The 143834-nt window shown below is 44.7% G+C and overlaps 2 protein-coding genes and 1 pseudogene across 2 annotated transcripts; all 3 read left to right on the plus strand.

Annotated features, from left to right (window-relative positions):
- Positions 1–1393: 1393 nt before the first annotated feature.
- On the plus strand, positions 1394–42525 carry KIF23 (kinesin family member 23). The gene is made up of 21 exons (XM_049777752.1): positions 1394–1464; positions 3324–3393; positions 5478–5606; positions 10172–10277; positions 10659–10795; positions 10967–11076; positions 11446–11613; positions 15245–15357; positions 15501–15622; positions 18671–18773; positions 20600–20679; positions 21740–21859; positions 22271–22397; positions 23986–24144; positions 27789–27946; positions 29378–29551; positions 30563–30742; positions 31029–31341; positions 35747–35997; positions 36799–36881; positions 42504–42525. Exons 1-21 carry the CDS (start codon positions 1454–1456, stop codon positions 42523–42525), a joined length of 2736 nt encoding a protein of 911 aa, XP_049633709.1. The 5' UTR covers positions 1394–1453.
- A 36-nt stretch (positions 42526–42561) lies between these two features.
- On the plus strand, positions 42562–48692 carry LOC126022894 (inositol polyphosphate multikinase-like; annotated as a pseudogene).
- Positions 48693–53298: 4606 nt separating this feature from the next.
- RPLP1 (ribosomal protein lateral stalk subunit P1) lies at positions 53299–56278 on the plus strand. Its single transcript, XM_049778530.1, has 4 exons — positions 53299–53511; positions 53715–53789; positions 55769–55886; positions 56161–56278. Exons 1-4 carry the CDS (start codon positions 53440–53442, stop codon positions 56238–56240), a joined length of 345 nt encoding a protein of 114 aa, XP_049634487.1. The 5' UTR covers positions 53299–53439; the 3' UTR covers positions 56241–56278.
- The last annotated feature ends 87556 nt before the right edge of the window (positions 56279–143834 follow it).

Consider the following 143834-nt stretch of genomic DNA (forward strand, 5'->3'; position numbering starts at 1 on the left):
CTCAATCTCAGATCAACTGCGGTTGACCTGAATGAGCGTCAGACTTGTCTTCTCGCTGGACTTCTTCCTCTTCCTCCTCCTCTCTTCCTCTTCTTCTTCTGCTCCTCCTTCCTCCTCCTCCTCTTCTCCTCTTTCCTCCTCCTCTTCCTGTTCTCCCTTCTCCTCCTCCTCCTTCTCTCTTCCTCTTCTTCTGCTCCTCCTTCCTCCTCCTCTTTCCTTCTCCTCCTCTTCTCCCTTCTCCTCTTCCTCTTCTTCTGCTTTCTTATTCTCCCTTCTCCTCCTCCTTCCTCCTCCTCTCTTCCTCTTCTTCTGCTTCTCCTTCCTCCTCCGCCTCTTCTCCCTTCTCCTCCTCTTCCTCTTCTTCTGTTTTCTTATTCTCCCTTCTTCTCCTTCCTCCTCCTCTCTTCCTCTTCTGCTCCTCCTTCCTCCTCCTCTTCCTTCTCTTCCTCTTCTGCTTTCTTATTCTCCCTTCTCCTCCTCCTCCTCTCTTACTCTTCTGCTCCTCCTTCCTCCTCTTCTTCCTCTTCTGCTTTCTTATTCTCCCTTCTCCTCCCTCCTCCTCTCTTCCTCTTCTGCTCCTCCTTCCTCCTCCTCTTCCTTCTCCTCCTCTTCCTCTTCTGCTTTCTTATTCTCCCTTCTTCTCCTTCCTCCTCTCTTCCTCCTCTTTCCTTCTCCTCTTCTTCTTCTCCCTTCTCCTCCTCTTCCTCTTCTGCTTTCTTATTCTCCCTTCTCCTCCTCCTTCCTCCTCCTCTCTTACTCTTCTGCTCCTCCTTCCTCCTCCTCTTCCTTCTCCTCCTCTTCCTCTTCTGCTTTCTTATTCTCCCTTCTCCTCCTTCCTCCTCTCTTCCTCTTCTGCTCCTCCTTCCTTCTTCTCTTTCCTTCTCCTCCTCTTCTTCTTCTCCCTTCTCCTCCTCTTCCTCTTCTGCTTTCTTCTTCTCCCTTCTTCTCCTTCCTCCTCCTCTTCCTCTTCTTCCTCTTCTCCTCCTTTTCTCCTCCTCCTCTTCTTCCTCTTCTTCTCCCTTCTTTTCCCTTTTTCTTCTCCCTGCTTCCTTCTCCTTCCTCCTCCCCCCACTCCTTCTTCCTCCTCTAAGGTCCCTCAGCAGCATCCTCTGCCGGGAAGCCCAAAACTTCCCTCCAAGCCCTCCGGGAAGCCTCTGGACCGCCCTTGGGCGCGGTCGCCTAGGCGACGGCACCACTTCCGGGAGGGCGGGGCGCCCGCCGAGACCCCGCCCCTTCGCGGTGGGCGGCCCCTGATTGGCCGGTTTGAAAAGCGCCGGGCGGGCGCGAGCTCACCTGGGGGCTCAGTCCGCGCCGCCGCCGCCGCTCGTTGGGCTCTTCCCGGAGCTGTCGCCTCCGCCGGCCGGCCGGACGGAGTCTCTCCCGCCCTGCGGCTCTGCTCGCCGTCGCGCTCTCTCGTCTGCCCGTCGGGGACCGCGGGAAACTCGCCCGAGCCATGAAGTCCGCGTGAGTAGCGGAGGAAGCCTGGCCGCTCCTTGAGCCTCCCGGCCCCGCGATGGCATCGATCCCGGGCGGATGCGGGCCCGGGCGCGCTGCAGAGCCCAAGCCCAAGCCCAAGCCCGGCCGTGCAATCAATGCTCCGCGGCCCTTGGCAGCGTTGCGCCGGCCCGAGACTCGGGCTCCCCGGGAGGCCCCGCGCCCACGCCCACATTCCTCCCGGCTCGCTGCCCCCTGGCCGCCGCTGGGCCTGCAGACCCGCCGCCCAGGAAACGGCTCTTTCTGATACGATCGAGCATCTTGTGGCTTGCAGAAGGAAGGTGCCGAAGTGTTGCAAAGAAAGTTGCAAAAAAAGGCACTTTTTTGACTTTTTCTTTGGGCCACATGAGATGCCGGGATTCGAACCACCGTCCTTTTGCATGCATGCAAAGCAAACGCCTTACCTCCATGCTCTCTCTCTCTCTCTCTCTGGCCCCAGGTTGGGCTTTTTCTGGTGATATAATCAGCATCTTGTGGCTTGCAAAAAAAAATTAAAAAAAAAAAAGATGCCAAATTGTCCCTCTGCAAAAAAGGCAGCTCTTTTTTTTTTCTTTTCTAACCACCTATGTCTTTTTTTAATTCATAAAAAAGTATAAAAAGTATATAAATCAAGATGAAATCTGCCCCGGTGTTTTATTTATTTATTTATTTATTTTTTTGCACTTTTAAAAAGTGAACTTGGCTCCCTCGAGGAGGAAGGAGTGAGTCTGCCTGCTCGTTTCCTCCGGGAAAAGGTTAAGAAAGCAGAATGGTTTTCACTTAATTTTAATGTCAAACGAGCTTTTATAGGCAGCTAGGGATGGGTGAGCAGTGGTTGTTCTACCGCAGTTTACAAAATAAATAGGTTATTTTAACATTTGAAGGTACCGTGGTTTACAAAGTTATTTGGAACGTTGTGATTTAAAAAAAAAAAAATCTTTTTTTTTTTTTTAGACATCCCACTAGGTCCCGGAGTTGCTTGCTGGGTGAGCCCCAGCTTCGACCATGTTGTAAAGAGGCCCAGGAATCCCCAACAGCACAATATCTTCTTGTCTTTAAGAGAGCAACAAATTGTTCACTGTGGACTGGAGACATAGCAAAAGTGCTAGTGCTTTGCCTTGTTGAGATGTGGTCCCCCCCCATTACCAGGAATGATGCCCTAGTGTAGAGGCTGACCACTGCCAGGAGTGGCCCTCAAGCCAGAAATGAATAAATTAGTGCTTTGGGGCAACAAACTTGTGGTTTCTGAATTTAATGTAATCAGTTTTTTGAATGTTTTGGCATTAATCACTTATGTTAGAGCAGGTTTGTATGCATAATGGAAATGCCTTTGAAGATAAATGTGCTGAATTGTCTTCACTGTAGTTTTTTTTTTTTTCAAATTTATAGTGTCTATAAAATTGTTGCTCAATCTACAAATATTTTAAATAGAAACCTATTCAAAGAGGAACATTTGCTAAATGCGTTCTAAACCAAATTCTGATTAATTTTGGATAATGTGTGCCATAAACACTTTTATAATGTAGTCTTCTGGAACTGATCTGAATTAATTTTATAAATCCTAGAAAAGTAGTCTCTGAATTAAAGGCTTTTAGAAATGTTGGTGTTGAACTAAACTTATTTTTATTTTTATTTATTTATTTTTTTTGGTTTTTGGGCCACACCCGTTTGACGCTCAGGGGTTACTCCTGGCTATGCACTGAGATATAGCTCCTGGCTTGGGGGGACCATATGGGACACCGGGTCTGTCCTACGCTAGCGCTTGCAAGGCAGAGACACGTTACCTCTAGCGCCATCTTCCCGGCCCCCCCCCCCCCCCCAACTAAACTTATCTTTTTAAATCTCATTAGGAGAACTAAGATGGCCAGGAAAGTAATGATGAAAAAAGGATCCCAGACAAGTCTGAAAGATCCAGTTGGGGTAAGATCTGTGAATTTATACATGTCTGTTCCTCAGTCATTTTTCTTTTTCTTTTTTTTTTTTATTGTTTGTCTTAGGGACACACGTGGTGGTGGGGTGTCAGGGACTGAACTTATCCATATGCAAGGCCAGCACCCTACCTGTTGTACTATTATTCCAACTCCTTCCTCAGTCATTTTCTATCTTATATATATGCTTAAAAGGGACTGAGATGTGTAAGTGGAGAGTATTAACTGAGCTAAATTGTCTAAGACTTACTTAAGCTTTGAAATTTTGTTTCTATTTAGGTAAGATTGCTTAATAAATGCAGTGAAATGAATTTGGATTGCCAACTGCATACCTCTTATAATTGATTATAATTTTAAAAGTTAGATAACGGGTGCTTGGAGGAAATAGTACAGCAGCCGGTAGAGCATTTACCTTGCATTTGCCAACTCATTTTAATCCTTGGCATCACATAAAGCGTCTCGAGTACTACCAGAAGGATTCGTGAGCACAGAGACAGTAGTAAGCCCTGTACAAGGTCGAGTGTGGCCCAAAACAAACATTAGATAATGAAAAGTATTTTTTACCATGCCAAAGAATTATATTCTTTGGGCCAGGGAGAAACTTTCTGCCAGGCCCATTACCTTTTGTACAGGCAGGACTGCTTGATAGTAACTGATATCCTCATAAGGACAGCCCCAAACTCCAAGGACCAAGTTTTGCAAAGTCTTGCTTAACTTGAGCATAGCTGGCTGTGACTCAAGAACAGAAGCCAGAAACCAAAATAAATAAAGTTTTGTTCTGGGATATTTTAAATCTTCACTTGGATTATATTTCTTGATCTGAGTTTTAATTAATACTCAATTGCCATCCCATTTGTCAAGTTTTTATTAATACTCAATTCCAAAGAATTCTGCTGACTTTTCAAAGAATTACCTTGTGTTAAATTATTCTTTTTACTTATTTATTTACTTTTATTTTTGGGGGGGAGGGTCGCACCCGTCAGTGCTCAGGGGTTACTCCTGACTCTGTGCTCAGAAGTCGCTCCTGGCAGGCCCTGAGGACTATATGGGATGCCGGGTGTGACCCCAAAACCAAGAAATACCAATTTTATGTTAAATATATGTGTATTCGACAGCCATGTATAATAGATTTTAAGGAGCATAATCGAAGTTTATGTAGAGCTCTTTAATGTAGAGACCAAATGTTCGAGAATGAATGAGTAGGAAGCTTATTTTTATTTCCTCCTTTTTTGTTTGTTTGTTTTTTGTTTTTTGGGTTACATCCGGGTCAGGAGTTACTCCTGGCTCTGTGCTCAGAAATCACTCCTGGCAGGCTTGTGGGACCATATGGGATGGCAGGAATTGAGGATGGGTTTGTCCTGGGTAGGCCGTGTGCAAGGCAAATGCCCTATCGCTGTGCTATTGCTCTGGCCCCCATCTTTTTTTTTTTTTTTTTTTTTTTAATTTTTTTTTGTTTTTGGATCACATCCGCCAGCGCTCAGGGGTTACCCCTGGCTCTGCGCTTAGAAATTGCTCCTGGCAGGCTCAGGGACCATATGGGATGCAGGGAATTGAACCACAGTCTGTCCTGGTTCGGCTATGTGCAAGGCACATGCCCTACTACTATGCTATCTCTCTGGCCCCTTTTTTTATTTATTCATTTTTTGTTTTTTGGGTCATATCTGGTGGCACTCTAGGGTTACTCCTGGCTCTGCACTCAGAAATTGCTCCTGGCAGGCTCAGGAGACTATATGGGATACTGGGAATCGAACCACAGTCCGCCCTGTGTCTGCCACGTGCAAGTCCTATGCCTTACCGCTATTTTATCTCTCTGGCCTCTTTATTTTTGGGATGGGGCACACCAAGCTATGTCTGGGCTTACTCCTGGCTCTGTGCCCAGAGATCCTGGAGGATCTTAAATGGTGCCAGGGATGGAGCACAGATTGGGTATGTGTGAGGTGAACACCCCATTGTGCCATCTCTCTGGCCCCCTGATTGGGAAGCTTAAATGAAGATGTATGAAACAAGCCAGTACATGCAGGTATAAGCCAGTAAAGAACCAACTTTTCTTCTCTAAACCCCTTTCTATGTTTTCAGGTATATTGTAGGGTGCGCCCACTGAACTTCCCTGACCAGGAGTGTTGCATAGAGGTGATCAATAACACAACTGTCCAGCTACACACTCCGGAGGGTTACAGACTGAACAGAAATGGTGACTATAAGGAGGTAATTTCGGTTATATCCAGACTGTGTTTACTTGATAGGTTCTTTCCTGAACAACTTTGTTTCTGCCCTTTTTTTGTTTGTTTGTTTTTTCGGCCACACCTATTTGACGCTCAGGGGTTACTCCTGACTACGCACTCAGAAATTGCCCCTGGCTTGGGGGGACCATATGGGACGCTGGGGGATCGAACCGTGGTCCTTTCTTGGCTAGTGCTTGCAAGGCAGACACCTTATCTCTAGCGCCACCTCGCCGACCCCTGTTTCTGCCTTTTTGAAATACTTTTCTGCTTCGCAATAGCTGCCATATCTAGTCTATGATTTCTGGAATTGTACCTTTGGTATTCCTTACAGTTAAGAGATTGCTTTTAGAGGATATTTTCTTGTACTGTGTGTTAAAGTATCTGTTAGGGGTCATTTAATGTAGAATGAGTTCATTGTTGGTAGCTGTATAAAAGATACACAGTTTCAGGTGTGAGGGCCGGAGTAGTAGAGCAGTGGTAGTGCATCTGCCTTGCATGCAGCTGGTCCAGGACAGACCAAAGTTTGATCCCCAGCATCCCATATGGGCTCTCAAGCGAGGAGCAATTTCTGAGCGTAAAGCAGGAGTAACTCCTGAGCGTCACTGGGCATGGCCCCAAAACAAAACCAAACAAAATTTCAGGTATGGAAATTAAAATAACATTTGCTAGGCATTGTCTGCTTAGACTTACCTCTTTTGAAGAGGGTTTCGTTTTTGTGAAATTTTGGGCAAAATGAGCATAATTTCATTCTACAGACATTTGAAAGTCATTCTGGAGGCTAGAAGGAAGAGATAGCACAGCGGTCGGCATTTGCCTTGCATGCCAACTGGGACAGAACCGGGTTTGATTCCCGGCATCCAATATGTTCCACTGAGCCTGCCAGGAGCAATTTCTGAGTGCAGAGCCAGGAATTATCCTTGTTTTTGTCACAAAAACAGAATCTTAAAAAAGAGTAACAGTGTCCTTATCACAAACTTAGATGGAGATACAGATGGTTAACTAACAGTCCTCATATAGATAAGACAGAAAGACTTGCTAAGTTAAGGCACTTGCCTTGCATACAGCTGACCTGGGTTTGATCCTCTTTGACATCCAATATAATCCCAGCCCTACCAATAGTGATCTCCAGGCACTGAGCCAACAATAAGCCCTGAACACTATTGAGTTGGCCCCCAAACAAAAGCAAAGGACTATGGAGATGCAAAAGAAAAGAGGTTAATTTAGACTGTTGTCTATTGGAAGCTTCTGTTGTTACATTTGTGTCATTAACTTCAGGGCTTTTGGTTCTGTTTTTCTTTTTTCTCCAGCTTTTGGGCCACACCTGACAGTGCTCAGGCATTATTCCTGGAAGCAGTGCTCTGGGATCACACCTGATGGGCTTTAGAGACCATATGTAATGCGGATGGCCGGATTTGAACCCCAGTTGGCTGTGTGCAAATCCCTGCTGTACTATTGCTCTGGTCTGGCAATTGTTTCTTAGCCCAACCATGGCTTCTGATAAATACTCTATTACCTATTTTAAGCAGCATGCCTCTTTATGTAATATACTTTTCTCCAAAACCTTCATTGGTTACTCTCCCCCTTTGCAGTATCTTTTTTTCAAATTCGGCCATGTAAAAAGTTTTTAAGTATTCTTTAATCTTCTTCCTGCTCGGAATAGATAGTTCTCTGTGGGGCACTGGTTCACAGGCCATACTCTGAGTAGCTTTGATAGGAGTATATTGACACTCATTTGAACTGGTCTCAAATTTTTTTCTAATCATATTCCTCTGAGCTGCCAGGGGACATTTAGAAGCATTAATCAGATTTTAAAACAATTTCATGTTTAAAACCTTTCATGGAGTTTCAGGGAAGTCTTTTAATGGGTAGAATCCTGTCTTATCTGCATCCTGTTTATCTGCATCCTCTCTGTACATTTATCTCTGGGTGGTTACTCAATCTTTTGAGTTCCTAGGATAGCTAGAATCCTGTCTCAGTGCTAGTTGCTTTGCTGGGACCTTTACTTTGGTGAAAACTCATCTCTGGGTATTAGCTTCAGTAGTATCTCCTCAGAGGGGAGTCATCCCCATCATCATCAGCTCTCTTGCCTTCCTTCCTGTGCTTCCTTTTCTTTCTTATAGTTTAGTGTTTTTGTTCCCTTTGTTTGGGATTCCTTCATGGCCCTATAGATTTTGCTATTTGTTTTTTTTTTTTCCCTGATAGAACTTAAGGAGAGAGACTCAAGGAGCTATATATGCCTTCTGTGTTCGTGTTCCTGTTCTCTAATTTTCAGTTGTTATTAAGCATTGGTGGGGTAGGAAAGCTTTGTGGAGGAGACATTTGAGGATGAAGAATAGTTGAAAACTGACCAGCTGAATTTCACTTATTAGAGTTCATTTTAAGCATGTATAAATAAGTTTGGTAAGGATAAAAAGTTCCCGGCCTTATGATGTCATTGAAAGATAGAGGTACACTAGATTAGATATGGAATTGATGCTAATTCATGGGTTTGGACACATTCTTTCTTTGGGCCTTAGGCTTGTTTTTCTTTCTTTCTTTTTTTTTTTCCTTGTTTTTTTTTGGGCCACACCTGGAGGTTCTCAGGGGTTACTCCTGGCTGTCTGCTCAGAAATAGCTCCTGGCAGGCACGGGGGTGGGGGGGGGGACCGGACACGACACACGACCATATGGGACACCGGGATTTGAACCAACTACCTTTGGTCCTGGATCAGCTGCTTGCAAGGCAAACGCCGCTGTGCTATCTCGCTGGGCCCAGGCTTGGTTTTCTTTCTTCTTTGGTTTTGGGGGGGAACACCTCGCAGTGCTTAGGGATTACTCCTGGCTCTGCACTCAGAAATTGCTCCTGGCAGGCATGGGGGACCATATAGGATGCCGGGATTCGAACCACTGTCCATCCTGGATCGGCTGCATGCAAGGCAAACGCCCTACCGCTGTGCTATCTCTTCGGCCCCCTTAGTTTTGTTTTTCTTTTTTTTTTTGGTTTTTGGGTCACACCCGGCAGCACTCAGGGGTTATTCCTGGCTCCACGCTCAGAAATCACTCCTGGCAGGCTTGGGGGACCATATGGCATGCCGGGATTCGAACCAATGACTTTCTGCATGAAAGGCAAACACCTTACCTCCATATTATCTCTCCGGCCCTAGTTTTGTTTTTCATCTGGATGTCTGTTCGTGAAGACTTAGAGATCATTTGATGAATTTCATATAATGCAAGATTCCTTGTTCTTTGTGAACTTCAAAACTTAGAGGACTGGAGAAACACTTTTGCAAAGATGAGAATTTGTAAAGTAGATGTTATAAATGTACATAGTAGTAAATAGCGAGTCAGACAGATATCTCAATATGGGGGCCTGAGGGAGTGTACAGCTGGTTGGGTGCTTACCTTGCATGTGGCTGATATGGGTTTGAGGTTTGATCCCTGGCATCCATAAGATCCCCTGAACTTGCCAGGGGTGACTCTTGAGCGCAGAGCCAGGAATAAGTCCTGAACAGCGCTGGTGTGACCCTAAATAAATCCAAAGCAAACAACTCAATAGACTGAGTGCATGCTTTGCATGTGGTAGGTCCTTATTTGATACCTATGGTTTTTGAAGATCAGAGCCAGAGTAGTCCTTGAGCCTCTTTGTGTGGCACCAAATCTTACATGATTACTACTACTACTAATCCATATCAGAGGTTGTAAAAGTGAAATCATTCACTACCGTCCTAAGGCATAATATGAGACATTGTCAGTGTTAAGTGTCAGTGCTGGCCATAGCCCCTCAGCACGCCCTGGGGGCGTCTCCAAAACAGATTATATAACATGTAGTAGAGTTTTTTTTTGGGGGGGGTCATATGGCGGTGCTCAGGGATTACTCTTGGCTCTGTGCTCAGAAATTGTTCCTGGCAGGCCCAGGGGACCATAGGGATGCCAGGATTCAAACCACCATACATCCTGTTTGGCTGAGTGCAAGGCAAATGCCCTACTGCTGTGCTATCTCTCCAGCCCCCTGTAGTAGGTTTGTTTGTTTGTTTGTTTTTTGGTTTTTGGGTCACACCCGGCAGTGTTCAGGGGTTACTTCTGTCTCCACACTCAGAATTTGCTCCTGGCAGGCTCGGGGGACCATATGGGATGCCCTGAATCGAACCAGTGATCTTCTGCATGAAAGGCAAACACCTTACCTCCATGCTATCTCTCCAGCCCCAATTTTTTTTTATTTAATTTTCTTAATAGGATTTTGGTGATATTGTTATATCTTATAATAATTTGAAAGAGATTTGGTCATTCAAATTTATTGCTCTTTTAAAGTTAAAATATTTAAAATTTATTTCATATAAGAATTCAGATAAAAGTTGTAGGTGATACCCAAAGGACTAAATATGTGCTATATTGGACTAAACATGTGCTAATAAATAGGACTTATGATTAGTGACCTAGGCTCAATCTATTGTATAACATGATTCCCTGAATCATGGGATTGAGACTATTAAAAACATTCAGTCTTTGTATTTTGAACCTAAACATTGTGAAATTCCACTTACGCACTTTTTATCTTTTCCTTTTCCACAGACTCAGTATACATTCAAACAAGTATTTGGTACTCATACCACCCAGAAGGAGCTCTTTGATGTTGTAGCTAATCCCTTAGTAGAAAACCTCATTCATGGCAAAAATGGTATGATTTTTGGAGTTTTGCTGGATTTTTCTTTTCTTACCTGCTGTTAAATTTTTTTTAAGTACTTCATGCATTTGGTTTATGTTTGACCTTGAATCAGATTAAATTTCTTAGAGTTGTATTAGCTCAGTTTTTCTGCCCTGGTTAACTTTGTTTTTAAGTACATTTGTTGTTATTGGGTTATGATGTTGGGGTTTACTTGCGGTGCCAGGTTAAATTAGCATCATACCTCTAGCACTACTGGGTATGGTCCCACAACCAAGTAAATAATTTTTAATAAAATAAACAATACAATATAAAACAATACTAAAGTGGGGAACTTTTATGATAAAACCGGTGTGATTTCTAATGTATAATTGAGTGTGACTTTCTGCTTTGAAGGTCTCCTTTTCACATACGGTGTGACTGGAAGCGGAAAAACACACACAATGACTGGTTCTCCAGGGGAAGGAGGACTACTTCCTCGTTGCTTGGACATGATATTTAACAGTATTGGTTCCTTTCAAGCTAAACGATATGTGAGTATGACTCTGTGTTGTGTCTGTTGGACTTGAGGATAAGAGGGGCCAAGATGTCTGTGGATACAGTAGTATTAAGGAAATCTAAAGTGCTAGATACTAGAATCTTAAGTATATTTAAATATTAAATAACTCATATCTCTGGAGACTGATTTTTGCCTTATATTTTAGGTTTTTAAATCTAATGATAGGAACAGTATGGACATACAGTGTGAAGTTGATGCTTTATTAGAACGGCAGAAAAGAGATGCCATGCCCAATCCAAAGACCCCCTCCAACAAGTAAGTAATACCATTTGTATATAACATAGGACCAAGGGAATTCCTTTCTGTGGTCTTTTAGGCTCTGATTCGATTTAGATTGTTTAACATGAAGTGAAGAACTTCATCTGACACTTGAGCTCACTGAGAACAAAGTTGAAGAATGTTTGCTTAGATTCTCTTGGAGTTTGAGCATTATCCTTGAAGCACTATTTTGAGGAGGCCCCTCTGAATTGGAGGAGGTGGACGTAAGGCCTGTGCTGAGTGTCTGCAAAACAGGGAGTGCTATTGATTGACCTAGAATCTGTTCAGCTTCTGAGGACTGTCAATTTTTACTTTGTTTCATAATATCTAAGGTCTGATTTTTTTTGACTTTTTCTTTTCCTGTAGGCGACAAATAGATCCAGAGCTTGTAGATATGATAAATGTACAGGAATTTTGCAAAGTAGAAGTTGATGAAGATAGTGTCTACTGTGTATTTGTTTCCTATATTGAAATATATAACAATTACATATATGATCTTTTGGAAGAGACACCGTTTGATCCCATAAAGCCAAAGTAAGTAGTAAAGGGAGCCCTTTGTAATTGCTTAGGGAAATCACTATGTCAGTGAGGCTTCATTTTCTCTCCTACATATGAGAATAATGCTTAGCTTCAGACACTTCAAGGCAGGGGTCTCAAACTTACGGCCCACGGGCCGTTTGCGGCCCTCCATGCGACATTTTGTGGCCTGCCCTAGAGGAATCTTTTTTTGTTTTGTTTTGTTTTAGTTGTTTGGGTCACACCCCCCAATGTTCAAGGCTTACTACTGACTTTGCACTCAAGGATCACCCCAACTTTGCCTTCTACGGCCCCCAGGTAAATTGAATTTGAGACCCCTGTTTTAAGGTCTCGGCCTGGCTATATGTTGAAAAGGCTCTTCATTATATAAGGAAGTGGGGCTGGAGAGAGAGCACAGCAGTAGGACGTTTGTTTGCCTTGCACACAGCAGATCCAGGACAGACAGTGGTTCGAATCCCGGCATCCTATATGGTCCCCATTACCTGCTAGGAGCGATTTCTGAGTGCAGAGCTAGAAGTATCCCCTGAGCACCACCACTGTGACCCAAAAACCAAAAACCAACCAAACAAAAATTATATAAGGAAGTGTTTCTGTGAATGTGCCCTGAGCAGGGCTGGGATTTTATGACCTGTTGAATTTATCTGTCTAGATTATCCCCAGAGAGGCGCAAAGCTATTGTTTGTCTAGCAGTTCCCTATATCACTGATTAGTATGAGGTCATATCTGTATGGTCACTTGATTTCATTAGGGCTAGGGATATATGCAGCCTTGGATGTGTGAGGTCTAGATTTGATCCCTGAAACAACAAAAAGAATTAAGAAAAAAGACTAATGGGTCAGAAAGAGAGTACAGCAGGTATGTCATTTTGCCTTGTATGTTGCCAAAACCAGGTTCAATCCCCAACACCCTACATAGTCTTCTAAGATTTGCCAGGAGTGATCCTGAAAGCAGAGTGAGGAGTAAGCACTGTGCACAACCAGATATGGTCACCCAGAGAAATGAACAAACAAACAAAATACTCAAAGAAGGACTGCTCTTAGTTTTCCCTGAGTCCTCCCTTCCTTGCCTGAGACTGAAGATCAATTGCCACCTGAAATACAAACCGTAAATTTGCATTTTACCAGAATGAATTTAGGGGTTTCATTTATCTAAAGTGAGTTTCTTGTTCCTGAGCTGATGGGCTTGTTTTTAATCTAAATTATCTTCTGTAGAGTCTTTATTATAATCTCCTGTAGCATAAAAAATACAAAGACCTGGGTTTTTTTTTTTTGTTTGTTTTTGGGCCACACCCGGCAGTACTCAGGGGTTACTCCTGACTGTCTGCTCAGAAATAGCTCCTGGCAGGCACGGGGGACCATATGGGACACCGGGATTTGAACCAACTACCTTTGGTCCTGGATCGGCTGCTTGCAAGGCAAACGCCGCTGTGCTATCTCTCCGGGCCCAAAGACCTGTTTTTTAACTTTTGTTTCTAAAACTGAAATTATTGGAGGAGCAACTAGAATAAGAAAATCATTAAGAAGTGAACAGGTGGGCCCGGAGAGATAGCACAGCGGCGTTTGCCTTGCAAGCAGCCGATCCAGGACCAAAGGTGGTTGGTTCGAATCCCAGTGTCCCATATGGTTCCTCGTGCCTGCCAGGAACTATTTCTGAGCAGACAGCCAGGAGTAACCCCTGAGCACCGCCGGGTGTGGCCCAAAAACCAAAAAAAAAAAAAAAAAGTGAACAGGTTAGAACCAGAAGTATGGCTCAGTGGTAGAGTATGAGTATGTTTTTATTATTTATTTTTTGGTTTTTGGGCCATACCCGGCGGCGCTCAGGGGTTATGGGATGCCAGGAATCGAACCCGGTTCGTCCTGGGTTGCTTCGTGCCAAGCCCTACTGCTGTGCTATCCCTTCGACCCTAAGTATGTGTTTAATTCCTGGCACCACAAACAACATTCACACAGACAGACATACACAATAAGTGCAGGTATCCACATGTCCTCTTTATTTGTATTTAAGTTATAGATTAGTTTCCCATATGTTTCAAAATATCTCTTATGGGCCAGAGAGATAGCACAGCAGTAGGGCAGTTGCCTTGCACTCAGCCAACCCAGGATGATAGTGGTTCGAATCCCGGCCTCCCATATGGTCCCTTGTGCCTGCCAAGAGTGACTTCTGAGCACAGAGCCAGGAGTTACCCCTGAGTGCCGAAGTAAGTCCTGAGCACCCAAGTTTGGCCCAAAAGCAAAAATGCAAACAAAAATCTTCTACTTGAAATATTTGCTCACAAAATAAAAAAAAGATAATCAATTAAGAAAATAAAAAAGGTTAAGCACCTTTCTAATCAATAAATCTGAGTTTGGTGTCAAATAAGCGTGCTTTGAATTTATTCCTAGACTTACCAAAATGCTTACAAAGTATATAAGTGACAGAACCAAAAACTAGCAATGAATGCTATCATAAAAATTTAGAAAAAAATGACTCTGCGTTCAGAAATCGCTCCTAGCAGGTTCGAGGCGTTATATGGGATGCCGGGAATCAACCAGATTTGTCCTGGGTTGGCGGCATGGAAGGCAAATTCCCTACTGTTGTGCTGTCTCTCTGGCCCCCAGGCCTTACTTTTGATGGTACTCAGGGTTCACTCCTGACAGTGCCCCGGAATCATTCATGGTGCTGCTCAGGGAGATCATATGTGAAGCCAGAGACTAAACTGAGGTATCTACATACAAGGGCCAAAACCCCTATACCTTCCTGGCTCTGCACTCAGAAACTGCTCCTGGCAGGCTCAGGAGAACTATATGGGGGGCTACTGTGGATCAAACCCGGGTCATTCCCAGCTGTCAGCATGCAAGGTAAACGCCCTACCACTCTTTGGCCCCAGGTGTAGGGATTTTATGGAAACTGTTGTTGGGACTGTCATACTTTGGTCTGTCCATGTTGCTATGAGCTGACTGCCGGAGAAACAGTAACTTGTCCCTTTTTTCTTTGGTAGGTGGAACAGTTGCAGCACACCCGTGAAAAACACAGAGTTTGTGTATGTGAAATTGTTGGCTTTTCTTTAGGAGGTTTTAGTTATACTAGTGGTGTAATATGTTTGCATGTTGGTGGTTTATCATGGAGACGGGGCTAGCTGCTACCGTTGGGCCTCTCCTCGCTTCCTGAAAAATCTTATCATTTACTGTTGATAGCAAGTAGATGTTTCTAGCCCACCATTCACAGCATTGAGGTCAACAGAGAGCTCTCTTTTATACCCTTTCCTGTCACATAGACTGAAACGTGACCAACCAACCAGTGTGAAAGGATTGCCACTGCTGGTATCTAGCAAACTTTTTCTGCATTTGTTTTTTGCTGGTATTGAGGACAGAACCAGCTTGATCCCTTGATTGAAAATCAGGAAAATGCTAGATTTTGATGCTTTCTCCATGCTGTGTTGTTGCTACTACTATTGTGATCTCTTAATTGCTTAGTGTTTGTCGTGTGCTTGTTAGAACAATTTAGAGCAATGTCTTTAACATTTTTTCTGGAGTCTTGCTTGTTCTTATTCCTGTGGAAAGAATAACTTATGCTACTTGGCATTTCCATCTTAAATTGATTTACCAGTTTCTGACCATTTAGAAGACGGATGCTTTTTTTCTTTCCCTAGAATTCCACAATCTAAAGTGCTCCGTGAAGATAAGAACCATAACATGTATGTTGCAGGATGTACAGAATTAGAAGTTAAAACAACTGAAGAGGCTTTTGAGATTTTCTGCAGAGGTTAGAAACAGAGTTAAATATTAGAAGTATATAAAATCATAATGTAATCCTGAGAGTTGTTTCCATAATTTGACAACAATACTTTGTGATTTAGTAGAATGCCTAAGTTTGGCTGATCAATGATTTTTTTCCTGTCATTGTAGGACAGAAAAAGAGACACATTGCAAATACGCATCTGAACCGTGAGTCCAGTCGTTCACATAGTGTATTCAACATTAAATTGGTTCAGGCTCCCTTGGATGCAGATGGAGACAATGTCTTGCAGGTAAATATATAGTGTGAGGACTTTCTTGCTTTTACTGGATCCTTGATTTCTGGTGTTAGAGTTGAATCTTTGTTACAGAAGAACATTGCTCCAATTAATGGCTATGAAGGGGAAGTTTTTGTTCTTGGGCCTCACTTGGTGGTGCGCAGGCATCATTCCTAGCAGAGGAGACTCATTCTATAACATGGAGATCTTGTTGCATCAAAATTTCCAGGGAGGGAACCATTCAAGAGATGACAGTTCTAAATTGTTCTTTCAACCGAGACCAAGAAGGGCTCCTCCATCTGCATATCATTATTTGCTATTGGACTCATTGCGCCTTAAACACCTATTTACCAATTTTTTTTCATGTCAACTTTATTTTTTTTTTTTCTTTTGGGCCACACCAGGCATTGCTCAGGGGTTACTCCTGGCTGTCTGCTCAGAAATAGCTCCTGGCAGGCACGGGGGACCATATGGGACACCGGGATTCGAACCAACCACCTTTGGTCCTGGATCGGCTGCTTGCAAGGCAAACGCCGCTGTGCTATCTCTCCGGACCCTCATGTCAACTTTATTTTGTTTTCTTATTTCATTTTTAAGTTTTGGGGTTTTATTTTATTTTTTCAGTGTCAGGGATCAAACCATACATACCATTACTCTACTGCTAGGCCAGTCCCTGGTGCAAATGAGAGGAAGCATTCTGTTCCAATTGTTGACTTCCCTATGGAACAATGTATTGATTAGAGATGCCAATCTCTAATAGGAAAAGGAGGGAGCTTAGATCAGGATCAGAAAACATGAAATGCCTACTGGGACCACAAATGGTGTCAAGGATTGCAGTGAATTAGACAATATGTGTCCACCATCATTTAAACCTGATCTCTGTTATCATTAGGAATTAGGGAATCCAGTGTTGGCAGATTTTAAAGTAGCATCTTGAATACTAAATAGTATAGAGAGCATATTCTAGAGGATTCCACATACATGGCATCTAGCAGGGAAATGAGGAAGAGCTGACCCTGCTCTGAGTTCTTTGATGTATTCATCACAGTTGTGCTCCCCAATTGCTTTCCAATTTATGAAAGATTTCATTTGGATTTTGGGGGGGGTGTGTGTCTACATCCAGCAATTAGTTGATTACTCTTGTGGTGGTTACACCTAGCTCTATACTCAGGAACTACTCTTGGTGGTGTTCAGAGAGCTGTATGGGATGCTAGGGATCAATCCTGGGTTCATCACATGCCAGGCCAACACCCTACTCACTGTACTATTGCTTGGGCCCCCAGTTAAGCACCTTAAATTACTGAGGTGAATTATCAAAATATATCATGCAGGGGCTGGAGCGATAGTGTTTGCATTGCAAGCAGCTGACCCAGGACGGACCTGGGTTAGATCCCCAGCGTCCCATGTGGTCCTTCCAGCCAGGAGCGATTTCTGAGCGCATAGCTAGAAATAACACCTGAGTGTCATTGATGGGTGTGGTCCCCCCAAATATATATATCTCATGCAATTATGGAATCATAGAGGTTTCCAGGTTGCGGGAGGAGATGATATGATAGAGGTTACTGAAGACCATGAGGGTTACTAGCTTTCTGGCCTAGTTCTCTTGTCTTAACTCCTTATAAGATATTAGATGAGGATTTAGAGGAACTAATGCATATAAATGTTTTTTTAAAACTTTTTTGTTTGATTGATTGGTTGGTTTTTTGGGTCACACCCAGCAGAGCTCAGGGTTACTCCTGACTCTGCACTCAGAAATCGCCCCTGGCAAGCTGAAGGACCAAATGGAATGCCTGGAATCGAACCGGGTCCCTCCAGATTGGCTGCACACAAGGCAGATTTCTTACCGGCTGTGCTATCTATCCGACCTATAATGCATATAACTGTAAAGTTCTTAGTCCACTGCTTGCTTATCATCAGCATCCGATAAATGTTAATAAAAATCCCATAAAAGTACTTTCAGATCAAGCTATCAAAGACACTGGATATTTTTTTTTTGTTTTGTTTTGTTTGTTTTTTTGTTTTTTGTTTTTGGGTCACACCTGGCAGCGCTCAGAGGTCACTCCTGGCTCTACGCTCAGAAATCGCTCCTGGCAGGCTTGGGGTATCATATGGGATGCCGAGATTCGAACCACCATCCTTCTGCATGAAAGGCAAACACCTTACCTCCCTGCTATCTCTCCGGCCCCGACACTGGATATTTTTAATTTTGTTTTTGGCCTATATATGTTAATGCTTAGTGACCATTCTTGGCAGTGCTTGGGGGATCATATATGATACTGGGCATAGCACTCAGGCTCAAAAAAATGAATAAATTATTTGACTATAAAATTAAGTATTGCTTATAGTATATCCTTGTTCTAGATTCAGTTTTTTTTTTTTTTTTTTTTTGGTTTTTGGGCCACACCTGGTAACGCTCAGGAGTACCTGGCTATGCGCTCAGAAGTTGCTCCTGGCTTGGGGGACCATATGGGACACCGGGGGATCGAACCACGGTCCGTCCAAGGCTAGCGCAGGCAAGGCAGGCACCTTACCTTTAGCGCCACCGCCCGGCCCCAAGATTCAGTTATTTTTTAAAAAAAATTTTTGTTGTTTTTTGGGCCACAGCTATTGTTCTCAAGGTTTATTCCTGGCTTTGCTCTCAGGGACCACTGGTAAGACTTGAGGGACCCTATGAGGTGCTGGGAATTGAATCTCAGGTCTGCCGCATGCAAGTCATAATCTCTTTAGCCTTTCTAGACTTTTATGTAGACATCTGCGTTCCTGCTGAATGTTAGGTTACTGTTCTAGGTGCTGGGACAAGTGGTTAAAGAAAAGCCCCTGCTCTAATAGAGCTTTCAGTATAATGTCAAAGACCACACAATGGGCAAACTCATTAGTGGTCTAAGTGTATTTACCTTACTGTTTTAGCAAACTCATTCCAAAATATGTATCCTTTGACCCTACTTTAAAATTTTGTTGTGCAAATATTAAATTCCTAAGAATTGATTTGTTGATTTGATATATTTAAAGAACATTACAAATCACTTAAATCCTGTTCTATGATTGGCTTTGTCTTCCCTTTAGGAAAAAGAACAAATCACTATAAGCCAGTTGTCTTTGGTAGATCTTGCTGGAAGTGAAAGAACTAACCGCACAAAAGCAGAAGGGAATAGATTGCGTGAAGCAGGTGAGCAAACCATAAAACTTAATCATTGTTAAAACTTTCCAAACAAACACTTGGAGCCAGAGAGATAGCACAGCAGTGGGCATTTGCCTTGCACGCAGCCGATCCAATAATCCCAGCATCCCATATGGTCCACCATACCTGCCAGGAGCGATTTCTGAGTGCAGAGCCAGGAGTAACCTGAGTGTCACTAGGTGTGACCCAAATGCCAAAAAAAAAAAGAAAAAAAAAAAACCTCCAAAAAACCAAGAACACCAAAACTTTCCAGGGGCTGGAGCAATAGCACAGTGGTTAGGGCATTTGCCTTGCATGCAACCGACCTGGGATAGACCCAGGTTCTATCCCCAGCATCCCTTATGGTCCCCCCGAGCCTGCTAGGGATAAATTCTGAGTGCAGAGCCAGGAATAACCTGAACACCGCCAGGTGTGGCCCAGAAACCAAAAACCAAAACCAAAACAAAACAAAAAAACTTTCCAAACACTTGATGCAGTTTCTTACTTATTGTTAAGTAATAAGTAAAATTGCCTTCAATTTGACAAGTTAGAAGCTTAGTTTAGTGGTCAGTGGTAGTATTTTTTAGTTGTACTGCTTTGTTATTAGTCTATTGCAATAAACCGATTGATTTCTTTTAAGACTGAGAAAAAGTGATTAAAACAAGTAATTTTCATAAGGCTGGGGAAGTAGCTCAAAGACTGGAGCATGTACCTGGCATATACAAGGCCCAGGCTCAAATCTAGGTCCTATATAGCCTCTGAGCACCTCAAGGAATGAACATAGCACTCAGCCACGGTGGTGGTCTTTTTCACCCAAAATGTTCTATTTACACCAGGGGTCTCAAACTCAATTTACCTGGGGGCTGCAGGAGGAAAAGTCAGGGTGATCCTTGAGTGCAAAGTCAGTAGTAAGCCTTGAACATTGGGGGGTGTGACCCAAACAACTAAAACAAAACAAAACAAAAAAAGATTCCTCTAGGGCAGGGCCACAAAATGTCGTATGGAGGGCCTCGAGTTTGAGACCCCTGATTTACATTGAAAGAGTCCTTTATAGCCGTTATTGGTATTGTCAATAATAGGTCCTTAAAATCAAGTGACTTAATAGGTATCTAAATGCATAGCACTTAAAGACAGTGAATAAAAATTAATTGTCGGAAAATAATCTCTGCTTTCTAACCTATGCTAGTCTTAGGTTGATAATATTTGATAATATTTGGGGAGTGCCTCATGTGTGCTTGAATTGAACACGAGGAGGATGTCCTGCTCTACAAAGTCTAGTATAAAGAGATAGGCACTTGACAGGGTTTTCAGGAAAAGAGAAGAAGTAGTATATGTTTCAGTGAACATGGGCTTCTCCTAGAATGGAAAAAGCAGAGACAAGCAAGATTTTTCTGAGGGAGAACAGACTTGAATACCAATCCCAGTTGAGTCCTTTGACAGAATCCCTGAAGAACAGGTTTTTGTTTGTTTGTTTGTTTTTGGGTCACACCCGGTAGCGCTCAAGGGTTACTCCTGGCTTTACACTCAGAAATCACTCCTGGCAGGCTCGGGGAACCATATGGGATGCCAGAATTCAAACCACTGTCTTTCTGCATGAAAGGCAAACGCCCTACCTCCATGCTATCTCTCCGGCCCAAGAACAGTTTTTGATCTCTTCTGAAAGATTGCTTTCCCAACACTCCATAATGCTAGCAGCTATTTGTTTGATTTCCTAAAATAAATTATTTAAAATTCCATCTGATAGGTCTATAAGCAGAAAGTTTTAGGTAAACAAACCATATTTTTCTGTTCTGGGATTGTTTTCAATGTCTGCTATGTCTATTTTTTTCTGCTAGGTAACATTAATCAATCATTAATGACATTGAGGACTTGCATGGAGGTCCTGAGAGAGAATCAAATATATGGAACTAACAAGGTAAGCAATTGATTGTAATTATTTGTATAGTTAAAAGGTATTTTTTTTTTTTTTTAGTTTTGTTTTTGTATTTGTGGATGCTGGATTGAACCTGGATCAAACCAGAATCGAACCCAGGTCAAATGTAAGTCAGCTACTTGCAAGGCAAATTCCCTACCCACTAAATTATCTCTTGGGCCTCTGTATAGTTAAATTAAAAAAAAAAAAAAAGTTTGGGCCAGAGAGATAGCATGGAGGTAGGGCGTTTGCCTAGCATGCAGAAGGACAGTGGTTCGGATCCCAGCATTCCTTATGGTCCCCCGAGCCTGGCAGGAGCGATTTCTGAGCATGGAGCCTGGAGTAACCCTGAGCGCTGCCGGATGTGAATCCTCAAAAAAAAAAAAAATCTTTATGGGCCGGAGAGATAGTATGGAGGTAGGGCATTTGCCTTGCACGCAGAAGGACGGTGGCTTGAGTCCTGGCATCCAGTATGGTCCCCCCAAACCTGCCAGGAGTAATTTCTGAGCATAGAGCCAGGAGTAACCCCTGAGCGAAACTGGGTGTGCCCTCCCCCCAAAAGAAAAAGAATCTTTTTAGTATATGTACTATAGAAGCGAGCACAAACAAAATTTTTATTTGGGGCTGGAGTGATAGTATAACAGGTAGGGATTTTTGGCTGTCCTAGGGGAGAGTTAGTTAAACTTCATGGAAGTTGCTAGAGGTTGCTCTCTTCTCTGCCATCTTCACTGGATGATAAGAAAAACAGTATGTTGAGGCTGGAGAGATAGCATGGAGGTAGGGCATTTGCCTTGAATGCAGGACGGTGGTTCGAATCCCGATATCCCATATGGTCCCCATATGGTCCCCGAGCCTTCCAGGAGTAACCCCTGAGCGTCACAGGGTGTGACACAAAACCCCCCCCCCCAAAAAAAAAAAAAACCCAGAAGAACAGTATGCAATTTTTGAATAGATCTGTCTCGTGGTCACACTCAACGGCATGCAAGGCAAGAGCCTTTCCTGATAATACTGTTTCTCCAGTTCTGCCTTGCCTTATGTTTTTGAATTTGAATGTATTTTATAGATGGTTCCATATCGAGATTCAAAATTAACGCATCTGTTCAAGAACTACTTTGATGGGGAAGGAAAAGTACGGATGATCGTGTGTGTGAATCCAAAGGCTGAAGATTATGAAGAGAGCTTGGTAACTTTAATTTGTTTATCCTAAAGCCTCAAACTTTTTAGGAAAGCACAAATAACTTGGATGTGAAATGGCATTTTGAAAATTTAAATAACTGGGCCCGGAGAGATAGCACAGCGGCGTTTGCCTTGCAAGCAGCCGATCCACGACCAAAGGTGGTTCGAATCCCGGTATCCCATATGGTCCCCCATGCCTGCCAGGAGCTATTTCTGAGCAGACAGCCAGGAGTAACACCTGAGCACCGCCGGGTGTGGCCCAAAAACCAAAAACAAAAAAAAAAATAAATAACTGTTACAGAACTATCAGTTACAGATAAACTGTTGATTTTATTTGTTAATTACTGAAGGATTTTGAGATATATTCTGTTGTCCAAAAGAAGGCAAATGCTTTTATTCCTTTTGTTTTGTATCTTAGCAAGTCATGAGATTTGCAGAAGTGACCCAAGAAGTTGAAGTGACAAGACCAGTAGACAAAGCTATATGTGGTTTAACGCCTGGAAGACGATATAGAAACCAGGTTCGGGGAGGTCCAGTTGGAGATGGTATGATTGGTCTCATATATCTGTAATTAAATCAGCATGTGTTTCTCTTTCCTTTTTTTTGGGGGGGGGGGCTATACCCTGTCAGGATTTACTTTTGGCTCTGTTCTGAGGAATCATTCCCTGAAGTTGTGGTCTGCGGACCATATGTAGTACCAAGAATTAAACCCAGATTGTCAGCTTAGAAAGCAAAAACGTTAACAGATGTATTATCTTTCTGGCCTATTTTTTTAAACATTCTTTTTGTTTATTTTATTTTTTTTCTGTTTTTGGTTTTTGGATCACACCTGGCAGCACTCAGAGGGTTACTCCTGGCTCTATGCTCAGAAATTGCTCCTGGCAGGCTCGGGGGACCATGTGGGATGCCAGGATTTGAACCACCGGCCTTGTGCATGCAAGGCAAATGCCTTACCTCCATGCTATCTCTCCAGCCCCTGTTTATTTTTTCTATTTTTGTTTTTTCCCCTTTCATTTGGGGACCTTTACTTAGCTCTGTGCTTAAGTATCACTGCTGGCATGTTTAGCGTGTGCTAGGGACAAAATGAAAGTGGGTTGAATGCAAGGCAAATACCTTAGCCTTTACTATCTCTCAGTCCTCATACTGTATACCTTGGTTTTGATTTTTTGGGGGGGAGTCACACCCGGCAGTGCTCAGGGGGCTACTTTTGGCTCTACGCTCAGAAATCGCCCCCAGCAGGCTTGGACCATATGGGATGCAGGGATTCGAACCACCGTCCTTCTGCATGCAAGGCAAATGCCTTACCTGCATGCTATCTCTCTGGCCCCTGTCTCATTTTATTTTTTTTCTTCTACTTTCTCCTATTTGCTTGTTTATTAGTTTAGGTACACCCATTTGTGCTAGGGACTATTCCTGGCTTTGTGCTCAGGAGTGACCCTGGTGGTGCTTACGGACACATGTAAAGCAAGAGCCCCTGGCCCTGGAGGGTTGCTGAATTTGGATTGTGGATTTGGGGACTCACTCTTGGCATGTGGGGGCAGAACTTGGAATTAAACCTATTGCTACCTATGTCTACAAGATAGGCACTCTACCACTGAACTGTCTCTGGGGCCCTGTAATATTTATTTCATTTTTGGGTGGAGGTGGAATTTGAGCTACAAATGGTAATGCTCAGAATTTTCTATTGGTTCTGTGCTCAGGGAACACTCTTGGAGGGCATAGGAGACCATACAAGGTGCCTAGGATCAAACTAGATTAGATTACATGAAAGGCAAGTGTCTTAATCCATATAATAGCTCACTGGCCAGTAAAGTATGGTGATGACAATTGTAGAAAGAACACAGTTGAACTGAGGCCTTAATTGCAGTGTTAAACTTACTTCAAGTAAATTCTTTTTCTCCTATTTTGTTGTTGTTGTTGTTGTTGTCCTTGGACCACTCCTGGCAGCGCTCAGGACTTACTCTTGGCTCTGTGCTCAGGAATCACACTTAGCAGGACTTAGAGGACCATAGGGGATGCTAGGGATTGAGCCTGTGTTGGCTGCATGCAAGGCAAGCTCCCTACGTGCTGCACTATTGTTAAAGCCCTCCTGTGTAACATTTTTGGGGTAATTTTTTTTTTGTTACAATCTAGAACTGTTGGTTACAGAAGTGGTTCTACAGAGTTTTCCACCTTTGCCAAGTTGTGAGATTTTGGATATCAACGACGATCAGACTCTTCCCAGACTGATTGAAGCGTTAGAGAAACGACACAGCCTACGACAAATGATGATCAATGAGTTTAACAAACAAGGTAAGAGCATTGTAAAAATAACAGAAATATAGCAGTGTTGATTTCAAAGTCCTCATGGAGTTTAATTGGGTAGGAGTTCTCAGGGGCTACTCTTAGTTCATTGCTTAGGGTTGTTTCTGATAGTGTCAGGGGGCAATGAGACGCCTGGTTCTACTGTATACAAAGGAAGTGCTCAGTCTATAGACTTATTTTTCTGGTCCAATGAATGGTTTTAATTATTTATTTTGGTTTTGGGGCCACACCTGGGGGCACTCAGGGTTATCCTTGACTCGGCACTCAGAGATCACTCCAGGCAGGCTTGGTGGACCATATGTGATCAAACCCTGGTCAGCAGCGTGCAAGACAAATGCCCTACCCACTGTGCTATTGCTCAAGCCCCTGTTTATTTTGGATTTATGATATACACCCACTGGTTCTCAGGGCTTATTCCTGAGTCTGTTCAGGGATAATTGTTGGTAATGCTCGAGAACCATATGGTGCCAGGGATGGAGCTGGAATTCGCCATGTGCAAGGCAAGCACCTTTACCCTTGTGTTGCCTTTCTGACACAATGACCTAAACCAAAAGGCGAGATAAGGTACTGAAAGAATTTCAGGCTTGAGTAACATGTCTATGGGAAATGAGGAAATGGGATAAAGATCTTGTGACCAATTATCTCATTTTCCTTTGGAGAATGGGAAAGATTGCAACATAGGTGCTGACTAGAAAATTCCATACTGAGCATTCTAGGAAAAGGTTGTAGCCATAGTTTTAATTGTATTAATACCACAGATATTAAGTTTTGAGGAATTTAGCATGCGTGCCTCCATTTTGGGCCTTTTTTCCCTCCCTTCCCTTCTCTTTTTTTTGGGGGGGGGGTTGGCATTTAGGGGTTACTCCTGCCTCCTGGCAGGCTCGGGGGACCATATGGGATGTTGGGAATCAAACCTAGGTTTGTCCTGTATCGGACATGTGCAAGGCAAACGCCCTACCGCTGTGCCACTCTCTCCAGCCCCTCTTCCCCTTTTCTATGTTCTCATCCCTTTCCTTCCCTCCACACCTTCCCTCTCCTTCTCTTTCTCCCTCCCTTTCTCCCTCCCCTCTTATTTCTCTTTTTTTCTTGCTACAACCAGCAGGCAGTGCTTAGTGCTTATTCCTGACTGCTCTTAGAGATCATTCTTGATAGGGCTTGGGAGACCATATTATGATGTGCCAGGGATTGAACCAGGTCAACTGCCTGCAAGGCAAACACCCTACCCATTATATTATATTATGGCTTTGACTCCTGGGCCATTTCTTTCTAACAGCATAAATTGTGCAATCATTTTAATAATGCAAGGTTACAATGAGTCTGAATACTCTTGATGGTATAGATCTTTAGAAAAGAGTTCTTTTACTTTTGCACTTAGCATGGAATTTCTCATATCGCTAACCATTCTCAGATAGCAGGCTTGCAGTTTAATTTAAAGGTCTGCTTTGGCCCTATGGTGCCAGGGATTAGGGTACTGAGATGCCCATGGTGGTGTACAGGAAACCATGTGGTGCCAGGGATTGAACCAGGTTTTGCTACATGCAAATATTCTTTAATCGCTGTAGCTCCTGCCCCAGAGGTTTTTTTGTTTTTTTGGGCCAAACCCGTTTGACACTCAGGGGTTACTCCTGGCTGTGCGCTCAGAAATCGCGTCTGGCTTGGGGGACCATATGGGACGCCGGGGGATGGAACCGCTGTTCGACCTACGCTAGCGCTTGCAAGGCAGATACCTTACCTCTAGCGCCACCTTCCCGGCCCCATTTTTTTTAAATCTAAGAATGTAACATGAAAGAAAAAATTATGGTTGAGACTTCTCCCTTTCTAAAGTTAGCAGTGATAGATGTTTCTATTATTTATAGGCATTTAATCACTTAATATACTCAGTAACTGTCTGGGTAATTTACCTGAACCCCTATTTCTTTTGTTTGTATGTTTTTTATTTCTGTTTTGGGGCCACACCTGGCAGTGCTCTGGGGTTACTCCTGGTTCTGTGTTCAGAAATCAACTCCTGGAAGGCTCAGGGAACCATTTGGGATGCCCGGGATTGAACCTGGATTGACCTACCTGCTGTGCTATAGTTCTTGCCCCATTGATCCTCTATTTCTTAGTTGCCCTGCTTGAAGAATTTCAGTTGTAATTAGCTTCTTTTCAGAATGAGTATATACCCCTATATTACTCCTGAATGTTTTCCCTAAGGAGTTGTGAGGTTAAATGAGATGTGGTATGAAAGTCAGATAGAACACTGAGCAGCTTGGTGAGAATAAATGTTCAGTGAATGTATCTACTGTTCTTTTGGTTTTTGTTTTGGTGTCACACCCAGCTCAGGAGCAATACCTAGTAATAGCCAACAGCTAGGATTTACTGCTTAGTGCCCTTGATTCTCTCTCAGCAAAAGCATGTGCTCCAGGCCTTTGAGACATATCCCTAGCTCCAAAATACAGCAGAGGATATCTGTGTTTATTATAACTTCATTTGAAGCTTTTTTGTTTTTGGTGGGTGGGGCACACCCACCAGCATTCAGGGGTTACTCCTGGCTCTGCACTCCTTGCAGGCTCAGGGTGGGATGCTGGGAATCAAACCTGGGTTCATCCCAGGTCAGCATTGTACAAGGCAAATGTCCTACTGCTTTGCTATCCCTTTGGCCCCTGAAGCTCTCTTTTTTACTTTTATTTTTGTTTTTTGGGCCACACATGGCTGTGCTCAGGGTTTACTTCTGGCTCTGCACTCACAGATAATTCTGGCAGGCTCTGGATGGTGCCAGCAATCAAACCCTATTCAGCTGAATGCAAGGAATGTACAATTGCTCTGGCCCCCTATTTGGAGCTATATAAAAAAAGATGTGATGGGGCCGGAGCCGTGGTGCAAGTGGTAAGGCGTCTGCCCAAAACAAACAAAAAGATGGGAGATGACTGGTATTTAAAATTAGGAAACATGTTCAGAAAAATAAAGTAACTATACAAGTCACACAACCAAGATTTCAGCCAGGAATTGAACAGTGTTAATCAATGTTACCTATTTTTGTGTTTGTTTTTCTGAAACTACTTATTTGAGATTAAGTTGGTAAGGGGATGCCATAGTGCAAAAGGAAAGACTGTTTTTCCCTTAATAGTTTCATTGAAAGTCTTGTAGATTTGAGATTTTTTGTTTTTGATTTTTGGGTCACACCCGGCACCGCTCAGGGGTTACTCCTGGCTCAACGCTCAGAAATCAGTTCTAGGCACAGGGGACCATATGGGATGCTGGGATTCGAACCACCGTCCCTCTGCACTAAAGGCAAACGCCTTACCTCCATGTTATCTCTCTGGCCCTGAGAAAGATTTTTTGTTTCCTTCTAAGCTTTGTTATTTTGTGAGAACACACAGCAATGCTTAGGGCTTGCTCCTAATTGTACTCACAAGGATCACTTCTGGCAGAGCTTTGGGGGTAGGTGGGTGGAGGGTGGGGGTGGGCTATGGTGTGCTGGGGATTCATCCTGGGTCAGTTTCGTGCAAAGCAAGCTCCCTACCAAGTATGACTCTGGTAGTTGTTTTCTGATTATAGTCTCCCATAGATAGATTCTTTGTAATATTGGTTAATAAAGTTCATTTCATTGGTTATTATGCTAAGTAAACTTAGTCTACATGCTTTTGTTTCAGCTATTAATTTTAAAGCTTTATTGCAAGAACTTGAAAGTAGTGTTTTAAATAAAGAAAACTATGTCCAAGAAAAACTAAATGAGAAAGAAAAGGTGATCTCAGGACAAAAGATGGAAATAGAACGACTGGAGAAGAAAAACAAAACTTTAGAATATAAGGTTAGTTTTGTATGCTGTTGAAATGAATATACATTGATAGTCTATTTGGCACTGATCTCTGACTTAGCTGTTTTGTGTCAAGGTCTGTAACCACTGCTTTCCGGGAGTTAATGAATTCATGATTTTCTTTTTTGCTTGTTTGTTTTGTTTTTTTGGGGGGGGTCACACCCGGCGGTGCTCAGAGGTTATTCCTGGCTGTCTGCTCAGAAATAGCTCCTGGCAGGCACTGGGGACCATATGGGACACCGGGATTTTCTATCCCACCCCCACTTCTCCAAAATTAAAAAAATGAATTGCTTGGAAGATTTAGTTATTCAGCAGTTTAAGAGTAAGTAGGTTCTCTGAGTTCTCGGATCAAACAAGAGAGCTGGAGCCCGAGCGATAGCACAGCTGTAGGGTGTTTGCCTTTCATGTGGCTGATCCAGGATGGACCTCGGTTCAAACCAGGTCTGATCCCTGGTCTCCCATATGGTCCCCCAAGCCGGGGGTGATTTCTTTTGGTTTTTTGTTTTTGTTTTTGTTTTTGTTTGTTTTTGGATCATACCCAGCAGTGCTCAGGGTTTACTCCTGGCTCTATGCTCAGAAATCGCTCCTTGCAGGCTCTGGGGACCATATAGAATGCTGGGATTCGAACCACCATTCTTCAGTATGCAAGGCAAATACCCTACCTCAGTGCTATCTCTCCAGCCCGAACCCAGGAGCGATTTCTGAGCACATAGCCAGAAGTAATCCTGAGTATCACCGGGTGTGGCCCAAAAATAAAAAAGTCAAAGGGAGTTGCAAGACTTTTTATTTTGCTTTAGTTACATTGTGCTTTTCGATTAACTAGTACGTAATATAGTTCTATTCATATTTACAAAGGATCATTTAGGGACATATACTTATTCTGAAGAAAAGTTAACTAAACTAGCTCAATGCTCTATTCTTTGATTTATTTGGTTTTGGGTCACACTTATCAGTACTTTAGTGCTCTACACTCAATTATCATTCCTGAGAGACTTGGGACCACATGGGTGTGGGGATCAAACTTAGGTTTGCAAGTGCCTTACCTGCTGTACTTTCTCTCCTCTGGCCTTCTGTTCTGAGGATAGCTTAAAAAATAGTTTTAGGGGCCCGGAGAGATAGCACATCGGCGTTTGCCTTGCAACAGCTGATCCAGGACCAAAGGTGGTTGGTTCGAATCCCGGTGTCCCATATGGTCCCCCGTGCCTGCCAGGAGCTATTTCTGAGCAGACAGCCAAGAGTAACCCCTGAGCACCACCGGGTGTGGCCCAAAAACAAACAAAAAAAAAACAAAAAAAAAACAAACAAAAAAGATAGTTTTAGGCATTAATCTTAGGGGAAAGATAATTTTCAGAGGAGAGTTAGTTATAACTTTTAACTACATGATGTGTTATGTACCTAATTTGAGCATAATGTGTACCTTTGCAGATTGAAATTCTAGAAAAAACAACTACTATATACGAAGAAGATAAACGCACTCTGCAACAGGAACTTGAAACACAGAATCAAAAACTTCAGCGACAGTTTTCTGACAAAAAGAGGTTGGAAGCCAGGTTGCAAGGCATGGTGACAGAAACGACGATGAAGTGGGAAAAAGAATGTGTGAGTGTCATTCCCTGTTTGATCTGAGATGGAGAATGCTTCAGATGATCAAGTTTTGAAATCTTATCATTGTGGAATAAGGATTTGGTGTGGTCAGTCTCTTTCTCTGCCCTCCTCCCCTCTCTCTGTCCCTCTCTCCCTCTCTCCCTCCCTCCTTCCCTCCCTCTCTCTCTCTCTTTCCCTCTCCCCTTCCCCTTCCCTCCCTTCCTCCCTCCCCCCCCCTCTCCCTCTCTCCCTCTCCCTCTCCCTCTCCCTCTCCCTCTCCCTCTCCCTCTCCCTCAATTGCTCATGACTGAGTTTCAATCCAACACCCACTTCTTTGCCAGTGCACATATCTGGCCACCACTGTCCCCAGTTTCCCTCCATTGGCACCAGTGGCCCACCCCCTTATATGGCAAATACTTTTCTTCACTCCCTCCCTTCCTTCCTCCAGTAGTTCCAATAAGTTTGCCTTTTGCTTCTAAGAAGCTTCACGGGAAGTTCGAAAAATGCAAGAGATTGTTTTTCCTGAAAATCTGAGTATTTATTATGAAGGAAGAGACTGGGACCAGGTGGTCTAAATACCAATCCAAGGTGCTACATTCAAAGATGTTTCCAATCAATGAGTAACAAGATATATATTAAGTGAGGTGGGATCAGATCAATCCCACAATCCGATTATTCCCACAAATAGCCACTGTTAATTAAGAAATGATTAGCATATGGGAGCTGGAGTGATAACACAGTGGATTCCATTTCATCCCCAGCAGCCCTCATGTCCCCTCAAGGCTGCCAGGAGTAATATCTAAGTTAAGAGCCAGGGTAACTCCTGAGTGCTGCTGGACTTGGCCCAAAAGCCAGAAAAGAAAAAGAAAAAGAAAAAAATGAAAGAAATGACTGGCATTTATGATGCATAAATAACACAGAATTGGAATGCTATCTTTCTTAGGAAATCGGTGTTATGCAAATGAACTGATTTGCTTCTTTGCTATCATCACTGAATTAAGTTGTGTATTGCTATTAATTATCCAGGAACGTCGAGTGGCAGCCAAACAGCTGGAGATGCAAAATAAACTCTGGGTCAAAGACGAAAAACTTAAACAGCTGAAGGCTATAGTCACTGAACCTAAAGCTGAAAAGCCAGAGAGGCCCTCTCGGGAGAGGGATCGAGAACGAATTACTCCAAGATCTGTTTCTCCACCGCCAGTACCTGTAAGTGTGTAATACAGTTAATGAGTACTAGACAAAAGATTTGTTGAGATTAAGTGGCTGTTTCTATAAAATCAGTTTTTGTTTTATATTGCTTATATTTCTCATGTTTACACATGTTTTAAAATTTAGTGTAAGCACAAATTGAGTAAACATTTAGTATACATTTTTATTAGTACAAATTTTTAGTACATTGTTGGTACAAATAATGTTTCTTGTGTTAAACTTTTAGAAAAACAGTTGTTCTAGTGTTCAGTCTTGCTCATTAATTTTTTTTCAATTTTTTTAGCTTTCTAGTAACTATATTGCCCAGATCCCCAACGTCCAGCAACTCATGAGCCAGCCACAGCTACATAGGCGCTCTAACTCTTGCAGCAGCATTTCTGTAGCTTCCTGTATTTCGGAGTGGGAGCAGAAAATTCCTTCATACAACACACCTGTCAATGTCACATCTATTGCAAGGCGTAGGCAGCAGGAGCCAGGACAAAGTAAAGCTTGTATCGTGTCAGACAGAAGGCGAGGGATGTACCTGACTGAAGGCAGGGAGGTTGTTCCCACATTCAGAAATGAGCTAGAAATACAAGAGGATCATTCCTGCAGGGTTAGTGCCAGTATATTTTTTAACTATTGTAGCAGTAGATTTTAATCTTGCTTTTCTCTTCTGTGGGTTCAGAAAGTTCAATGGTAATCTGTGTGAGTGACACTGTAAACAAGGTCTAATTTCTCTTAAGATCAAACTTCCTAAAACCGAGACCTAGTTCTGCCTCTGAGGAAAAAGAAAAGTAAATACATTGGGCAGCTGAAATGATGCCTTGGGTTTAGTGAATTCATGTATTTTACTTTATGCAGACAATGCAAATCTTTTCCTTTGAACCTTTGAAAATAAGTCATAGACTTTATGGTACACTTCCTCTAAAAATAAGAAAGTTGTCCCATATATCCAGTCTGGATTACACCTAAGAAATATTAGGTGTGATCAATATCAATATCTTTTACTGTACAGTTTGTTTAATTTCCCTCATTGTCCCAATATTTGTTTGTTTTTAAGCCTATGGTATTGGTAATGTGATTCTTAGATCTATTTCTTTTTGGTTGCATAAACCTCTTTGTGCTCAGGGCTTACTCCTGGCTCTGCACTCAGGGATCACTCCTGGTGGTGCTTGGAGGACCATATGGGGCAAGTACATTAATTGTTGTACTGTTTCTCTAGCCCCCTACAATTTCTTTTTAGTATAAAGTAGGCCTGATTTCAATTTTATTAGGGGACTGCCTCCCAAGTTATTCTTATAGGGATTGGGGGCCATTTCTGTTGCTACGTACTTGGTTAACTGTTCCAGGTGGTTTGATGCTCAGGCTTAGCATAATCAAGGTTGCTTAAAGGTCCATGCAAGACATGTGCCTTGCACCACTGAATTGTCTCCCAGACTTCAGAAATCCTCTCTTAAAGAAAATTATTTTTTAACTTTTTTCCCACCAACAGAATCTGGAGAGATAGTACAGGAGTGAGGCTCTTGACTTGCAGCTAAACCTGTTTTAATCCCTGGTACTATATATGCTTTCCCAAGCAATGCCAGGGATCACTCTTAAGCACAGGGCTGGTAATAGCCTCTGAACACCTCTAGATGTGGTGTCCATATTTGCTTTGTGACTCTTTAAAAGTTTTCTTGTTAAAAAACACACACACGGGGCCGGGCGGTGGCGCTGGAGGTAAGGTGCCTGCCTTGCCTGCGCTAGCCTAGGAGGGACCGCGGTTCGATCCCCCGGCGTCCCATATGGTCCCCCAAGAAGCCAGGAGCAACTTCTGAGCGCATAGCCAGGAGTAACCCTGAGCGTCACAGGGTGTGGCCCCAAAACCAAAAACAAACAAACAAAAAAAAAACACACACACACAATCTAGGACTGGAGCACAAGCCTTAGGGTGTTTGCCTTGCACGCGATAACCTAAGACGGACCACCATTCGATCCCCCAGTGTCCCATAGAGTCCCCCAAGCCTGGAGTGATTTCTGAATGCATAGTCAGGAGTAATCCCTGAATGTCACTGGGTGTGGCCCAAAAAACAAACAAAAAACCCAACAACACACAAGTTATTTTCAGAAAAAAAAAAAGGTTTTTCAAGAGCTTGAACTCTGTTTACATGGGTTCTGCTCATTCAAGGGTATGTAGACAAATTCATGCTCTGTTTACATTCTTATTTACATCCTTAATAACAAAAATAAAATTTTTCTTTGGATCTGAATCAGTGGACAATTTAATATTGTGAATTTATGGGCCCGGAGAGATAGCACAGCAGCGTTTGCCTTGCAAGCAGCTGATCCAGAACCAAAGGTGGTTGGTTCGAATCCCGGTGTCCCATATGGTCCCCCATGCCTGCCAGGAGCTATTTCTGAGCAGACAGCCAGGAGTATCCCCTGAGCAACGCCGGGTGTGGCCCAAAAACCAAAAAAAAAAAAAAAAATTGTGAATTTATACTTAGCATATGCTCAACAAAACAAATTAATCTCATGATTTTTTTGTTTGTGTATTTTAAGGTATAGACAAATTTTATTGAGGTGGCCTGTACAGCTGAATTAAGAGATGGTGATGGAGGGATGGAGAGATAGCACAGTGATAGGGCATTTGCCTCGCAAGCTGCCGTTCCCTGGCATCCCATATGGTTCCCCGAACCTGCCAGAATCGATTTCTGAGCGCAGAGCCAGGAGTAACCCTGGGTGCCATTGGGTGTGGTCTAAAACAAAACAAAACAGAGAGAGATAGAGCTGGTGATTAATTTCTTACCATCACTGAGAGTCTTACCAAGGCAATTTTCAATCTCTTAAATTTTATTTGCTTTGCAGATTTTGCTTTAAATATTTTTAGGGGCAAACTATGGTGGCTGGTTTTTCTGATCAGCTCTAATAAATCCACTTTATTTTATGAAAGTAATATATGAAATCTCATATGACCATATACCTGGTCAGTATGAATATATCTAATATGATTTAAGATATTAAGAGGATTTACTAGAGATCTTTCACTTCTTACTTGAAATCACTATCTCTTTAGAAGTGCAGCAGAGATTGGACTAGTATTTATGTTTCTCTGATATTTGGTTAAAAGTTATGTCACATTGATTAAATTTATACTTCAACGAGAAGAAAATTTAAGTGCCATTTGTCTTTCAAATGATGGTAGGTTATATTGACTTTTCTCTCTGAAGTTTGTTTGGAATGTATTTGTTTAATGTGGTCAAGTGAACTGTCATATTTGTTATATGGTGGATCTGGAGAGGCTGACCTTGTTCAGAGTTGTTCAAGCCAAATGGGAAATTTTGGTGATGCTATGTGGCTTCGGGAGCCACATATTCTGTTGGCCATGTTTTCTGGCATCATGATTTGAATTCTCACAAGAGCTTCATTTGTTCTTTAGAGAAGGAGAATGTCCCCATTTTCTGATATTTTGAAATTGATCTTCATACTTGACCAGTTTAGTCAGCCAAAATTGGTCGATATTATTTATTTTTTTTGCTTTGAGTTTACCAAATAATTATAATTGCAAAGATAATTCATTGCCTTGAACTAATACGTGTGTCCCCTATGCAGTCTATTTGTCATAGTTTATATATATTCTATAACTTTTTGAAATTTGACATTTGATTAGAGGCAAATAGTTTTTTGTTGTATGGCAAATGTGTTGGATACTATTGTCTTTGATTTTTGGAGACATTAATGGGCCAAAGTGATAATACAACAGGTAAGGGCGCTTGCCTCACACACAGCTAACCCAGGTTTGATTCCTGGCATCCTGTGTGGTTCTCCAAGCCTTCCACAAATAATTCCTGAGAGCAGATCCAGGAGTAACCTATGAGCACTTCTAAGTATGGGCTTTCTTCCCATAGTACAGGAGTTTAAGCTACCTTTCTTATTCCTTGCCAGACTTGTTTTGATTCCTGTCACATTTGGTACCATTAAAAATAGTTCCATTAAAAGTGGTTCCAGGGCCGGAGAGATAGCATGAAGGTAGGGCATTTGCCTTACATTCAGAAGGATGGTGGCTTGAATCCCGGCATCCTATATGGTCCCCTGAGCCTGCCAGGAACGATTTCTGAGCACAGAGCCAGAAGTAATCCCTGAGCTCTGCCAGGTATGACCCAAAAACAAAAGTGGTTCCAGAGCACAGAGCCATATTTAAGCCCTAAGTTCAGTGTTGCGCAAAACTAAACAAAAGATAAATTACTGTTTGGGGCAGGAGGAATGACTTAATAGCCAGAGAAATACCTTGTGTGTATTTTGATCTACAACACTGAAATTCTGTGAACTCATACACACGATGTGAAATTAGTTGGTTTTGACAGTTGTGTTAAAATTTTTCATCAAGTTTTTTTTTTTTTCATCAAGTTTTAAGACTGAAAAACCTTAACCATAATTCTCAGCCAACTTTGTGAATAGTAGTTGTATGTGAGGGTCTCAAATTTACTGCCAGTTACCTGGGCAGATGGAGACCATAGGAACCTAAACTGGGGTTGGCTAATACATAGCCCACACATTTTTTGGTCTTTCTATAGGGAATGTATTCTCTTTTATTTAAAGTCATGTTTCCTTCAGAGCCCTATTTAGAACTTTACTTGATCTTACCAAACTCTTCTTACACATGGCATGATATTAATAGATTATTTCATAAAATAGGCACAAAAATGGATTTGGGGTTGAGAAAGCAAAGTGATTTGTTCTGAATGCTACTCCAAGCAGGAATGACTAGTAGTGTTCCTAAAACTTTTACTTTTGTTCTTTCTTGAAAGGGAAACTCTCTGGTAGGTGTATATATATATATAATATACAAGCTGGTATTATAAGGTGTTTGTTGGTTTTGTGTTTAAAATACAAAAGGACATTTAAAGCACATGTTTATTAGCATGTGTAGCTTTTGGAGAGCTTTGTGCATTTGTTTTGCTATTGCTACCAAGTTGCCAAACCTGCTGCACTTCTAATAATACCCATCAATTAATTCTGGGCTATGCTTGTTTCTTGATTTCCTCTTTCAACCTGATCAGAATGCACCACCAATCCGTCAACGACACAGACGATCACGCTCTGCGGGAGACAGATGGGTAGATCATAAGCCTGCCTCTAACGTGCAAACTGAGACAGTCATGCAGCCACATGTCCCTAAAGCCATCACAGTGTCTGTTGCAAATGAAAAGGCACTAGCTAAGTGTGAGAAGTACATGCTGACCCACCAGGAACTAGCCTCCGATGGGGAGATAGAGACTAAACTGATAAAGGTAAAAGTAAGCCTGCTCAGGAGAAGCAAATACACAGAAAGTCACTTTCCTCTTCCTTGTATGACATACCAGTGTCAATCTAGATGAGGATCCTACTTGCCTTTTTGGTTGGGAAAATTCAGTAGCTGCTTAGGTTGTAAATGTACTAAATGGGAATGAAATCTGCTTTCTTCTGAAAAAAAGCTTTGATTTGCATGTTAGCGTAACTCCAGATCTAGTACTCACCTATGTATATTTTGCTTTAGTCCATACTGTCAGTTTAGATTTATAAATAAACAAATTGCCTAACAGAATTATTTACTATTGAGCCACCCAAAGCCCTTCACCTTATTTGCCTAGATAAGAATTTTCCAGTGTTCATGGGCAGTGACTACTCAGGGGAGTAAAAGACCGGAAGGGAAAAAAAAGTTTCTCACTTTAAATTCAATTTAGAGAATGGATCTTATTATAATTATAGTTAACATAGGATTGTATTCACTTAAATATAGGGAGGGTGGTATGACGTCGGAATAATATTTCAAGATTTCTAACTGATTTCTGGATCCTTAGTATTGTTAAAGTTGTTAAATTAAGGATTTTTTCTCCCACGATAATGAATATTACGGAATATATTGCTTTTGGATTTTCTTTTTTGGAGATTAAATATTCAACTTTCTTAAATGTCTTCTCAAGAACCATCTGGTTTTGTGGATGGGAGTTTCTATAAAAGGGTAGAGCCTTAAGTTCAGTTGGAATATATTTGTGTTTATTATTGGGATGTATGCAACGATAATGGTATTGTGACTTTTCTCTTGGCTTTAGGGTGATGTTTATAAAACAAGGGGCGGCGGACAGTCTGTACAGTTTACTGACATTGAGACATTAAAACAAGAATCACCAACTGGGTGAGTGATCATCACATCTATTTCTTTTATTTAGCTGCTCACTTAGAGGAACAAATAAAATGTATCCTGATTCTCCAACACAGTGTAGATTGTGTTTCCTGGTTTCAAATAATTCTATTCTTAGATGCAAAAGTAACTGTTGTGTCGCTTCCTTTTCTACAGTCGGAAACGAAGATCTTCCACAATAGTGTCTGCCCAGCCAGATGGTACCGAGTCTGAGTGGACCGATGTAGAAACAAGGGTAGGGACAAAAAGTAATAACCTGTCTGCTTAGTAAGAGTGTGTGGTGTGGTGTCAGTGCATAGTGTAGTTTCCTGTGCTCTTTGAAGCCACAGAGGGCTGTGTGCAGCTTGTCAGTTTTTTCTTTCCCTGCCTGATTTGCAAAGACCTTTCATACATACTTTGGGCCTGTCTTCTTTCGGTTCACTCTTGGAGTGAAGCCTGAGTAGGGAGGGCTTGATAAAAATTGATGGGAATTTGGGGCCGGAGCGATAGTGCAGTGGTAGGGTGTTTACCTTGTACGCTGCTGACCCAGGATGGACCTTGGTTTGAACCTCATCTCCCATATGTCCCCCAAGCCAGGAGTGATTTCTGAGCACATAGCCAGCAGTAATCCTTGAGCGTCACCAGGTGTGGCCAAAAAAAAAAAAAAAAATTATAGGAATTTATTTTCTCAGAAGCAGAACTTCTGTGGAACTGTTATTTCTAGTGAGATGTTGCACTAATTATTTATTATAAAGTCCTAGTGGTGCATGGATGCATGGTGAGGTCTTTCTTGGCCAAGCCCAGCTCCTGAAGCCCCTTTGGCCTGGCGGGTCTGTAGGTATCAGGGTGATGGCAAGGAAATGCTCCACAGGCAGATGAAGTTTCAGGAGACATCAGCTTTATTGCAAGGCCCGAAACACCATGTGCATATTTTTCTTTTCTTTTCCTTTTTTTTTTTTTTTTTGGTTTTTGGGTCACATCCGGCAGCACTCCTGGCTCTATGCTCAGAAATCGCTCCTGGCAGTCTCAGGGTACCCTGGGATGCTGGGATTCAAACCACCGACCTGCATGCAAGGCAAACACCTTACCTCCATGCTATCTCAATGTGCATATTTTTTACATGGCCTCTAAGCTAAGCTTTTTTTTTTTTTTTTTTTTGGTTTTTGGTTTTTGGTTTTTGGGTCATGCCCGGCAGTACTCAGGGGTTACTCCTGGCTCCACGCTCAGAAATTTCTCCTGGCAGGCTCGGGGAACCATATGGGACACCGGGATTCAAACCAATGACCTTCTGCATGAAAGACAAGCGCCCTACCTCCATGCTATCTCTCCGGCCCCTAAGCTAAGCTTTTAAACAGCCTCTTCCTGCTGCCCTCCATCCATCTTGCTGCCTCTGCCTCTCACCTCTTGCTGCTTCTCTCTTTCCCCCTTCCCCCAGGCCACTCTTAATTTCCAACCACAGACCCCTCGCAGGTAAGATAGGCAGGAAGTTGGGGGAGGGTAACATCTCCACCTTCTTGGTTTTAAAAGAAAAAGGAAAATAAATGAGATAAGGTTACAAAGCTTTTGTTTTCCTGACCACGGGCTTTAAAGTGTAGAATTAAAACATCAGCCTTTTCCATAAACAACTTTTCTGCAAATACATTTATAGTTCAAAAATTTTTTTTTTTTGGTTTTTGGGCCACACCTGGTGACATTCAGGGGTTATGTGCTCAGAAATTGCTTCTGGCTTGGGGGACCATATAGAACTTCCTTAAATTAAATCACAAGAACACGTATGCAGTAAATACAGTCTGAAAACAGGCAGCTACATAAATGCACACAATAAAACATAGCAATTGGAAATATTAATCAGGAAAAAACCAGCAAGACAATGATGCAACTAGGATTAAGAGATTTAACCTGAAACAGTTCAAATGCAGGGGATTTTAAAAATCAGTTTCTTGGGGCCGGCGAGGTAGCACTAGAGGTAAGGTGTCTGCCTTGCAAGCGCTAGCCAAGGAAGGACTGTGGTTTGATCCCCCAGCGTCCCATATGGTCCCCCCAAGCCGGGGCAATTTCTGAGCACTTAGCCAGGAGTAACCCCTGAGCATCAAACGGGTGTGGCCCGAAAAACAACAACAAAAAAAATTCAGTTTCTCTTGGACTTCCCTGGGCTGTTCTTCCTCTCCTTTTTGTTTTTTTGTTTGTTTTGGTGTTCAGTGAATATGTTTTTGCAACTTTTTTTTTTTGTTTTTGGGTCACACCCGGCAGCTCTCAGGGGTTACTCCTGGTTTTACACTCAGAAATCTCTCCTGGCAGGCTCGGGGGACCATATGGGATGCCGGGATTCGAACCACCGTCCTTCTGCATGCAAGGCAAATGCCTACCTCCATGCGAACTCTGCCCCTTCTTTTTTTTTTTTTTTTTTTTTTTTACTATCACCTGTAAGCTCCTCCCCACGCCCTGCAGGCTGGCCAAAAGGCTTTAGCTTCACGGAACCCTGGGACCCACAGGCAATCCGGGCTGAAGCCACCACAGTTCCCATCCTTGTGCCCACAGGGAAGAAGCATTCTGGTTATATCTCGTGGAGGAAGTGGTTGTTGCCATCCTTTTAGCCTGAAGTCCATTTTAGCCAAGCCGGAATCTTGTTGGGGCTGTAGGTCATAATCCAGATGTCAGTCTGACTTCAGTGAAGTTTTTTTTTTTCTTATCTTTTTCAATCAGTGACCTCTATAAGTTTCTGAAATTGAGAGGCCGAGGTCCTTGGGAGAGGCACTTTTTGTAAAAGAAAAGTCAGGTGTCTGGGCCTTTGGGGAACTGCTCCAAACTTTCAGCTGCCCCCTTTTCAAAATTGCCCACTCTGCCACCAGAAGGGGTCTCCGCCATGTTTAGGTCGGGCGCCATGTGGTTCACCTTTTTGGGCTCTCCATTCTCACTCCAGCTGAATAGAGCCAAAGTTAAACACAAGACTGGGACTCCACTCACCTGTTTCAGTGCCAATATGTTGCATTAATTATAAAGTCCTAATGGTGTCGTGTACCCCTCCCTCAACTTCATATCTTATCTGGATAGTGAGACCTTCCCAGAACTGGGAGGTGTCTGTGGTTGGTAATTAAGAGTGGCCTGAGGGGAGAGTGAGAAAGAGATTCAGTGGCAGGGCTTGGCTGAGAAAGGCCTCACATTAATCCATGCACCACTAGGATTCTATAATAATTAATGCAACAGTGAGTCTCCTTTTTTTTTTGCGAGGGGGATGAGGACTGGAAGGCCACACTCTGGCCCTGATCACTGCTTTTTTTTTTTTTTTGGTTTTTGGGCCATACCCGGCGGTGCTCAGGGGTTACTCCTGCCTGTCTGCTCAGAAATAGCTCCTGGCAGGCACGGGAGACCTTATAAGACACCAGGATTCGAACCAACCACCTTAGGTCCTGGATCGGCTGCTTGCAAGGCAAATGCCGCTGTGCTATCTTTCCGGGCCCTAATTTTTTTATTTTTAATTATGAGAACAAAGATGCAAAGAAAGAGGACAAGGTAAAGTTACAGTAGAAGGACAATCACCCATAACATAATTCTTAGAAGAAGTCCCCTTGCTGATATCTTAACTTAGAACTTTCAGCCAAAGAACATTAAGATAAATAAAATAGAATCCATGTACAATTACTTTGTCCCTCAAGTCCCCAGATTGTAACACATTATAATATTTCTTAACAGCACACAAGGCAATCTAAAGCCATAAAACTTACATAACTCCTTAAACATTAGAGGCATAGTATTTTTTACATTTCCATGTACATGCATATTAGCTTAAGTTAACCTCAAATTTTAAGTGGGTTTTTTTTAAGGATTAGAGTCAAAGGAGCACAGTAAAAACGGTGTTAGAGTGGCAATTGTTGTTTGCATAGGCCCACCAAAATATGAGGGGCTTGGAAAGGAATAACCTTGGCCTAAATACAAAGAGACCCTACCCCTGAAGTTTCCTGGCATAAGACCAACTCGAGGCTCCAGGCAAGTTAGATCGTCCAATCCAAGACATTGTCCGTAGTGCCAACACACTTTTCACACAGTCTCTGTTGTTGGTATCATGTTTCTGTATTAAAGATCCTGGAATCTGCATATCCTACATTGAAGTCAGGATGTGGAGCATCCTCTCGTTTCACCTCACCATTAAAGGGCAATGCAGGAAGCCCTGTCCTGTAAGCAGGTCGTTGTTAAGTCTTCTCAGTGTTAAGGGAAGTCTCTTTTGAGCAGGTCAATGTCTGAGCAGTGGTAGGGTCTTCCGTGGTAGAGGATTGCTTCCAGGTGATGTTATAGACAAACCTGGATGTTTCGTGGATGGCTTCCCTGGTTCAGGGGTGAATGGAAAATGCCCTTTCTTCTGAGGCCTTTGCCAGGTCATTATGTCAATGTTCAGGGTGTAAGGTCCCTTTGCACTACAAGATTTGTGTATTCCAATCTCTATTAAATAGGATCTTATTTGTATGTATAGTATTTTCCCATTTTAATGTGCCTATGCAAAAAAGGAGCAATGCCACGTGGCGTTATCGGTGCATATGGGGGCCATAAGAACAAGTCCAATAATCCCCATGCTATGGTTCAATCATAAGCATTAAACTGGGGGACTCTTTCACCAAAATTCCTTGTTGAACAGCTCATAAAGAGAAGATAAAAAGTGGTTAGAATTGTCACATTATAAGAGAATATTTAGTAAGACTTATAGTTGTCAGAGAAAAAACACAAAATATTCTAAAGAAATACGTGTCCATTTTATGTCTTTTAAAAACAGTTTGGGGTTGTTACACACAATGCACGTCTTTGGTCTGTGATTAGGATTGTGCAATACTGAAGTTAAAAAGTAATGTGGGTTAGTGATGTTTGGGGGGGTGAGAGAGTTAAGGAGTAAAAATGAACTTTGTAGGGGTGTGGGAAAGGGCAGAATACAAAATGGACATTCTGGATACGCAAAACATAACATAAAGATAAGGAATACTCTTTTTTTTTTTTTTTTTTTTTTTTTTTTGGTTTTTGGGCCACACCGGCGGTGCTCAGGGGTTACTCCTGGCTGTCTGCTCAGAAATAGCTCCTGGCAGGCACGGGGGACCATATGGGACACCGGGATTCGAACCAACCACCTTTGGTCCTGGATTGGCTGCTTGCAAGGCAAACGCCTCTGTGCTATCTCTCCGGGCCCAAGGAATACTCTTTTTTTTTTTTTTTTTTTGGTTTTTGGGCCACACCCTGTGACGCTCAGGGGTTACTCCTGGCTATGCGCTCAGAAGTTGCTCCTGGCTTCTTGGGGGACCATATGGGACGCCGGGGGATCGAACCGCGGTCCGTCCTAGGCTAGCGCAGGCAAGGCAGGCACCTTACCTCCAGCGCCACCGCCCGGCCCCTCCAGCGCCACCGCTCGGCCCCTGGAATACTCTTAATACAAGCAGATCACTGCTTTCTTAAGAACAGCTCTTACCTTCACGTCCTCTAAAGAAGCCCAATTTTTGCGGCCTATATGCAACAATAGCAGTTTCTGTCTTCTGATTTAACCTGGGTCTTTGCTGAACTAGAAAGCAATGTTGGATTTCTTTTTGGTTGAACTGTCTAAATAGTCTATGCTTCTAGATGGCTGAGGGGAACTGACCTTTCTTTCTGTGATTCTCCCATTAGTGTTCTGTGGCTGTGGAGATGAGAGCAGGCTCTCAACTGGGACCTGGGTATCAACATCATGCACAGCCCAAGTGAGTACTGATGGGTTGTTGGGTTCTTCCTGTGTACACGTGTCATCACTTGAGTATTCCATCACCTTCTCTCGCCAGCCACATTTTTCTTGTTTGGTGCTGGGCTTTCAGTGAAGGGCCTCATATATGTAAGGCCTATTCACTTTAACACTGGGCTTCAACCCTGATTCTACCGCCCACTTTTCTTCTTGGGAAAATAAGTGGTTGTGGTATATTGGGGTTGGCTGACACACTGATAGGCAGCGGGCTAAGAACCTGAGGAAGCTGGAGATCGGCAGTTAGAGAGGCAAGAAATCTTGAGATGAAAGACACTCATATTTGGCCAGTGCTCACAAAGTTTTCAGAGGCTGGAATGAGACCATTTGTAAGGAGACTAAAGACTTTAGTGAGGGGTGACATGTAACGCTTGCCCTACTTCTTGGGCCTTTTATAGCCATATGTATTAATCAAAACAAAATAATGAGAAAAAAAACAATGGTGGCCTTTATGGTAGGGAAAAGAATCACTTTCTCCTCACCTATTAACATATACCTGCTTCTGTATTATTCGGGCCTCTTTTTTTTCTTTTTTGGCTTTGGGCCACATTCAGCAGGTACTCATGTGTTACTCCTGGCAGGGTTGGGGAACCTTGTAGGATACTGGGATTGAACTCAGGTTGGCCTTGTGCAAGGCAAATGTCCTACTAACTGTAATATCACTCCGACTCCAAGACTTCTTCAAATAACTACTTTTACAGATCCAGTTTTTAAGTTATTTCTCAGGCAATTTGGAAACATGAGTGCAATATAATAAGATGGGAAGTCCTATTTTTTTGTTTTGGGACCACACATGGCAGTGCTCAGGAAGTGCTTATTATTGGCTCTCAGATCACTCCTGACAGGTTTGGGGACCAAATGGGGTGACAGGGATTGAACCTAGGCTGACCACATGCAAAGTAAATGCCCTACCTGCTGTACTATCATTCTAGCCCATGGTATTAAATCTCAAAAACAGGTCTTCTGGGGCCAGAGAAAAAGGTTTGAGTGAATAGTTTTATTTATTTTGTTTGGTTTTGGACACGGTGGCACTTGGGTTAGAAGGCTTGGGAGACCATATGGGATGCCAGGGATAGAACCTAGTGATTGAACCTGGTTCGGCTGCATTTAAGGCCAATTCCCTACTTGCTTCAGCCCCTTGAATAAATGTTTTGCGTTTTTGGGTCCCTGGGTTCAATTTGCAGCACTTTATGGTCTCCAAGAGCCTCTAGGAGAGCTTCCTGGTCACTGGATGTGAACACTGATCAACCACAACAAAAATAACATTTTTCAGTCTTCTACAGAGGACTTAACTTTTCCTGTGATAAAGCAGAAGGCCCGCTACAGATAAGATTGCTATAAATGTGTTCTCAATTGCAAAAATTCAATACTAAGTGCTGGTTTTCACATTTTAGGCGCAAGAAGCCATGAGTTGACCATCTTAATATGAAACATTTCCATCTGTGTTGGTGATATCTTCAGAGCCTGCTAGACTTTGTTGAATATCATGGACTTCATATATCATACACTGGCCTTTGATCAAATATTCCCTATTGTCCCAAAGACATCTTTGATTCAAAAGACTTCATATTATATGCCTTGCTGTATTTAATATTAATAGTGAAGAAAGACTTTTTATTTCCATATGAACTTTTTGTAATGCTACTCTTTTGTATATGATATGTAACAAATTAATTGATGCATGTTTTATGTTCTGTGATTAAGGAAGAATTTATCTATATCACACTTCATTTTTGGCTGTGACTTTCCTTGCTTTGAATATTAAGGTTTTATAAACAAAACAGATGCTATTGATTAGCTGCAAGAATGCACTTTAGACACACTTAACAATTGAAGCAATGTTGTCACTGGCCAATTAATAGGGAAGTTGTTACTGTGCATGTATATATTCACTTTCTGGCATTTAGATATGCCAAAAAATTGAAATAATAAAGTACTAAGAAATACAAAGTTGTTTTCTGGTCAAGAAGTTTCTTGCCTTTGGGCTGGAGTGGTGGCACAGCGGTAAGGCTTTTGCATTGCACGCATCTGACCTAGGATGAACCGCAGTTCTATGCTTCAGCATCCCATATGGTCCCCCAAGCCAGGAGCAATTTCTGAGCGCATAGTAGGAGTAACCACTGAGCGACAAAATCCAAAAAGGGGGGGGGGTTCTTACCTTTAGCTTGCTCACATTTGTGGAATAAATGAAAGCACTAGGACTGAGAGAGCTCAGGGGCATGGGCCAGGATCCAAGTTCTTTAGGAAGCACTATTTGGTGTTATCTTGGCCCCCACCTGAGAAGCAGCAATTATCACGCCTGAGTGATCAATTTTTACCAAAGAAAGCAGTGATAGAATTCAATATTCATTTATGATAAAAAAAAAAAGTCTCAAGGTGGGTAAGAGGAAATGTACCTCTAATAAAAATTGGTCAAGCTGGGCCGGGAAGGTGGCGCTAGAGGTAAGGTGTCTGTCTGCCTTGCAAGCGCTAGCGTAGGATGGACCTCGGTTCGATCACCCGGTGTCCCATATGGTCCCCCCAAGCCAGGGGTGATTTCTGAGTGCATAGCCAGGAGTAACCCCTGAGCATCAAACAGGTGTGGCCAAAAAAACAAAACAAAAAAATTGGTCAAGCTGACACCATACTCAGTGACAAAATGTCCACATATTTGCTTTTATTCAGCATGAAATTGGTATTCTTGTTTTGTGTATTGGAAGCCTAGTTAAAGCAATTTAATGATGTACTACATCACCTGAATGCAATCCTCTACCAGGGAAAATCCTACCACTGCTCTGGCATAGACCTAATCAACAGAGACACCCAGATGTGTTCAAACTATTTTACAGTCAAAATTGTATCAAATCAATATAGAAACAAGCACAAAGAATGGAATACAGAAAAATCCTTTCTGGCAGGCTTTGTGGGGACCATATAGGATGCCAAAGTCTGAACCTGGTCTGACCATGTGCAAGGCAGATGCCCTATCTGTTGTACTATTGCTCTGGTCCCTTTAATGACATTTTGACTGAAATCATGTAACTTGGAGACAACTCACATAGGCAATTCCCCCCCCCCCCCGTTTTTTTTGTTTTTGGGCCACACCCGGCAGTGCTCAGGGGTTACTCCTGGCTGTCTGCTCAGAAATAGCTCCGGGCAGGCACGGGGAACCATATGGGACACCAGGATTCGAACCATCCACCTTAGGTCCTGGATCGGCTGTTTGCAAGGCAAACACCGCTGTGCTATCTCTCCGGGCCTGCAATTTCCCCTTTTTATATGTTCTAAAACTCAGCTTTGTAGTTATAAAACAACTCGGGGACAAAATAGTTTTGTTTGTTTATGGACTACACCCGGTGGCGCTCAGAAATCACTCCTGGCAGGCTCAGGGGAACAAACGTGAAATGCTGGGAACCGAACCCAGTTCGGTCCCTTGGTCTGCTGCTTGCAAGGCCAATACTCCTGGCTCTGCTCAGAAATTGCTCCTGGAAGGACAGGGTAAACATATGGATGCCTGGATTAAAAACCATCATTGATCCTGGGTCAGCTGCTTACAAGGCAAACGGCCTACGGCTGTGCTATCTCTCCGGCCCAAGGAACAAAATATTAATGTGACCTAAAGAGGTCCCTTTAAGATGGGACAAATTTTTATTTTACTGTATAGCAGATATCTGATATATATATATATATATTTTTTTTTGGGGGGGGGCACACTACAGCAGCTACTCCTTACTATGCGCTCAGAAATCACTCCTGGCTTGGGGGACCATATGCCATTTGGGACTCCAGGAAATGGAACCAAAGTCCCTACTAGACTAGTGTGGGCAAGGCAGATGTCTTACCTCCTGTGCCACTGCTCCGGCCCCTATATTTATTTTTTATACACCGTTTGTGGACTGGATTTAGAACTTAAGAATTCCAGTTACCCTTGCCCACTAAAATACCACTAATTGATTAAATTTGGGTGAAAGCTCAAAATACTAATTTTACTTCTGAGAACCCATTTCCTCTTAATATTTGAGGTCTCCTGAGTGCAAATTTATTTTTGGGGTTCAGTGTTATTTCCACCAACGTGCCAATAACCCGCCACCACATTCCACAAGATCCTTTTCCCTCGACCCTCCATCCCGGACCTCATCCCACCTAGGTAGCCTGTTGTGTTGTCCAGAAGAATAGAATATGATTGGGTTACTAAGATAGGTTTACACTTGTGGAAGATTGACTACCAAGATTTGTTTTCATTTGCAAAAGTAGTCTGAATGGATGGCATTCTAGAAGCTTTTAGTCAGCACTATTACTATAAAATGGAACACACTGAATAAAAAGCCAGTTCCTGGGGTCGGTGGGGTATGAAATGTAGTAACCCCTTTCCAGTAGTCAAATTCCAAAAGGGAAGAAATCTATGAACTGTAAAGATTCCTGATAGTCGGTCAGAAATAAAACGGTCTGATATCATGTAACCACTGGTACATGAAGTTGTAGAGAATTAACAAAACAGACCAAACAACAAAAATAGACAAAACATTCTCTCCCTCTGCAGGCTTAAATCTCTGAAACAGGTTTAAAATACAAGCGCCCAGCGGCAGGGCGTTTGCCTTGCACACGGCCTGCCTAGAATGGACCCTGGTTCGATCCCTCAATGTCCCGTATGGTCCCCCAAGCCAGGGGCGAATTTTGAGCACATAGCCAGGAGTAACCCCTGAGCATCACCGGGTGTGGCCCAAAAAGCGAGCACTGCCATCCCGGTTTGTTCTGCGCACAGGGCTGCAGTGGCCCTTGCCCTGCAGCATCGTGCATTCTTTGGAGTCGGAGCTGGAGCCAGCCAGGGATCCCGCACCAGCCCCTCACGCTGTCTTGCTCCCCAGCCTCCGTGGGCACCCTCAGGCCTCCTCATAGTGGAGCCTGAGGCGACCCCAATCCCCTTTTTCTCCTCAGCGCCCCCTTCTCTGCACCCTCGTAGTTTTATTTTATTTTCTTCCTATTTTTTCTTTCTCTGGTCTCTCCGACTGACCCCGAGGGTCAGCCCCAGCAAGCAGGCGGCCCCCTTCGCTTCCTCAGCGGCTGCTTTCCCCTGTCGCATCAGTTGGCCGGGCATGTACAGGAAGGACAAAGTGGGTATCCTACAACATCCTGATGGCACTTTTGAAACAATTACAACCTCCTCCCAGGGTCCTAGAGAGCTGGAGTGTTATAATATGGTTTATGTCGTGATGGTGTTCTTTTAAAGCTACGAAAATATTTGCCAAAATATTATGGCACTTGATTACTCCCCACTGCGCCAAATGATTTATACCTTAAACTGGAAAATGTGACCCATAAATTTAATAGGCCCTATATAATGTATGTAAAATAGGGCGAAAAAGCTATGATCCTTTTGCCTCAACTGAGAAGATTCAGCAACAGGTGAGCAAGTTCATTCTGATAGCTATGAGACTAAAACTCAGCACTATGGAAGGACTTTAACAAAAGAAACGCTAAAGGACGGAGTTTCCAAGTTTTTTCATAACGGACATTGTTTAAGAAGAGATGCTGTTGTTGCCAGTATTCAGAAGATTGAGAATATCCTACAGTGGTTGAAAGTCAGAAGCAGTTTAACTTTTATGCAAGCTCATTACTCTTTGTATATGAAAGTTCATCTCGGCCAACTACGACTACAAAAGTGAATGAAAGAACTTTGGCAGAAGAGATTTTGACCAAGAGACAATTCTCGGATACAGATGTCTTGGAGTACAATGATAACTTTAACGTGTTTGGTTCTGTAGCCAATGGAAAAATAAAGGCTACAGTAGGCAAAAGCTTGTCCAAAATATATGCTCATCGCAGAAAAATGTATCTCAAGAAGCGTCACAGACTTCATTAAAGGTTGAAAGCATAGAGTAAGTCAATGGGTGGAAAAGCATGTCACAGAAACATTTAACAGAAATGTGCTCTCCCAACTGGAAAAAATTTTTCTACCATCTTCCCAGTGGTTGCCAAGAGATTGGAGACAGAGAAGTGAGAATGATAGATTTTGCTCATGTATTTCACAGCAGCACAAAAGAGGAGGGATATGTTTATGGGCTGGAGCATTTAATAGCTTTCTGCAGAGTATTTTAGACAATTGAATTGCTGTTTTTGTAAGGGACAGGACAAATCATAATGAAGAGCAGCAGTTAATATCTCTGCACTTGTAATGCTATGTAAAATATTTGTATTGTGAGTATATATACTTTCCATAGAAGGGTTTAACTTTTTTTTATCATCTTACTCAGGAAAACTAATCATTTGTTCATTAGAATACTATAAAGAATAAAGAAACCTAGGAGAGTTCAGCAGGGAATGTGGCGGTACATGGCTTAAACATCTATTTAGCTCAAGCAAAAGGTGAACCATTAATTAACCAAGAGGCTAGTTAGTTTTCTGCTGTCAGTTTATCACATTTCTTTTCACACAAACTTGGCATTTAGCCATACCTAAAACCATTACAATATTAGAACACTTCAGAAAAATCTAGAAAGCACAGAAATTGTTATGTTTGATATGAGTAAAATAGAATAAAATTCTGTTCCAGGAAAAGATAACTATTTAGGCTGGAGAGATGGCACAGCCAGCAGTAGGGTGTTTGCCTTGCAAGCAGCCGACCCAGGACCAATGGTGGTTCGCATCCCAGCATCCCATATGGACCCTTGTGCCTACTAGGAGTGATTACAGAGAGCCAGGAATGCCGCTGGGGGAGAGATAGCATGGAGGGGGAGAGATAGCATGGAGGTGGGGCGTTTGCCTTGAATGCAGGAGGACGGTGGTTTGAATCCCAGCTTCCCAAATGGTCCCCCGAGTCTGCCAGGAGCGATTTCTGAGTGTAGAGCCTAGAGTAAGTCATGCCGGGTGTGACCCCCCCCCCAAAAGAAAGTGCTAACCAGCATATTAGGAGGTGCTCCTCTGTAAAATGATTTAGAATTATTGCATTCTAAAAATAGATTTTCCCTTTAATTTCCATTTATATGCAAATAAAAAATAAAATTCCATGAAAATAGGTACAACAAAAGTCTTAAAATTAGTGTCATTAATTATTGCCAGATTAAAAAGAGCTTATTTGCAAGGAACAAACTATTTTCCTTTAAAATATTTAATTTGGGAGGAAATTGGTATATCTGTAGTATTTTATTAAAAGTATTTAAAACTAAACTTTTACTGACTGCTGCTTCAAATAGTGAATGATTGAAGTTTGTCTTGTCTAAAAATTTTGAAGGTTTTTTTCTTTAAAATTGTATTTACGTTCCAATCTAGTGAGGCAGTTATATATACATACATACATACATACATATATATGTATATATACATATATAGCTAAAATAATATTCTAAAAATTCTAGTAAACAATAAGGGATAATATCCAGAATTGAGTATTTTGAAAGTACTGTTTAAATCATTTAGTGCGATGCATTATCTCCTCAGAAATAGCTTTTGGGGGCCGGGAAGGTGGCGCTAGAGGTAAGGTGTCTGCCTTGCAAGCGGTAGTGTAGGACGGACCGCGGTTCGATCCCCCGGCGTCCCATATGGTCCCCCCAAGCCAGGAGTGACTTCTGAGCGTATAGCCAGGAGTAACCCCTGAGCATCAAACAGGTGTGGCCCAAAAACCAAAAAAAAAAAAAAAAAAAAAAAAAAAAGAAATAGCTTTTGACTTTATTCAAGAAAAATCATAATTTCTTAGATGGGAGAAAAGTGCTGTTTTTTCAGAAAGATTAGATTCTTAGGCATGACCTTTCATTTCAAATTCACTCTCCTTACTAAAAAAAGATAGTTTTTTTTTTTTTTTTTTTGGTTTTTGGGACACATCCGGCAGCCCTCAGGGGTTACTCCAGGCTATGAGCTCAGAAATTGCTCCTGGCAGGCTCGGGGGACCATATGGGATGTCAGAATTCGAACCACCTACCTTCTGCAAGCAAGGCAAATGCCCTACCTCCATTCTATCCCTCTGGTGCCTAAAAAGCTAGTTTTTTTTTTGTTACGAAACGCATTGAAAACTTGGATCTAAATTTGCAAATATGGGGCTGGAAAGATAGCATGGAGGTAAGGCGTTTGCCTTTCATGCAGGAGGTCATTGGTTCAAATCCCGGTGCCCCATATGGTCCCCCCGTGCCTGACAGGAGCAATTTCTGAGCCTGGAGCCAGGAATAATCCCTGAGCACTGCTGGGTGTGACCCAAAAACCAAAAAAAATAATAAATTTGCAAATATATAGGTGCTTGATAAGCAATTCAATTGCACTTTAATAAACAGCACATCACAGTAGAAATAAATCTTGCCGTATTTCTAGAAAATGTTTCACGACTGTGAAGTATTAGACTGCCACCCTTTTTCTTACCCTAAGATTGCAAATCAAACTCTTGAATTTGAGTCTGAGAGATAGCATGGAGGTAGGGCATTTGCCTTACCTGCAGAAGAACCGTGGTTCGAATCCTGGCATCCCTTATGGTCCCCCGAGCCTGCCAGGAGCAATTTCTGAGCTTAGAGCTAGGAGTCACCCCTGAGCACAGCCAGGTGTGACACACCCCCCAAAAGACTCTAGAACTAAAAAGAAACCCAAAGCACCACCTCGCGGCAATTTGGGCTCATTACTCGGTCTAACTCCAGTATAGTTAGCAACGTAAGAGTTTAGCTGAGGAGGAAATAAACTCTTGTCAAGGGTTGCTCCGAGGCTGATGCTCCACTGCCTGTCAAATTACGCTGCAAATTTCTCATTTCCCCCCCTTTTAAAGAGCTTTTCTAGGTAAAACTCAGCGCGAAGTTGGACGGGATGGGGACATGTTTAAACGAGTGCCTAAATCAGGGGTCCTCAAACTTTTTAAACAGGGGGCCAGTTCACTGTCCCTCAGACCATTGGAGGGTCTGACTATAGTAAAAACAAAACTTATGAACGAATTCTTATGCACACTGCATATATCTTATTTTGCCATGAAGAAACAAAACAGATACAAATACAATATGTGGCCCGTGGGCCATAAGTTTGAGGACCAGTGGCCTAAATAGTGCTACTCGGGTTAAAGCAAATGCATGATGCCTTAACCCTAATTTTTTTTCTAGAAATCCTTTTCCGGGGGCCAGAGAGATAGCATGGAGGTAGGGCGTCAGCCTTGCATGCAGAAGGTCGGTGGTTCGAATCCCGGCATCCCATGTGGTCTCGAGCCTGCCAGGGGTGATTTCTGAGCATAGAGAGCCAGGAGAAACCCCTTGAAACTTCATACTGAACACATAAATATCTGTGGAAGCCCAAAACCCTAGGGTCCTCCTCACTATCTCGTGGGACTGTATCACTCACCAAGAGGTTTTTATTGGAGTCAATTATAAAATTCAGACCAGTGCACAGCAGGCTCCATGGCAGAAGCTGTGTATAAAACCTACCAAGCCCAAGGAGTGAAGATGCTGGCTCCAAAGGCTGTAATCAAAGTTGATGTGCATGCATGTATTTTCTTTTTTCTTTTCTTTTTTTGGTTTTTGGGTTACCCCGGCAGCGCTCAAGGGTTACTCCTGGCTCTATGCTCAGAAATCACTCCTGGCAGGCTCAGGGGTCCATATGGGATGCTGGGATTCGAACCACCGACCATCTGCAAGTAAGGCAAATGCCCTACCTCCATGCTATCTCTCCGGCCCCACATGCATGTATTTTCTTTTTTTTTTTGAAGGCATAGTATTTTTATATATTCATGCACATACATATTAGTTTAAGTTAACATCAAAAGTTTAAGAGGTTTTTTTAAGGGTTAGTCAAAAGGGTACAGTAAAAACGGTGTTAGAGTAGCAAATATTGTTTGCATAGGCCCACCAAAATATGGGGGTCATAGAAGGAATAGCCTTGGTCTAAATACAAGGAGACCCTATCCCTGAAGTTTCCTGGCATAAGACCAACTCTAGGTTCCAGGCAAACTAGTTTATTCAATCCAAGTCATTGTCTGTAGTCCCCTTAATTGTGAGGTGAAACTAGAGGATACTCCACACCAGTCTGACTTCAATGTAGGATGTGCAGATTCCAGGATCTTTAATACAGAAACCTGATGCCAACAATAGGACTGCGTGAAAAATAAAACTGTATTGGCACTACATGCATGTATTTTTGATGCAGGAAATTAACCATCACCAATGGGGATTTAAGAAGCCACTGAGAAGGCTTCCTATGTCACCCCTAAATATTTTTTTTTTTTTTTTTGGTTTTTGGGCCACACCCCGCGGTGCTCAGGGGCTACTCCTGGCTGTCTGCTCAGAAACAGCTCCTGGCAGGCACAGGGGACCATATGGGACACCGGGATTCGAACCAACCACCTTTGGTCCTGGATCGGCTGCTTGCAAGGCAAATGCCGCTGTGCTATCTCTCCGGGCCACCCCTAAATATTTGATGCAAACCCAGTAGAATATCTGTCATAGGGTGAAAGAAAATGGTGAAGGGTAAATAATTAAAAAAGAGTAACCCCTGAGCGCTGCCGAGTGTGATCCCAAAACAACAAAGAAAAACCAAAAAACAAAACCATCTTTCCCAGTTGACCCAAACTATACACAAAACCTGAACTAGCCCCAGCAATGCCGGAAGTCACAGCGCTGGGTACCAGCTGCGCACGCGCAGGTCCCTCCACTTCCGGGGCGGGCCTTTCCCGAATGCCCCGCCTCTTCCGCCAGACGCGGGCTCCGATTGGCTGACTCGGGGGCGATATAAGACCCCGTGCGCAAGCGCGCGGCCCCTTTTCCGCAGCTGCCGCCAAGGTGCTCGGTCCTTCCGAGGGAGCTAAGGCCGCGTTGGGGTGAGGCCCTCACTTCATCCGGCGACTAGCACCGCGCCCGGCAGCGTCCTTTTCTTTTCATCCAGTCCTCTCACTCCCGCGCCATGGCCTCCGTCTCGGAACTCGCCTGTATCTACTCGGCGCTCATCCTGCACGACGATGAAGTCACCGTCACGGTGAGTGCGGGCGGGCGGGCGGGCGGACGGGGCTGGTCGGCGTCCGCATTCCAGTCAGGCCGCGCATGCGCTCTCATGTTGGGTGGGGGGTGCGGAGCCTCCACGTGTCAGGCCATGTGCTTTGGGGGCGTGGCTAGATGGCGGCTTCCGGGCCGGCCAGCCGCCCGCCCTCCCTGGTAACTTACATGCCTTGTCGGTTTCAGGAGGACAAAATCAACGCCCTGATCAAAGCGGCCGGCGTCAACGTGGAGCCATTCTGGCCCGGCCTGTTTGCCAAGGTAAGAGATAGCACGGAGGTAGGGCGTTGGCCTTGCATCATGCACAAGGACGGTGGTTCGAATCCCGCCGTCCCTTAGGGTCCCCCGAATCTGCCAGGAGCCATTTCTGAGCGTTGAGCCAGGAGGAATACCCGAGTGTTGCTGAGTGTGACCCAAAACCCCCCCCCCAAATAAACGCGGGGTCTCGGTCTCTTCGAGTCTTGTTCCTCCAGGTGCTGTGAAGGACCTTAAGACAGGTTGGATCAGCTTCTTTAAGGGCACCCCCTTGACTTGAATTGAGCAGACCCCGTTTCTGTTCACGGAATTGGGCCCCACCGCGGTTCCTCTAGCTGCAGCGTGGTCAGAGGATCATTCTCCAAGAGCTTTGTGGTGGGACGGGAGACGAAAGGTTGAGAGCCCACACCTGTGTCCCTGAAATGCTCGTGCAGAAAGAATTCTGTATTTGTGCTCGATGAAAGCGTGGGTGGTTTTGGGTTTGTTTTTTTTTTAAAAGCTGTTCTTCATACTTAAGAAATTTATTTTTCGGGCCACACCCATTTGATGCTCAGGGGTTACACCTGGCTAAGCTCTCAGAAATTCCCCCTGTCTTGGGGGGACCATACGGGACGCCGGGGGATCGAACTGCGGTCCTTGGCTAGCGCTTGCAAGGCAGACAGACACCTTACCTCTAGCGCCACCTCACCAGCCCCCATACTTAAGAAATTTAAAGTTTCTGGGGTTTTGTGTGTGTGTGTGTGTGTGTGTATCTCCTCATCTCGTGTTAGTAACCTGGTTTTCTTGATGAGCAGATAAGTTTGACGCTTCACGGTGCCATGTGTAAAGCCCAATGCTTTGTATTTCTGACTTGTGTCACTTGCATACTTTTTTCCATTTTCTTCTACTTCACTAGGAATAGTATGTCATACATTGTAGGACAACAGTTCATTGTGTAAATGTTTCTACAAGACTCCTCTGATGCTTGGGTTTTAGGTCTAGTAAATCATAGCGAAAAGCATGGTGGATAGAACTCCGTAGTCTTGTTAAGACACTGAAAATGGAGTTGCTGGATCAAACTTTCAAGTTGACTGTAAACTCCACATTTTTCCTAATAGTTGCTCCAATACTCCCAACAGTTCAAGAGCTCTTTCTAGGCGCTCTCAGCCCTTCTAAATTAGTAAAGTAGTGTAAAATTGTTTCCAATCCTATGAAACATTTCCCAAACACCATAGTCGGTGGTAGAACATTTATCAGTAAATGTTTTATGTGTGCAGGGTCACAAATTTTTTCTAGGGAGATAGGGGTTGGGAAGCCCTGTTCGATATATGACCCCATGTGCTCAAAGTCTTGTAATACAACTCCCAGGCAGTTATCTTTTTGGAAGGGGTGTTGGGTCATACCTGACAGCACTCAGTTACTCCCGGTTCTGCACTCAAATCACTCCTGGCAGGCTCGGTGCCAGGAATCGAACCCAGGTCTGTCCTGTATTGGCTGCTGTGCTCCGACCCCACCAGATAGCTTTTTTTTTGGCAACACCTACAGCATTTGGGTATATAGATGGAGTGGAAGATTGGAGCAGTGTCCTGAACAGTGTTGGCATCCCCATCTATGTTCAAAAATAGTCGAATTTACACGTGGATTTACCTTATGTGCTGAGATCTTTTGGATTTTGCCTCATGAGTTCATTCTAATTCCTCTTACTGTACAGTTCCTCTGTTGTAATTAACATCTTTAATATGCTGATTTTCTAAACTTAGGCATAAATATTTTAAAGTTAGAGGCAGCAGACATTTCAAATAGTGAACATGTTTATGTTTTGGGGGACAAGATATGTAATTAGAAATATTTTATTATAACTTGTGATTTACAAAGATTTACATAGTAGAGCCCTTTTTTTTTAAACCCACCAGTTAGGGTTGCTGATTAGTTACAGTTACAGTCAAGGGAGAAACTTTGTGCTGAGGGTATAATAGAATGCCTTTCACTGTGTGCCTATGTTGTAGGCCCTGGCCAATGTCAACATTGGGAGTCTGATCTGCAACGTGGGGGCTGGTGGACCTGCCCCAGCAGCAGGTGCTGCCTCTGCCGGTGGCCCCGCACCCTCTGCTGCTGCTGCACCAGGTAGGAAACTTGTATGGTGGGCAGGTATGGGAATTGAGCATCAAAGCAATAGAGAAACCCTGGTGCTAGAGCTTTAGTTGGGTTAGGGAAATGGGAAGAAGAGGTGAAAGATTTTAAAATTGGGGCCACAGCAGAAGACTAGATGGGACTGCATAGGAACAGACAAGGTCAGAGGGCCTATCTTTCTAAGGGTTTGGCAACAGTACAGTACAAGGCTGGGAGGTTTTGAAGTTAGGTATATTTATTAAACTTGTCTTTTTTTTCTTTTTTAAAGCTGAGGAGAAGAAAGTGGAAGCAAAGAAAGAAGAATCTGAGGAGTCTGATGATGATATGGGTTTTGGTCTTTTTGACTAAGCCTTTTTGTAACAAGTTCAATAAAATGCTGAACTCTTGGCTGTTGGTGTTGCCCATAAGATGGGGTGGAGTGTGTGTTGTGTGAAGATGGTGGCAGTTTGCACAGCTGCCTTCTAAAGGGTGGGAATGGTCAGTTCTATGAGGCTGAAAGCCTTCTGGATTTCAAGTCTTATTCTGGACAGCAATCATACGATTTGAGATTCCCAAGTCAGAACGGAGACTTGGAACCCTGATTTACATGCCATAGGTAACAAACTGGTTAGAAGTGGCAAGATTGGACAGTTGCATTTTTCTAATTTTTTGTGGCCTGTGAGCTAGCTTTAAGCTGATTTATATCTCAAGTATAACCAGATGGGGCCTAACCTCACTTCCCCCAATAACAAGCAGGTATTATGTTCAACTTCCATTATTTGGAGAATTTAGGGCTAGATATAATGATGGACAACTTAATTTGCATTGTGGGTTGTCATAGGACATGCATTGCATAGATCCTAATGTCATAGCTCCCTTAACACTGTTGGGTGCAGCACTGTCCATATTTACCAGATGTTTTACATGCAAGGAACCCTGGATTCTATCCCGGGAGAACTAGCTGGGGAAAAATGGGTGTCTTGCGTCTTCAAACCCACATGGGTTTGAATCCTTCACTACATATCACCCCCAGAGCATCCCTGGTGTCAACCCCAATGCACTGGCCAGGCAAATTTTTAGAGGTTATGAAAGCACTTGTGTAGTGCTGGGAGGGTGGGGGTCTTCAGGTTGAGGTGGGAACTATACTTAGTTGTGAATGAGGCCTAGATGCCAGTTGTAGAGGTAGCCTCAATCCTACCATCCTGTGTTGTGGGTTTAATTCGGGAGTCTCCTGTCTTCAGCCACAGTGCCCTGCCACCCTTGGTTTTAAGTGCAATCCTAGGAATGGTAGAATTCTCAGCAGCTTGGACGATAAGGAGACCTGTTAGCATGTTAAGAGATGGATACTGTATTTTAATTTGGTTGGGGCCACACCGTGTGGTGTTCTTGCTCTGCATTCAGGTAGCACTTGCCCTGGTGCTCAAGGACAAAATTGGATGCCACTGACGACCTAGGTTAACCGTGTGCTGTGTCCCAGGTTTTTCCACTGGCTCATCCTTTTTACTGCTTAAATAGGAAACAATGACCCTGTTATTCCTGCTCTATGGCCATATTTTGGATAGATGGTGTGTAAAATAAGTATTTCAAAATTTGGAGGGGCTTTTATTTGGGCAAGAAACTGATTCCACCTAGCTCTGGAGAGGTTTGACCATTGAAGATTATTACAGCTCAATGTAAGGAAAATACGTTGGGTATTAAGGTGACACTGGGCTGCAGTAGTAAGAGTGTGGGTCTTTTTTTGGTTTTTGGGCCACACCCAGCAATGCTCAGGGGGGTTACTCCTGGCTGTCTGCTCAGAAATAGCTCCTGGCAGGCACGGGGGACCATATGGGACACGGATTCGAACCAACCACCTTTGGTCCTGGATCGGCTGCTTGCAAGGCAAACGCCGCTGTGCTATCTCTCCCAGCCTGTGGGTGCATCTTAAAGATGGCAAGTCTTCATATGCATGGAGGATGTGAGTTAAGATGCTGATGTCAGTTTAAATCCCACTCGACCTGAGTAGGGCTGGGTGGTCTTTGGTTGAGTTGTGTCGTGGTTTTCCTTGTACAGCAATGATAAAACACAAGTTTCCTGTAGGATCTGATGCGAAGAACAAGCCCTGAGCATTGGTAGCTATGTCCCCCTACCTTATGTTCTATAACAGGATTGATTTGTTACTCATATTTTGGGGTGTGGGCCACATCGAGTTTGAGAGTTCGCCTTGCTCTTAGCACTAGGATCATTCCTGGGGAAGAAGTGAGTGCAGTCCCAGGGATTGAACCTAGATTGTTTGCACAAGCCAATTGTATCTGCTGTATTTTCTTTTTTGGGGGGAGTATCACACCCGGTGGCGGCGCTCAGGTTACTCCTGGCAGGATGGGGGGACCCATATAGGATGCTGGGATTTGAACTGGGATCTGTACTGGGTTGGCCGAGTGCAAGGCAAATGCCTTACCGCTATCTCTTAGGCCCTCGTGTTCTATTGCTATGACATCTAGGAAAAAATTTCTGTTAGGGTGCCTGTTGCTTGTAAACCCTTTAATTGTTCATGTAAATAGGGATTATCAGAAGTAAAATTAGGTAGAACTGCCCCCCTGCTGGAAGGCTGTTGCTAGCAAAGACCTTTGAGTGTTTTCCCCCTTTTGTGTGTGTGTGTGGGGGGGGGAGGACACACATCGAGCGTCACTCAGGTTACTCCTGCTCTTGACTGCACTCAGAAATAACTCGGGAATCAGCCACAAACACCCAATCCGCTCTGGCCACCGTTTTTGTTTATTCTCCAGCTCTTGGCTCAGTGCTGCCCCGAAGTGGCCAGTTTTAGGAATGGCGTCTTGGGTAAGTTGCCCTCTTGGCTACTTCCCACCAAGAAGAGCCTCTGGGCTGGGGTGTGAGGCAGGCCTGGTGTCTGGCAACGGGCCTGGGTGAGTGAGTCAGTTTACACCTTGGAGGAAAATGCCATGTTTACGTGTCCGCCAGTGACCCTGCCAAGAGGAAAACCAAGTGCTCTTTAATATCATCTTGCCTCCTGTGTAATTTACTTAGCACATTTGACTTTTCCTCTTAATACGCTCAAGTTCACTTCTTGTCTGAAAACAACACGAGCCTCTGTTATCTGCCACGCCCTTGGCTTCCCTCCAAGGCTGTTGGAAGAAATAACCATACGGAAACTACTCTAGCCTGTGCACTTTGTGTGTGTGTGTGTGTGTGTGTGTGTGTGTGTGTGTGTGTGTGTGTGCGTGCGCGCGCACTAGTATAGAACTTGGGGCCTCACATATACCAGGCATGTGCTTTTACCACGGAGTTACATTATAGGTACGTCACTTTGTTTTTGTTTGTTTATTGGGCCACAATTGTTGGCTTTCAGGCAGTACTCCTGGTTCTGTGCTCATAAATCAATCCTAGCAGGCTTAGGGAATCATGGGATGCTGGGGATTGAACTTAGGTTGGCTGCATAAATGCCCGACTGCTATCACTCTGTTCCACGTCACTTTATTTATTTATTTATTTATTTATTTATTTATTTATTTATTTATTTATTTGGGGGGGGTCACACCTGGCGGTGCTCAGGGGTTACTTCTGGCTGTCTGCTCAGAAATAGCTCCTGGCAGGCACGGGGGACCATATGGGACACCGGGATTCGAACCAACCACCTTTGGTCCTGGATCGGCTGCTTGCAAGGCAAACACTGCTGTGCTATCTCTCCGGGCCCACGTCACTTTATTTTTACTATAAAACATGGAGGTTTCTGTGTTCTTAGTGTCCCCTAAATACACTTCACCTCTTATAAAACATTATTTTTTTTTTTTGTGGTTTTTGGGTCACACTCTGCAGTGCTCAGGGGTTATTCCTGGCTCCAGGCTCAGAAATTGCTCCTGGCAGGCACAGGGGACCATATGGGGTGCCGGGATTCGAACCGATGATCTCCTGCATGAAGGGCAAACGCCTTACCTCCATGCTATCTCTCCGGCCCCATTTTTTGAACTTTATATTTGTATTCTCTGGGGAACTGGCATGCTGGTTCTGTGACTCACCATGCAAGCTGCCTTACCGGCTTAAGACCTAACCTCAGTAATTAAACAAACCCAAATGGATCATGGTATTCATTGCAGTTTTGTATGCTGTGCTATGATCATACTCTTGCAGGAAAATAAATCCATCTGTTAAAAAAAAGTGGGGACCAGAGAGATAGCATGGTGGTAAGGTGTTTGCCTTTCATGCAGAAGGTCATTGATTCGAATCCCGTCGTCCCATATGGTCCCCTGAGCCTGCCAGGAGCGATTTCTGAACGTGGAGCCAGGAGTAACCCCTGAGCGCTGCAGGGTGTGACACACACACACACACACACACACACACACACACACACACACACACACACACACACACACAAAGTGGAATCTTTAACTTTTTTTTTTTTTGGTAAAGAATTCTTTGAAATGACATTAAGTCAGTGGTTGCATTAAGGGTTTGTAAGACTAAGAGGCTTTTGGGTGACAGATTTGAACCAAGCTAATAATCTTTACTACGGAAAACAAGAAGCTCATGTAAGACCGTTAAGGAAGTGGTGAAGTGTGGGCAAAAGAACTGAAGCTCTTCAGGTGTGCTTATTTCCTTATCCAGTAGTACCTTGGAGAATCAGAGCTAATATTGAGACAGGCTGGTACCTGATTGGAGCCAAAACTACGTTCTCATTGCTGCCAGCATTACCTTCACTGGGGCTTTGTTTCCTGGATGTCAAATAGCTGGGCCTGGGGGAGGTTGAAATGTGAATTCCTGGACTCCTCAGAGCCAGACCTTCAGGCGCCTCCCAGACTCAGGGTTTGGCCCCTCACGTGCAGTGAAAGGGTCCCTGTTGTGGGCAGAGAGAGTTGGTTCTGGTTCCGTGGCTCCAGATAAGTCTCTTGGCTCCCCCGCCTGCCCCAGGTCTTCTGCTTATGGCCCTAGAGGCCCAGCCCAGCCACTCCTGCTCAAAGATTACTGCGCAGACATGGAGTCACCTTCAGCCTCCCTGCTCTGTTTACTCTCAAGGAGAAGCCTTCCCTCTGTTTACTCAGCAGAGATTCTTCTAAGTTAAACTAAGCACACGGTTTACTCTGTTAACAAGCCCTGGCATTTACTGTGAGGACCTGTGTTGACTTATTCTTGAGTCTCCATTGACAATCACTGGGAAACATAAGGCAAACACCAGGAGTGGGCCTGCAGCTCAGGAAAGGCCCTTCTTCTCCCCCAGTTAGCGTCTCTGAGGAGGCAAAAACAACAGGAGTCTTCTGGGCGGTCTCTGAGATCCTAACCAACTCCTTTCTGTTTTCAGATTCAGTATCGGAACACGTTTGTTGAAGGGCTGTAAAAACTTCCTCTACTAATTTTGGACCGACCCAGTCTGAACCAGCCACTTATTTGGGCCTTATTCCATGCTGAATCGGGAACCAGCGGCCATGAATTCAAGTACAGCTCAGCCAAATGCTGGTGTGGCCTAGGTCAGGCACTTTTTCCTTTGTTCTGGACTGGCCCCTCTGCACTTGGTCTTAGGCAAAAGGCCATGAAACAACAGGCTGGGACTCTGGAAAGGGAAGCGATGGAGGGTCTGTGTCCCCCTAGTTAGGTGGGGGTCCCAGACCTAGGCATAGACCCAAAAACAGTGCTGAAAAACTGTGGGCTAAGTGGATGGAGAAGCCCTGACAGGGGTGTGTCTGACAGCCTCCTCCCCAAAGGCAGAGTCTGACAGGATCCGCTAATGGGGTCACTGCAGACGACCACAGAAACCCCAATGTCTGAGTCAGTCCTTGCGGCTGCCAAGTGGTTTCCCGCCCCTCCTTTGCATCCTCTAAGCCCGAGGCTTGTACAGAAGAAAACAGCTTTTCAGGTGACAGGACCGTGTCTTTGCATGGCCTTTGTTGCCTGGAAACTGTTGACATCCGGAGACATTCTGTCACCTTGGTGGGTCATGAAAAATGGATGACTTGGTTCTGTCAGCACACGCAGCCCTCACCTAGGCTGCGTGGGCGAGTAGTCGCTACTGCAGCTGTGTGCTCCTTATTAGCTTGGCTCAGAGGATTTCAGGCTGAGTGGGAACCTGGGTTTAATTCCTGTCTGTGATTCTGAGGTGCTGGCCTGTTCCTTCCTCAGCAGCTCTGACCACCTTCCCATGAAGTCTTATCTGTATCTGGTCCAGGGATAGAACCAAAGGGGACTGTCATTATCACTATCTCTTCTCTCTTCAGTTCCCAGAAGCTTGTCCCAGAGAAGCCTGGGGCTGCCTGCAGTGACCCACTCCTGCCAGTTTGTATTTGGCTCCCCTGAACTAGGCCTGGCTCTCTCTACCCCAGAAGCCCAGTAACTCTCTCAAGTGGTATTGTTTATTGTCACAGGGCAGCTCTGGAGGCCCTCAACTTATGGGGATGACCGTGTCATGGGGGTGCATCCAGGACCTCATGCATATGAGCCCTGTGTGCTGGATCGATTGAAGTCCCTTTTCCTATCTCTTAGGCATTACATTTGTGAGCAAGGAAGCTTAGAGTAGTGCGGTGGTGTGGCCATCTAGCCTTGGACTCAAACATCAGGTCCCACCATTGGGGGGCTCCTTCCCAGTTTATTGTGTCTGCTGAGGCATTCTTTGTACTTCCTGTTCTGGGGACAGCAGATCCTAGGGACTAGCAATGAGGCCCTGTTCCTGGCTTCCTCTCCATTACAACTGCCCCTCTGTCTGCATCACTTGCAGGTTTGTGGTCGTGCTCCCAATGTCTGAGTGGTTCTGGAGTTCAGAGCGTCAGGGTCCAGGCGTCTTAGCACCTAACTTATGACCTTGTGACCTGTTTGTATGGCAGCCACCTAGGGTCTTGACACTTGACTGAATGCCAGCAGGTACAGAAAGAGTCCCTGAGGACTTGAGACTAAGCTGGCTCAAAACCATCTAGAATCAAAGCAGTGCAAGCTTGACACATCACCCAAGCACATCATGTGGTGCTTGTGGATGGATCCTGCATATTCACTGGTGTTTGGACCCTTGTAGGGATCAAACTCAGGGCCTCTGACACACAAGGCGTGTACTCTGCCACATGAGTCACATTCCTGGGCTCCTCGACCCTGGTTTTATCTTACAGGTTATGGGTGCTCAGTGGCTCCTCTTGATGTGCTTCTTGGGAGTCACTCTCACTGGAACTTGGGGTCCACGAAGTGCTTGGGATTGAAGCAAGGGTTCCTGCAGGCCGAACCTGTGCTCCAACCCTTTGAGCCATCTCCCTGGCAACAAGCACAATTATTATAATTTTTGTTTTGCAGGGTAATCCTACAATGCTTGGGGTGGTGTGGTGTTGGGGAGTATGTGGGCTGGGGTTCATATGTGCAAGGCATATGTTCCTTGCATTTGAACTACCATCTCTCTCTTTTTCTTCTCTCTTCCCCATGAATACAATTACATTATTTTTTTGCTTTGTGTTTTTGGGGCACATTTGGCAATATTCTGAGTTTACACCTGGCTCAACACTCAGGGATTGTCCCTGTTGGGACTTGGGGGCCCTATAGGATGCCAGGGATTGAATCTGGGTTGGCAACGAGCAAGGCAAATGTCCAATGTGTTGGGCCGGGAGGTGGCGCAAGAGGTAAGGTGCCTGCCTTGCCTGCACTAGCCTTGGACGGACCGCGGTTCGATCCCCGGTGCCCCATATGGTCCCCCAAGCCAGGAGCGACTTCTGAGCACATAGCCAGGAGTAACCCCTGAGCGTTACCGGGTGTGGCCCAAAAAAACAAAAAACAAAAACAAACAAACAAACAAAAAAAACAAGCAAATGTCCAATGTGCTGTATTATCTCTCCAGCCTCATCAAGTGTAATTATATGAAAAATATTGGTTCACAACAGATTGGAAGGTAACAACTGAACTTCCTCAGCCTGCTCTAGAGTTTTCCCATAATATTCCCCTAAAGAGCAAGAGGGGGCAATGGAAACATCATTGATGAGCTCTTGCCTGGTGGGGTCATTTCATGGGCTCCAGCTCTGCCCCACAGTGTTCCCTCTATCTTCCCAGATCTTCTCTTTAATAGCTGCAAGACCTTGGGAACGCTACTTAATCTCTCAGAAAACTAGTTTCCTCATGTGAAAAGGATCTGTCCAATAGGGCTTTTAAATTGGATGAAGAAAACCACAGTGCTGGGTCTGGTCTGTGTTTGGTAGTATGGCAGTCCTGTCACATTTGCTGTCTCTCTGTTCCTGTGAAATTAGGACACAATCCCCTTCCAGACGGGCAGGTGGAGGCAGCAGCCATCATGAACTCTTGGCCCTGAGATAAGGGGAGACCCATCTTAGACCCCATGTCCTTCAAGAAAAATGCCCAGATGGGTGCAAGGCCCAGCTGGCTAATTTGTTTGAGTTCTTCACTGCCTGCCCTGTCCTGCAATCTCCATGGCCTCTGAAGCATCTTGCTCCTGGAAGGTTAGCTCAGGGCAGTCTGCTTTGCTCCTTAATGGCTGTGTGACTGCAAGCAGCTTATCTTCCTCTTCTGAGTCTTTCATGTGTAATGGTGGTTGCTAGTGAAGGCAAGGCGGGCAATAAACACTAGAGGTTTGGAGGTCCAGAGTGGCACCATGTTATGAATTTGGTGGTGCTTTTGTCTCCCCTCAACAGACAATGGAGCAGAGACTTTTCCCACCTCTGTGCTCAAATGAGGCCCTCAGCTCTAACCCCCAGTGAAATGTGACAAGAAATATGGCTGTTGGAGGGTCATTGTAGAAGATAAAACTGACAGCAGGTGAGGGTGGATGCTCCTTTTAGGAACTCTCCTCGGGCAAGGTTAGAGTTTAGGTTAGGGCTAGGCTTAGGGCACAAGCTTGCTTCTTTGACTGTTTGTTGACAAACAAACTGATTAGCAAGCTGATGCCAGCACTGCGCATTGTTTTAATAAAACCTTGTTCAGGTGGAAGCCACTGGTGGAATGTGCCAGCATCTCACAAGGCCCAGAAATGAGCATCATCAGGATGGCACTTCGTGGTAGAGCTCCTGATTTTGCAAATATGAGGATCTGGGTTTGACACCCAGTATCAAGAAAGGGAAACACTTCGTTGTCTGTTTTGGTTTTAGAGTCACACCCTGCAGCACTCAGGGGTGTCTCCAGTCTCTGCACTCAGAAATCACTCCTGGCAGGCTCGGGGGACCACGTGGGATGCCAGGGATCAAACCTGGATTTATTGTGTGTGAGACAAGTGCCCTCCAGTCCCAGAACTTTTCCTTAATCTCTAGGGAAACTTTCAGGAGAATAGTGGGTCAGTGAAAGAAAAGTGGGGAATCCATTCCTGTCGTCCTACAGCCAGCCCTTGGCTTGAGCGGATTCTGCTGAAGAGGGAGGCAGTGACCAGCAGGGGGCGCTGGGAGACTAGGGACGAGCCCTCCATCCCACACTCCCCCCTCACAACATGCAGACAGTACCAGGACACAGGGCCTCTTCCTGTTCCAGTCTTTTTCACCTGCACTGGGAGAGCCATTCATTGCACTAAAGGGCAAGTTATACATCCAACTTAACAGCTCTGAGGAGGGTTAGTGCCCTGGTGCTGGTGTGGAGAGATGAGATGTGATGGCAGGGCAGCAGATCTGAGACCTCCACCCTCGGAGGTCGAGCCTCTATGCTACCCATCCTTCTGCTCTGGGATTCCATTGAACCCTTTGGGACATCTGTGCATCTTTCTGCAACAGCAAGCAATGCCCGAGAGGCCCTTGGTGACTTCCTGGAGCACAGAACAGGGGACACAGAGCAAGGAGACTGTCTTGGGGCACAGGCCGTAGGGACTGTTCTGGGAATAGAACAGGGAGACTGCTTAGGGGGACAGACAGAGGGGCTGTTTTGGGGGACACAGTCAAGTGGATTCTTCTGAGGACACAGAGCAGGGTACAGTCCTGGGGTATCTCTTCCCACATAGGTTACACTCCTCTTCCCCACCCTCTTAGAACTGGGTTGTGAGCAAGTTTTTCACGAAGGTGTGAATGCTGCCTGTATACTAGCTCTCTGCCCAGAGCAGGTCTATTCCTACGAGCAAGAGTGGAAGTGAAGAATTTTTGATAAAAAGACAGAAAAACAAAATTCTCCAGGTGTGGAAAATAAAAATCGTAAAATGAGCAAAAGACTCAAAAGAGTAAACTTTTAAGAGAAGATCTACAAATGGACAATAAGTCTATGAAAAGAGGCTCATTTGGGAAATCAAGGCATCATTAGGGAAACACAAACCAACTCCTCAGTGGGAGGACTTTCTTTTCTTCTGTTTTTGTCTTTGGATCATACCCCTGATGCTCAGGGGTTACTCCTATCTCTGCATTCAGAGGATTACTCTTGGCAGTACATGGTGGGCCATATGGAATGCTGAGGATCAAACCTGAGTCAGCTGCACGCAAGGCAAGTGTCCTACCAAGTTGTTCCAGCCCTGCCTGTTCAATGGTGGCTTATTACTCAGCCATTCTAGGAAAAAACATTTTTTTATTTTAAAGTTTAAAAAAGGGAACTGGGGCCCGGAGAGATAGCACAGCGGCGTTTGCCTTGCAAGCAGCCGATCCAGGACCTAAGGTGGTTGGTTCGAATCCCAGTGTCCCATATGGTCCCCCGTGCCTGCCAGGAGCTATTTCTGAGCAGACAGCCAGGAGTCACCCCTGAGCACCGCCGGGTGTGACCCAAAAACCAAAAAAAAAAAAAAAAAAAGGGGGGGGGGACTGGAGCGATAGCACAGCGGTAGGGCATTTGCCTTGCAAGTGGCCAACCCAGAAAGGACCTCAGTTTGAATCCCGTCATCCCATATGGTCCCCTGAGCCTGCCTGGAGCAGTTTCTGAGCCCAGAGCCAGGAGTAACCCCTGAGTGCCGACGGGTATGACCCAAAAGAAAAAAAAAGTTTTAAGTGTGAAAAGCCAGACCTAGAAGTCTTCATGATGTAGAGTTTTGTTTATATGAAACATCTATATGAGGCAGGGCCAGAGATACAGAAAATAAGCTCATAGAATGAGATAATGGCTACACAAATTTGCGAAGATACTGGAAACTGCAGAATTCAATTAAAAGGGTGAATTTTATGGAGTGTGAAAGATAACTATGAAAGGAACAGCTCATGGAAAGAACAGCCGCTGCTCCATGCCCTGTTCCCAGGCCTGACGTCAGCTGCTAGAGTTCATGTGGAGCCACTTCCCCAAGTGCTCCAGGGGACTCTTGTGAGGGTTTTCCTGGTGGTCTCGCTATTGAATGAGGGGAGTGCTGCTGGCAATGGGGGGGTCAGAGGCGGGTTGGACAAGTGAGCAGAAAAGCCTCGCACTGCCCCTAGCCTTGCCTGATTTTCCAGGCTTTTATGAAGATGGTTATCTGTGCTAAAAGCTGAACCCTGCTTTCCATAACAAACACCACAGTTTTAATACACCGAATTCCCGGGATCTTACACAGCATGTCCTGCGAGTGCCAGTAATTCAACCCTATAAATGAGATGATTTGTGTGGAAACACATCTGGAATACCTTTCATTTGTTTCTGTTTATTTTGTTTCCATTATTTTGATTTATTTCTTTGGAGGCTTTTGGCTTTGTGGGGGCTCACCTGGCAGTGCTCCAGGTCAATCATGGAGTAAAACATGAGCTTTTCTCAAGGACCATGTAATGTCTGGGTATCATGTGTAAAAGGTGTGTGGAAACACTCTTTGGCCTCCATTCTTGTTTGTTTGTTTTGGGGCCACACCTAGTGGTACTTAGGGGTTATTCCTGTCTCTATCACTACTGGTGATGCTCAGGGGACTATTTGGGGTGCTGGGGATTGAACCTTGGGTTGGCTGTGTGCATGGAAAATTCTCTATCCACTGTACTATCTCTCTGATCTTGGCCCTAATTCTTAATTTTTTTAAAATTTTGTTTGGGGCCACATCCTGGGTTTCTCATTTCTCAGTGGTCATTCTCACAGTATCGAACAGACCATGTGGTGCTGGGGAGAGGATCCAAGTCTCCTGCAGGTAAAAGTATATTCTCCAATCCACTGAGCTACCTTCAGGCTCTTCCCTTAGACTTATTTATTTGGTTTATGGGCCCTGCCTTCTCTCTCCCCAATTTCTGAGATCCACAGACACACATATAAAAGAAATGATCCTGGTAGGCAGTAAAAAGCTTCAAGCTCTGTTTCTGGCTCCTCTCATAATTACCAGTGATGTTATAAGCACTTACTCTGACCTTCCTCAGTGTCAGCCACAGCTGAGAGGTATCATTTGCTTTGTCACCATGTTCATACTTTTCAAATGCAATTTGATTCAGATCTTGGAACTGTCTTTGGAATATGCCTTGATTCTTTTCCTATTATTTCATGAAAAACTGTGGCATTGACTTTCAGAGACCCCAATATACATTTACCTTCACTGACTACTATGTCCCATAAGGGGTCATTTTGCAGGATGAATGGTACCTGGAGAGTGGCCTGCTGGGCCCTGAACTGGCCTTCTCTGGGCATTGGGGAAGCATGACTCGATTGGAGAGTGTCTCATTTCTCCTTACTTCTATGGAAAAGGCAGAGGCTCAAGGATTGTCTGGGATAATTGAGTACCTGGGCAGAACTTAGCTGAAACCCCACTCTATGAACATGGGGACTGTTAGAGTCACTTTTTTTTTTTTTGTTTTGTTTTTGGGCCACACCCAGCAGTGCTCATGGGTTACTCCTCACTATCTGCTCAGAAATAGCTCCTGGCAGGCACGGGGCATCATATGGGACTCTGGGATTCGAACCAACCACCTTAGGTCCTGGATCGGCTGCTTGCAAGGCAAGCTCCGCTGTGCTATCTCTCCAGTCCCATGTTGGAGTCACTTTTTGGGAGAATGGGCATACCTGGCATATTCAGGGCTTATTCCTGGCTCTGTGTTTAGGGATTATTTCTAGTTCTGTGCTCAAGAGATCTTATGTAGTGCTGGAGTTTGAGCTATCTCATGCAAGTTTACCTTGGGGGCAGAGAGATAGCATAGTCTGTAAAGTACTTGCTTTGTATGTGACCAATCTGGGTTTAATCCCTGACATCCAATGTCTGCTGAACAGCCCCAGTATTCCCTGAGCATTGATCCAGGAGTAAGCACTGCCAGGTGGGGTCCAAAATCAAAAACCAAAACCAAAAAGCAAGTACCTTACCTGCTTTACTATCTATCTCTCCAGACTTCCTGCCTTTCTAGTTCTCTCTCCCTCTTTCTTTCTTTCTTTCTTTCTTTCCTTTCTTTCATTCTTCTTTCTTTCATTCTTCTTTCTTTCCTTCTTTTTTTCATTCTTTCTTTCTTTCCTTACTTTATTCTTTCTTTCTTTCTTTTCTATCTTTCTTTCATTCTTTTTCCTTCCTTCCTTCCTTCCTTCCTTCCTTCCTTCCTTCCTTCCTTTCCTTCTTCCTTCTTCTTTCTTTCTTTCCTTCCTTCCTTCTTTCTTTCTTTCTTTCTTTCTTCTTCTTTCTTTCTTTCTTTCTTTCTTTCTTTCTTTCTTTCTTTCTTTCTTTCTTTCTTTCTTTCTTTCTTCTTTCTTTCTTTCTTTCTTTCTTTCTTTCTTTCTTTCTTTCTTTCTTTCCTTCCTTCCTTCCTTCCTTCCTTCCTTCCTTCCTTCCTTCCTTCCTTCCTTCCTTCTTCCTTCCTTTCTTTCTTTCTTTCTTTCTTTCTTTCTTTCTTTCTTTCTTTCTTTCTTTCTTTCTTTCTTTCTTTCTTTCTTCTTTCTTCTTTTGTTCTTTCTTTCCTCCTTTCTTTCTCCCTCCTCCTTTCTTTTTCCTTTTTCTTTCTTTTCCTTCCTTCCTTCCTTCCTTCCTTCCTTCCTTCCTTCCTTCCTTCCTTCCTTCTTCCTTCCTTCCTTCCTTCCTTCCTTCTTCCTTCCTTCCTTCCTTCCTTCCTTCCTTCCTTCCTTCCTTCCTTCCTTCCTTCCTTCCTTCCTTCCTTCCTTCCTTCCTTCCTTCCTTTCATCTTTCCTTCATTCCTTCTTCCTTTTTCAGCCACACCAGGCAACCTGCTGTACTCCCTTTCCTGACCCCAGTTGGGAAGATTTCATAGGCTTTCGTACGAGGAGACTCTTAGAGAATGTGCTTTCCAGAAAGCAGCATGTGAGGTGTGTGTGATCACCAGCACAGGAGGCAAGGAGACCTTGTCTCTGTTTGTCTGTCTCATAGAGGCTTCCAAGGAATCTTGGAAATGTGCCTGGTATTGGTCTTGTCAGGGAAGAAAGGTCACTATTTATTTATTCAAATGTGTGGCTTAGGAGCATTATAGGGTATACTTGCTTCCAGGAACATCTGGGATAGGATGAGAAAGAAAGAAATCCACTTGCTTTTGTGAGGGGGAGATGTTGGGATACTCCCACAATGCTCAGGGGCTACTCCTGGCTCTGTTCAAGAGTGATCCTTGCCAGTCTCAGGGACTATATGTGGTACTGGGTATTTGAACCTGGATTGCAGCTGATGGCAGCTGTACACAAGACAAATATCTTCCCCTTGTACTATTTCTCATCCTTGGCTCCACTTGAGACAGAAGCAGGCAGTATGTTTACCAGGCTGAGAGAAGCCTATGAAGTGTGGAGCTGTGCTCTGGGGGCCTGTGGGGATGAACACTATACTAAAATGTCAGGAGATGGATGACACAGCTGGTGAGAAGCATGGTCTCAAGAGTTATGGATGTGTGTATTAGGGCCACACACTGGGTGCTGAGGCCTATGTTCAAGTTCAGGAAGGTTCCAGTTCCAGTTTTGCCTTGGTAGGTCTGCATGAGCATGGCCTGTTTCCTAGGCTGTGCCTGCTGCTATTCCCACACTGCCCTTCTCCTCCACAAACTCTGTTCATTTCACTGACTATTGTTCTGGGCCCATTTTCTGGACTAAGTTGGCTTTCTGTGACATCTGCTCTGAAAGCTCCACTTTTTTTTTTTTTTTTTTTTGGTTTTTGGTTTTTGGGCCACACCCAGTAACGCTCAGGGGTTACTCCTGGCTATGCACTCAGAAGTTGCTCCTGGCTTGGAGGACCATATGGGGCACCGGAGGATCGAACCGATGTCCATCCAAGGCTAGCGCAGGCAAGGCAGGCACCTTACCTCTAGCACCACAGCCCGGTCCCGAAAGCTTCATTTTTATTTTTATTTATTAAAATGTTTTGGGGGTCACACCAATGGTGCTCAGAAATTATTCCTAGCTCTGCACCCAGGAATCACTCCTGGCAATGCTCAGAGAACTATATAGGATGCGAGGGGTTGAACCTAGGTCAGATGCATGCAAAGCAAGAGCCCTACCTGCTGTGCTCTCTTGCCAGCACTTGAAAGCTCAAGTTTTAATATGCAACTTTGTGATACCAACATTGTTTATAATTACATTCATACATTCAATTCTTAACTTTTTTTTGGGGGGGGCATACCCATTTGATGCTCAGGGATTACTCCTGACTAAGTCCTCAGAAATCGCCCTGGCTTAGGGGGACCATATGGGATGCCAGGGGATCGAACTGCGGTCCTTCCTTGGCTAGCGATTGCAAAGCAGACACCTTACCTCTAGCGCCACCTCACCAGCCCCCAATTCTTAGCTTTAAAAAAATTTGTTTTTAAGATTCTGGGGGTTGAACCCAGGATCTTGAACATGCAAAGCAAATGCTCCACTACAGCTAAGTTAAATGATCACTTTCTCATTCCCTTTGTTGTTTTGATTTTAGGGCCACCCATGGCTTTGTGCTTAGAGATCACTCTTAGTGCTATTCAGAGATATACTTTGTGGTGCCAGGGAACAAACTGAGCTCAGTCCCATGCAAGGCAAGTACCTTGACCTATGCACTATCTCTTAAGATCTCCCTCTAAATATTTTTGCAGGGGCTTAGGGATTCCTGCAGTGATGGGGATAATCCAGTGTGCTTCTGTGCAAAGCATGTGCCCCCCCCCAGTTGTCTCTGAGCCCTGTCATTTTTTATTTTGTTTATTTTATTTTGGGGCTACACCTATGGTGCTCAGGCTTGCTCCTGGCTCTGTACTCAGGAATCACTCCTGATGGGCTTGGGAACCATATGTGGTGCTAGAGATGGAACCTGGGGCAGCCGTGTGCAAGGCAAACACCCTATCTACTGGACTGTCTCTTTGTCCCAAGCTCTGTGGTTTTTATGTTTCCTTCTCTCATCTGCCAGCAAGTACCTCCTTCCAGCTAAATTCATGGCATAACAAGAAACTATGAGGGTCAAAACTTTGGCCAACCTAAGCCTTCCCTTTCACTTTCCAGATTCTTAAAGGCCCAGAAACATTCAGCTGAACCCACTGGGATTATGACCTGAACATGATCTTCAGAGGTTGCCCTTGGTGTAGTCTGTCTGCTGGGTTCCCTCCAGGTTCCTGGAGAGCAGGGAGACAATGACCAAATCTGTGAGGATCACAGATGTCACTCAGGTGGCAACAGCGTGTCTTGTAATCTGAAGGAGACAGACTAAGAGAGACCCTCATTTTCTTCCCTTAGGGGGCTCAAACCCCCACATACCCACCTCCTGCAAACCCTCCTATTGATCTTGGCCTCAGTCACTGGTTTTTGTTGGGTCAGCCTCGAAGATGAACCATTATGTCCTCTAAGCCCAGTTCTAGTTCTTTCTCCTTGACCTTCCCACTCTGAACTGCGGCCACTATACAAAGCCGCAAAATGTCTGACGGTCCCTGGAGGTGCCTCCAGGTCTGTGTGCAGAAAGCTTGGCTGTGTTAGGCCTTTTGCTTTGCTGTGTGAGGGCTGCTAAGTGGCCCTTTCTCTGCCAAGACCAGCTCCCCCACACTCCCAGCCGGAACCAACAATCTCCCTGCTTTGAGCTGACTGTGCAGCGCCATTCAGCTAAACCCTCGGGGCAAACCCAGGGTTGCCCTTGGCCAGGTTTCCCGGGGGACCCCAGAATCCTCTGTAGTCCTCTGGTTTGGTCTGGCAGCCTGCCTCCCCCTGCCCTGGGAACTCCTCTTTCCTTATATCCACTCCAGTGGAAACTGGCACTGCTTCACCGTGGTGGGGAGTTGATCCCAAATAAACTGCTTCTCTCATGGAGACAAGCACCCCGGAACCCACTAATCTCTCTTCTCCAGGGCATCGGATTGCTCCTCTCAGCAATGCTAATCTCTTGTGGCATGTTGTGTTGGCAAACAGCATCGAGGGGAAACTGGATCTTTCTGAACAAAGCAAGAGCTGACTCTCTCTCTCTCTCTCTCTCTCTCTCTCTCTCTCTCTCTCTCTCTCTCTCTCTCTCTCTCACACACACACACACACACACACACACACACACACACACACAACGGCAGTATTGACAGCAGTATTGGTAGGAGGGTAGAGAAGGCAGGAAGAGAATTCCCATAGCTACTCCCAACCAGTCCCCCAGAAAGGTCACCAGTGAGATTCTGCTCCCCTTTCCTAGGCAGTGGGTTCCTCTGTACTCTGAGAATCCAGGTGGGCAGGCCTCCGCCCCTGCTCTCTCAGGAGAAGGGAGAGAGAAGTGGGACGCACTCTGTGTGCTCCCAGCATTTGCCCCCGCCAGGTACACCCAGAGGCATTCAGGAATTTCTCCTTACTCTGCACTCAGAAATTACTCCTGGCAAATTCAGGAGACTATATGGGATGCTGGGGATGGGACCCAGATCTGCCATGTGCAAGGCAAATGCCCTACCCAATGTGCAATTACTCCGGCTCACTGCCACATATTTTTTTTTCAGTGGGAGCCACTGAATATAACAAGCAGGGATATACTTGGCAGTGCTCGGGTGGTCATGGGGTACTGAGGATAGAACCCAAGATTTATCCCCCTCAGGCATGTGCTTCAGCTCATTGAGCAATTATCTTGCTTGATTTTCAAAATGCAAGGAGTTTGGACAGATGTATATGTCATGATCAAGGCTCATTTCTGCCTCCCCTGAAGGGTCTCTTGTGCCTCATCACGCTCAGCTGCTTTTAATTCTTGCAGCTACAAGACCACAGATTTAACAGAGTCCTGACTCTGGGCTGGGTGTGGTATTTTCCATCTGCTGATGCCTTTTAGGCTTAACCTGACTCAGACACTGGCCTGAGATCTAACTTCACATGCAGCCTTTCAACTCAGCAAATCAGATAGTGAGGGATTATTTTTGTCTATAATTACTAACTCCTGCAGGGCCAATATAAATATATGTTCTTTTTTTTGGTGGGTGTTGGTCACACCTGGCAGTGCTCAGGAACTCCTGGCCTATATTGTGTAGGATTATTCCTAGTGATTCTTAGAGAACCATGTGAAAACCAGGATTGAATCTAGGCCTTCAGCAGTGATGAGGGGTTACTCCTGGCTTTGGCTTTGTGCTTTGTCCCCCTGGCAATACTTGGGGGACCATATGGGATGCTGGGGAGCAAACTTGGGCTGGCCATATGCAATACAAATGCCCTCCCAGATGCATTTCTGAAGCCACTAACCCAGTCCTTTTGCATGTGCTTCTGCTTATTGATCTATCACTCTGCTTCAATACTGAGGTTTCTTTTTTGTTGTTGTTGTTTTTTTTTTTTTGTTTGTTTGTTTTTTGTTTTGTTTTTGGGCCACACCCGGCAGCACTCAGGGGTTACTCCTGGCTCTATACTCAGAAATCGCTCTTGGCAGGCTCAGGGGACCATATGGGATGCCGGGATTCGAACCAATGACCTTCTGCATGAAAGGCAAATGCCTTACCTCCATGCTATCTCTCTGGCCCCCTCTTTTTTTTTTTTTTTTTTGGTAATACTGAAGATTTTAAATTTGCCCCCCGCCCATCCCAAAAAAGCAAACGGAGGGCCTGAGAAGTGTATCATTGGGAGAGCATGTGTCTCATTGTGAGGCTTTGGGCTTCTTCCCAGCACCATATAAAAGTAAATCAGTGTATAGTAAATATGAGGCTTTTGGGACTGAAGCGATAGCAGAGCAGGTAGGGTATTTGCCTTGCATGCAGGCAACTTGGATTCAATCCCTGGCATCACAAATAGCCTCCAAGCACCACCAGGGGTGATTCCTGAGTGCAGAGCCAGGAGTGACCACTGAGCATTGCCAAGTCTGGCCCAAACACAGACAGAAAAAGAAAATATGAGACTTGTATTGTAGCAGAGAAATGGCAGAGGCTACAGTATTAGCAACAGGGCTGCTCTGGGAGAGACTTGGGACCCGCCATTTGAGGGGCCTGCTCTGGGCTATTCTTCCTCAGCTTATCATGTGTAAACTTCCAGCACCCTTGGAGGTGGTGACATCTGTTTTATAGATAACCGACATTCAGGAGGTGATGCTGGTCTGTCCAATCAAGCCTGTCATGTCCTTCACTCAGGGTGTCCCTTAAGACCTCTCTCTGTCCTCTGAGCTTCTCAAAGCTTTTTATACATGTTTCCAGGAGGAAGGAGTAGTCTATCTGGGCAGGTGAGCGAGCACCTGCCATGTGTATGTGAGGCCCTGAGTTCAATCCCTGGCAGAGCAGAAAAGCCCCAACCACCAACAATAATAAAATACAAAGCAGAAAGGATGTTGCCCTGAGAGACCAGTTTCCAGAGGCGTCCCACGTGAGGGACACAGAGAGAGGACATTGTCCTCTGACTTGCTGCAAGCAAAGGGCAGCTCTGAGCTATTCTCTACCCCGCATAGTGTCCTGTCCTGCTAAAGGCAGAACCCGAACCGACCATCCCGGATGAAACTGTGTGTTGGTTAAATAAAACTCAGGGAACAGGCCTCACAAGTGGGGACTTCAACTGCCATCCAGACCTGGTTTAAGGAGAAAAGGGGGTCAGTGGAGTACAAAAATACATCCTGCTCCAGAGCCCCAAATTCCATCAGGCGCCGTCTCTGTGGATGGGATTGAGCCACCATAACTCTGGAACAGTGTGTCCTTGCTTCCTCCATGGCACATGGTATGAAAAATACTTGGGTGATCTCCATAGCCCATTGAACAATCCTTTTTGACAATAGACAGTGGAGCACCCACCTTTCCACATGCTCAGCTACAACCCAGGATCATCTTCTGGTCCCGAAAGCCTTTTATTTAGCACCTAGTATGTGTCCCTCATCCCTCTCTTCTCCGTGGCCCCCAAACCAAAATATGTATGTGGAAATAATCTTACTAAATATTATGGAATCTTAAAATCATATATAATGGAGCTAGGGAGATAGCTGAGTGGCCTGTTCTGCATGGCCCCAACATTATATAGTCACTGGAATATTGGGAAGCCCTTGAGTAGCTCCTGAGCACAAAAATCATGCCCCTCTCCCCATAGTGAGACTATAATGAACCCCAATACATTCAGACCCAACTTTGAAAGCTTTGGCCATGCCTCAATGAGGCAAATGTTTAGTATTATGTAGTTAATGCCTCCTTGTGTTTTCCCTGATAATAGAAATAGAATACATTGAACCCTGTTGTTGAAAAAGCTGATAAAGACACTGCTCTTCTCTCTGTCTCTCTGTCTCTGTCTCTCTCTGTCTCTGTTGTGGCACTCTTATGGCACTGGTGGCCATGGGCAGGGACAGAGACTCAGCCAATGGCTTTCTTATCTATGGAGAGAAAAAAAAGCCCCTGTTAGAGCTTTGCTGCTTTGTTGTCAGTGCATGGCAAAGGATCCGGAGTGCTTTTGCTTGGGGCTCTGGGCCTTGGGAGCAAACAAAGCCTCCTTGTGCCCCATTCCAACACTCAGGACACGTTTGAATGTGTTACCCTCAAGCCGCAGTTGGCTCTGGTCTCAGGGCAGCTGCCTTCCCCTGAGAAGCAGCTCAAGGCAGGAGGCACAGCAAGTTCGGCCAAGCTCAGGACCCATCAGCTAAGTGGCTTGAGGCCTTCTTGGCCTGCTTCTTTACTTGTTAACTCTGAGGCTTCTCCAACCTCAATGATCTCAGGTATCATCCTGAGCACAATGATGAGGGTGTGCACCCTCACTCCTGCATTTCCGATGGCCTTGCAGAGACTCATGTCCCCATTCTCTGGAATGACCCAAAGAGACTCAGATCTCCACAGAGGGTAGAAGACATGATCAGTACACCTTGAAAATTCTCTTCAGAAGCCCCCTGTTCCCCATAGAAGGATCTCAGGGGTCCCTGAGGGGTCTTCAAGCTCCTAAGGTTCATGTGGAAGAACGTTCACCACCCCACATAAATCCAGAATCTGGGACAGAAGCTCCACGATTGTCATTGGAGAATCACTTGCTAGAGGGGCCAGAGCAATAGTACATTGGGGAGAACACTTGCTTCACACATGACTGACTTGGGCTTCATTTCCAGCACTGCCAGGAGTGATCCCTGAGCACAGAGCCAGGAGTAAACCCTGAGCACAGCTAGGTGTGTCCCCACACCAATAAGCCCAAACAAAACAAAACCTAAAACAACCACTGTTTGCAGAATAATCTATTCCCTTAGTATGAATAGCATTGTAAATCACAGTGCCTCAAAGAAAAAAATAAGAAGGAAAAAAATCACAGTGCCTAAAGACAAAATCTAACAAACCATGTGGTGTCATTCTTGCATTAAAGTGCAGAATTGAGCTGGGAGGCAACTCAGGGACTTGGGGTATGTGTGGGAAACCTGAACTCAATCCTTGAGCACTTCTGGAAGTAATCCCCAAGTACAGAGCAGGGAATAAGCCATGACCACTGCTGGCAGTGGTCCCAGCAGTGGCCCCAAACTCTTCTCTTCCCAAAAGAGCCCTTCTTGTCTGAAGAAAACAGGGTGATGAGTCACCCTGACAATGCTGAGTCCATAATGGGACCTGAGACTGTCCCTTGGTCTCTGTGGTGCTCAGAATCAGCAGAGTTATACCTGGTTCTGATCCCCAGTTCCCATCGAGTTTATTTTGCCACAGAAGTTTCTTTTCTTTTTTTTTTTTTGGTTTTTGGGCCACACCCGGCGGTGCTCAGGGGTTACTCCTGGCTGTCTACTCAGAAATAGCTCCTGGCAAGCACGGGGGACCATATGGGACACCGGGATTCGAACCAACCACCTTTGGTCCTGAATTGGCTGCTTGCAAGGCAAACGCCGCTGTGCTATCTCTCCGGGCCCCGCCACATAAGTTTCAATGAGCACCAACCATAGCCCAGTAAATCCTTAGACTCTGACTTTAGGACACCAGAACAAACATTTCAAATTTACCCTGTCAATAAAGTTTTGGTCATTGAAATTGCCTTTGTGGTTTTTTGTTTTTGTTTTTTTGGGCCACACCTGTTTGATGCTCAGGGGTTACTCCTGGCTAAGCGCTCAGAAATTGTCCCTGGCTTGGGGGGGACCATATGGGACGCTGGGGGATCGAACTGTGGTCGCCATCTTTCCTTGGCTAGCGCTTGCAAGGCAGACACCTTATCTCTAGCGCCACCTCGCCGGCCCCAAATTTGCCTTTGTGTTGTAACAAACAATATAAAGTAAAATTTTTGTGCCTGCAAGAAGGAAGGTTATGGTGGTGGGTGGGAGATTGAGAACACTGGTGAAGGGAGGGTCACACTGGTGGTGGGATTGGTATTTAATGCTCGAAACAATTGTATTATGAACAACTTGGTATATCAGGGTATTATAATAAAAATTAGAAATAAAAAAGACGGGGCCAGGAAGGTGGCGCTAGAGGTAAGGTGTCTGCCTTGCAAGCGCTACCATAGGACGAACAGGGTTCGATCCCCCGGCGTCCCATATGGTCCCCCAAGCCAGGGGCAATTTCTGAGCATATAGCCAGGAGTAACCCCTGAGCGTCAAATGGGTGTGGCCCAAAAACCAAAAAAAAAAAAAAAAAAAAAAAAAAAAAAAAAAAAAAGACTTTCCTTTGCACCAAGCAATACTCTTTTTTTTTTTTTTTTTTTTTTTTTTTTTTTTTTTTTTTTTTTTTTGGTTTTTGGGCCACACCCGTTTGACGCTCAGGGGTTACTCCTGGCTATGTGCTCAGAAATCGCCCCTGGCTTGGGGGGACCATATGGGACACCGGGGGATCGAACCGCGGTCCTTCCTTGGCTAGCGCTTGCAAGGCAGACACCTTACCTCCAGCGCCACCTACCCGGCCCCAAGCAATACTCTTGATGCCAATCCCACGTTTGCTTCCCAGTCCATTGAGATGTGCTGTCCTGTCTTTATCTGGCTCTACCCAGAAGAACATTCTCTAGCATTTGATGCAGCTCTGTCCTCGGATTTGTTTTGATATTGTTCACTGACTTTCAGTGCAATCCATGCCCCTTCTTTGCGGTCACTGGATTTCCTCTCTCTCTCTCTCTCTCTCTCTCTCTCTCTCTCTCTCTCTCTCTCTCTCTCTGTCTCTCTCTCTCTGTCTCTCTCTCTCTGTCTCTCTCTCTCTGTCTCTGTCTCTCTCTGTCTCTGTCTCTGTCTCTCTCTCTCTCTCTCTCTCTCTGTGTGTGTGTGTGTGTGTTTAGGCCATATTTGGTGGTACCCAAGGCTTACACTTGGCACCCAGGGATCACTCCTGGCAGTGCACAGGGGACCATATGGGATGCCAGGGATCAAACCTGGGTTGGGAACATGCAAGGCAAGTGCCTTACCTGCTGTACTATATCTCAGACTCCAGCAGTGCCTTTCTCATATATATCTTTAGCATTAAGTGGCTATGATTATTTTATATGATTTTTCCCCTCACCATGTTTTCTTCTGTGATTTGTCCATTCACGTGCTTTGCTCAATTCTGTCTTTTGTCTTTTTTTTGCTTATATGCACAAGTTCACCATACATTCTAGATACTAATCCTTTGGTTATTAAAAATAGTTTTCTCAGTCTTTTCCATTTCTTTAATGAAAGTCTTTACCCAACTGAGTTACACATTTTAATTCACTCTGACATTTCATAAAATTTCCTTTATAGTTTGTAGTTAACGTTTTTTCTTTTCTTTTCTTTTTTTCTTTGGGTCACACTTGGTAGCACTCAGGGGTTACTCCTAGCTCTGTGCTCAGAATTCGCTCCTGGCAGGCTCAGGGGACCATATGGAATATTAGGATTCAAACTGGGGTCCATCCTGTGTTGGCCACGTACAAGTCAAATTTCTTACCGTGGTGCTATTGCTCCGGCCCCAACTTTTATTTTCTTTAAATAGATGGGAACATGCTCTCTTTCTTTCTTTCTTTTTTTTATTATCTTTATTTAAACACCGTGATTACAAATATGATTGTAGTTGTATGATAACAGTCATGTAAAGAACACCTCCTTTCACCAGTGCAAGATTCCCACCACCAATTTCCCAGATCTCCCTCCTCCCCACCCCACCCACACCTGTACTCAAGACAGGCTTTCTATTTCCCTCATTCATTCACATTGTTATGATAGTTTTCAGTGTAGTTATTTCTCTAACTGCACTCATCATTTTGTGGTGAGCTTTATGTCATGAGCTGCACCTACATGGGAAGAAGGGGGTGGGGTGGGGTGGGGAATAAGGGTTGGGACTGAGGCAGTAAAAGATTAGAAATGAACATGCTCTCTTTCTTATTCTCTCTCTCCTTTTCTTTCTGGCTAAGCAAAACCTGTACAAGGTATTGCTTTATTCATTAACATAGCTGACACATTTTTTATATATGGATATTATAAAATATTATTTAATATTTACACATTTCCTAAAAATAAAAAAATATAGATTTGTTCCCATTTAGGTCCCTAATATATTTGAAGTGTCTGAGTTTTCAATGCAAGAAAAGGTTCTAATTTTACCGTTCTTTCCCCTCAATGGTTTGCCAGTTTTCCTAGTACCATTTATAAAATAATTCATTTCTCTATTTGTTATTTATAGGCTAATTCATTATACTGATTTGTAATTCCACCTCTGTTACATCTTAGCTATATTTTGGGGTTTATTTCTGGGATCCCTCATCCATGCCATGATTTATCTATTTCTACAGCAAACACCACATAGTTGATTTGAATAGCTTTATAATTCCTTATATCTGGTAAGTGGAAAGGCTTCCAATTTTGGCTGTTTTATTTCAAAATTGTCTTGGCTATTCTTGGCCCTCTTTCCTTTCATTTTAATTTTAAAATCATCTCGTTAAGTTCTATGGAAAAATTCCTTTGGGATCTTGGTGGAATTGTATTGAATTTATGGGCCTGGGTGGGGAAAAGTATGTCCTGTTTGTGGCCCTGCTCTATCTCCTGTTATTTAAATCTTCTTATGGCCCCTTCAAAAACAGTTTTATATTTTTCTCCTCGTAGGCCTCGAACATTTTTAATAGATTTAATTTTAGATTACATGATTTATCAGTTTAAAGAAAATATGTTTTGAGTTTCACCACCAAGAAGCACATCTGCTGAATATATTTTAGAGACAGACTTTATTAAGTTGAGAAAGGTGCCATATCCCTAAATCGCTAAGTTTTAAAGAAACTATTTGTTTTTGATAGGAGGCTTTGAATTAAAATATGAATAGGTTTGAATTTCATCAATATTTTTTCATTTAATTTTTTTTTTCATTTTATCTGCTGAAATGAGAAAAGACATGAAGTCATTTTTTCCCCTGAAGTTAGATCTTGTGGAGGGAGTCCACATCAGCTGATGAGGTGTGTGTGTGTGTGTGTGTGTGTGTGTGTGTGTGTGGCTCCGGGACACGTTCAGCTGCCTGTCTGGGAGGGTATTGTCAAGTTAGGGCAGAGGGCCTGGAGAGGTCGTATAGCATTAGAGGTTAAAACTCTTGCCTTGCATGCTGCTGACTTTGGTTGTATGTCTGAAATTGTGGCCCAAACTTCCCCACCCATCACCAACAGTAAGTTAATAAAGGTTAATAAAAGCCTTAGGGGACTATCCAGGTTCTGGTGCATTTGTGGGGGTAGTTGTTCATCTCTGGGTTTATAGATGTCTAAAACTGGCATGAAATCCAAACAAATATAAGGGCCATACCAAGAAGTGTTTAGGAGACTGGCATGAACCAAGTGGTGCTGAGTTTTAAACTCATGGCCTCTTACATGCTGCACATGTTTTATTGAGTTATTTTTTGGGGTTTGGGCCACACCCTTGGTGCTCAGGGTTTATTTCTGGGGTTACGCTCTACGCTCAGAAATAGCTCCTTGCAGGCTCGGGGACCATAGGAAATGCCGGAATTCGAACCACCGTCCTTCTGCATGCAAGGCAAATGGCCCTACCTCCATACTATCTCTCTGACCCCTTATGGATCACTTGTAGTAGGAATCATATGTGGTGCCAGAGATCAAACCTGGGTTCAGCTTCATGCAAGGCAAATAACTTACTTACTAAACCATCTCTCTGGCCCCTCATATGCCAGGCGTGAGCTGTATTACTTGAACTACCCCCTGGCCCCTAAAGCACGATCATTTTATTCAAGGCATTTCCTGGCTTTCTCTGTGTCCTTCCACCCCAGGGCAGCTCTAGCTGCTCTTGTCTCCTAGGTCTCCTGGCTTCTCTGTGCCCCTCCCACACCCAAAGTGCAGCTTCTTCATCCCTGTCCACTGTACCCTACTACACAGCAGGGACTCCTACCCTCTTCTCTTCCCCTGTACTCTGGCCTCGCTCTCTGCGCAGGCTTCCAGGCCCACAGTCTATGCCAGCCTAGGACAGCTCCCCCACTCTGCTGTGAAGTTTGCTGTGACACCTTTTGGGGGAGTCAGGGGCAGTTAAGTCTTTCCAACCCACTCCCTGGGGCTCCCTGAGCAACCCATTCATGCTCCCTCCTTACAGCCCTCTCTCTCACTTGGATGGAGGGGGTGTGCCTGACTCCATACTCTTCTGCAAGCTTGCCCAGGGCACTGCAGCAGGTGAAAGCAGTGATCTGACCCAGCCCATGTCAGCTTCCTGTTTGGGGAGGGGAGCCATTGGCCAAGGTGCCTTGGTCCTGAGAAGAGGTGGAGACAGGTCCCAAGTCAATAGCTTGTTACATTTTAGTGGGGCAGGGAGGAAGGAGAGAAAAAGAATTCTGTTTTTAAAATGTACTGACCTAGAATTCTTCAATGTTGTCTCAAGAACGGAGCCACGGTGACTGCATCTATAGTTAGATCCTGTTTTTCATTCTGATTTATAGGTGCTTTCTCGATTTCCCTGATGATCAATCGTGCCAGGACTTTGATTACTTATTAGTATTTTTTAGAGAACACCAAACATTTTCTGTAATCTTTCTCTGCATTCTAATTAATTTATGCACCCCTTTTCCTTTTTAATTGTGAAATAAATCATACATACTAAAGAGAGTGCATATAAAGGATATGCAAGTTTTAGGAATAGGAATCAAACAGAATTATACATTTACAATCGAGTTTAGGAAATTGAGCGCCAGATCCCCAAATTCAGCTTTTTATGTAGCAGGAATCACTAGCCATAGATTGTGTTCCTTGTCTACTTACTCCCCCTCAACAAATGTTACTGTTCTAGAACCCCTCTTCCTCTCAAGTCATCATTTTGCTTTCTTGCAGTTGTGTTTGCTTTGTTTGTTTGTTTGTTTTTTGGTTTTTGGGCCACACCTGGCGGTGCTCAGGGGTTACTCCTGGCTGTCTGCTCAGAAATAGCTCCTGGCAGGCACGGGGGACCATATGGGACACCAGGATTCGAACCAACCACCTTTGGTCCTGGATCGGCTGCTTGCAAGGCAAACGCTGCTGTGCTATCTCTCCAGCCCGCTTTTTTTTTTTTTTTTTTTTGCCACTATCTTGCTTGAACCATATTCAGTTGAGTCCTTATTATAGATTTCAAAAAACTTCCTCTTTTCCTTTGTTGCTACTGTTTTGGTGATTGGCAGGGTCACAATGTTCCTGGGGGTCTTCCCATAGCCATTTGAATACTTGACTGAGCTGCTTGCCCAGGTTGAATGTATTTTGGGGGTGGAGGTATTGCATATCGGATTCTCAGGGCTTATTCCTGGATCTGTAGTAGGGGGTCATAAGGATGCTGGGCCACGTACATATAAGGAAACCATCTAACTCACTGTTTGTTTGTTTGTTTTTTTTTTTTTGGTTTTTGGGCCACACCCGGCGATGCTCAGGGGTTACTCCTGGCTATCTGCTCAGAAATAGCTCCTGGCAGGCACGGGGGACCAAATGGGACACCGGGATTCGAAACAACCACCTTTGGTCCTGGATCGGCTGCTTGCAAGGCAAACGCCGCTGTGCTATCTCTCCGGGCCCCAACTCACTGTTTTATAGCTCTGGCCTCTGCATGTTCTTCTTTAGTTCTAGTTATTGTGCATATGCTCACTGGGGTCACTCCTCCAATGGAGGTGCTTCTGCATATTTTGGCTGTAATGCTCTCTGAGGGTTGTAGTGGTGCCCAACATGCGGGCACATCTATGTTGCAATGCCATCATGTGCTTGGATGCTGTGCATTGAAGATGACACTCTCTGTTGTAGCCCTGGGGTCCACACAGGGCTAAGAGATCACGTGTGGCACATGTGGGAAACAGTGGGGAGCAAACTCTTACTCTCACTCTTGCAACAGACACTTTTTTTGGTGTGTGTGTGTCCTTGAAAAGAATAACAAGCCTTCCTACCACTTTCACCTGGAGAAATCAAAGCTGTAAACCTCACCACTGAAGTTTTATCCAGATGAATGCAGACACTTTTGACTACTCTTCGCTTACCTGAGATGTTTTAAAGCTCCTCAGATGACTGAAATTGCATTGATCATGACCTTTCCTTGTAGCTTACTTTCATCTTTGACCTGCGACCCATCCCCTCTTTCTACCCTTCTGCCCTCCCTCGTTCTTTGTCCTTTCTTCTTTCTTCTTTCTTTCTTTCTTTCTTTCTTTCTTTCTTTCTTTCTTTCTTTCTTTCTTTCTTTTCTTTCTTTCTTTTCTTTCTTTCTTTCTTCTTTCTTCTTCCTTCTTCCTTCCTTCCTTCCTTCCTTCCTTCCTTCCTTCCTTCCCTTCCTTCCTTCCTTCCTTCCTTCCTTTCCTTCCTTCCTTCCTTCCTTCCTTCCTTCCTTCCTTCCTTCCTTCCTTCCTTCCTTCCTTCCTTCCTCCTTCCTTCCTTCCTTCCTTCCTTCCTTCCTTCCTTCCTTCCTTCCTTCCTTTCTTTCTCCATCCCATATCTCTTCTATTTTTTGGGAGCACATCCACCAGTGCTCAGGGCTTACTCCTGGCACTACACTCAGGGATCACTCTTGAGGATGCTCAGGGTACAATATGGAATGGTATTCCAGGGATTGAATCTGAGTTGGCTGTATGCAAGGCAACAGCCCTACTATTCGCTGGTCCCCTTTTCTGTTTCTTCTTTTTGTTATAGCACTAATTCGTAATCAAAGCTGCACTAATAAATAAATGTCTGGCAAGTTTTAGGGGGAAAGAAAAAAGAAATAGAGATGTGACTCCACCCTGGATTTAGGCGTAACTACCTGCAAGAACCTGCACATCTCTGGGAGGTGTCTTGGGTGGATATTACGTGTATCTTTACCTGCAAGACCTTGGGAAGGTTAGATAAGGCCTTTGACCCAAGGGATTAAGGGCTTTGCCAGCATGGAGGTCAGAGGAAAGACGGCTGAAAGAAGTTAAGACGCAGGGCAAGCTAAGGATAGCATGCGTGAATGGTTAAGATTGACCACACATGTGGAGGATAGGGTATGAATAAAACTGATACTTCCTGAAGCCTGTCTGAGTGAGTCAGATTCCCACTGACCACCTAAAGATGATGACCTGCCGGTTAATGGGGGATGGAGCCACGTGGCCGGGGCCTAAGGACAAAGGCCTCCATCTCCACCATCCAAGCCCATCCTAAGGGCTGTTTTTCTACAAGAGAAGACATGTAATTCCAGAATTAAAAACAATCTAACTGGGGGCCGGGGCGGTGGCGCTAAAGGTAAGGTGCCTGCCTTACCTGCGCTAGCCTAGGACGGACCACGGTTCGATCCCCCCGGTGTCCCATATGGTCCCCCAAGCCAGGAGCGACTTCTGAGCGCATAGCCAGGAGTAACCCCTGAGCGTCAAATGGGTGTGGCCCAAAAACCAAAAAAAAAAAAAAAAAAAAAAAACAAAAAACAATCTAACTTTAGACACAATAGAGACTTCTTTTGTTTTGATTTGGGGTTACACCTAGATGGTCCTCAGGGGTTACTCCTGACTCAGTGCTTAGGGATTATTCCTGGTGGGTCTCTGGGGACCCTATAGGGTACTGGGAATTGAACCCGAGTCAGCCACATGCAAGGCTAATGTGATTATGCCCCACACGCCATATTTTCAACCCCAGGTGAACGCGTCTGAAGCAGAGTTGCCACATGAAATAATCCAAACCAGGCTGAGGGTGAAACACATTTCGTCTGGCAATCTTCTACCTTGTATCAAAAATGAGATGCCTGGGGCTGGAGCAATAGCACAGTGGTAGAGTGTTTGCCTTGCACACAGCTGACCTAGGACTGACCCGGGTTCGATCCCCGGCATCCCATACGATCCCCTGAGTCCTGCCAGGAGCAATTTCTGAGCTCACAGCCAGGAGTAACTCCTGAGCACTGCCGGGTGTGACCCCCAAAACAAAAAACAAACACACACAGAAACATGTGCACACATATACACACACACATACAACAAGATGCCTGCCAGAACTGTCTTTTTTTTTGGGGGGGGGGGAAGGGAGGAAAAAAGGAGAAAAAAGGGAGGGAAGGGAGAAAAAATAAGAAAAAGCGAGACTGAGGCGCTGCCACGTCCACTCCAGGGAAAGGAAGGGAGGGAGGGACTAGAAACTCTCATTTTTATTGAGTACAGAGAACACCCTGGATGGGGGAGTTAGGGCAGAGAAAGGAGATAGCTCAGTCTATCTTGAGCCAATCCACCCAGATTTCCAAGTAAGACAATCTCTTTTTTTGGACGACAGCTATGTTCTCTACTATACTACCAATGGCTCAATCTCTGTTTGGGGGTAAAAACAAGTTGCAAACAAATAGATACAAAGGAATCAGGGATGATCTTTGTTTTGGGTAAGATAAGGTGTACTCTAACAGCTAAGACCTTACGCACTGTACTCTCTCTCTGACACCAATGGAGACTTCATTTTTTTTTTTGGCCACACCCATTTGATGCTCAGGGGTTACTCCTGGCTAAGCGCTCAGAAATCGTCCCTGGCTTGGGGGTCCATATGGGACGCCGGGGGGATCGAACTGTGGTCCTTCCTTGGCTAGTGCTTGTAAGGCAGACACCTTACCTCTAGCGCCACCTCACCGACCCCGAGACTTCTTAATTTCTGAGTTAAGTCTCTGGCACCAGTAAGATGACAGTGATAGTACAAGGCAACTCTTATTAAATTCAAGTTACTGTCATCCTGAATTCTACATATGCTTTCCCTACAATAGCATTTTTGTATTTATTTGCTCAATAAGCATATTTATTATTTACCTTGGTTTGGAAGTCATATCAGGATGCATCAGGTCTGTTTCTGGCTCTATGCTCGGGAATTACGCTGGTGATGCTCAGGGGACTAAGTGTAGGGCTGGGGTTGGGCCAAAGCAGCCACATGCAAGGCATGCGCTTCACATCTCATAACATGCCTTTGACCCTTTACTAAACAGAGTTTATTTTATTTATTAATTTTAAATTTGCTGAACTTTATCTTTAATTAAAAATCTTTTTAAAATTGGGCTGGAGTGATAGCACAGTGGTAGGGCATTTGCCTTCCATGCTGCAGACCTGGGGACAGACCTGGATTCAATCCTCAGGCATCCCATATGATCCCTGTAGCCTACCAGGAGCCATTTCTGAGCACAGAGGTAGGCCACTGCTGGGTGTGGCCCAAAACACAAACAAACAAACAAACAAACAAACAAAAATTTGTTATTTATGATTGGGTTTCAGGTACACAATGTTTTAACACTGATCCCTTCACCAGTGTCCACTTCCTCTACCCCCGTTTGCCTCCTACTCAACAGTCTGTCTTACAAGAGACACTATATATAAATATATATATATATATTTTTTTTTCACTGTGGTTTACAGTACTGTTGCTGATAGGGCTTCATACCTAACACTTTACCCACCTTTCAGAACCACCTCCTCTGGGGTTTGTGCGTTTCCTTCCATGATAACATTGCCCTCTCCCTGTCCTATCCCCCAGATCCTCTCAGGTGGGATTTTTCCCTACTGAAGACCATGCTTTGTTTCTTTTATGCGCTTTGTTTCTTTCCGTTGTCTTTGGGCCTTTGTTATTCTACCATTACTTCTTTATATCCCACATATGAGAGACTTAAAATTTTTTTTGGCTGATTAACATTCCATTGTGTATCATAGATTTTATCCAGTCATCTATTTTTGGACACTTGGGTTGCTTACAGATTGTGGCTATTGCGGATAGTGCTACAGGAACAGAGGGATGTAAATATCTTTTCTAAGTTTTGTTTTTGAGCCCTTGGAGTATATATCAAAAAAGTGGAGTTGCTGGGTCTAACAGAAGCTCAAGTCTTAGATTTTTTTTTTTTTTTAGGAATGTTTACATTGTTTTCCAGCTGACATTTCCACTAACAGTGAATGAAAGCCTGTTTCTCCGCACATCCCTTCCAGCACTGATTGTTCTTGCTCTTTTTGATGTTTGTGGTGAGAGATGATAGCTTTTTATTGCTTTGATTTACATCTCCCTGATGATTATTGATGCAGAGCAATTGTTACTGAACAGATTTGAAGTTTTAGTTGTTTTAACTTGATAAAATGAAGGTGGTGCTTTGTGTCATCTTGGGAAATTTCTGGTCTGTAAATTTTTTTTTTTTGCTTTGTTTTCATGCCACACCCTGTGATGCACAGAGGTTACTTCTGACTCTGCACTCAAGAATTACTCCTGTCAGTGTTCAGGGATCCATATGAGATGCTGGTAATTGAACCTGGTTGGTTGTGTGCAAAGCAAGTGCCCTACTGACTGTACTATAGTTCTGGTCCCCAGCCCCTATCATTTTATTTTATTTTATTTTGGTCACACCCGGCGGCACTCAGGGTTACTCCTGGCAGGCACGGGGGACCATATGGGATGCCAGGATTCGAATCGTTTGACTGCATGCAAGGGTAAGATGCCCTACAGCTGTGGCTATCTCTCGGGCCCCACCCAGCCCCTATTTTTAAATTTTATTATAGTTACAGTAAATGTATTTAAAATGGTGCTACCTTTTATGGTCTTGGTGGATAAAGTTACCTCATCTTACCATCATCCTGAGCATTGATTAGTGTGCCCCCCCTCTCCAAGAAATGAAGAACCAAGTGTGGGCTAAAATGACAAGTTACTTGCTCTGTGAGCTTGGGTAAATCCTGCCCTCCTGACCTTCCTTCTGCTGCAAGCTGGTGTGGGTCTGTGTGATTGTAGGACTCAGAAGCCAGGAGGGCCCTGAAGCTCCAGGCAGGATTTCTCAGCTGTTTTGGAGCTCCACCCTAGTTTCAGGGCCTGAATTAAGGAGGGGGGACCCCCTCACATGTACCCTCCTTGCAGATTCTCATCTTCTCCCATTCTCTCTGTCAAAGGGCAGAGCTGGTAGAACCTTGGAGTCTGTGCCTGCCTCTTCTCCTCTCCAGCCTCTGTGGAGGGGGTAGTGGGGAATGTTCACCCCAAGAGGGACTCCAGAGACACCCGGATGTGTGATGCAGGCCCCAGAACTGCACCCAGTCCTGAGTCCTCCCAGATCACCCCACCTCCAGATCAACTCCCAGAACCTTGCTTTGAGATGGGCAACTGGCAGCCTCTTATGGATCTAGTCCATAAGACATGCGCAGACACTGACTGCTGGGCTCCCTGAGCAGTCAGTAAGACAGGAGGGCTGAGCCAGGAGGGCTGGAGCTGGCCCTTGCCTCTGCAGCTTCTTGTATTGGGTTTCAAAAGACACACTGTCGGGCCAGAGTGATAGCACAGTGGTAGGGCATTTGCCTAGCACGCGGCTGACCCAGGACAGACCTGGGTCGATCCCGGGAGTCCCCCTATGGACCCTAGAGCCAGGAGCAATTTCTGAGTAGAGTCAGGAGTAACCCCTGAGCGTCATCGAGTGTGCCCCCCCCCCCCCATCCCTAAAGACATACTACTGTCTTTGTGTTTCCTGGGGCTTCCTGTGCAAGCCAAAACTTTGGCTGAAACAGCCAATTAGGGAGGCTGTCAGGTCTTCTGCAGGTCCCTACAATCTAGCTGGACATAGTGAAATCCTCTGTCTCTGTCTTTCTTTTGCTTCATTGGTTTTTCTCTCACAATGGGGGACGATCACCCACACTCAGTGATTCAGGTTTTTGTTGTTGTTTGTATGTTTTGGGCCACACCTGCTGGTGCTCAGAACCTATTCCTGACTGTTTAGGGATCACTCTGGGATACTTGGTGGACCCTAAAAGGTGCAGAGGGGTCAAATCAAGGGTGGACTGTGTGTAAAGCACGAATCCTTCCTGCTGCCCTACTGCTGTGGTTTCCTCAGTGGTTTGGTTTTTGCTTGCTGAGGAGCCAATTCCATCTTCTCTCTGCGACTGTGAGCTCTATCTGCCTTCTGGTTTTTGTTTTTGTTTTTGTTTTAGTTTTGTTAGTTTGTTTTGGGGCCACACTCAATAGTGCTCAGTGGTTACTTCTGGTTCTGCACCCAGGAACGGCTCCTTGCAGGGGCATAGGGGACTATATGGGATGCCAGGAAGAAATTGGGTTGATCACATAAAAAATTAAACTGCCCTGGGGCCGGAGAGATAGCATGGAGGGTAAGGCCATTTGCCTTTCATGCAGAAGGTCATCGTTCGAATCCCGGCGCCCCATATGGTCCCCCGTGCCTACCAGGAGCAATTTTCTGAGCCTGGAGCTAGGAGTAACCCCTGAGCACTGCCGGGTGTGACCCAAAAAAACCACAAAAAAAAAAAATTAACTGCCCTATCCATTGTGTTATCTTTCTAGCTATGACTTTGTTGTTTTTTTTTGTTTTTTGTTTTATTGCAAATTGTTTTCATTTTTTAATATAATTTTTATTTTGATCATATGTGGCTTACATATTGTTGACAATAATATTTTAGGTACATATTTACATAAAATCAGGGGGGCTTCCCATCCCCAAATTGTCCTCTCCTACCCCTCCGTTTTGTCCCTACCTCCCATTTCCTCTTCCCTCACCCTCAGGGCGTGCTAGAATATGTGGTCCCTCTCTGTATCTAACCTACTACTTAGTAGTCTTGCATCAGTTTGGTCTTGATGCCTCCCTTATTTCCCCCTGTAAGTGGGGGCAGGGCTAGCTAGTTCAAGTTGCGTGGTTTTGCCTGAAAAAGAGAAAGTAAATAAACTGGGGGTAAGAGTCTAATACCCCGAAAATGGGCAGAATCCTTCTAGAGGCTCTCATCATCGATTTGGGAAGTGAATGAGAACAAGAAGGTGAAACACTCCACCAGTACCAAAAAGAAGTGTCAAATATCCAGTGAGGACTCCGGCTATATCTATAGGCACCACAAAAAAAACAGATTAAAAAAATAATAAAAACAAAACAAACAAACAAACAAAAAAAACTATGACTTTGTCTAACTTAATTCATACACAGATAAGTCCTGTATGTATGTGTGTATACTCACATGCAATGGATGCTGAGGACCAGGCCTGAAGCAGGGGCACTGCAAGGGATTAAGAAAACTAGACAGGGGGCCCGGAGAGATAGCAACAGCGTATTTGCCTTGCAAGCAGCCGATCCAGACCAAAGGTGGTTGGTTCGAATCCCGGTGTCCCATATGGTGTCTCCCCCCCCCCCCCCCCCCCCCGTGTTCCCCCCCCCCCCCCCCGTGCCTGCCAGGAGCTATTTCTGAGCAGCGACAGCCAGGAGTAACCCTTGAGCACCACCGGGTGTGACCCAGAAACCATAAAAAAAAGAAAACTAGACAGACATATGAAAGAAAAGCATGCAATTGAGGAGCACACAGCCTCATGAATTGAAGAGTCCTGACTGTCCTCCATGTAAATTATTTGTTGTTCAGTGCCAATTAACATTGTTCTTTCCAATTAACAAGGGAAGAAGGGCAGATGTTAATAGGCAAATACCTATCTAATGCTAATTAAGCCTAGTGAGTCTTTACATCTCAAAAGGGGTGTCTATGGAAGAGGTAGCTAAAGCAAAGTCTCTGTGGATTGACTTCCTCTGGGAGAGGTGGCAGGACTAAAGAGTGAATACAGGACCCCCTACCCCCCCCCCCCAGGGCTTTCTCTAGGGATGCATGTAATTTAGAAATTAAGAGTCCTTAGATCACCTTTTTTCTGCCCCTCTCCTCTGACGATCAACTCTCTAGCTAAACTTATTCATTTCTCGGATGTCTTCATCTCTGACACATGGACACACACACGTGCATGTATGTGGTGGGTCTCTGTGTGTGTATTCTTGTGTGTGTGTGTGTGTGTGTGTGTGTGTGTGTGTGTGTGTGTATATATAAGTGTGCATGCAGGGATTTCAAAAACTTCCTGGAAAAGTTTGGACAGCTCAGACCCTGGCCTCTGGCTATTTTTTCCCCCCTGGAAGCAGATGGAGGGCAGGTGCTGTGTGACTTCAGAGCAGAGGGAACCAATTAAAAGACTTTTTTCTTCTCCTTCAAGGAAATTCGCCTTTTAATTTCCTTTGTGATTAGCCTGCTTATTGCTAAACATAAGCTGATGGCTGAGTCCCCTTTGATTTCTTCTTTCAGTAAGCCTCCTTCCCACCCCCTTTCATTTCTATTGTTTTATATTTAGCTCCAGACAGCTGAGAAAATATGCAGTGCGTGCAACCAGACCAGTCTCACTTGTTTCTGGGTGAATTCCAGGTGCCACCTCAGTGTCCTTCTGTCTCAGAGACCTAGATCTGCTTGAGGTATCAGGGAGTGTGGCTGGGCCACGATCAGTCTCAATCCTCATTTCAGAGTGTAGGACAGAGAAAACCCATGAAACTGAGGGACCCAGAAGATACTTTAGTGGCTTCCATTGCTTGCTCTACCAGTATGGAGGTCCAGAGAGTTAAACCTCAAGGCTTCCTCACGCATTCCTCATAAGATGCTACTGGTATCTCCATGGTCTGGGATTCCCAGGAGACAGGGGTAAAACATTTGAATTTGGGAAAGAGTGATTGGTAGGTCTTTTACCTCTCCCATTTTTTGGTGTTCCGTTGCTGCCATGGATTTGGCCACTGATTAATTCAACAGATATTGTGTTGGGATTTATTGGTGAACAAAAGCTGCTGTGGCCTGTTCTCCAGCTGTCAGACTCCCCTACTTTTTGTTTTGGGACCACACCTGGCAGTACTAGGGGATTTCTCCCTACATGGTGCTGGCATAATTCTCTATAGTGTTGGGGACCATGGGGGTGTGTTAGGGATAGACTTCAGCTCCCAGCATGCAAAACCTGCACTAGCCCTTTGAACTGACTTTTTTTGTTTTGTTTTTGTTTATTGGGTCACACCCGGTGACACTCAGAGATTACTCCTGGCTATGTGCTCAGAAATTGCTCCTGGCTTGGGGGACCATATGGGATGCCAGGGGATCGAACCATGGTCTGTCCTAGGCTAGTGCACAAGGCAGACATTTACTGCTCGAGCCACCACTCTGGCCCCTGAACTATCTCCTTGACCCCATTAACCTCCTATTTATTTATTTATTTTTGGTGAGCACCACACCCAGTGGTTCTCAGGGTTTACTCCTTACTCTGTGCTCAGGGATCACTGCTGGTGGGCTTAGAGGACCCTTTGAGGTACTAGGGATGGGACCCCTGAGTCTGCCACATGCCTGGCAAGCACCCTACTTACTGTACTGTTTCTGGTCCATCTTTTTTTTTGTTTGTTTGTTTGTTTTTGGGTCACATTGATGGTGCACAGGGGTTGCTCCTGGCATTGCACTCAAAAGTCACTCCTAGTAGGCTCAGGGAACTATATGGGATGCTGGGATTTGAACTAAGGTCTGTTCTATGTTGGCTGCATGAAAGGCAAATGCCTTATCGCTGTGCTATCGTTCTGGCCCCTGATCCATCTTTTTTAATTATAAGATCTGTAGGGGTACCCCCTTTCATAATCTAATCATATGGTGGGATCTCTGGCAGTCATGGAATTTCTTTTTCTTTTCTTTTCTTTTCTTTTTTTTTGGGGGGGGGGGGTTTTGGGTCACACCTGGCAGCGCTCAGGGATTACTCCTGGCTCTACATTCAGAAATCGCTTCCTGGCAGGCTCAGGGGACCATATGGGATGCCGGGATTTGAACCACCATCCTTCTACATGCAAGGCAACCGCCTTACCTCCATGCTATCTCTCCAGCCCAGTCATGGAATTTCTGCAGCAGAGCTGAGCCTGAGTTGGGGATGGGGGTCTGGGCATGTGAGGTTCCCCTTACACAGAGGATATGGGGAATCAGGAGAGTATGGGAGGGGGTAGAGAGGAAAAACAGTGGTGGTTAGAGGGCAGGAATGTCCCTGTGATATTATCATATTGATATCTTGCATGTTCATCTGGAAGTCCTGGGGCTACAGCTCTGAGGAGGGACTAAAACTCATCCTCTGCCCTGAATACTTGGTATGACCCATGTAAGTCCCTCCATGTCTTTGAGTGCTGGCCTTTGGCCTTGCACAAAGATCTGACCTATATCTCTTCTGGTGCTGGGGAAACATCTTGTGAGGTGTCCCCAGCAAGTCTGTTCCTGAGCTTGCTTCTTATAGGAAGATCCAGGACTCTAAATAAGCATTGCAGTGGGCATGCTCTGGGTCTCTGAGTGCCTCTGTGCTCCCTGCGCCCATGATGACTAAACCTCAAGAACAGAGGCAGCCCACCCTCCTCCTGTGGTCCAGAGGGTGGATCAGGACTCAGTGAGTACAATGGGCTCTTTTAAAACCTTTTTTGATCGTGGCCACACTCAGTGATGCTCTTGACATCTTTTTGGCTCTTCGCTAAGGCTTTACTTCCTGGAGGGCTTGGGGAGAGTCAGGGATTGAACCTGGCTCAACTGTGTGCGAAAGAAAGCACTCTACCCATTGTACTATCTCGCCAGTCCTACAACAGGCTGTTTTTAGGATTGGACTTGCTTGCTGCCTATAAAACATAACCTGCTTTCGGTGTTGATTGTTTGCTTCTGGGACACTGAGCTGGGTTCTGAGTGGTTTATCCAGGTCTCCTGTCCCTTTCTCAAACTTATGATCCCTGTTTTATCTATCCTGTGTGTGTGTGTGTGTGTGTGTGTGTGTGTATGTGTGTGTGTGTGTGTGTGTGTGTGTGTGTGTGTGTGTGGTTAGGCCACACCTGGCAGTACTCAGAGCTTAATCTCTGTTTCTGTACTCAGGGATCACTTCTGGCAGGACTCAGGGGACCATATTATGGTGCCAGATATTGTGCAAGGCAAATGATGTAGACCTTGTCTTTTCTCTCTGGCCCTTGTCATCTCTTTTTTTTTTTTTTTTTTTTTGGTTTTGGGGCCACACCCATTTGAACGCTCAGGGGTTACTCCTGGCTATGCGCTCAGAAGTTGCTCCTGGCGTCTTGGGGGACCATATGGGGACGCCGGGGTTCGAACCGCGGTCCGTCCTAGGGCTAGCACAGGCAAGGCAGGCACCTTACCTCTCAGCGCCACCGCCCGGCCCCCCTTGTCATCTCTTTTGTTCAGCCCGTGCTTCCTCTGGCACCATGCTGGCACCATTATCCCAGTGCTGGGAAACGAGGTCTCAACAAAAGATTCAGGGCAGGATACACAGAAGTTCAAGTATCTTGTAGGTGCTCATCCAAGTACTGCATAGTGGTGGCTTAAAACTCTTAAATGAGTGTCTCACACTTCCAGAGGGTGGATGTTTCAAATCTAAGGGGTTTTACTGAAAACATAAGTAGGACTGGCTCTTGTGCTTTGGGTTTGCTGGTTGCCTGTGGCCATGCTTTCCTCTGTGTGTGTGGTCTCCTTTCTTGTGCCACCCACTACCCCATGTGATTGGTAGAGTAGAAGGTGTGTGTGTGGTGGGTGTGTGTGTGTGTGTGTGTGACCTCATTCTAGCAGAGATAGCATGTGTTCAGTCTCTTTCTGTTTAAGGTCACATTTGGTTGTGCTGGGATCAGTTAACACATCTTTGGGGAACACAAATTCAACCATGACCTGGAGCAAAGGAGAGTTGTTTGAAGTGGAAGGATCAGGGAGAATGCTTTTCACATCCCTAGATATGTGAATCTGGGTTGTCTGCACTCTAGGAATCAGCACCACTGGATGGTTGTCCAGGTTTGCAGGGATTCAGACACAATGCAGCATGTGGCACCTTTTAAAAACAAGGGGCTTAAGGTGTGTGGTTCAGTGGTTAAGGACTTGCAATGTGGGAGGTGAGGTTGGTTCCTGGAATTGTTCTGCATGGTCAACGTGTGATCCACGCTACTATTTGTGATCCTGGTGCTACAACAAGAGTGATCCCAGACATGGCAACAAATGCATGCTTAGACTACAACAAAGGGAAGGGATAAAGCTGTATCTATCTGTCATCTGCATATCTACCAACTTACCTATTATTCATTATCCATCTGTCATCTGCATTTATCCACTTACCTACCTACCATTTATTATCTATCCTCCACTTATCTATCCGATTATCTATCATCTGCTACTCTACTTATTCATCATCTGCCTAGTTATCTACAATCTATCAACTTCCCATCTCTATACCTACCTACCTACCTATGTGTTTATATACTCATCTATCATTTACCTATCAATCTCTATATTTTCTCTTTTGGATCATAACCCAAATGCTCAAAGGGTTACTCCTGGCTCTGCACTCAGGAATTACTCCTGACAGGACTTGAGGGAACCATATGGGATGCTAGGAATAGAAATCTGATTAGTTATATGCAAGGCAAAGGAAAGAGTTCTATTTGCTGTACGATTTGTTCTGGCCCTCTAATCTATTTCTGTTTATTCATCTATTTACCAAATTATCACCTATCTATCCATCTATCTATCTATCTATCTATCTATCTATCTTCATCTATCTATCTATCTATCTATCTATCTATTATCTATCTATCTATCTATCTATCTATCTATCTATCTATCTATCATCTCTAGCTACCTATCTCCTCATCTATTCCTTCATCCATCTGTCTGTCACCTCTATCCATCCATCCATTCATTATCTATCCATCCATCCATTCATCCATCCACCTAACCATCTCTCCCAAAGTAGGCCAAGTCTGAGAATTGGCCTCTGAGATGCCAATGAGCCAATTCAGGCCACACTTGTCAGGCCAGGCACCAGGAGGGGTTACTTCTCTGATTCATGGCCCCAGGGCCAATGACCAGGCAGCAGGGAGAACCATAGTCTTCTGCTGCCACCTCCTCCCTCCCCATACTGGGAAGCACACAAGCAATGAAAATCCAGAATACTTGCCCTCCCTGCTGCTCCCTATTGCCCTTGTGGGTGCAGCCATGCTCCCAGAATCAACACCATTGATCAGGTCAGCTTTATGTTCCTGGGCATCCATCCTCACTGTGGCCCACACATGATCATTTGATAAAACAAATAATAATAATAATAATAATAAAAAAAAGAGTGAATACTTTTTTTTTTTTGGATTTTGGGGTCACACCCTGCAAAGCTCAGGAGCTACTCCTGGCTCTACGCTTAGAAATCAACCCCAGAAAGTCTGGGGACCGAATAGAATGCCGGGATTCGAACCACTGTCCTTCTGCATGCAAGGCAAACACCTTACTTCCATGCTCTCTCTCTCTCTGGCCCAAGAGTGAATACTTATTTCGAATGATAATAAATGGCAACAAAATAGGAAATTTAAAGACACACAACATGGATCATTCTCTAATAGAATGTGATGGGCATTATAGCTGATCTAGGGAGATTTAGATTAGGGGCAGTGGGTTAGACATGGGAATGTCTCTCTCTATATGTATGTATGTACTTGTTTTTGGTTTTGGATTATACTCGGTTGTGACCAGGGATTATTCCTAGCTCTGGGCTCAGGGGAATCACTTCTTGGAAAGGTTAAGGGACGTATGAAGTGTTGGGGATTGAACATGGCCAGCCATATGCAGGTAAGTATCTTACTCTATGTTCATCTTACTCTGGCCCTCAACATTTTTTTTTATTTTTGGTTTTTGGGCCACACCCAGTGGTGTTTAGGCATTACTCCTGGTTTTGCACTCAGAAATAACTCCTGAAACCTTCAGGGATCCATATAGGATGCCTGGGGTTTAAACCCGGGTCAGTCATGTGCAAGGCAAATGCCCTACCCACTGCGCTATCGCACTTGGCCCACAATATTTATTTTTTTATAGGAATTATGGCCAGAGATATTAGGAATATATTTGAACTCGCAGCTTTATCCATGCTAGGCACGAGTTCAATACTTGAGCCACCTTTGCTAGCCCAGTGTCTCAAAAATTTTTATTTGTTTGTTTGTTTTTTTGGGTCACATCTAGCAGTGCTCAGGGTTACTCCTGGCTCTACACTCAGAAAATCGCTCCTGGCAGCTCGGGAAACCATATGCCGGGATTCGAACCACCATCCTTCTGTATGCAAGGCAAATGCCCTACCTCCATGCTATCTCTCTGGGCCCTCAAATATTTTTTAATTAGGCCTGCTAAGTTATTGTGTTATTCCTCTGTGTCTAGGTTTTATGAGTGCCATGGAAAAACTGCACTGGGATTAGGGTGAGAGCACCCTAGCTGTGGGTAGGCCTCCTCTCTAAGCCTGGCTGTTCTGCTTGCATGCTGGCCAGTTCAGCCCTGCAGGGTCTTGAGGGAGGTTTGGCAGTGTAGGTCCTGGCTGTATGCCGTGGTGAGGGGCGCCAGCCGGGCACGGGCCCACAGCAAAGTATCAGAGAACTACATCTTTCCCCAGGAAACCAAGAGCACAGAGCTTATAATTCAAACATTATGGGGGAAGACAGGCAGTTCTGTTGAAAGCCAAGAGGAATTGGGGCTGTGATGGTTTGTCAGGGGAAACCAGCTAGAGCTGTTTCCTAGGCAGAATGTCAAGTGTGTTTCCCCCAACCCCTGCCCCCACTCAGTCTTTTGCTGCCTGGTAGCCAGAAGGGCTGCTGAGAAGAAGCAGGATGAGGTCAGGGGGGTTAATAGCATGGAGATAGGTTCAGTTATTCAGTGTTAGAGCGGGAAGAGACTTGTATGCAGATGGAGAAAATGAGGCCTTCTCAAGCAAAGTGACTTAAGAAGCTTAAGGTCAGGTTAGTGAGATACAAGTTCATGCTTTGCAAGCAGGCTTCCGGATGTGATTCCCTAGCACTGTATGGTCCCCCCAAGCTTTATTAAAAATGACTCCTAAGCACAGAGTTGGAAGTAAGCCCTTAGCGACCATTGTGTCGGTCCCTCTTCCCCCAAATATTACAAAATCTCCCAATTTAAGTTCTATTGCCATCCCATTTTGCGGGTGATGAATGACGAGTTTTAGTAGAGGATTGTCACTAAACTAGCTTTGTATAGGTGAAAAGATTAGAACACAATTACTTCTGAGTCATTCCAGACAAAAACCCAGGCTAGCTGACTTCTCTCACATGCCAATTGGCAAGAACTTGGCCCCAAGGCGACTCTAAGTGCAAAGAAGTTTGGGAAATATGACCCCCAAGCCAGGAAACTGCATGCTAAGCTACCGTGACAAGCCTCTGGAGAAAGGAGAAGGATTTTTGTTTGTTTTGGTGTCACATCCCCCTATATTTAGGGCTTACTTCCTGTCCTGTGCTCAGGGATCACTGCTGGTGGTGCTCTGGTTCACTTACGTTGTATGAACACAACCACAACCAGGATCAAATCCTGGCCTACCACATGATAAAGCAAGAACATTTATTCACTGAACTATCTCTCTGGCTCTATGGGCTCTAGGATAAAACCTGGTCTTCTCTACCATCGATAGCAGAAAACTATGGATAAAACAACTCCAAGCCTGGGGCTGTTTTTTTAGAGTTCTTCCAGATTCAATCAATTCAATATCAGATCAATGCTGATGAACTTCAGGGAAGACAATAGTTTCAGAAACTTAAAATAAAAGGCAGTGAGAACAATAGAGAGGGAAGAAGGAGTCCTGCATTTATTGGGCACAGTGTGACCTGCCCTTGCATCTCTTCCATGCTGCTTTGTCCTTGGGTTTGTAGCTTCCAAGACTCTCTTGGGAAAATCAAGGGTTCCTCCCAGGGTGTGCTGGTCCAGGAAGGCCATAGAAATTCTGTAGAGGGGGATCTGGGTGGCTGGGGGTAGTTGGAGAAGGATGGCCAGGGGGTAGAGCGAGGGCCCTAAGTGCAGAACTTCAAAGGAGCTAAAGGAATACCCAGTCAGTGTGGATGGGCTGCAGGGAGGGGACAACACCACTGCTCTTGGTGGGATGGCATCACTGAGTTGTTTCTGTATTATAAGGGCCCTTGGTCTTCCATCTCCAAGGAAGATGAGATGGAGTTTTTATTTATGTATTTATTTATTGGTTTTTGGACCACACCCAGCAACCCTCAGGGGTTACTCCTGACTCTGTGTTCAGAAATAATTCCTAGCAGGCTCGGGGGACTATCCTGGGATGCCATAGATTGAAACGGGGTCCATCTCTGGTCTGCCCCATGCAAGGCAAATGCCCTACTGCTGTACTATCACTCCAGCCCCTTTATTGATTGGTTGATTGATTGGAGATTGAATCTTTATTTTATGCCCAGAGAGTTCAGTGACCATCCTCAAAGAGAAAGAAGCTCACAGAAAGGGCCCGGAGAGATAGCACAGCCGTGTTTGCCTTGCAAGCAGACCGATCCAGGACCAAAGGTGGTTGGTTTCGAATCCCGGTGTCCCATATGGTCCCCCCATGCCTGCCAGAAGCTATTCTGAGCAGACAGCCAGGAGTAACCCCTGAGCAACGCCGGGTGGGTGTGCCCCCCCCCCAAAAAAATAACAAAAAACAAGAAGCTCACAAAAGACCCCATGTTCACAGTGGCTCTTAGATCCAAACTGAGCACCTGTCTGTGAATCTGGAGAGGAAGGGTGGGTGCATAGTGGAGGCTTCTCGGAGGCTGCCTGGGAGTGATGGAGCAAAACTTGCAGGTGTGGGAAGGAGAGACAGATCCCATTCCATTCCCAGCTGTTGAGCTTTTTGACACCTTTCCAGGGCCACAATTTTCAAGTTGAAATCTTCAATTGCCATTTTCCCTCACGTGTCTGTTGAAAGCATGTATAGAGTTTTGGGGGTTACTGAGTCCCCCAAGGCCAGTTGGCGCTGCTATAAAGGCCAACATGCAAGAGACAAGGGTTGATGTGAGAAAACTAGGTCAGCAAAGGTGCCAGCAGCCTGAGAAAGTGAAAAACTTATTTCAGAACCCTCTTCCTCTGAGCCTGGAGGTGAGGGTTATTAAGGATGAGGAGGATCCATACTTGACCCCTTCCCCCACTCAGTGTCCTTCCGTGGTTTTGGTGAAGTCCTACTGGGCCTGGAGGTTTGAGCTTAAAGAACTTTGAGATGACAACCATCAGCAACTCAGGTCTTTGAGCGTCGAACACCTGCTGTTTCTACGTTAACTAGTTTCCCACAAAACACATATTTTTGTTTGTTTGTTTGTTTGCTTTGGGGCCACACCTGGTTATTTTTCCTGAAAATTTTATGGTCTCTGCATTCAAAGATTCCCTCCTGGTGACTAGTGTTTAGGGAACAATATAGGGTTTCAGAGATCAGACCCAGAGTAGGCACATGCAAAGCCGGTGCTTTACTCATTGTACTATTTCTCCAGGCCCCCCACCCTCACAGCCCCATACACACAGTTTCTCTTTTGTAGTAGTTATTGTTTGGAACACAACCAGTGGTGCTCAGGCCTTACTCCTGGTCTGTGCTTAGGGATCTCTCCTGGTAGAACTTAGGTTACTCTATGTGATATCAGGGATTGAAGTCACATCCAAGGCCTTACTGACTGTACTCTCTTCATCTCACAAAGTCTCTCTCTCTCATTTCTCTCTCTAGTTATTTTGAGGGGGGGTTACACAAGGCTCACTCCTGGTTCTACACTCAATAATTATCTTGGTAGTGCTTTGGGGTAATATGGAATTCTGGAGATTGAACCTAGGTCAGCTAAACAAAGCAAGCACACTACCTGCTGTACTGTCTCTATGTCCCCCATCCAATCTCTCTTTTAAAAGATTTTGTTTTAATTGAGATTCTATCAATTACCATATTTATCTTTTTTTATTTTTTTTTTTTATTTTTGGGGCCACACTGGTAATGCTCAGGGGGTTACTCCTGGCTATTGCGCTCAGAAGTTGCTCCTGGCATGTTGGGGACATATGGACACCGGGGGATCGAACCGCGGGTCCGTCCAAGGCTAGCGCAGGCAAGGCAGGCACCTTACCTTAAGCGCCACTGCGGCCCCCCTTACCATACTATCCATTAATGGTTCTTATGAACATAATTACAGCACCATGCTCAAACCCTAATGTATCCTCTCCCTTTCTCAAGGACTCCAACACCCGCCCCTCACACCCCCTCAAATTCAATGTAATGGAATCAGTTCTCTCACTGATGTTGCTTTTAGACTTTCATTGCTACCCTTGCTGTGGTGTATCTTTAAGTCCCACCTACGAAAGAGATTCTGTACCTGTCTCTTTGCTTCTGACTGATTTCACTCAGCATGATATCCCTTAGTTCCATCCTTGTTATTGCAAATTACATGATTTTATTTTTCATAGAGCTTTATGATATTCCATTTTGTATAGAGACTGTTTTTGGGAAAGGGCACAATGCTGGTTCTTTTTTTTTTTTTTTGGGGGGGCCACACCCTGTGGTGCTCAGGGGGTCACTCCTGGCTGTCTGCTCAGAATAGCTCCTGGCAGGCATGGGGGACCATATGGGACACCGGGGATTCGAACCAACCACCTTTGGTCCTGGATCGGCTTGCTTGCAAGGCAAATGCCGCTGTGCTATCTCTCCGGGGCCCACAATGGTGGTTCTTAGAGGTTACTCTGGATCTGCAGTCAGGGGTCAGTCCTGGCAGTGCTCGGGAATTTTATACCAGTGCTGGGGATTGAATCTGAGTCAGCTGTGTGCAAGACAAATGCCCTAGCCAATGCACTATCTCTCTAGCCTCCAATATATGTATACCACAATTTTTTGACAAGTCTTTTTTTAAAAAACTTTACTTATTGATTGGTTTTTGGGCCACACCCAGAGGCACTCAGGGGTTACTGTTTGCTCTGTACTCAAAAATTGCCCCTTAGCAGGCTGTGGGACCATATGGCATGCCAGGAATGGAACGGGGGTCCCTCCTGGGTCAGTGGCATGCAAGGCAAATGCCCCGCCATTGTGCTATTGCTCCAGCCCCTTAACAATTTTTCTTATAGTAAGTTGTGACCTACCTCTGGAGATGAAGAAGCCTTAGATGAGCTTGAGGTGCTTGCCATTCCTGTTTGGTCCTTGAGAAATAAAGCACAGAATAATGCTAATACATCAGGAGTCTGATTGGGTGGATAAATGCCTGGGCTGGGTATGGATAGAAAGAAGTAGCTATAGACTGATGGATATGGATATGATAGACAAATGGAAAAGACATAACCCTAGATGAATGGGAAAGATGTAATCACAGATGAGAAAAATGTAAGAAAGATGTAGCCACTAGATATATTAGATATATGGATAAGAAAGATATAGCCATAGATGGAAAGAACATAGCATATAGAATACATGGGAAATATGTAGCCATAGTCTTGAGTACATAGGGTCTCATGGAATGAGCTTGGGCTTGGATCTCATCAGTTGTGGTTGGTCTTGATTCCTGTTAGCTGAGTGTTAATAAAACTCTCGACTGCTTTGCGACTTCTGTTTCTGTATGCATCTCTGCCCCAAGGGTTTGCAAATATGAACTAAAATGAAATCTTTACTGATGCACACAATCTTGGTACACACACACACACACACACACACATTTTTGTGGGGGAACACACTCAGCCTGCTCAAGGCTTACTCCTGGCTCTGTTCTCTGAACCATTCCTTCTAGACCTCAGGGACTAGGAATAGTACAGTCATGTGTCAGTCAAGTGCTTAACTCCTGTTCTTTCTCTCTCTTTCTAGTGATTCATATAGTCTTAATAGAAGTTCCTTCTTTCTCATCTTTTTTGTTTTTGTGTTTGTATTGTTTTTGGGTCATACCCAGTAAGCGCTCAGAGGTCTACTCCTGGCTCAAGTTCATGAAATCGCTACCTGGCAGGCTCAGGGGACCATATGGGAGCCGGGATTCAAACCAGTAACCTTCTGCAATGAAAGGCAAATGCCTTACCTTCATTCTATTTCTCCAGCCCCTTCTTTTTTTTTTTTTTTTTTTTTTTTTTGATTTTTGGGCCACACCCGGGTAATGCTCAGGTGTTACTCCTGGCTATGTGCCTCAGAAGTTGCTCCTGGCTTGGGGACCATATGGGACACCGGTGGGAGATCGAACCGCGGTCCGTCCAAGGTTAGCGCAAGCAAGGCAGGGCACCTTACTTTAGCGCCACCGCCCGGCCCCTCTCCAGCCCCTTTTTTCCCCCATCTCTAACCCCTCGACTTTTTTGTTTTGTTTTAGTGGGCCACCTGATGGTGCTCAGGAATTATTTCTAGCCAGCCTAATGCTCGGGGGTCACTTCAATCAATGTTCAGGGGATCATGCAGTACTGGGAGTCAAACCTGGAGCTTCCTGGGGGGCTGAAGAGACAACTACATCAGGTAGGGCACTTTTCATGCAAGCAGTTGACCTGGGCTTGATCTCTGGAACCTCTTATATTATCCTGAGCATGGACAGAAATAATTCCTAAGTAGAGATCCATGAATAAACCCTAATCATTATTGTGTATGACCCCCAATCTCACAAACAACAATAATAACAACCATCACCAGGTTTCTGCATGCAAAGTAAATATACTAGTCTTTCCCCTTCCCATAGTTTACTAAGGATCAAAATGACATATAGCAACATCAATGAGTACAATCTTAGTGACATACACATCTTGTAAAATGATGACTGTGGTGAATCTTAACACCCAGAGATACAATGAAAAGGAAATAAGGATCCCTCTATGATGAGAAACACAACCATCTCAATAGGTACATAAATAAAATAAGGTGAGAAAGAAAAAAAAAGCATAAGAAATGCTATTTGGTTTTGTGATGAGAAGATAGATTCTTCTCTCGAAACTACTCCCCTTCAACACTGCAGAACAGTGAGGGTCCAGCCCTCAGGTGGTCAGTCTTTCTCCCCTGTACTTTGCTGTCTTGTAACTGACACCTTCCTTGAATTCCCTCTCCCAATGCCCCAGGTAACTGCAAAGATTGTCTTGTCCCAAGAATTTTCTCTTGGGCCCGGAGAGATAGCACAGCGGCATTTGCCTTGCAAGCAGCCGATCCAGGACCAAAGGTGGTTGGTTCAAATCCTGGTGTCCCATATGGTCCCCCGTGCCTGCCAGGAGCTATTTCTGAGCAGGCAGCCAGGAGTAACCCCTGAGCACCGCTGATTGTGACCCAAACCCCCCCCCCCCAAAAAAAAAAAAAGAATTTTCTCTTTCTCACTCACCCTCCTCTTTTTTCTTTGTCTCAGTTATAATTAGGCTTTTCTGTGAGTGACAGAGCCCAAAATATCATGCCTTCTGCAAGAAAGAATTTTCTCTCTCTCTCATGTAAAGCCTGCAGAGAAATGGTTCTGGGTTAGTATGCTATGTTGCCCGGGCTTTTATGCCTTTCTCCTTCTCTGTCTAGTCTGTGTTCATGACCAAGATTCCTGTGTTATCCATGTGGCAGGTACAGGCATTAAACCTTCATTCCAGATACAGGTAAACCTCCGTGTCTCAGGACACATTCTGAAGTTGTACAACTGCTTACATCCCACAGCCCACAATCGACACTGGACAAGGAGACTGGCGCATTGAATATAGCTGACTTTGTTGAAAACTTGGGGTCCTATTACTTCACAAACAGGAGGAATCATGTATGGAGGAGAGTTAGCAGTCATTACACTTTTGCTTTTCTGTTAAATGCCTCTTTAATTGTATGGCTTTTTGAAATGGGGAGAACAGAACACAAGTTGAGAGTTGAAAAGACAAGCAGGGGCCGGCGAGGTGGCGCTAGAAGGTAAAGGTGTCTGCCTTGCAAGCGCTAGCCAAGGATCAGGACCGCGGTTTTGATCCCCCCGCGTCCCATATGGTCCCCACAAGCCAGGGGCAATTTCTGAGCACTTAGCCAGGAGTAATCAAACGGGTGTTGCCCGAAAAACAAAAAAAAAAAAAAAAAAAAAAAAGAAAAGACAAGCAGATTCAGGGACTAGGATGATGATGAAAAAAAAAAGGTTATTTTTATGAGTAATTGAATGGGATTCTCTCTGTTTCTGCATAAAATGGGTCCACTGAATAGTGGTTTACAACAAGCAAACATTCATTTTTTTTTTTTGACGGGGGGTCACACCCGGCAGTGCTCAGGGGTTACTCCTGGCTGTCTGCTCAGAAATAGCTCCTGTCAGGCACGGGGGACCATATGGGACACCGAAATTCGAACCAACCACCCTTGGTCCTGGATCGGCTGCTTGCTAGGCAAATGCCACTGTGCTATCTCTTCAGGCCCGCAAACATTCATCTATTATACAAGTTCTTGTAGGTCAGGAATCTGATGAGCTTAGATGTTGGCTCTAGCTGGGTTGGAGTTTGCTCATGAGGGTCAGCCCCAAGAGTATAACGGATAAAAGCTAAAACTAGAGGCCAGAGCAATAGTACAGCAGGGACCTCAGGGAGAATACTTGCCTTGCATACTATCAACCTGGGGGTTTTATCCCCAGCATCATATATTGTCTCTTGAATATGCCCAGGAGTGATCCCTGAGTGCAGAGCCAGAAGTTAGTTACCTCCCTAAGGCATAAGCATTGCCGGCGTGGCCCCAAAGCAAAAACAAAAACAAGCTAAACTTAACAGAAACCCTTCTTCCAGAATGGGTCACCCCCATTAGTAGGTAGTTTGGTTTTAACTGCTAGAATATGGACCTGTAGGTAGGATAGAGGGCCAGTCCTACAGGTGTAAAAAAGTTGGAATGCTTTCATTTGATGCAATGTTATATTAGCCAGAGTGAACCAAGAACAACAAACACTGGAAAAAGGGTACCAAGGCAGTGATGGTAGAATGGAGCAGGATGAACAATGTGTTGGTTATACTGAAAAAAAAATTTTTATGTGGTTTATGGGTCACACCCGGTGATGCTCAGGGTTACTCCTGGCTATGAGCTCAGAAATTGCTCCTGGATTGGGGGACACACATGGGATGCTTGGGGGATTGAACCGTGGTTTGTCCTAGGTTAGTGTGTGTAAGGCAAACTTGTATCCACCTGCGCCACCACTCCAGCCCCAAATTATTTTTGTATTTTGACTGGAGGTGGATAAAAATGATTAAAGTAGCCCCCCCATTTATTTTATAAAGGATAAATTCAAAGACCCTCTATAGATGTCAAAACTATGGATAGGGGCTGACCTCCTCTGGATACCTTGTTTTTTTTCCTAGGTAGGCATCCCTATGATGTTCAATGATAATAATTACCAATACAGCAGAACAGTAATGATGATATACCAAAAAACATGGTGTGAAATATTTTCCTTTCAAAACGTATCTCATTCTTCACAATACTTGCAGACTGAGCTTGACCTTGGTTAGCTGAACTTATAGCTAGGATACACGGGATAAAAGGATGGGGAAATGGTCTATCTAAAAATTCAACCTGCATATTTTCGGTGCCTATCTACTTTCAGATGCCCTGATACTACACCCACAACAGCCCCTTTGCAAGAAGGCAAAGCTATAGGACTCACAGTGCTTGAGGTTTAGGGGTCCAACTAAGCAGAGAAAACATTCATGGACATACTGACCTTGCAGCCAGGGAAAGCCATCATCATCATCCATCAAAGATAAGGATCAGATTCAGCATCAGCAACTCAGTATCATCAAAGCAGCAGCAGCAGCAGCAGCAGAACATCACCAAAGGGAGTCAGTCAACCTGAAAGCAGTTGGGAAGCCTGATAAAAGTAGCTGAAAGGGAGACAGAGGCTGAGAGAGCCAGAAGGAGTAAGAAGTAGCTGCTAGGAAAAGGCTTCGTTATGGAGGCCATGTGAGGAGGAGTACATGGTGGTAGGGACTGTGAAATAAAGCTGGCTGACTGCTTTGTGAATGTCATTGGGGCCCTTTAGGAGGCCCTTATGAACAAATGCTGCACCATAATGAGCTCATTAGCCCAGTACTACAGATTCTCATATTTGTTGACCAATGCCTGCACTAGTGGCTGCACATACTTCATAGTTTTCATTCTGATTTCCAAGTAATAGTACACAAAATATTAAGTAAATTATGCCAAATGGATAGGCTTTGGAGAGATTGGGAAACTGATGAACAATATTCATAGTGGAATATTAAATGCCAGAAGTAACTATATTATGAATAACTTTGTAAACCACAGTGTCTAACACAAGGACATTTAATTAAAAAATTCATTACAATGCACATGTAAAATCTATTTTGGGAGGGTTTGGGTCACACCCAGCGGCATCAGGGGTTACTCCTGGCTCTGCACTCAAGAAATCACTCCTGGCAGGCACAGGGGGGACCATGTGGGATGCTGGGATTCTAATTACCATTCATCCTGGATTGGCTGCATGCAAGGCAAAAGCCCTGCCACTTGCTATCTCTCAGGCTCATTTAAAATCTATTATTATATTTCATGTAAATTATGCCTTTGTAAAGATAGATGGCTAGCTCAAAGGGTTGAGGCACAGGTTCTGCATGCAAGGGGGTCAGGTGTGATTACTACGTGATTTCTTGAGCACTGCTGGGATTAATCCTTGAACACTGATCTAGGAGCAGCCCCTGAATACTGCCAGGTGTGAGCCCAAAACAAAACAAGCTAACAAAAATAATTCATTATCAAGCCCAACATTCTTTTATAAAGGCTGCTAAGTTATTGTTATTGTTTGACACCAGTCCTGGGCAATTTCAAACATGCTGTTAAGAGCATGCAGGTGGATGAAATGAACCCTCCTCTATCCTGAAGACCCTGTGTTCTTTTTAGTCCTGAGCTATGACTTCAGGGAGACTACAATAGGTTCATCGCCAAACCCTTCGAGGTCTTGAGATCTCAAGTCTTAAGATCCTATTGGTTAAGACTTGCCTGTTATCTTTTCATGATGTGGGAGTAATACACGGAACCCCTCTAGTACAGTGTGTCCAGTGCTGTTTACCCAGGCCTGGGGCCCAATATATAATAGACATACATAATCTGGGTGTGAAATGTTGTGATAGAATCTCTGTGGTAACAGACATGCAGCCAATCATGGACTTTTTGAAGAACAGGGTTTTGTTCAGTACCTGGTAGGCAGGTTGGTGTTTTTTTTTGGGGGGGGGGGCTGTACACCCACTGATGCTCATGGGTTACTCCTGGCTCTGACCCAGAAATTGCTCCTGGCAGGTTCAAGGGACCATATAGAATGTCGGGAATTGAACCAGGATCTGTCCTGGATTGGCTGTGTGCAAGGCAAACACCCTACTGCTGTACTATTGCTCTGGCCCCTGCTAGGCAGGTTGGATGCCCATGAAACCAGGTTCATATCCATCAGATCAGAGAATAACTGTGTAGCTAGAGTTGGTATGCATGACCCTTGGGAAATGAAAAGAGTAAAGTTCAACCAGTGGAGTTTCTTGAACATGACTTGTGAAATGTTATCAATCAATTCATGGCAGAGGCGTTCTTGTTAAAATGCAGATTCTAGGCACCATCCAGGGTTATGCACCAGCATCTCTGGAGGTAGGTGGGGCCCAGAAACCTGCATTTAAGAAGCTTTTTAGGGAATGAGGGTATGTATGGAAGGCTGTCAGGAACCTTATTATCATTATTTCGAGTTCTTTTCAGATGTGGCCAGGAATCAAACCAGAGCATACAGCATGGGGAGATCGTCCTTCAATGGATGCTGTTTCTGTCCATCTAGGCTGGCTTTATAATTGGCTAAGGAATACAATATAATCAAGAATTCTAAAGAAAAAAAAAAGAATTCTGCCATCTTGGCACACTCAATCTTATAGGGGAGCTATCTTACATGCTGGAGGGATGTAAGAGGCCCAGAGGGCATCATGTCTGGATTGGGGAGGATGATGCATGGAGGCAATCAGGCAAGACTTCCCAGAGAAGGTGATATTTGACCCATCGATTCAACTGATGAGTTGGGAGGGGACTTAGGGGAAAGAAAAGAACAGAGCTAGGGTGATGAGTGCACTGATTGCATGTGGGACATGGACAAATCCTTTCTTTGTTCCCAGCAGGCAGTATCATCATGGATGGTGGGCATGAGGCAGCAGGAACCAGCTCTGTCAGTTGAATCCTCCTCCCTAGGCTTGGAAATATGAAGGCCATAGCATGATCAGAGGTTATTCATGGAGGTAGAAGGACTATTGTGTACTGGTGAGTGGTTGGGGTGAAGGATGAGGAAGTGGCAACTTGACTGGTTCTGCCATGGCACACATCTGGCCTTGGTGACTAACCTCTATGGATTTGTTACAGATTTAGAAGCTCCCAATAACCCCCTGACCATCTCTTCCTAGCTTAAGTGAGTTGTGGTCATTTTTCTATTGTTGGCAACCCAGGACACTGATGTGGATGATGAGAGCCTTCCTTACCAGGGTGAGGAGTCAGGTAATGGGGAGGCAGGGCAGGAGCAAGAGTGAAGTAGTGAGTATCCAGAGCAAGGAAGAATAGATAAGTGGAATAGGGAGTACTATGGCAGGGCAAACTGCTCTAGGACCATAAGAACATCAAAGGCTTAGGCTGGAGAGATAGCACAGGGCACAGGGCACTTATCGATGTCAGTTTAGTATATGGTCCCCCTAAGTCCCACCAAGGGTGATCCTTGTGCAGAGAGTCAGAAGTAAGTCCTGAACACTGTAGGATGTGGCCCACAAACAAACAAACAAACAAACATCAAAGAAAACAAAAGGACAAGGGCAGGGGGCCGGGCGGTGGCGCTAGAGGTAAGGTGCCTGCCTTGCCTGCGCTAGCTTTGGACGGACCGTGGTTCGATCCCCCAGCGTCCCATATGGTTCCCCAAGCCAGGAGTGTCTGAGCGCATAGCCAGGAGTAACCCCTGAGCGACAACCGGGTGTGGGGCCCCCCCCCCAAAAAAAAGACAAGGGCAGAGACAGGTCATATGAACAACAAGGGTTACAGGAATAAAATTGACATGATTTGCAACTGGCTAGATTTGGGGAGGAGGGAGTCTCACAGAGAATGCCCAATGCAGCAAGATTATAATTCTTTGTGGCCTTTATGAAACATCTCATCTGTTCCAATTTATGGATGGTGAGGGGGGGACTGGATCAATGGGTGGTGGCCGAGCTGGGATGGGTCTCCCCTTGGAGATGTGCTTTGCACATGAGCAGACAGGAGCCCCTAATTTCTCTTCAATAACAGATGTCAGCAGGTAATGTTTTCAATATGTCACCACGGCTGCGGTTCGGTCAGTGGGTCGCTATCATTTTGGAGCAATAAACAAAAGACTGCTTTTAATTACTCCTGTGAAATTGCCTGACCCATGCATGATTAAATATTCATTATGTAGAACGAGGCATTTTCTTTGTATATAGATCCATATTAAATTTTGCTGGCAAGCTGCTGACCGAATAGTACTAATAAATTTCTTGTAATGGGCCACAGCTTTATCCTTGTTGTCCCATCCCTTCTTTCTCCATTCCTCTCTCCATATTCCTCTGGCTGCCTCCATGTCATTTTTTTTTCTTTTTTAATTGAGGCGAAATTCAATTGAACATACAATTAATTTTAATGAGTTCAGTTCAGTGCAGCCAGCTATGGGCATTCACAGGCTACCGCACTAAGTAACCTCTATCTAGTTTCAAAAATTTCCTCATTTTTGCATGTGGCCTACCACTATGTTCATTTAAGGTCCTCACATCCCCTCCTTTACTTCTTTTATAGAAGTTTGCCTTCCTGCTTTTGTGGATTTGCCCATTTCACACAAAGGAGACAGACATGTCATTTATGCTGACTTCTTTTACTTAACCTATTACTTTTGAGCATGACTTATCTATGTCGCAGTAAATTTTGGTGCTTCTTCCCTTTGTCTGGCCAAATGATATTTCATTGAGTAGATATACCACTGTCTGTGCATGAATTCTTCTGTTCATGACCATTGGAACTGTTCCCTCCTGTTGTCTATAGGAACAAAGCTGCTGTAAATGTTTGTTCTACTTTGGAGACATATGCTTTCACTTCACTTGGGTATGCACAGAGAAATGAAATTACCATGTCATAGATTCATCTTATATTAATCTTGGGGGCATTTTTTCCACAGCAGCTATACCATACTATTTTACAAGTCCCTACAAAATGTTCTGATGGTTTCTATTCTTCCATTTCCTCACTAACACTATTTAAAAATTATTATTATTGCCACCTAAAAGGTTTGAAGTGCTATCTTTGCTTTTTTGGGGGGTGTGTGTTAGACCACAATCACTGGTGCTTAGGGGCTCACAGGGGTGCATTGTGGAGCTCAGAGACAATTTTGTGCTCCAGGGATGCTCTGGATGGTTCTTGGGGCAGCATATATAGTATCAGGGACTAAATCAGGTTCAACTGCATGCAAAGTAACTGCCTTACCTCCTGCACTATCTCTCCAGCCCTTGAGAAATTTTTCATAGTCCTCTTCATTTTTATCTTCAAATGTCAGTGATTCTGAGCTTTTTTCTTTATGCACATATTTTCTTTATGAACTTTTCTCTTCATATTTCTTTGTCTATGTGCATATCTTTTTTTTTTTTTTTTTGGTTTTGGGTCACATCCAGCAGCGCTCAGGGGTTACTCCTGGCTCTATGCTCAGAAATCGCTCCTGGCAGGCTCGGGGGACCATATGGGATGTCAGCATTCGAACCACCAATCTCCTGATTGCAAGGCAAATACCTTACCTCCATGCTATCTCTCCGGCCCCATCTTTTTTCTTTTTTTGGTTGAGTTTTAGGGCACACCCAATGATTTTTAGGATTTACTCCTACTTTGTGTTCAGGATTTCTCCTGTTAGTGCTCAGAGAACCATATGCAGTGCCAGGGATTGAATAGGGGTTGGCTGTGTTCAAGAAAAACATTTAGGGGCTGGAGGGATAGCACAGCAGTAGGGCGTTTGGCTTGTTCTCGGCCAACCCAGAACAGACCCTGGTTTGATTCCTGGCATCCCATTTGGTCCCCTGAGCCTACCAGGAGTGCTTTCTGAGTGCAAAGCCAGGAGGTAACCCCTGTGTGCTGCGGATGTAGACCCCAAAACAGAAAACAAAAGACAAGAAAAGAAAAAGAAAAAACAGGGGCCAAAGATATAGCACAGCGGTAGAGCATTTGCCTTTAAAGTGGCTGATTCGAATCCTTGGCATCCCGTATACTCCCTCCCCCCATCCCCCCGTGCCTGCCAGGAACAACTTCTAAGCCCAGAGGCAGGACTAACCCTGAGCACCGCCACGTGTGATCCCAAAACAAAAAACAAACAAAACAAAAAAAACCATTTTAACTCCTAGAATATTGTTCCCATCATCTCCTTGGTATTAAAAAATATTCCAATCATACAAAACCATATACTCATAAACCAGCAAATAGGAGAAAACCAATAGACAAGATATACATCAATCAATGCAGGTAAATACTTTTCTTTTTTTCTTTTTGTGGTGTGTGTGTGTGTGTGTGTGTGTGTGTGTGTGTGTGTGTGTGTGTGTGTAGGAGATCACATCTGGTCATCTCAGGAATTATTTCTGACTTTGTGCTCAAGAGGACCCCTGGCAGTGCTCAGGAAACCAGATGTGGTATTGAAGGTTTGAATTGGTTTTTTTTTTTTTTTTTTTAATTGGGGTCTTTTTAACTCCTATCCTTCTCTCTGTCCTCAGTTATATTTCTCTATACTAATAGTAAGAAAATATGAAAAGGAAATGAAGAAATTAATTTTATTTACAAAAGCACTATAGAGAGTAAGATAGGAATAAAGAACCAATAGGTGAAAGATTTCTGCACTAAAAACTGTAAATATTGTTGAAAGAAAATAAGGAATACACAACAAATGGAAAAATGATTGTAGATTGGAAGACTTGATACTGTGTTCTGAACATTCAGTGAAATTCCATAAAAATCCCAATGATTTCTATTATTAGTAGTAGAAAAATCCATTCTAAAGTTCAAGTGGAATCTCAAGATAGCCAGGTCCCCACCCCCCAAATAAAAAGAACAGAACTAGTGGTATCATACTTCCTGGTTTCAAAATGGCACCGTGAAGCTTGGTGATTTATAAGTATGTTGCATTGTAAATATACATAGACACTAATGGAATAAAATAGGGAGCTCAGAAAGGAAATCCTGTGATAGTATTTGCCTGTGCGCAGCTTGACCCAGGTTCAATTCTTGGTACCACTCATATTGTCCTCTGAGGACTGCCAGGAGTGATTCAGAGTATAGAGCCAGAGGAGTAACCTCTAGAACATCATCAGGTGTGGCCTCAAAACAAATAAAAAGCAAAGAAACAAAAGAAAAAAATCTTCAACACAAAATATTTGGGGGATGGGTATCCACACCCAAAAATGTGAAGTGGAAAATTTCCCTGAGACCGTATAAAATTAATTGAAAATAGATTAAAGACCTAATTCTGTAAAGTAAAATAAAAACTCTTTGAATAAAATATAAGAGAGACACTTCAAAGCAATGAATTTGTCAAAGGTTTCTAGGTTATGACAGCCAAAGCATAGGCAATTGAAACAAAAAATAACAACAGCAATGAAGCTGGGGCTTGAGTCATAGTATAGTGTGTAGGGCACTTAACTTGCACACAAATAATTTGGATTGATCTCTGGCATCCACTGTGATCTCCTCCAGGAGAGATCCTTGAGTGTAGTGCCAGGAGTAACCTCTGAGTATGGCCTGGTGTGGCCCAAAAATAAACAAAAACTTTAAAAGCTTTGTATTTTCAAGGGCACTGTCAATAGAGTGAAAAGCTGGCCCATGAAATGAGAAAAATAGCTATATATCATGTACTTGAGGAGGGATTGATATCCAGAATATATAAAGAACTCATGCAACAACAGGAAGACCAATTTAAAAAATATGCAGAAGGGGGCTGGAGCGGTGGCACAAGGGGCAAGGTATCTGTCTGCCTTGCCCATGCTAGGCTAGGACGGACAGAAGTTTAAACCCTCAGCATCCCGTATGGCCCCCCAAGCCAGGAGTGATTTCTGAGTGCATAGCCAGGAGTAACCCCTGAGTGTCACTGGGTGTGGCCCAAAAACCAACCAACCAAAAACCAAAACATGCAGAAGGGAGAGGGAGAGAGGGGAGAGAGGAGAGAGAGAGAGAGAGAAGAGAGAGAGAGAGAGAGAGAGAGAGGGAGAGAGAGGAGAGAGAGGAGAGAGAGAGAGGGAGGGAGGGAGGGAGGGAGGAGAGAGAGAGAGAGAGAGGGAGAGAGGAGAGAGGGAGAGAGGGAGAGAGAGAGAGAGAGAGAGAGAGAGAGAGAGAGAGAGAGAGAGAGAGAGAGAGAGAGAGAGCAACTTGCCTTGCACTAAGCCAACCAGGGTTTGATCCCCCACATCATATATGGTCCTCTGAGAACCACCAGGGGTGATTCTTTAGTACAGAGCCAGAAGTAATCCCTAAGCATTGCCAAGTGTGGCCCAAATCCCACTTTCCAAACCCACACCCTCACACCCCCAAAACAAAAAACAAAAAAAAACCACGAAGAAGATTTTGAATAGCTAGTTCTCAAAAAAAGATGCACTCATGGCTAATAAATGCATGAAAAGATATTCAACATGACTAGTCATTAGGGAAGAAACAAATCAAAACCACAATGAGATACCACGACATGCCCATTAGTGGTTGGCTATTATGGAGAAAAACAAACTCTGAGAATGATCAATGTTGACAGGATGTGGGGAAATGGGATCCCTTTATTTTGCTAGGCTGGATGGGCCAATGCAGCAGCTGCTGTGGGAAAACAGTATATTGAGTCTGCAAAGAGTTAAACACAGAATTATCCTGCCGGGCCAGTATTTCCAACCTGGGCATATACTCAAAAAAAAAAAAAATGCTAAGGCAAGGGTTTTGGACAAATATTTGCATACTCATGTTTATGGGAGCCACTCTGTTTACAATAGCCCAAAGGCAGAAACAGCTCAAGGTTTTGTTGACAGTATGGATAAACAAAAATGTGGGACACACATACAATGAAGCACTTTTCCACGTCTTTATTAATACTATTGCTATTTGGTTTGGGGGGTCATACCTGGTAGGTGCTCAGGATTTGCTCCTGGTTCCTGTGCTCAGGGATTACTCATAGCAGGGGTTCAGGTAACCCTCTGGGGATCAGGGAATTGAACCCACATCAGGAAAGCTGCCCTCGCTACTGTAATATCTCTCATCCCCCATTTGTTGTTGTTTTGTTGTTGTTGTTGTTGTTGCCTTTAAGGTCACACCCGGCAATGCTCAGGGGTTACTCCTGGCTCTTCACTCCAGAAATCAATCAGGGGACCATATGGGATACCGGGATTCAAACCACCGTCCTTCTGCATGAAAGGCAAAAGCCCTACCTCCATGCTATCTCCCCGGCCCCGCAACCCCATTTTTTAAAAAATCACCTTTTTCTTCTCTTTGTTATTGAGGTGGATGTTGGTTGTTTGAGGAGTACACTGGTGATGCTGGAGAGAGGAAATACTTGTTTAATGTCTTGAGGATATTGTTACCAGGATCACACTCAGCAATTGGTACTGGTTCCAGGGATCAAACTTGTGGCATTGCCTGTGCAAGGCTTTACTCTGAGCCATGTCCTCTGGACTCCCTACTCCATCTTAAAATGAATGAAGCTGATGTTAATATACTTAATTCATAATTGGGTGGCCACAACTGGCAGTACTCTGGGCTTTGTGCTAGAGGGTTACTCTCAGTAGGAACATGGAGGTATTAGGAATCAAATTTGGGCCTCTTGCAGGCAAAGCACATGCTCCTGATGTTTGTGCCTTCACCCATCATTACAGTCAGCTACAATATGAATGACTGTTTGAAGTGATCTGGATTGAAAATAATTTAGACCTCAGAGGATTCAATAAGGACTAGTAGGAGAGGGCCTACAACAATCAAGTTCATAGAAATAGGAAGCCGTGAGTAGTGTTCTGGGGAGCACTGTGTGAATGAGAATAGGGAGGTTTGTGTTTAAGGGGTACAAAAGATAGCAGAGGTGATGGCAGCTTGACAATATGAATGTGCTTCAAGTCACAGCATGGCCCACTTAAACATGGGTACAGTGGTAAATCTCAGCTTATACATAGTTTAAAGATCCCAAAGGGGGTGGAGAGATAGTTTAGGAGGTAAGACACTTGCCTTTAACAAAAATGCTTTGTTTGTTTGTTTGTGTTTTTTGGTGTGTGTTATTTTTTTTTGTTTTGTTTTGATTTTGTTTTCAGCCACACCCCAGTGACGCTATCAGGGGTTACTCCTGGCTATGTGCTCAGAAAATCGCTTCTGCTTGTGGGACCAATATGGGGGGGATCGAAACGTTGGTCCATCCTAGGCTAGCGCAGGCAAGGCCAGACGCTTTATACTGCTTGCACCACTGCTCCCAGGCCCTCCCAGAATGCTTTTTCCCCCATAATTGCTCCTAGGAATAAAATGTTCATCTAAAGATATTTGTCAAGGCTGGAGAGCTAGTAGAGTTGGTAAGGCATAGATTCTTGTACATGTCAATCCAGCTTCCATCCCCCAGCATTTCATATGGTTCCGAAAGACCCCCACCCAGGAGTGATACCTGAGTACAAAGCCTGAGCTCTGAGCCCTGAGCATTCTGATGTGGTCCCCAAACAAAACAAAACAAACAAACAAAACCAGAAGAGAATACCAGGTAATAAGAAGGGGGAGGAACCGATTCTCTAAAGCAGAGCCTTTCCCACAGTATGACATCCTCCAGATGTAACCAGCTTTTCTGGCATCAGGGACACCCACCTCCTCTTTGTCTCTTTCTACCCCTAAACTCAGCAGAGAGCTCCAAGAGGGCTGAATTTGACATTTTTTACCCAATTCCTTGTGAAAACTTCCCCCAGAAAGAAAGAAAAACTTTCTGTAGCAGTCTGCTACAGGAAAGTATTTTTGAGAGGGCCCAGCCTCTATTTCAGTTACCCAAGAAATTTATTAACCTTTATACTTAAAGGTCGTTTGTCAATGCAGATATTAGGAAACATTTATGCATGTTTGAAAATCTTGCCTGTGTGAATTAACCTTTCCAACTACCAGTTTTATGATGGTTAAAGGGAAATAGTGTCTCTCATGCAAATCTAGTGTCTGAATTGAAATGGGCCAAAACTGTAAATCACGAAATGTTGAAAACCCAGTAAGAGTGAGAAAGAACTCATTAATATATTTTTATTGATCGCATCGGCATAATAATTTTCAAAGATACTGGGTTAAATACAAATGTTGTTATTGAGACTGGTGAGATAGTACAGCAGGTAAGGCACTTGTCTTGCATGTGACCAACCTGGTTCAATCCCTGCATCCCCATGTGGTCTCCTGAGCCCACCAGGAGTCATTCCTGAGCACAGAGGCAGGATTAACTCTGAGCATCATCAATGTGGCCCCACACCAAAAATCAAACAAACAAGTTAGCATCTTTCTTTCCTTCCTCCCTCCCTCCTCCCTCCCTCCTTCCTTCCTTCCTTCCTTCCTTCCTTCCTTCCTTCCTTCCTTCCTTCCTTCCTTCCTTCCTTCCTTCCTTCCTTCCCATCCTTCCCTCCCTTCTCCTCCTTCCTTCCCTTCCTTCCTCCTTTCTCCTTCCTTCCTCCTTCCTCCTTCCTTCCTTCCTTCCTTCCTTCTTCCCTTCTCCTTCCTTCCTCTCCTTTCCCTTCCTCCCTCACTCCCTCCCTCCTTCCTTCCTTCCTTCCTTCCTCCCTCTCTCCCTCCCCGTCCCTTCTTTCTTTCTTTTTCTTTCTTCTTTCTTTCTTTCTTTCTTTCTTTCTTTCTTTCTTTCTTTCTTTCTTTACTTTCTTTTCTTTCTTTCTTTCTTTCTTTCTTTCTTTCTTTCTTTTCTTTCTTTGTTCTTTCTTTCTTTCTTTCTTTCTTTTCTTTCTTTCTTTCTTCTTTCTTTCTTTCTTTCTTTTCTTTCTTTCTTTCTTTTTTCTATTTCCATTCCTTCCTCCCTCCCCCGCCCTTCCCTTACTTCTCTGCCCTTTCCTGCCTTTTCTTTCTTTCTCTTTCTCTTTCTTCTTTCTTTCTTTTTCTGTTCTTATCTCTTCTTCTTTCTTTCTTTCTTTCTTTTTTTTCTTTCTTTCTTCTTCTTCTTTCTTTCTTTCTTTCTTTCTTTTTTCTTCTTCTTTCTTTCTTTCTTTCTATTCTTTCTTTCTTTCTTCTTCCTTCCTTCCTTCCTCCTTCCTTCTTCCTTCCTTCCTTCCTTCCTTCCTTCCTTCCTTCCTTCCTCCTTCCTTCCTTCCTTTTTTCTTTCTTTCTCTTTTTTATTTCTCACTCAGCAATGTGATCAGTAATCACTCCGACAATACTCAAGGATTAGATCTCTGAGTACCTGAGTGCCTATTAGATACTAGGGGTTGAACTCATGTTAGCCATGAGCAAGCACCTTACTCAAAGTACATCTCTTCATCCTCCTTATTTTTATTAAAAACTCATCTTTAGGTCATATTTGATGGCACTTAGTGGGTCATGTGGTTCCAGGGATTGAACCTGGAGCACCTGCACACAAAGCAAGTGTCTGAGTCCATTGATATATCTCCTGCTTTGCCTTTCTATATCTACTAAAAAAGGAAAATCTCCCTCAATGGCTTATATTCTTCTATTGAAATGTGCTGGACTAAAGCCTGGAGAGAAGTTCAGAATGATGGAGAAGCTTGCAGAGTTAAGTGCCTGATTGGAATCTCAGTCTAGACCCCCAAAGCTAGAGCTCTTTGTTTGCAGTTAAGTGGACATCATTGATTTGAAAAAGGTCTCTAAGTGAAGCAGCAAATCTCACACAAAGCACATGGGGTCTCTACATCTCTGCCCAAAGGAAACGCGAGAGACAATGAGGTTAGGTGAGCAGGTCTGAACAAGTTCCCTTCTGGTTTTCCCATGAAGCCAATCCATTCCATCAGAGATCTCTGCTTCAATCAATGCTTTTGACACTGGGTCTGAGATTTACTTTGAGACCTAGTATCTACTTAATAACAATACAAAGCATGGGAGAAAAGAGCAGTATTCTTTTTGGGCTTACTCTTGGCTCTGTGCTTAGAGATCATCCTTGGTGCTCAGGAGACCCTAGGAGGTAGTGGGTAACAAACCAGGCATGGCTGTGTGTAAGGTAAGCGCCTTTCCCACTGGACTCTCTCTCTGGCCTAAAAGAGAGTTCCTGGGGCTCAAATGGTCCTTCTACTTGCAAGCTGCTTGCCTTTGGGCCAGTTAATGATTTGGCACCTTAGTTACATTATCTGTGAAGAGAGGACTGGCGTGCTTGTCCCAAAAGATCAGGATGATAATGAGATTGTGCAGAAGATAATGTCTGACTCACAGCAGGTACGCAATGAGGCGAGGCATCTCTCCCTTCTCTCAAGGACTCAGTTCTGCTTGTGTGTGTGTGTGTGTGTGTGTGTGTGTGTGTGTGTGTGTGTGTGTGTGAGAGAGAGAGAGAGAGAGAGAGAGAGTGTTGAAAATGAGTGATTTTTTTCCTAGTAATTTCTTGCCTCCTATTTTCCCTTATGCCCAGAATCATTTGCTTTCAGCAGTAATATCATATCCATCTGTAGGCAGTGAGGGACACAAGAGAATGAGATAAAAATATGTGTGTGGGGTAACCAGGCCTTCTGAATACTGCTCCTGGCACTCATCACATGCAGCCTTTCTTGGCCCATTGATGAGAAACAGGCCTGCAGGGGGCAGCGTGGGGCAGCACTTTACCCAGGAGAGACCGTTCAGTGTCTCTGCTCATGAGTTTTTACAAGAAATCAGAAACTTCCCAGCTACAGAGCAACCTTGGAGATTTCTAGAAGAAGTCTCAGTTCTGGTCTTTGAATGTCTATTCTTTTACCCAGTAAGGCCTGCACTTAAGAGTTCAGATCCCTGTGATCTAGTCAAGCTCTTCTCCAATCTGACATCAGATCGAGAAGCATCAAATTAAACACTTAACTCCAAATGGCATTTTACCCACAGGGGAGGCAGCCAGGTGTGGATGTGCACCCCTATCTTACACCAGAGAAAACAGGCTCAGAGAGATAATACGGCTGTCTCATTCCCGCGGGGAAGAAGGGAGCTATCACAGCTCTTCTGATTGCAGACAGAGTGCTTACGTGCTGGGATGTCTCACAACTGGGAGAGGCTTGGTTCAGAGGGGCAGTGTCTCATAGCCTTTACCAGAAAGCTCTTGCATGAATGAACCCCTGTATAACTCCATCCAGACCCTGGGTCTCTTGGGAGCTCTGAATTTCAGGCTCTCAGGCCAGAGGTTTTGAACAGAATTTCCTGGGTTAGTCTGCAGTGAACAGTGAGTGATCAGAGTCACTGGGAAAGCTGTGCTTGAGCTCCGCTCAGGTGCAAAGTCTCTCAGGAAGCTGCAGGCTAATCTTAGTGACAGGCCAATGGAGGAAAGGTGCTATTTGCATCTTAATAAGGGGTGCTAGGGGATCCTAGCCTAAAAGGCAGAATCTCCCAAAGGCTGGAGAGTCTAGTCATTGTTAAGGTGGGGACCAGCGTAATAGGGAGCCCGTGCCTGGTAGCTCCCATCCCTTCACCCAGGGGTGCCTCCAACTCATGAAGCTACTCAGTTGATCTTCTCTTCTCCCAGTTCCTTTCCATCTCCCTCTCTAAGGATTTCCTAATATGTTGTCTAGACACTACTGCTGCTGTTTCTTCTCCATTAATCCATTTTAATTGGAAAGTTATCATAATGCAAACTCTCTTTGGTATTATTTGCGGCTCTGCGTTATTAGAACTTCACCAACTCGCTTTCCCAGCAAATTAAACTTGCTATGGAAGCAATGAGATCAGCTGCTCATATTAAATCAGGCTGCGCGTAGTTAAGCGGAGCTGGGAATGAGGCTTCCTCAGCTGGGTGGGGTACCATCGCTGGAGGCACTGACAAAGGCACTGCTGTTTCTGTGCTGGGGATTTGCCTTCTGTGCCCACAGCAACTCTTTCTGAGGAAGCACCGTGTGCTAGAAATTAGAGATGGGAAAAAGAGGGGTCCCAAAATCTCTGGGGGTCATTGATCACATCCCAAACTCAGAACAAAATGGGAATAATTAGAAAGAACACGGTCCCAACACTTGTTAGATGATGATGGACTTTTAATTAGTCTCTGGAATTTTGGGAAGTAGGCATTCTCTTTCCATTTGGTGTTTTGCTGTTGTTGGGATGATGCTATGGATTGCACCTGTGTCTCCTGCATGCAAGGCATGTGTTTCATTGCCGAACCACATCCCTTCCCTGTGTGTGTAGAGAGCTGGAGAGAAAGGTTCAGAGGGGACACCTGGGCTTGCTACAGCAACATGGCTGCCTATGGTTAGGGCTGTGTGGAAAGGGTAGAGCAAGGTAGGCCAGAGACTTCGAGTCTAAAATCATGCTTCCATCCCTTCCCTCAAGGGACAAAACTTAAAACCAACCCAGAAAACTTCTTTCTTGGGGGGGCAGATACTGGAAGTAATTGGCTTGCAGTTAATGGAATGAAAGATAGTTTAGAGAGTGACTATGTTTCCTGTTTGGGGCTTTGAGGCTCACCAACTCAGTGGTCAGCAAGTTATGTTGCTGATTGAACAAGAAAACAACAACCTTCTTTTGTTTTTACTATCATCATCATCATCATCATCATCACTATTGTTTTGGGTCACACCCAGTGACGCTCAGAAATCGCTCTTGGCTTGGTGTACCATATGGGATTCTGGGAGATCAAACCTCGGTCTGTCCTAGGTTAACGTGTGCAAGGCATATACCCTACTGCTTGTGCCACTGCTCCAGCCCCAGCAACAGCTTTAAAATCCAATTTGTAATTAATAAAAATTTAAGTTATAATTGAGGCAATTTGGCTATAGTACCATTAATATTTATTTTACAGTTACTCTGTACTTTTATTACTTTATTACTGTACAGTTACAGGCCCTCCAATCCTAAGACTCTTCACCACAGTCCCTATGTCCTCTTGGTGATGGCAATACTCTTGCCTGGTTACCCATACTCTCCTCCACTTCCTTCCTATTGGAAACCAGATTTTGTTTGGGAAGACCTGTGTTAAAGACTTTGTTCTCATGGACTTTTCATTTCAGAGTGCTAGCCTTTCTGTTGTGAGGATACTGAAGCAGTCTGTGAAAGGGACCCCAGTAGGGAGATTGATGCTTGGCCAAAGCCCACCAAGGCGTGGGGTTTCCTTTGCCAATGATGAGCCTGAAAACAGTGCCTCAGTTCTGATCCATTGCACTAAAGGGAAAGACTGGTGAGATCTTCTGGGGAAAAGTGCTATTTTGATGACAGAGTGGCATGCGCGATACCTTTCACCCCTTTCCCTCCAGTATGCATGCTATTTGTGGCTATGTTTAAAATATTACACCCCACTACCAATTCTTTGGCCTTCCTGCCTTCCAAAGATGGAATGTGATTTTTCTTCTCTTGATGTGGGCCAGATTCAGTGACTCTGTTCTGCCAAAAAGAACATGACAGAGGGGACAGAGTGATAGTATAGTGGGTAGTTTGTTAGGATGTTTGCCTTGCACACGTCTGACCAGGTTCGATCCTTTCTATATGGTTTCCCGAACCCTCCAGGAGTGATTCTTGAGCTCAAGTACAGGAGTAATCCCCAAGAAATACATAACAAAACAAAACAAAATGACCCCCCCCACGCAAATTACCCCAAAACCACCCAAAACACAGAATGACAGAAATGACAAAAATGACAGTGCCCATCTTTTGGAAGGCAGGTCATAGATATTGGTGCTTCAGCTTTGTTCTTGTGGCCTTTTCACTACAGAAAGCTAGCCTTCCTGTTGTGAAGATACTCTCTAGAAGACCCTGAAAGGGGCCCCAGAAGGGACAAATTGAGGACTTTCCCCCAGACCAGCACCAACTTACTACAGGTGTGAGTGAGCTTCCCAGAGCACATACTCCAGTGACCCTCACATCTCCAGCCTCCAAATGGGTGCAGGACTGCCTCCATCTCGACTGGACTACACCAGAGACTCATGACTGAACCATACCAGAGATCTCAAGTTAGGAGCCCTGAAGCCAGCTGTTTCAGAATTTCTAATCCATGGAAACTGGGTGGGGCATTGCTGAACAAACTGTATAAGCCTGTGGGACTAGATGACAGAAAGTATTTCTGGGCAAAAATTCAGGTCTTGCAAAGGGCATAATGGGGCATTGACGTTGCCTTTTTTCTTTATTTCTGGAGAGGAGGCACACATGGCAGTTCTCAGGTCTCACTCCTGGAAGTGTTTAGGTGACCATTTACTATATACTGCTGGGGCTAGAACCTGGATCAGCTTTCTCCCATTTACTCCTCTGCAGCCCCTATATTTCTATGCTGGTATTCCGCAGGAGCCTTTGAGAGATAAAGATCCACTCTCTTCAACTGCTTTGATGGGCTGGGTTGTGGGGGCCTGATGTGGGATGGGGAACCCACAAGCCTAGGATGGCTACTCTCCCCTAACTCCCAAAGGTACAGGTTGGTTTCCTTCCAGAAGCAGCTCCTTGCTGATTCTCTGCAATCATTAAGCCAAAGTGATCACCAAGGCCAGGACCTGGCTTTGGCACAGATGGGGCTCTTGAGAAGGTAGGTTCCCCAGAAAGGTATACAGATCTGGGGAGAATTGTATTACATCAAGTGTTGCGAAGCAAAGCCTTTCCCTATAAGCACTGCAGGTTGTTAAGCCAGTTGATCTATCTAACCTTGAGGTAGGCCTCTAGGCAAGGCCACTGGGCAGGACAATGAGGTAAACATGCATGGAAAGCTGAAGCATTAAGGGCCGCTAAGTCTGGGGTCAGTTGAGTCTGCATTGCCTGGTTTCTCTCACTGCCCTGGAGGGGTGCCCTGCCCTGTCCCTCCTGGGGACCACCCCTTTCATGGAGATAGGCACCTACACTTCCAAGCACATATTCCTGATTTTGGGAATCTTAACAGATAATAAAAAAGCATCAGCTAATGACAGGCATTGGTTTACGCGCTTAAAGCAGATGAACTCAATCCTTGTGATTAGTGTGAGGGGACAAATGTGCTATGATGCGCCCCACTTTGCAGGTGAGGAAATGAAGGTTCACCGTGATTATGGAGAAGAATTCTCCAGATTTGTTCCTGCAAGATTATGCTCTGGGTTCTTGTTCAGGGAGGTGCTGCCCAGATAGAGAGGGCCAGTTGTGGGGGTCATGCATATCTACACGCAGCACCAGGCTTACTCTTGGGGTTTGACTTCCTTAGACAGGGGTGCTTCCGGGCTGTGAGGGGCCTCAGGGCTCATTACCGATGCTACAAATTGAATGAAATAGCTGCTTGGTTGCAAATTAATAACAGATTTGTTTGTCATTAAGGCAGCATTGTTTAATAAAATTAGTTCAGCTGAGCATAATTACCTTCATATAAAATTCCCCCTTAAAAATTACTTTGATAAATCTAAGCCAATTAGGCAGGCAGAAAGAATGGGGTGCGAGGGGTGTTGCCCTGAGATGGGCTTGGGGTGGGGAGTGCCATTCCAAAGGCCTTAAAGTCACTCCCCCAGAGAGTCTTGATGGCAAGACTAGAGAGCTCAGCCTCTCTACAGCAGGCCTGGGAGGACGACTCACTCCACTGAAGACACAATTGCTCTGATGTGGTCCTGCCTGTTTCTCTGTCCCACTCACTTCCAACTTAACTTTTCCAAGAGTTTCTCTGCTCAGAGATTTCAGGGGCTACGATCTATCCCAAATAAAAATCAGTGCTCAGGAATCACTTCTGGCAGAGCTTAGGGGACCATATATGGTATCAGATTGGCTGTGTGCAAGGCAAGGGCCCTACCTGCTATACTATTACACAAGCCTTCTATTCCAAATCATGATCTTACTATTCCACCCTCTGTAAGCCTGGCTTGCCTAGTCATTGAGGGAAAATGATAAGCAGATTAGGATAGGTAGCTGAGGTATTGGACTCAGCCCATACTGGGGGTCCCAGACAAGCAGCTTCCTGTTCATCCTTCCATTTATACCCCTATCAAATGAAAACATCATTATTCAGTTTCTCAGATAGCTGTGAGGACCTCTGGAAATCAGTAGGCTGTTGAGGCCTACTCATCCACAGACCCCCGGTCAGGTCTCCCCATACCATCAGCAGATGGCTTGCTTTCCTGACAGGCTCACACATCTCATTGTCCTCATTGCTGAGGCCTTCTAGTCCTTTCTAGAACATGTTTCCCAGTTGTCTCTGATTAGCAGGTGTGGGTTAAGATCCCATTAATATCTATCTCTGTAGCAGTCTCTCTGGCTTGCTCAGCTGGCTCCTGGACCATCCCTTATGGAGTTTGACCCTGAGAGTATAAGGCTGGGCAGGTTTGGGGGCAGCCTATGGAATCTTCTCACATTCAGTGAAGTTCAGTTTTAAGTAATCACGGGTCTTCTAGGAAAATCTATATAAGCCAGTTCCCTTTACTATTTACAGAAGAGGAAATAAAAGTAAAAAGCTGTATGTTGGCCTGGAACCCTTATCTCCTGCCTTCCAGACTGGCACATTATCCCAGAGGCACTGTCCTCAGTCTCTGCCACATACCCAGCACTTGTACTCTTGCGAACTACCATTATTCCCTAGACAGTGCCCTGTTTTCACCAGTGGCTGTTTTTCAGTCTCAAGGAGGTGTTTAAAGGTAGTTTTTCTTTCTTTTTTTTTTTTTTGTTTTTGTTTTTGGGCCACACCCGGTGACACTCAGGGGTTACTCCTGGCTATGCGCTCAGAAGTCGCTCCTGGCTTGGGGGACCATATGGGACGCCGGGGGATCAAACCGCGGTCCATCCAAGGCTAGTGCAGGCAAGGCAGGCACCTTACCTCTAGCGCCACCGCCCGGCCCCAGCAGTCTTTCTTTCTTTCTTTCTTTCTTTCTTTCTTTCTTTCTTTCTTTCTTTCTTTCTTTCTTTCTTTCTTTCTTTCTTCTTTCTTTCTTTCTTTCTTTCTTTCTTTCTTTCTTTCTTTCTTCTTTCTTTCTTTCTTTCTTTCTTTCTTCTTCTTCTTCCTTCCTTCCTTCTTTCCTTCCTTCCTTCCTTCCTTCCTTCCTTCCTTCCTTCCTTCCTTCCTTCCTTCCTTCCTTCCTTCCTTCCTTCCTTCCTTCCTTCCTTCCTTCCTTCCTTCCTTCCTTCCTTCCTTCCTTCCTTCCTTCCTTCCTTCCTTCTTTCTTTCTTTCTTTCTTTCTTTCTTTCTTTCTGTTTTAGGGTGACACCGGGCGGTGCTCAGGGGTTACTCGGGCTCTGTGCTCAGAAATCGCTCTTGGCAGGCACGGGGGACAATATGGGATACCAGGATTCGAACCACTATCTCTCCTAGATTGGCTGTGTGCAAGGCAAATGCCTTACCACTGTGCTATCTCTTCGGCCCCATTAACGGTAGTTTTTCAAGCAGGAAAACTCCATCTTGTATTCACAAATTATCTCTGTGCAGATGAAAAGATCCCTTTTCCCTGCCACTTGTCACTTCCACAGGAAGTTGGGGGAAGGGAAGGGGGGGCTGATTGGAGTATAACACTGCACAAACTCCAGGGAGCGCTGTTCATTGGTGATGTAGAGTCCTGAGGTTGCTGCATCTTTTTCTCTCATGCCCAGGTGTTGGATCTCAGCCCTGGGATGCTGTATGCAGTTGCAGGACATCTGGGGTCTTCAGGCTGCACAGACTTGCTGTGTGGCGTTGGACCTCTGTCTACTATTTGTTAAAACAGTGGATCCTATATATAAAAATGACAGGGCATGTAAAATAGACATGGACGTTGCAAGTGCTTCATTCAGCTGGGGCTGGAGACACAGGATAGTGGGTAGGGTGCTTGCCTTGGCTGGAGTCGACCCAGGTTCAATCCTTGGCACCACATATGGTCCCCTAAGCACCTCTAGGAGTGATCCCGGATCACAACCACATATGGCTCCCGAAACAAAAGCAAGGAGAAAATGTTTGAGAAGAAGGTGAATGTGGAAGAGAGCACCTGGCTTGCAAGCATGAAATCCCGGTTCTATCCTGGCATCACATGGGCCCTCTGAGTCCCAACAGCAGCAGGAAGCTGGTGATCTTGAAGCAGATGAAAGGCTAGTTTGTGGAGGTGGGAGAATTAAAAAAAAAATAATAATAAAAAGAAGGCTGGTTTTTGGAGCCCGGGAAACCTCTAAGGGGCAGGACCTTTCCTGGGAGCAGTAGCAGTGTGGAGGAGCCAGAAATTAGGTGGTGAGTTGGGAATGAGGGGGCCTGAACTCATGTCCTCTATGGGGAGCAGGGGATTCAGACTCCCATGGCCCTCAGTTTCCCCTGGTACTCCCACACTCCTGAGCTCAGTCTTCTCTGGAGAAACCTCCCCAGTCACCCATCTGAGAAAGCCCTGGGAAAGGGTCTGTGGGGGGCCGGGGGAGGAGCTGCACACAGGGCCTGAAAGACCCTTTGCCTTCTCACCAGCCCCCACTTCCACTTGGTGGTGGTGGTGGTGGTGGGGCCAACTCCTCTAAAGCCCCTTTTGAAGGGAACCTCAGAGCAGTAATGAGTCGAGAGCCTTTATGGAAGCCCAGGCAAACCAATTAGGTTTGCTTAAAAATATTGTATTCATTAGCATGAAAATAAAGCTGAACTTTTTAGAGATAATTGCATCTTTTAAAATGTGGTAGTCTTTGTCTGGGCTTGTCTCATAAATATGCATGCTGCATAATCCTTTTGGAACCGTGGTTGCAATCATGAGTAACACACAAATGCATCCAGGCTGTTAATATTCTGACAAGAGTGGGGCCTCCGGGGCCGGTGGTGCCACCAGGGCGGCCCCGGAGGTTGCTGTGTAATCCCCCAGCTGCCAGCTCCCAGAGGGCCGGGATGGCCAGCCAGGTCCCCACACCATAGATCCAGGCTCCAGTTCTCCATTGTTGCCTTTTGTGCTGGTGTCTCTAAGGAGGTGGACTGCAGGGTGCTCTGGCTTTGCTCAAGAAGCTAAGTAAGGGGGCCACAGAGGTTGAGCTCAATTTGCAGCTGGGGAAATTGAAGCCTCGGGCTGGGTTAAGTGGGTTCAGGAAGGTCAGTCAGCACTGAGGGCACCAAGAGGGAGCTGATTGCTGGAGGATGCTCCCTCTAGCAGTAAGGGGGGGGGGGTCCCTGTCTAGGAAAGGAAGGAGTTGACATGGAACTGGGAAGGGTGTGAAACAGGTGGGTGAGCCTGGGTGGATAGGGGAGGGATTAGGGCTCAGTCTGCACCCACTTTGTTCTAGCAGCTTTCCTCCACATCACGAATAAAGCATGCACTGATGACATTGACAGTAGCGCAGCTTCTAGACAAGGTATAAGCGACCTTTCCAACTGCAATTCCCCTCAGCCATTCTGGGCAGCTCAGGAATTTCTGAGCAGCCTGTGGTCCCTGTGTCTAGATGTTCTCTCTCCCTGCTACCTCTCCCTCTCACCCTCCTCTCTCCCTCCCTCCTTCCCAATCCCTCTCTCACTTCCTCACTTCCTCCCTCCTTCTCTTCCTCCCTTCCTTCTTTCCCTCCTCACTTGCAAGGCATTTGTTATGCCACAGAGTCACATTTCTGACCTCAGGATAGTCTTATGAGCTCAATATACCCTTTGGAGGTTGGACACTAAAAATGGTTCTAGGGGCCGGAGAGATAGCATGGAGGTAAGGTGTTTGCCTTGCATGCAGAAGGTCGGTGGTTCGAATCCCGGCATCCCATATGGTCCCCGTGCCTGTCAGGAGCAATTCCTGAGTGTAGAGCCTGGAGGAAACCCTGAGCGCTGCCGGGTGTGACCCAAAAACAAAAACAAAAAAACCACAAAAACAAACAAACAAAAAAACAACAACAAAAAAAGAATGGTTCTAAATAAAACTGAGAGCTCTTCTTTCTCTATCCTTGTTCTCTTCCAGGCCTCAGACTTAGCTGTAGGGTATCACAAAGATAGTAGAGGAGGAGTCTGTTGGAGAGAGCCTGCCCTGTTCTGGGGGTTCAGGTCTCCAGATAGGAGCCCGAGACAAGCTCCCTGCAAAGACCTGAGCTGGAGGTTGAGGGTGGGATCATACCAGCGGGCTGAACCAGGTCAGCTAAAGCCCTATGAAGATTGGGGGTGAGGGTAGGATATGGGTAGGCTTTAGGGATCAAATCAAGCAGAGGAATTTCCAGATTTGAAAAGGTGTTTTGGTGATAGATAAGCTAAGAAAATGTTCCTTTGCCTCTTTCCAATCTCCCTCCAGAATCTCCTTTCTTCAGTGCCAAGTTCTCATGTCCCCTGACTACTCATATCCTATCTCTGTTGTGCGCAGGCCACAGATAACTAAATCAACGTACCAAAGGGGATCTTTCCTCATGTCCAGCTGAGTGTAACTGATGGGACACTTTTCTTTATGGCCTACCAATTTTTGCCAAAAATCTTGGACTAGAATCATAATACAGTGGGTAGGGTACTTGCTTTACACATGGCCAACCAGGGTTTGGACACTTGCACCACATATGGTCCCTTGAGCCCCATCAGGAGTAATCCTTGAACACAACCAGAAATATCCCTGAACACTGCTGATGTGACCCAAAAACAAAAAAGAAAAATCATCCTATTTTAACAAACTGTAAAAGTGCCAATATTTTTTATTTTTTGGGGGGTCACACCCAGCAGTGCTCAGGGGTTACTTCTGGCTCTATGCTCAGAAATTGTTCCTGGCAGGCTCAGGGGACCATATGGGATGCCAGGATTTGAACCACCGACTTTCTGCATGAAGGCAAATGCCTTACCTCCATGCTATCTCTTTGGCCCCCCAATATTTTATTGTATTGGAATGAACCTCTGGCTGGTGTCCAGTCTGCATAGGCCCTCACTTAACTGATGGTGACCCCACAGAGGGAGGCACTGGGGCTCCCTTTGGACAGACAGAGAAACTGAGACTGAGGCTGGCCCAGGTCAGGCTGTATGTGCCCCCTAGTAACACAGTGAAACAAAAACACAGTTATTTAGTTCTTTGCACATGAAGACAGAACTGTTGCATGAGGCCCACTGCATTCTACCACTCTAATTCTGGATTTTTTTTTCCCCATGGAAGACAATAGTGATAGTACAGAGGGGAGGACTCTTGCCTTGGCCCAGGCTAACCAGGATTTAATCCCTCTATGGTCCCCTGAACACCACCACGAGTGATTCCTGAGTACAACAGGGTATGGTCCTAACCCAATAGTAACCTTTTTTTTTTTTTTTTCGGGCCACACCTTTTTGATGCTCAGGGGTTACTCCTGGCTAAGCGCTCAGAAATTGCCCCTGGCTTGGGGGGACCATATGGGATACTGGGGGATTGAACCGCGGTCCTTCCTTGGCTAGCGCTTGCAAGGCAGACACCTTACTTCTAGCGCCACCTCCCCGGCCTGTAACCGTTTTTTAAAAAGGGCCCTGGGCTGCCTCAGAGAGGCATGGGGTTGAGGTAAGGTGGAGAAGCAGGATTTCTCTGGCCATCATGTCTGGAGAGAGAGCCCCTGACTGTGCATAGGGGATCTGTAGAGAAGGGGTTACGGCAGGCTTCTTGAGGCATATGGACAACTTGGGGTGGAGACATCTTTGACTTCTGGTTTCAGAGAATTTTAGAAGGAATATTTCTGAGGGCCAAACCCGACAGCTGAAGGTAAGACCAGCCCCAGGATTTGTCTAAAGCCAGGATGCTCTGTTTTCCAACTTTGGTTCCTTCCCGTAGCCTATTGGTTGGCCTCCTGTGGCCCCTCTCTGGAATCTTCCCTACATAGGTTGGAGTTAGATTGCTTGCCTGATGGAGGAAACTGGTTCTGGATCTGCCCTTGTCCTGCACTCTCTAAACTTTCTATGGAGTTGCAGCAGAGGAGAAGTGGGGGTAATCTTTTAGATCTACTTTTGGACTCAGCATCCAGAGAGTTGCTGACTCATTTTTGGCATTTGACCTGTTATAATAATATTAACAGCTGTCAATCCTCTGGCTTAGTGCTAGTGGAGGTGGAGAGTCACTGGCCTTGGGGCTTTTGTCTTGAGTATGTGTCACTACTGGGAATATGCTTTATTTTCCAAAGATGGAGGTGTTTCAGAAAGTTTGGCCTGTACATCCTGCATTGCACGGCACATATAAATTATAATGCCAGTTAGGATCAATACCAGAATAACCAATATATAAATTACTACTTCAGTATATTTTATATTGATTGTTGGAATAATAAAGGTAGCAATATACATGAAAAATAAGGTCTCTCAACCCCAAACCAAGTCATTGTCATAACTTTGAACCAAGTAGGAACAAACATCTTTATTCAAGGTGAAATTATTTACTTGAGTAACCACAAAATCAAAATCACCCTAGAGAACATCTCACCAATTGTAGACGAGGTCCCTGTTCAGGCACCAAATGTAGTGGAAGTCTTTCTCTCTCCCCTCCCCCCTCCCCCCTCCCCCCTCCCCTCATCTCTCTCTCTCTCTCTCTCTCTCTCTCTCTCTCTCTCTCTCTCTCTCTCTGAGGGAATAGGGGAAATGTGGGTCTGGAAGTAACACCAACACAGCAGATAATCCACACAAAGTTGTAGAGGTAGATTCAGGAAAACTTCCACCACAAGCTATCTACCAATAGGCAAAGATTCCAGCAGACAGACTAGCTGTGGAACAAGAAATTACAAGCAGTTTCTCTGAGAAGGAGCATGAGTGGAAAACAAGTAGGGGTAGGGGACCGATACAGAGGTATTTATAGTCCATGAGTGACAAGCACAAGCAAAGAAGAATTGTTCTGAATAGGGTAAAAACCAGTTACTCTAACACTAGAGTTCTGCCAGTGAGGTCCCACATAGCTGACATACCTGTGGGGTATATCACATAGCCTGGTTATGAACTGATGATGGCATTTAGATGTGTATAATCACACCATGTGTTCAAACAATGATGAAGTCACTTAATAAGGGATCTCAGATGTATAGATCACCATTATTATTATTATTATTATTTTGCTTTTTGGTTTTTGGGTCACACCCGGCAGCGCTCAGGGGTTACTCCTGGCTCTGTGCTTAGAAATAGCCCCTGGCAGGTACAGGGATCATATGGGATGTCGGGATTCGAACCACCATCCTTCTGGATGTAAAGCAAATGCCCTACCTCCAGGCTATCTCTCCGGTCCCTAGATCACCGTTATTAATCAACTCACAGGAGCACCTTTGAAGTAGCATGTAGTATGAGAACTTAGAAGAATTACTGCATTAAATGTATACATGAATAATGTGCTTATGGGTATATTTAAATTATCCCTGAAAAAGAGAATCAGTTTACATCCTTTATTTTGTGTGTGCCCATTATTGTGTACCTTGATCTTCTTTTTGATTTTCAAGCACTGCGTGTAATAAAAATTGACCCTTTATCAGTAACACACAATGGACAAATATTTCTCTGGTCTTTGTTCTGTATCTTCATATATGAATTTTGTTTTGTTTTGTTTTTGGGCCCCACCCGGTGACACTCAGGGGTTAATCCTGGCTATGTGCTCAGAAATTGCTCCTGGCTTGGGGGACTATATGGGACTCTGGGGGATCGAACCTTGGTCTGTCCTAGGCTAGTGAGGGCAAGGCAATCCCTTATCCCTTGTGCTACAACTACAGCCCCCATATATAAGTTATTTTTCCACATGCAAACGTTTTTACTTTTTTTTTGTGTGTGCCATTAAGTTTGTCATTTTTTTCCCCTATGTGGCTTCTGGGTTTAATGCTTTGAAAAGTAAGGCATTTTCCTCTCTAAGATGAAAAATATGTTGGGACAGAGAGATATCATAGGAGGTAAGTGTTTGCTTTAGATATTTCTGTCTTCAGTTTGAATTCTGCTTTATATATAGTCCCCTAAATATTGCACAGAGCCAAAAATAGATCCTCAGTGCTACCCAACATTCCAACCCTTATGCCCCTATATAAAATAAAAAAAGTCACATTTATGTCACTTTGCTTTAGGAATAGTTAGAGATGGTGCCAGAGAGATAGTAAGCAGTTAGGGCATTAGTGTTGTATGTAGTTGACCCAGGTTTAACCCCCTGTACCACATATAATCCCCTGAGCCCCACCTGGAGTAATCCCTGAGTGCAGAGCCAGGAGTAAGCCCTGAAAACTGCCAGGTATGGTCCCCCAACAAACAATAAAACAACCAAATGAAAATAAATGGTTAGAAATGAGCAGATAAGAGGGCCAGAGAGGGAGAGAGAGTGCAGTGGTAAAGTTCTGTTTTGCCTATAAATGAGTTAGTTTTGATCCTTGATATCACATCTGATCCTCTGAGCACCTCCAGGAGTGGTACCTGAACATTCCTTGGTGTGGCCCAACAACAGCCATAATGAAAAGAAATGAGCAGGTCAAGGGAGGAAAGGGGTGTGGGGGTGTGGCATCATCCACCACAATGCCCTTTGCTTCTTTTCCCTTTTTAATGTGCAGTTGATTTTACTCTCTGGGGCCAGAGAGATAGCATGGAGATTTGGCATTCGCCTTGCATACAGAAGGTTGGTGGTTCAAATCCTGGTATCCCATATGGTCCCCGAGCCTGCCAGGAGCAATTTCTGAGTGTAGAGCCAGGAGTAACCCCTGAGCACTGCTGGGTGTGACTAAAAAAAAATTTACTTTCTGTCCTTGTCACAGGGTGGGGTTATGTGACTGGCTCTAGTCTGAGAGGTGTATAAGAATGACAGGCTCAATTTAGAGCCAAGCATTTATTTATTGATTTATTTAGTTCTGGGGCCACATCTGGCAGTGCTCAGGGTTTACTTTGGGGGCTCTGTGCTCAGGGGCATTCCTGATAGGGCTCAGGGATCCTTTGAGATAATGGGAATTGAACTCGGGTTGGCCACATGCAAGGCAAGTACCTTATCCACTGGACTCTCTCTAGCTCTCAGAATCAAGCATTTAATTGCTAATGCTAGGCCTATCCATCTATATCTAGACTGTGTGTGGTTGGTATGAGAGGGACTGGCTCCTGTGTGATTTTATTTTATTTTTTTGGTGTTTTTGGGTCACACCTGGTGGTGCTCAGGGGTTCCTCCTGGCTGTCTGCTCAGAAATAGCTCCTGGCAGGCACAGGGGACCATATAAGACACCGGGATTCGAACCAACCACCTTAGGTCCTGGATCGGCTGCTTGCAAGGAAAACACTGCTGTGCTATCTCTCCGGGGCCCTCCTGTGTGATTTTAATGAGCTCAACCCCTTACCAGCATGTCGGAGACATGGACCTGAGTCATAAGTCAGCTCTCCATATGTCAGGTTACTGGGCCATGGGGAAATTTATCACTCAGAACAACACAACTTGTCCTGGTGGATCTTTTTACCTTTTGCATTTTCCATAGGTTGATTTTCCATTTCCTAAAAGTATTATACATTTTTTAAAATTTTTTTCTATTAAGACACCATGATTTATAAAGTTTTAAGTTTTTAGAGAGTTTTAGGCATACAGTATTCCAACACCAATTCCACCAGTGTCAACTTTCCTCACCTATGTCCCCAGTTCCTCCCATCTCAGGCTTGACCCCTTGACAGATACATTTTTAAGCTTGGTTATTGTAGTTTGGGCCTCCTTATTGCAACGTTGTTGACCTTGTGCTTTAAATATAGATATATCACACCTCTATACCACCAATGTGCCCAATGCCCCTGCCTTCTATCCCTGATACCACCATGTTCCTACCATTCTTATCCTACCCTTTATTTCTTTCCTTCTCTGTCCTTTTCATTTTTATGATCAAGGGTCAAGGGTGATCTGCGTATTTCCCCTTTTATTACTTGCATTTACTTATCCTGTTACTCTATATACCACAGATAAGTGAGATCATCTGGTATTTGTCCTTCTGATTTTACAATAGCCTCCTTTTCCATTCAAATTACAACGAATTGCATGATTTCACCCTTGCAGCTGTATAGAATTCCACCATGCATACATAGCACTGCTTTATTATCCATTCATCTGTCTTTGGACATCTGAGTTGACTTCATGCCTAGTGCTGCAGTAAGTAATGGTGTGTACATTTTTGAAATATGCTTTTGTGTTGTAAGGGTAGATACTAAGAAGTGGAATTGCTGAATCCTTTGGCAACTCTATTCTTACTTTTCTTTCTTTCTTTTTTTTTTTTTTTTTTTTTTTTTTTTGGTTTTTGGGCCACACCCGGCAGTGCTCAGGGGTTACTCCTGGCTGTCTGCTCAGAAATAGCTCCTGGCAAGCACGGGGGACCATATGGGACACCGGGATTCGAACCAACCACCTTTGGTCCTGGATTGGCTGCTTGCAAGGCAAACGCCGCTGTGCTATCTCTCCGGGCCCTATTCTTACTTTTCTGAGAACTCTCCATACTCACCTGTAAATGTTGACCTGGGTTAAATATTCTTTTTTTTTTTTTTTTTTTTTTTTTGGTTTTTGAGCCACATCATTTGACACTCAGGGGTTACTCCTGGCTAAGCGCTCAGAAATTGCCCCTGGCTTGGGGGAACCATATGGGACGCAGGAGGATCGAACCATGGTCCGTCCTACGCTAGCGCTTGCAAGGCAGACACCTTACCTCTAGCGCCACCTTCCCGGCCCTGGGTTAAATATTCTTACAACAGTGGATGAGAATTCCTTTTTCACCAAACTCCACTAACAGATTATTCTCAGTTTTTTTTTTTTATGTGTGCTATTCTCACTGGTATGAGATGATATATCATTGTTGTCTTGATTTGAATTCTCTGATAAGTGATGATGAGCACTTTTTCATGTGCCTATTGGCCATCTGTCTGTCTTTAGACAAATGTCTGTTCATTTCTTCTCCATTTAAAGGTTTCTTTATTTCTTTAAATAAATAAATAAATAAATAAAATAAAAAAAGGAACATTTTCTCCAGATATTTTAAAATTCTATGTTTGTCATAGCTCCATTCTTGAAAAGACAAAGGTATAATATACCTGTTCAGATCCATCCATGTGCCTACTCTTCTACGCACATTAACCATTTCTACTAATAATGTCTCATCATATTTGGGTATTTTGCAGATATTTTCAACCCTAGAGTGCTTATTCTTAGGAATATATTTATTTTTATGGTTTTGGGGCCTTATCTGGCTGTACTCTGGGATTGCTTCTGATAGTGCTCACTGGAAACAGGCATAGTGTTAGGGATGGAACCAAGATTGGCTGTATGTGAGGCAAGTAGCCTCTGTACTATCTCTCCAGCTCCTTGAAAATACTTCTTTCTTTCCTTTTACTTTTTATTTTGTTATTTTATTTTATTTATATATATTTTGGTTTTGGGGCCACACCTGGCAGTGCTCAGGGGTTACTCCTGGCTCTACACTCAGAAATCACTCCTAGCAGACTCAGGGGACCATATGGGACGCCAAAATTCGAACCACCATTCTTCTGCATGCAAGGGAAATGCCCTACCTCCATGCTATCTCTCTGGCCCCTACTTTTTATTTTGTATGTGTGTGTGTTTATGTGTGTGTTTGGGTCATGCCAAGTGGTACTTAGAGCTTAGGCCCTGGTAGACTCAGGGGATCGGCCACATGAGATCTGGGGCCGGGGAAAGAACACTTGGGTTGTCCACATGCAAAGAAGTGTCTTCCCTGATGTACTATTGTTCCCATTCTTGAATTTATTCTTTAGACAAATTTTAGAATTCATTGTTAAAGTTTCACCAAAATTCTATTAAATACGAGTTGCACTTATATTGAATGTATAGATTAATTAGAGATATCCTTCCTTTACATCTGAAATATTTCCTTTTTATTTTCATGTATTAATCTGTTTCAGCTTTAAAGAAGAATTTCTGAGTTCCTGTGGCATGCCAAGCATTCACTGGTGCCAAGGATACACGAAAAAGGACACAATATGTGCTACCGGGCTCACAGTCCAGTGGGACATTGGGTGTAGCTCAGAGGGGAAAGCTCCAGCCCTAGAACTCAAGGATATGAGAGTAAAGCACTGTCTTGTAGTTTGGAGAAGTCAGCAGAAAAAGGGCTGTTGGGAGGATGGAAGTGGATGTCCCAAAGATCTGTGTGACATAAAAGGCAGAGGAGGGAGCCAACCTTATCTGTCCTGTGAGGTCTTAGAGTTTCAGTTGAATGGTCCAATGGAGAGTTACCCCAGGGCCTTGGCTTAGCTTATTTAGGGCATAGTTCTTGGATCCCTTTTGGGGGATAAATTTGAACCGCACTAGTGGTACTTGGGACTTACTCCCGACTCTGTGCTCAGGGTTCAGTCTTGGTGGTACTCAGGGAATCATGAGATACAGGCGATTGAACTGGGATTGACTGCATGCAATGCAAGTATTTTGCCCCCTGTAGTCTCTCTTTGGTTCAGTGTCTTATGCCTCTTAAGTATTAACTCCTTTTTTTTTTTTCCCTTTTAGGGTCACACCCGGCAGTGCTCAGGGGTTATTCCAGGCTATGTGCTCAGAAATTGCTCCTGGCAGGCTCGGGGAACCATATGGGATGCCAGGATTTGAACCACCATCCTCTGCATGCAAGGCAAACACAACTACCTCCATGCTATCTCTCTGGCCCTAAGTCTTAACTCTTTTTTTTTTTTTTTTTTTTTGGTTTTTGGGCCACACCCGGCGGTGCTCAGGGGCTACTCTTGGCTGTCTGCTCAAAAATAGCTCCTGGCAGGCATGGGGCACCATATGGGACACTGGGATTCGAATCAACTACCTTTGGTCCTGGATCGGCTGCTTGCAAGGCAAATGCCACTGTGCTATCTCTCTGGGCCCAAGTCTTAACTCTTAATGGGCAAGAGGAATCCCTTTCTCATAATCCCTTGGGTAGCCAGTTTGGGACAAAAACCAGTGCAATGACTATCAAATGGCTAAGAGCAGACTAGTGAGAAGGAGCATTTACTGAGCATGCACTCCATGTGCCAAATGACTTTTCTTGTCACTGGTGGGTCGGCCCTCTTGACAATAACATGAAACTTCACATTCACCTCTGGTTCCACCAGCACGATTCCCATTTTGCAGAGGAGGTAGGTGAGGCTCAGGAAGTGCAGGTGACTTGCCACGGCCCAGGCACTAGTGAGCTGAAGAGCTGGGGCGGTGGAGCCGAGCTGGCATTTCCAGATGGAGCAGTCGGGCTGGCCCTGCGCAGCTGCGACTCGTTCTAAAAAGGAGCGGTTTTCGCTGGGGAGGAGAGTGAAGGCTCACTCTTGGCCAAGTTTCATTTAATTTTCCATCAGTAGGTGTCAACTGTGAACTAGTCAGAAATGCTAAAATAACAGCTTAAAAACATAGGAACAGAAATGGAAATGTAATTTTAGCGGCCATCCCACCCCTCCTGGAGATAAGTGCCGCTTATGGAGTATCTGTTACCGAAATGTAACACTCGAGGACCCAACTTAAAGGAGCTGCTAGTGGTGTACAATTTAGAAACTCCGGCTGCTAAAGAAGAAGGGAGGGGGGGAAACAATACTCCACAGGCAGAAAGTTGAGAAGGAAAGGAAATGAAGAAACAGGCAGCAGTGTCTGCCCTTCCTCCTAATGACCCTGGAAACAGCTGGTCCAGTTCGAAAGGGTTTGCCTGGAAGACTCATCAACACAGGCTGTGCTCAGGGGACCCCCACTGCTTTCTGCTGATACTCAGACAATCCAGCTCGAGAGGACAATGCCCAGGCCAGTGCTGCTCAGTGGGGCTACCAGGGCCACCAGAAGTGCTCAGGGACTTCCAGAGCTACCCTTCATGGTGCTCGGAGCATCCTCTGATGCAGAGGGATCAAACTCAGAGCCTCAAGCATGTGAGGTTTGTGGTCCAGTTCTCAGGGTCACTCTGGACTCTGCCCAGATCTAACATTTTCTCATTTTTGTGACTGTTGCTGGGATGTGGATGCAACCTGAGACTGATGAAGTGATGATGTTACTACAGAATTGGGTTTATTTCTGAGCATGGAGATTCTGAAGAATTTGTCTGGGAGATCTGCAGACAAAACCTGGAGCTGAAGGAGTTAAAGTTTATCGAATAGTTTAAGTAGATGGGTCCAGGCCTGTCCCCAGGTTCTAGGATCTCCTTTTACCTGAATAGGATCACACATTCTGTTCCCAGTGAGCAGTTCAGTATATGACCTCTTGGTTCTGTCCCTGCGCTCTCTGCCTGCTTCCAGTGTACTAAGGATTGGTACTGTCCCTGTGCTTTACTCTGTCTATGTTCCTTGTCTGGAATCTGCAGCTGGAACCTGTCCTCTGTGTTCCCTTGCTGAACCCTGATACTCTGTAAACTGTCCCTGGGCCTCTCTAGGGGCTTCCTCCAAAGGCTTCCTGCCCCTTTGGCTTTCCCTGGTCTCTGGCCCTGACCATATGTGTGTGGCTGAAACTCCTGCTGTCCTACCATCCATCTAGGCATAAATAAGAAACCAAAGAGGAAGTTGCCTGCTGGGGGCTTCCTTGGATGTTTTGCTCTAACCATTTTGACTTTTTGGTAGGCAAGATTTAGAAAGATCAAATAGGGCTGGAATGATAGTACAGTGGGTAGGGCATTTGCCTTGAAAACTGTTGACTGGGTGCTCAGGTGTGGCCTCAAAACAAATAAGAAAAACAAACAAACAAAAACAACAGTACATGAATGAGCGGGGAAAATACTATCCAGGCAACAATGAATAAAACTGTTCTTGAAAGATTTGCTAACTTTACGTTTTTGTGTTTTTTGTGTTTTTGGGCCACACCCAGTGATGCTCAAGGCTTATTATTCCTGGTTCTGCACACAGGAATTACTCATGGCCATACTCAGGTGGACCATATGGAACACCAGGGATTAAACCAGGGGTCTCAAATTCGTAGCCTGTTGTACAACATTTTGTGGCCCTGCCCTAGAGAAATCTTTTTTTTTTTTTGCTTTGTTTTGTTTTAGTTGTTTGGGTCACACCCCCCAATGTTCAAGGCTTACTACTGACTTTGCACTCAAGGATCACCTTGACTTTGCCTCCTGCGGCCCCCCAGGTAAATTGAGTTTGAGACCCCTGGATTAAACCCAGGTTGGCAGCATGATAGGTATTCTTCCACTGTACCTCTGGGCCCAGGAACCTGCTATTTTGCTTTAAGTTCCAGTTTTCAAAAACCCTTTTCAGGACTTCAGAGTTATTTTTGTTTGTTTGTTTGTTTGTTTTGTTTTTGGGCCACACCCATTGATGCTCAGGGGTTACTCCTGGCTATGCGCTCAGAAATCGCTCCTGGCTTGGGGGGACCATATGGGATGCTGGGGGATTGAATGGTAGTCCGTTCTAGGCTAGTGCTTGCAAGGCAGACGCCTTACGTCTACCACCACTGCTCTGGCTCCCAAGGACTTCCGAGTTTTGACCCTCTACTCTCCTTTAGTCACACAGACGGGCTGGGGAGAGCACAATAGGCTGGAGCTAAGGCTTTGCCAGCAGGTGCTTTGGCTTAATATTTGTCACCACATGGTCTCCCAAGCACTACCAGGAGCACCCTTGAACATTGATCTGGGAGTAGTCCGGGAACACCATTGGGCATAGCATCCCCTCCAACATTTTGAAAGGTCTTGTTCCCTTGTTCAGTTCCTGCCCTTCACTTTCATCCTTGGGTGACCATCTGGCTGGTCTTATTTCTCAGGGAAAAATGTAGGTTTCCAAACCTTAAGTCATACAATCTGGAGATTCTCTTGGTTCTAAAGTACTTAAGACTGGGGGATCCTGTCCTCTACCCTCCCCAAAACCTTTCAGGCCCCTTCAGGGTCACCTTCCAGGAACCTTCCTCTTCCCATACCACCTTCCCAGCCACCTGCTTCTCTGCCACTCTTTTCCATTCACTTTATCTCCTCTCTCTTTATTTCTCCTCTTTTTTCTGCATTCATCTCATCATGGTGCTTTTCTTTCCATTAAAGAGAAGGAGCCACAAAGACTGGAGTATTTCCCTCTGCCATTGCTGAGATTTTCCCCACTGGCCTGTCATGCTCACAACAGTGCCACAGAGGCACAGAGCACAGAGGCAATCATTGCTCAGGCATAATTCATGAATGGAGCTGGGAATGAGGCTTCCACTATGGTAGAGCAGTTAGTTGTCTGCGTATGAAGCTCCAAGCTCTACGTCAGGCCCCGCAAATAAAAGAAAGAATGTGTAGACAGTGACATGAATTCCCGAGTTTTCAAGCTCATCACCTGGGACAGTTCTACCAGGTTCAATTGCAAATGTAGACTCTGACTTGGCCACCCCAGCCAGAGGCGGTGTGTTTCCCAAACTGTAAAGGATACTCCTTTTCTTTTCTCCCACTTTGGCCCTGGGAAGTAAGGGGAAGTCTGGATTTTTCAGTGGGGGCAAAAGCTTCTTGAAAGTTAGCGGGGCAGGTGGAACCATTCCAGTTCTTGTGGTGGGAATGGTGGGAGATGTGGTTCTGGGGTGACTGAATGGCCAGACAGCTGGCCCCTCTGTTGCCAAAGCCAATGATGAAGATGGGGGTGCTAAGGGTGTCCTGTTCTGTGCTAGGATTCAGAAAGAACCTCCCCCTCCCTCTTCTTTTGACTGTCTCTACAGCTGGCTGGAATAAGTCAAAGATTTCTTTCCAGAGTTGGGCTCTGTTTGGCTTTGCACCTGCTGTCCGCAGCTGTTGCTGAAGTCCCCCTTCATGGTACAAATGAAGTCTCTAATGGCCGGGCATGAGCCCTGGTTGGCAATGGGGCTGGGGGTGTGGGCTGTGCAGACAGATGGGAGTTCTGCCAGCTCTTGCGCTCGTGTGGCATTGCCAGCCAGACGGACAGCCAGACAGTGGGTTGGCTAGCCTGCCCACCTGCCCAGTATCATTCCCCTCAGAGGCTGTTTTTGGGGACTCGGGGGAGAGCAAAGGCAGGCTCTGAGCCCTGGAGACACGTTGAGCTGAGGTGGGAAGACTTGGACACAGTAAAGACTTGAGGAACGAGGCCAGCCTGGGCTTGAGTTGTGTCTGTGGCACCAGCCAGAAGAGCTGTAGGAATTCCTGAGGCACAGGACTATTACTTCTCCTGCAGTGTTTGTTGAGCTTGAGTGGAAAGTTTGATTGTTAGGTCTGTGATGTTCTCAGTGGTCACTGTTCACATGTTCATTGGCAAGTTGTGACAGGTCAAAGCCTTTTAACTCCTGAAGCCAAATAAACCCCTTCCTGAGGAACCATCACTGAAGGTTGCTAAGAGCTCTTAAGGATTATGAGGTTGGCATGGATGGATTCTGGCTGCTAGTTCGTGGATTTCTTTTTCATAACACCCCCCCCTCAGAAAATTGATTCTTAGCCTCAAACACAAAACCTTACCTCAAAGTTTGTTCTGTTGCTAAACCAGGTACTGATGTTCAGTTCTTACTGGGACTCGGCCACTGTGACCTTTGGCTATGACCTTTCATCAACTATGAGATTACTGTCATGTGGGCACACTGTCCTGATGCTCCTTAGGACTCCCCATTCTTCCCTCTTTCAGTTCTGGTACTTTGGGAGCTGGCCTGCCCTGCCCCCCCCCCCCCCAATGCAGAGTTTGTCATGTGACCAAGGCCCAGGCAGTCAGCCTTTCCTGGCCTGTGGTTCAGGTCAAGACCAGTGAGGGTTGAGGCTGGAGCAATAGCACATCGGTAGGGCATTTGCCTTACATGCAGCTGACCCAAGACAGACCTGGTTCGATCCCCGGCGTCCCATATGGTCCCCCTAGCCAGGAGTAACTCTTGAGCATCACCAGGTGTGGCCCAAACTATCCCCCCCCAAAAAAAAATTAGTGAGGGCTGGGAACAAGCTGGAGCTCTTCCCTCAAGGATATGAAGCTGAGAGGCCATGAGATCAGGCTTTGATGTCCTACTACCCCCTGTTTGTGAGCACTGGAGGGATCCTTCTGGACCCTGCTCAGAGACATGACCCTAGGAGAGCAGAGCTGGCCATGAAGACTGGAACCAGGGCCAGAGAGGTGGCACTAGAGGTAAGCCTTGCAAGTGCTAGCTTAGGACGGACCGAGGTTTGATCCCCTGGGATCCCATATGGTTCTCCCAAGTCAGGGGCGATTTCTGATTGCATAGCCAGGAGTAACCCCTGAGCATCAAATGGTGTGGCCCAAAAAACATAAAAGAAAAGACTGGAACCAGGCTGGAACATGTGGCTGAATTCTTGCTTAAACCAGCAGTTTGAGTTGTTTGCTGGGGTGTGACCTGCTACATAAAGAGTAAC

The sequence above is a fragment of the Suncus etruscus genome, chromosome 1, assembly GCF_024139225.1.
Source record: "Suncus etruscus isolate mSunEtr1 chromosome 1, mSunEtr1.pri.cur, whole genome shotgun sequence".
In the NCBI taxonomy this organism is placed as follows: domain Eukaryota; kingdom Metazoa; phylum Chordata; class Mammalia; order Eulipotyphla; family Soricidae; genus Suncus; species Suncus etruscus.

Bases quoted from the DNA above. Each gene is read 5' to 3' on its own strand.
- RPLP1 (XM_049778530.1), top strand. From the start codon at position 53,440: ATGGCCTCCGTCTCGGAACTCGCCTGTATCTACTCGGCGCTCATCCTG. The intron at 53,512-53,714 runs GTGAGTGCGGGC...TGTCGGTTTCAG, and splicing joins ACGATGAAGTCACCGTCACG to GAGGACAAAATCAACGCCCT. The intron at 53,790-55,768 runs GTAAGAGATAGC...CCTATGTTGTAG, and splicing joins GGCCCGGCCTGTTTGCCAAG to GCCCTGGCCAATGTCAACAT.
- KIF23 (XM_049777752.1), top strand. The intron at 15,358-15,500 runs GTTAGAAACAGA...CTGTCATTGTAG, and splicing joins TTTTGAGATTTTCTGCAGAG to GACAGAAAAAGAGACACATT. The intron at 31,342-35,746 runs TTAGTGCCAGTA...TGTTTCTTGATT, and splicing joins AGAGGATCATTCCTGCAGGG to TCCTCTTTCAACCTGATCAG.